Here is a 144,179-nt window from a genome sequence, read left to right as displayed (position 1 = left end):
AGTATCTAAATTTGAGATATGCTGTGAATACTTATGTCTTTTTTTTTGTTTTTATGAATTTTAATAAAAGAATACAATTTAATTAATACACCGTCCGACACTCAATATCTACAACTAGAGATTAAATTGAGCTAAACTGCGTTCACAGTTTTTTTTTGTGATCCTGTTTTCTTTTAAAAGGACTTAAAAATTTCAAAGGAGTACATTTTTAAAGAAAAATGTTTTAAAATATTTCTGCTCATCCTACTATTCCAAATTTAGAGTCAAATGATGAAGAAGAGTTGGAAAATATTTCGTATTTTTGTTATTTTATCCTGTCAGGATCAAAAGATGTCCTTTCCATTTTGTATCCTTTAATATCATTCGAAAAAAGTATAAAAAAACCTTTGTGAAAAGCTACGAAGAATACTTTTTGATAAACAAGTAAAAAAGTATAGTTGGGCAAGCCCGACCATATGATACCCTACACCAAGTATATGAATATAAACAGTTTTCGTTTGATAGGAAACTTTTTGTGTTGAATCTAATTTGAATACCAATATTTTTAAAATATTTATGCTCGATGAAGTGATTTTCGGTAGTGGGCCTTATATGGGAGTTATGACTAATTATGCACTGATCGTCACAAAATCTTGTGGGATGATTTGCGTATATATGAAACATATTTGTGTTGACTTTTTTTGAATACTGACATACAGTTGCAACGCACAGTGGTATAGAAAATCAAAAAAGAGAAATAAATCTGTAAGTTGTAAATGGTTAGTCCGATTTGAATTAAATATGACATGCGCAAAGCGAAAGTGTTGTCGAGTTTAAGTTTTGAATGGTGCTTATATGGGAGGTATGGAAAATTGTTGACCGATCGTCACAAAATTTGGTCTTAAAATATATAAAACTTAATTGTGCAGAATTTGGTTTGGTTATCTATATAACTAAGATATTATAATTCAATACATTCGTAAAAGAATTAAACATTGTGGAAGTAAACTAGATCTAGTATTGCTTTCTGGAGGTAACTTAATTTCTGATATTAATATATCACTTTTATTTTCGACGATGAAATCAATTAAAATGTTATGTAAAATGCAACAAACTATAATCCAGTCGTTGCATATCATCTTATTTTTATCAGACATCATTCTTAATTTAAGATCATTTAAGCTTCTGAATTTCTCTTTTAAAACTCCGAAACAGTTCTCAATACGGACTCGATATTTCGAAAAGTGTTTGTTGTATAAAACTCTTTCCTCTTTAGTGTGCTCGATGCTATTAGTCCTAAAGGGCGTTAACAGGAAGGATTTTAGTGGATAAGCACTATCTCCAGCGATCCATTGAGGTGGTGACAAGAAACGTTCATGATGCTTTGCTAATGGACAATTTAAAAATATTTTTGCGTCAAGCACGCTGCCTGGATAACCTACTGTTAATTGCCTTATCCGCAATTTGTAGTCACACACTGCTTGCACCTTAATCGTATATTGGCTCATGATTTTTCACAGGTGCTTCCGCTAATTTTATTTCCGAGCCGTCTATATACCCTATACATCCAGGCATTTCGTCTTTTGTTGCATACAAAATTTCAGATCGTTCTCTTGCATTAGGCCAAAAAAAATCGTTTTTTTTTTTAAATATTGCTTTAAAAAAAAAAATTGAATGGTGCCTCCATCACCCGCACCAAAGAGAGTGGCTACTTTTAGAATTGAAAGTCCATCGCCATAGGAGCCTAATCGATAAAGTACAATTTTCAATTGCAATTCGATTGGAAGCTGTGCTGTAAAATGTATTTTTCGCACAAACCGGATATTATTTTAGTTTTCTCACTTGGCATTGTAACAGAAAATGTTTATAATTGTTTTATTTTGTATCGGTCTTTTATATCAGCTGATTTAGATTTGAAATTGCACACTTAGGCGCAATTTACATTAAGACTTTTCAGACGTCTGTTTTTCGAATTCCCTTTTGAGAATCTTCCAAAAAATCATGAACATTTACACGTAGGTTTTTTACATGAAATTATGTTTGTCTTGTTTTTGACATTTAATTGTTGATTCTCTTTAGTTGTTTATTCGTAATATTTTTTTAAACGAAAACATCTTATTTGATTGTGGAAAATAAATTGGACAATTTTTTAAATTGTTTTTTAAAAGTAAATTCATAATGTGTGATGAAATAATTGAAGAAATGTTTGATTTAACTGAATTTGGCAATTGAAAATTCTGATTTGGACGACTATGAAGATATTGAAATCATTCTAGAATTACTTGAATGTGGCGAAAGTGCAAGCAGTATTTCTAACAAAGGACAAAAGAGGGAATGGGTAAAAAAAATGGCGGTTAAATAGAGTGGAACGCGGAACATTTTCGTTTCTTATGAACGATTTTTTTTTTAATGATTCTTCATAATTTTTAAACTACTTTTTAAACTAAGCGACCTAAAATATCTTAACCTTCGCTTTATCAAAGGTTTTTTATGTACATGGTTTACCAATACCCACCCGGGTGACACTACACTTCTATAAATATATGCGACGAACGATATTTTAAAAAATTGAAAAAACCTTATAAAAAGTTTAAAATGTTTCTATTAAATTTTATAGAACTCTAAAATTTGATCAGTGAGTATAAATTTCATTTAAATCGAAACAAAATTAAAAAAAAATATTAAACCAATAAAAACGATGTGGTCACCCGGGTGGGTATTGGTAAAGCGAAGGTTAAAGGAATGGAACTAAGCTTTCTTTTGACTAAAAAAAAAATTTTAAAAAAGGTCCCATTTTGAAAAAAAATTTTAATTTGCAAAAATAGTCAATAATTGTCCCAGTATGCAACATTTCGAGTCAGTTCTTTTTATCGAACTTATTTCGAATTAAAATCGAAAATATGAATTTATTATGATGCTCTATCCAATCTACATTTTTTAGAATATCTTATTTTAATATTTTATAGAAATGGCGAATAATGTTCGAGTTTTTTTTAATGTCAAATTTTATTTTTGCACAAATTGACAAATTCATGTACATACATATTATTCATTTGTCAATTTGTGAGAAAATAAAATTTTATTTCTTATCCTATCGATAACATATTCATAAAAATATAATTTAACACGAAAAATGGATCAAAGACGTCTTAAAAGAAAAGCGCAGCCAATTATTGATGTTGTTTTTGACAATTCGAATCTCATAATCAGCAAACATCAGAAATATGTGCGGAGTTTATTGCATTTGAAAATGAAAACACATCTAACGCAACATTATTGGATAATAATAAAGGTATTGAATATGCATTATTTCAAGAAGAAATTGCTAGATGGTATAAAGTATACGAAATTGTTCATATATTTAATCGAAATCGAATCAATTTAGAACATTTTTAATACCGAAAAAGGTATAGTATATCGATAAAAATTAGAATCAGAATAATAAATAATTTTCGACTCTTTATCGCTCTGCACTCTACTTAGGAAAACACGCACATTCTCGACATTATATCGAAGTCGATATCGATAAAATTTTACGAAAAAATGATTCATTTTCGACATAACTTCGAATCATTTTGCATACTGGGGTATGTCTTGAGATACAAAATTTTAATTTTGATAGATATCCCAATCCCATCCCACTAAGCGACAAAATATGTCTTAAACAAAAAGACCAAAGCTTTCCTTTGAGCAAAAAAAAAATTTTAAAAAGGGGCCCATATTTGAAAAAAATATCGATTTTGAAAAAAAAAAAAAAAAATTGTATGTATTGCGTTACAAAATATTTATTTTGATAGATATCCCATTCGCATCCCACTAAGCGACTAAACATATCTTAAAGGAATGGACCTAGGCTTTCTTTTGAGCAAAAAAAAAAATTAAAAAAGGCCCATATTGGAAAAAAATTTCGATTTTGCAAAAAAATTTCAAAAATTGTATTTCTTGAGTTATAAAATATTTATTTTGATAGATATCCCACTCTCATCCCACTAAGGGACTAACAATATCTTAAAGGAATGGACCTAAGCTAGCTTTTGACTAAAAAAAATTAAAAAAGGGCCCATTTAAAAAAATCGAATTTGCAAAAAAATATATCAAGAATTGTAATTCTTGAGTTAAAAAATATTTATTTTGATAGATATCCCACTCGCATCCTACTAAGCGACCAAAGGGGTCTTCAAGGAAAATATCTAAGCTTTTGTTTGAGCTAAAAAAAAAAAAAAAAGAAAATGGGTCCATGAAAAAAAAGTCAAAAAAGCTTTTGATTTCGGAAAAAAATATTAAATTGTTTTATTTTTTTTATATATTTTTTTTCGAAAGATTGAAGAAAGAGCTATCTAAACTATTTGGGACACATTTTGCTAAGAACAATAGGTAATAAGTTACATGGATAAGAAAAAACACCTGCTTGACCAAAATGTCAAACTTCCACGCTCTCTAACTCGGAGAGTTCTCGACCGATCTTGAAAAATTGTGTCTGAGTTATTATCCAATAGAACTAACTTTGGAGCAAATTTCATCCCGATCGGAAGACATCGATTTCAAAAGTTGGTTCACTTGACATGAAATGCCCCATATGTATTGACATAATATTATTTCCGGAAAATAATTTTTTTTCTATAAAATGAACTAAATTTGATACAAAAAATAGTAGTGGTTTTGATATCACTTTGATAAAAATTTTAAGATTTGTATATGACGTACATAAATACAAAGTTCGCAAATGAAGTATTACTATTGCTGTAGATTTAAATGTGCATTAAGAAATAAGACTAATTATTTAATTGCCTAAAAAAAGATTTTCTAAAAATGTGCAGTGTTAAATTTTTATTTAGAATTTTCGGAATACAAAATTTTATTGAGGATAGAGATAAAAGAGTCAAATTCCAACATTCTTAAAAGATCAGACAAATATTCCAAAACATCCAACAGAAGTATTATACTCAAAAGAAACAAAGTTTAAAAGAATGACACCAAAAAATAGGGTATGTAATGTGAATATAAAAACCGCAAGCTGACAGGTGACAAATATGGTGAGCTCACACTCCCGCACTTCCACTAAAAAAACACCTTTTTTTGGTTGGTTGGTTGGTTTGTTTTTAGTTTTTTTTTTTATTAGCGGTTTTCACTCTTGATTGTATATTTAACACACTTTTATATTTACTACTTATTTTGACGACAAAGCATGAGAAGGTTTTTTTGCCTATTGTAAATTAATTTAAATAGCTGATTTTTGTTATTCCGCCAAATTGAAAATAAAAAAATTTAAATTTAAAAAATGCTTTTTGGTGAAAAATGCTATTGATGAAATGGATTTTTCAGACATTATGGACTATGAAGAAGATATGTAGTTTTTTATGTTTATAGTAACAAAGATGTATTTTTTTTTTAGAAACTTATGAAAATGTAATTGATTATATTTTGGATGAGCTCGTTGAGGACATAATTTTGTGCACATCATATCGCCGTGGAGTTGTTAGTATGGTTCCAAAATCTATGACATGGTCCCTGGATATTTTAACCCTTCTAGATGATAATAGGTTTTTGCAAATACTAAAGGTACGGTCAGACACAGCTAATATTTGACGTTTATCGTCAAATATTTCATTGCCTGAATCTGACCACAAATAAAATTTAGAGCAAACAACAAAACAGATGATTTTAGTCAAACAAAATTATTTGTCGGCACACAAAATATTTTCTTAATGTGAACAAAGTGTGACCACTAGCCATATAAATACATAAAAAATATATAATTTGATCTTGCAAATATTTATAAGGTTAAAGCACTTATTTCGAATTTTAAAGCAATTATTTTATTAAAGTTTTAATGAATTTTGTTATCATATAGTGAATTTAATTTTTCACTTTTTGTTTGACCAAACTGCTACGAAAAAGAATCAGTAAATTTATTTGCCGTGTGGTCACACTATATCAAATACTTTCATGAAATAATTGTTTGATCAAATAGAGAAAAACAGAAAGTTATTTGCTCAGTATGGCGGAAAAATAAGAGGAGTTTATTTAAATATTGTTGGTACTAAAATAATGACACAAATTCACTATTTTTTTAACATAAATATTCAATATTTCTTTAATATTTGTTATTTAAATTATTTTCACTAAATAATTGCATCAATAAATGAAGTCTTCTTCTTCACATAAAATTCATTCAGCATAGGATGATATACTGGGAGAAAAACTAATTGAAGACATGAAGTCTATGTTGCGATTTTTGCAATTTTATGCGATTTATATTTTTATACGTTTAACATAGTCTGATGTTAGATTATTTTTTATTTATTCATGGAGTTTGTCTATTTTCAAAATGTACATTCCATATTAACTGACATTTTATACAAATACATAAATAGTATGAATTGATTGTAATTAAATAATAATTCTTAAACAGTATGATCTGTTTAATTTTTTTTTTACTGCAGAAGAAGAATATGTCTAATAGCATTTTTTACTTTTCTGATTTTGGTATCATACAAACATTTCTATTATAAATTTTTAGATAGTGCGATTGAATTGGAATTAATTAAAAATTTATGTAAAAAAGGTAAACATTTCTGTAAAATTTTATAATATTTGTGAACATGTTCTTATTCTGAATGAAAAAAGTTTGGAAAAAGTCGTGTTCGATTAATAATATTTATTAAAAAACCAATAAGCATTTTTACTGGAATTCAAGTTGATAACAAGTGTAATTCAAGCCTTGAATTATAGTCAAGCAATTGAATTACAGTTGTATTACACTTTATTTCAATGGCATTCTCCAGTAAAAAGGAAACATAAATTCAAGCCATATGTTTTTGGTTTGAAAAATTTTTAATTTTTCAAATATTTTTCAAGTGTAAAACATAATTACATTTCCATTCAATTATGAATTGTGATAGTAATATAATTTAATAAATAAACATTTAATAATTATATTATTAAATTGTTCAAGCTTGTGTTCTTTTCGCGATTTGTTTTCATTATTTAGCGATTTTTAATTTAAGATATAGCAACAGTACTTTTGCGATAACACATGATGCACAGCTGTTATTTGACACTGTTTGATCTTGCAAATGAATTGCAAGATCAAATAAAAAAATACCCAAAATGCAGGGAAATATTTGCTGTTTAATGTTCACACATTGGTCACATTACAAGAATGTTTTCATATTGGGAAATAAATTTGTTTGACCAAATTCAGCTGTTTTCTTGTTTGCAGTGCAAAAATATTTTATGTTCAAACTAGAAACATAAAATATTTGACGCTTAAATAAAAGTACTGAAATTTCATAATTCTTTCAAATGTAAAGCAAAATCTGGTAATATTTTACTTTCTAGAAATGTCTTTTTTATTGATGAAAAAAATTAAAGTTGTTTTGCAGCTTTATTTAATAATTATTTAGAATAAATATTACCATAAATGTGACCACAAGACAAATATATTTTCCCCTTTGTGTGTTTGATAGTATTTCGGTGTAGTTTGATTAAACAAATATGGCAAATAAATGTGTACAGTGTGAACACAAAATCAACCCATGAATTATTTGATGTAGTTTTGATCAAACACATGAAACATCTGACCCTACCTTAAGGCTTACACGAATTGAATTTAATTCTCTAGTCGTCATGATTTCTAATGGTCCACAATTTAATCAACCACATTCTTGCGAACAATTTCTTGTTGAATACCAGTTACCAATCGTTTTGTACAGGCTCGGATCATCTGGTACAAGTATAAGGAAAATTGCAGCATTTTTTGGCGTTGCACAGTGGTATGAGAAAAAAGAGGGAAATAAATCTGTAACTTCTAAACCCTTAGTCCGATTTGAATGAAATTTCACATGAGCAAAGAGGAAGTGTTGTCGAGTCTGATCTCATGAGCCCACCAGGAGCAGGGCCAGGCGTCCCCAAAGTAGGACACCTCGGGTATATTCAAGTTTAAAAATGATCCTATTTCTTCGTTTGTGTTCCGATTTCAAAACAATTACACATATAGAATCTTATCATCGAGTTAGTCATGGAGTTAGTCCTATAAGAGAAAATTGGGAAATATTTGGAACCGCGGTCATCAAAAAACTAGAGTAGGGTGGGTAAAAATGTTGAAAATTTAATTTTCAAATGCGAATATCTCCTAAGCTGTAAGAGAACAAAGTCTTTGACCTGCAGTCAAAATACATATCCTGGCCAAATGCGGAGGAAAGATCAGCAATTGTTTCTGAGACGTACAACGAGCTTCCGTTTTGTATTGCATATGTAGATGGGTGTGAAATTCCTCTAGCAGAAGCCCCTGTAACCAATGGAGTGGCGTTTTTTTTCCCGAACACACAAATATTCTATAAAAGTACAATGTATTTGTGATAACAAACTTCGCATACGTCATGTAGTTGTAGGGAATCCTGGTAGTGTCCATGATGCTAAAATTTTTAAAAATTGTGAAATTTATAAAGAATCGGAAAAAAACGTTTAAACGCACCAATGGATAGCAGAAGACTCGGCTTATCCTTTATCATCAACCGTAATTTAACCCTATAGAATTAATTCAAATCAAATGGATTTAAAAAAACGTAAACAGTTCAATAGACGTCATAGTACCTACAGAGTAAGAATATTGCTTCTTACTCCGAACATTGCACAGTGGACCAAATGTCCAATCTGGTGCGCAATTGGTCTAAAAATGAAGTTTTAACAATATGTAATTAATATCGCATGTATGATTGTACTATTTCTACCTTGCTTAACGCTAATAAATTTTCTTTGTTTATTGCAAAAACATCATCATAGTAGGCAATCAAATTAGTTTTTTGAAAAAATTCTTTAAATTCTGTGTAGACATATTCATTGTTTGAAGTGGCATTTTACGACATATTAGATTAATTTATCAAATTAATTATCATTTTTTAACCTCAAAGTATGTAAGTTTGAATCATATTTGTATTTTTGTTCGTTAAAAAAGGTAGATTTAAATGACTGTAGAGAAATTTATTTTTCAAGCTAACTTGAATTTTGTTAATGAATTTAGGTACTAATACCGCTATACATTCTCCACATGATTTTGAAAGAATAGCTATTAGGCTTCAAATTAAAAAAAAATTAGCTGCGGGTCTTTGTTTTTTAGTCGAAATGTCAATTTTAAGACAAGAACTGTTCACTGTTTGGATAAACGCCCAAGACAACCAAAATAAATCGGGTGCCGTTATTGAGTATGTTATGAGAAAAATTGGATTTACAGAAGAAGGCAATAATGAGAAGTACAAAAAATTAAAGCAAAATGTACACAAATTTGTTCATGACCTTGGAGAGAAATGGAAAAATGTGTGTAGGAAAAGAAAAGATTTTGAAGTTAAATATGAAAAGTGGCTTAATGGTGCCTTAGTTTTTAATATCTGGCAAAAGAGATTCTGCACACATGTTAAAGGCATTAACCACCTCTCCAACGAGAGCAACTAAAATTAAAAAAAAACAGTTTTCTGCCCACCAAATATTCCTATTGCGTATACTCCTGAAGAGGCCTTGGCTTTATTTATAGACGGAGACTATAGTAAACACACATATAAGTTAATGCAAACAGGCGCCAAGAACCGAAACGCAAATATATATCCAACGTACCATGTTGTAAAATCTGCGAAAGAAAAGTGCTATCCCAGTAATATGATATTTTCGGATGTTTCAGCACAAGTTTCTTTGCAGGGTTTAGTCGATAAGACAGTTGAAAGGTTAGGAGAACTTCAAATTGACTTACTGGAACAAACTAAACCACTTGAAATGTTTATGACATACAAGTGGGGATGTGATGGAAGTAGTGGTCATTCAAACTATAAACAACAATTTATCGATAGTAATGCTGATAACTCTGATCAACATCTTTTCGCAGTATGTTTGGTGCCTTTACAACTTAAATATAATATTGTCCTTTTATGGCAAAATCCACGCCCTTCATCAACACGTTTCTGTAGGCCTATTAAAATTATTTTTGAAAAAGAAAGCAAGGAGCTAATAAAGCAAGAAAATTCAATTGTTGAGAACCAGATTTCTGCAATCCTGCCAACAAAAATTAAAATTGGAAGTGAAGAGTGTATGGTGCATCATAATTTCTTATTAACTATGATAGATGGGAAGGTTTTCAGCATTATTTCAGACTCGTGGAATATGTGGAGCTTCACCGAGTATAATGAACGACTTAGAGGCAATTGGAAAACTCTCATGCGATGAAAATTTGTATAAGTTCGGGATTTCTATTTTACATGCCTGGATACGTTGTTTTGAATGTGTTTTACATATTTCATATAAGCTTGTTATAAAAAGGTGGAAGCCTCGTAATGCTGAGGAAAAAGAAAAAGTGTAAAATCAAAAAAGATTATAAAAGAAAATATTAAATCTCAAATGCATTTACTGGTCGATACCCCAAAACCTGGAATGGGCTCTACAAATGAAGGAAATACGGCTAGACGTTTCTTTAGTCAAACAGCCTTAGCATCAAGTGTAACTGGAGTGAGTGAAGTCTTAATAAAGAGATTGCAAATTATTTTATGAACAATGTCCAGTGGATACACCGTAAATCTTGCAGTTTTTCGCCGTTACTTAGCAGATACCGCGAAATTATACGTTGAACTCTATCCTTGGTACTATATGCTGTCAAGTCTCCACAAAATATTAGTACATGGGGCGGATATAATTCAACAGTTTTCGTTACCCATTGGAATGATATCTGAAGAGGCCTTAGAGTCCAGAATTAAAGATATTAGAAATGTACGTGAATTTCATACACGAAAGATTTCGCGTGAAAGTACGATGCAAGATTTATTTTAATATTTAATAGTATCTTCGGATCCCATCATATCATCCATTTCAAAAAAATCTTTCAAAAATCCAAATTCGGAACCTCTTTGTGCTGATGTTTTGTTTTTACTTTCTGAACCTATCTTGCAAGAAATGGAAAAAGGCGTTCTAGCGGACTATTTAAGTGATGAAGGGAGTGACTAAAGACGTTTTAGGACTATAAACACATGGACGATGTATTGCAAAGTTTTTTGAACAAAGTTTTTTTATTTTCTATTTTTATTTTTACTTTTGAAGAACTTTTTTATAATTTACTGAATTGTTTCATTATAATGAAAAATAAATAAAAAGTTTTTATAATAAAGTTTTTTTATTTTCTATTTTTATTTTATTTTAACATTTGAAGTACTTTTTATAATTTACTGAATAGTTTGATTATAATAAAAAATATAGTATACGAGTTTCTATATTATAAATTATAAAATAATATAAACTTATGAAAAAGTGATGAGACAAACCGTTCACTTATATTTTATTTCGACAAAGTTGCAATAAGTGCCACGCCCCATTAAATACCGCCCACTTTTGTACGATATAGTGGGCTCATTACATTTTCCATTTGCATTTCAAATTTCACGTTTCTAGGTGCTCTTAAAGTCGAATTATACTCTCTTGCACGCCAGATTAAGCATTTGGTCCACTGTGCATTGCTTCGGAGTTTTGAAAGAAAAATTTAATAGTTTAAATGGCTTAAAAATGAGAATTAATTCTTCTGAAAATCATTTGTTTTCATGCCAATGGATTGTTGTATGCTGCATTTTACACAATATTCTACTAGATATCCGATTAGTCCACGAGCCAAATCTATTTAATGAAATCGATGAGACCAACGACCAGCAAGACGAAGAACAGGAAGAGAATAATACAACAAATGCAAATTTTGAATATAAAAGATAAGCTATTTATAGTTTATTAGTTGAGTGAATTACATTCTAAAACATGTACATAAAATAAATTATTCCCGATTTTGGGCAGCATATTTATATCGCATTTCTATTTCAAATTTCTCCATTCGCTCTCGTTTTTCCAACTCCAAAATACGCAAACGTTCCTCCTTTTCCATTTCAATTCTTTTTAATTCCAATTTTGCTTCTATTTGCTTCAGTTCATTAATTTCTTCTTCAAATTGTTTTTCCTTTAGTTCAAATTCCTTCTTAAACTTATCCTTTTCAAATTCTATTTTTAATTATAAAAAATAATTCCTTTCGCTTTGGATCAACGATAGTTGATCTATTGCATTTTTTGGCGCTGCTCTTTTTAATTTTGCTGCGAATTCTTGCACTGCTTTATTTTTATGTTGTGATCCAGTGTTTCTAGAAGATTCTGTATGTGACGATGGTGGGTTTATAGCGACAGATTCATAAATTATGCTAACATCTGTGTTTACAGCTAATGGTTGAGGTCATGAGGATGATGGTTTTATGTCGGCGGATTCATCTACTAGGGTTACAGAACTTGCATATTGAATAACTGGAGTTGAGCAGTAATCTTCAATGTCCTCAAACCCACAGAAATTTATTTGCTCATCCAGTGTACTTTCACCAACTGGAGTGCTATAAGCTCAATATTGGTTGAAACCGCACTGTCAAAAATTTCAAATAGGAATTCGGATTTTTTTTGCCCGAAAATATTGTGTAACTCGTCGTAGAACCGACAAATCTTTCTTAATTTATCTGAAATGGAATAATATTCTCATTAACGATAAATATAAACATTAAAAGCTATTACCCACCTTGTATTGATGTGACTCCTTCGTCTGCTTTAAACACGTGTGGAACTTTTTTCCCGAACGGTGACAATATATCGATAAAAAAGCGATATCATATTCGATGAGTTTCAACTTCAAGATGATACTTTTTCGATAGAAATTGTCGTTATTTATTAAACGAAACATAATTGTAATTTTGTTAATGGGAAAATTGAAAATCGGCAAATAACGTATATAACGATATTGCTCTTCCATATACACACAGCCTCAAAAGTTAGTAAACACCTGTAAATTTTTTGATTTTTTTAAGATCATGAAAAACATTATAGTCCGACTTTAATCATTTTTTTCTAAACCGAATCTATTATTCAGCCCAATATCCAATAAACCGATACTTTTAAATTTTAATTGATGGATATATTTTAGGATTTTCATTATCTTAAAAAAATCATATAATTTTTTGTGTATAGTCACTTTTGAGGCTCACTGTAACTGCTAAATAGTTCGTTTATATAACATTAAATTCAAAAGTTAAAATTTATGGTTAAAAAATTAAAAAAAAAAAACTCGTAATCGTTTTATAATCACTTTTTTTATATTTTTCGACTGAATTTTATTACACCTACCTTTTGCTGTGAATTTAAAAAGAAAAACATGTTTTATTGTATGTAAAATTTATTAATAAATATTGTATTGTAAAATTGTATTAAAAATATGTATTGTGAGTATAAATGTTGAACAAATTTGAGCACCTTTAAAGAGAGTTTAATAGATTTACATATAAAACAGTACGCAGCAAAAATAAGTTACGTTTAGACATTTCTAGTTTGATTTATTTGAAATTACCAAATATAGTAGAAATATATGTTGTTTATTCGGGTAACTTTATAATGTGCACCTTTGAAGTTAATGTTTTGGAAAAAATTTGTGTATTAAACTATATTTTTTTTTGTAAATTATAAGAATTCGTAAATTTTATGTATTGATATATTACAAAACATTTCGTCATAATTTCAGTACCATTGGGTAACATAGAGACGATACGGAATTGTCAAAAACCTAAGTCTGTTGTCAAAAACCTATCTCTTGCAACAACAAAATACATGGTAGTCAATGTATTTTGTTGTTGTATCAAACATATGATTTTTTGTATTTTTGTTTGACAAATCGGAGTGTCTCGTCTCTATGTATAATTTTCTATGTTCAGTACGTTAACCCATTCGTAGGGGATTGAAATTAAACCACATGCTACAATAAAATTTGTATTTTCTACTATAATTGAATTAAAATTAATGGCCCATAATCATAGTTAAACACTAAAGTCGTACTAATGCATACTGTAGTGTACCGAATTGTAGTAATTAAGTATTGACATCGTTTTTGGGTACTCAAAACTCTGGCGAAGCTACTAGATACTTTCAGAGTTGTATTCTTTTGACAAATTCCAAAAAAATTAACGGGGAAAAAATAAATACTGTTTAAAGGTAAATCTTTCCTATAGATAAACGTTAATAAATCGCTATTAAATACAAAATTCTAAAGTAAAAACTATTTTAAAATGTCTTCTAGAAAGTGTAAAATAAACCTAGACCATTTTTGTTTTATTTGCGGAAAAATTATTCAGTCAAATCGAGGTTCTCCTATAACACAAACACTGCAAAATGCTTATTTACATTAAAAAATTTCATAAAAGCTTTAGATAAGACAAAAACCAGCAAGTGTTCCCGAGTCTTTCGGAGGCTAAACTAAAAGAAGGGATATATGTGGGTCCTCAAATAAGAAAAATTTAGGTTGATACCAAATTTGAGTGTCTATTAACCGATGTTGAAAATGCATCATGGAATTCTTTTAAACTTGTTGTTCAAGAATTTTTGGGGAATAAGAAAAGTCAAATTTATAGAGATATTGCTGCGAATTTATTACATAATTTTGAAGTGATGGGTGTAAATATATCCCTCAAAATTCACTTTTTACATTCTCATGTGGATTTTTTCCCGGAAAACCTCGGACTCATAAGTGACGACCATGGAGAGCGTTTCCATCAAGATTTGAAGTTTTTCGAGAGGAATTATTAAGGTTTTTGGGATCAGAATATGCTACGAGACTACTGTTGAAGTGTCGTGAGGGTGACAAATGAAAATAATTATAAAAAGAGCACTAAACACTTCAATTTTAATTTTTTGTGCTAATTTAATTTACATTTTTATATGTTTCGTTTTTAATAAATATCTCAAAAGTTTGACGTCCAGGATTTTTTTAAATATTTCTTCCGAAGTTAGAAGACCTAAATACACAAATCCCCATATGTTTCATTTCATGAACAAAAACCTTGTAAACTAGTGTTATTTTGCAACTATAGTCAAAATTAAAGTATGTTTTAAATTGAACCGACTTTAACTGGGTGCCACCGCAAATGTAGAAAAGGTTTTCATACAATATACAACAAAATACAGACAAGTGGCAACGCTGAACAGCTGACATACAAAATTAAAAAAAAAAACAAAAAGGTAAACAATAAAAGTAACCGGGACAACTAAAGAAAAAAAATTGTTTGTTGTGGAAAAATGAAATATGTATATAAGATGAATATCACAATTAGAATATTTTGGTACTAATTTTATTGATAACTGTTCAATAATGGCAAAATCTCTACCAATATCTTGTAACATAAACATTTTTTACTTTCTGCCGAACTTTTTTACTTGGTGAAGAACAGCTGATGCTGTTGTTAAACGAGTTAATAACAGCTTCAGCTAGTTTTATATTTAAAGTCGACTTCAACGTCAGAAGTATACTTTAACTTGTCTATGATGGACCTAAAGTCCACTCTTGAGTAAAGTCGAGTTTAATTCTCTTAAAGTATTCTTTATTTCTGACTATGATTATGGGCCAATATTTTTATGTAGTTATTGATTTAAGCTGTAGAATTAATTTATTATATATAATTAAAAAAATTTCTTTTTCACAGATAAATAATGCTACAACAAAATAAATTGGCGGATATCTCATGTGGATCGGAAAAACTTTTATACACTGTTAAGTTTGCTATACCATCGAAATTAACTTTTTTCCCTAAGTTTAAAAATTTAAGTTGGTCGTGAGGCAATAAAATATTGTTTTCTTATTCCAATGAAAAAGCATATTAAAGTAGCTTTCCAAAACAATAAAGTGTTATTCGACTTTTTCATAAACTAATAGCATGTTCTTTTAAAAAAAAACAGAGCTGACAGTATGGCTGACTTCATAAACGCATTTTGCAAAGCAACACTGCAATGCATAGTGTTCATAAACGCAATAGATTTTGTTTTGGCAATTTTGCAAGTTCATTATTATATGGCAATGCTTATCAATGCGCAACATCACTTAAATTTGTGAACTGTTTTTATTTATGATTCTTTACAAAACATTTATGCGTTCATGAATGTTACAAAGTATTGCTTTGCATTACTGCGTTTATGAAGTCCGCCTATTTTGCTTTAGTTTTTTTATAAATCTTTTCTCGTTTAAAAGGTAAAACTAATATCTTTCAAACAAAATAATTAACATACTTATGATAATTTAAGGTGGCAATATATGGACTCAAACAAAAAAGAATTGCTACATGTGAACCCCTGCATATTATTTTTATTTACTTTTGTATCACTGTGTAATTACTAGGGTATTCAATTAATCGGGTTTCTGGTTTAATCGGTTAATCGAGCAAATAATTAATCGGGGTATAGATTTAATCTGTTAATAATCGGTTAATATTAAATTATTCGATTAACCGAATAATTTCTATTTAAATTTTAAAGTGAAAATAAAACCACGAATTTTCTGTACTTATTTAAGTATTTTATTAATAAAATGAACAAAAACATAAAAAATAAACGAAACATAACAATTCAATCAAAAAGTAAATAATTTTCTTTAGTTTTAATAAAACTCGACTTGGAAAAAAACTCTCTCGCTGATTGTAGATGTTGGAAAAATCGAAAGTAAGGCACGATAAAGAATATCCAATATCTGAGTTATTTTTTTGGTTTTTTTCTAAGCATATAAAATCTTCCATTATACCATTGAAGTCCTTTTTAGATTTTAAATAATTTCGATAAGTTCTGATAAAAACACATTTCAGTATCGTTTTCCTTCTCCTGTAAAGTAACTAAAAGTTGAGATACGACCTTTCTATATTAAGCCATCTATGTTAATTAAATATGTCAGTTGTTATACTCACTGAACATGTTTCTTGGATGTTCGAAAAATATGTAATGTTGTATTTGAATTAAAATGGAAAAATAAATACAAAAAAATGTTAAAATGCAAAAAAAAAAACGGTTAATCGGTTAATTGACACAAATTAATCGGTTTATTTGTTATTCGAAAATCGGTAATTTTGAATTATTCGAACAGTTAACCGACCAAGTTTAATCTGTTAACCGATTAACGGTTAACCAATTGAATACCCTAAGTAATTACACAATGCATCAGTACACACGGTCGACTCTACTACCAAAGGGTAGTAAAACCCTATACTCAGTTTGGCGTTTTTGGCTATCAATTTTTTGTATGGGCCTCCAAATAAATCAGTGGGCCTTTAAAATAACTATATATGGCAATAATAAAGCTAAGAGTCCACCAAACAAATTTTGTTTACATTCTTAAAAAAAGCTTTGTGACGAAAAATACCATGCAAAATACAATCATCTATCCATAGACGCCTAAATAATGCCAGAAATTTATTTCCATCGTTGTTACCTAAACAGACAAATATATCAGCAATTGTTCACAACAATTCAACGTTCTCCCACTTACAATGATTGGAGTTTTCTATATACCGATGGATCCTATCCACAATGATGGGAACCTATCCACAATTTACAATGGATTACTAGAAAATCTCTGTAGCATTTTTACAGTCGAAGCCTTCGCAATAAAATTAGCATTTGAATTTTCTTTAAAACTCAAGGGTAAATTTATTATTTGTACAGATAGTAAATCAACAATATCTGCAATATCCAATATAAACAACACCGAACAGATAGAGCATTACATTCGTAACTACCTAATAAAAGCTCGCAATAAAATTAGAATAATGTGGGTTCCAGGACATTCAGATATAAAGGAAACAAAGCAGTAGATACAGCCGCAGGAGATGCTCCACGTTATCCATTACTACTTTTTCTTTCTATCACTAACCATTAAAAAGTTATGAGGCTTCAAAGTTATTTATTTAACAAGAATATAATAATTGTTAAAAAAAGTTTAGACATTTTTTTCTTAGTTTGCTTTAACAAACGGGTTTCTATCGTGCATGTTTAAAAAATCGGAAATTCTTTTTTTATTTTTTATGAGATTTGCGCCCCCTGTACAGAAAAATGTGCTCAAAATCCGCCTCTTTAGGAGCGTTGAACCACAACACGGAGTGAAAATTTTGCAAAAAAAAGGACGCCATTATATTTATTTATTCAAAAACTTTAAGAAAAATTATGATACCCGAAAATCAAACGAACTCTAATGAGTGTTAATAAAATAAAATTCTCTAACAATATTTAAGTTGTAGTTACGGTACAGCTAAACAACTCTTAAGACCTTATCAATGGGCCTAAACTTTAGGTACTCTAAATAGTTTATAAAAATCACTTGTACCATGGATGGCAAATGAAATTTTAAAATTGTACCAACAAGCATTAGAAATTGTACTTTTTCGAAACTGATTGTACAAAATCAAATTTTTGTAAATCTTAACAATATTTTTTTCACTAAAAATAAAATATAAAAAGCGTACATTTAGAATAACGAATAATTACCATTAGGTCTCTCTTTTAGGTACTTTTATACCCACTATCCTTGATTCTTATGTCACTTTTTATGTCGATATGTTGAAAAGTACCAATTTTTTTAATTTAGCTTCTTGAACAACCGTCGTTTGAAGACATACTCAAGAAAAACTATGCTTTCAAAATGTAACAAACTGTGTACCCAGATTTAGTTAATTATCAAAATTGGCTTAATTGTTTTAAATTCTATTTATTTTCATTCTTTCTTCTCTTTTTGGTATTTTTTCCCCCATTGAGATAATTGTAAACAAATAAATTTCAGTATCGTAGCTTAAAATAAAATATTTATATGCCTATATCAATTTATAAAAAAACATATTTTATGGAAAAAGTACCAAATATTAATGAACATTTTATGAAGTTTATTAATAATTACGGGTTGACTGTGAATGATATTTTTCGTCAGCTCCAATAAGTTTCGAAAAACTTAGGTCAACTTCCGCTATTTGTTTTGTTATATTTTTATTTAATTATACTTATGAAATATACTGTTTCCATTAATAAATATTATGTTTCAGATGCCTGACAATATTATTATTTTACAATGTACTGACAAAGCTTTTTCTGACAACGTTGCAAGACAGAAATTGTAAGTTCACACAATTGTTGTACATTTTCTGAACATTCTTCTGTCAATATTTTAAGATCTGACAACCGTTTCTACATAGCATAACATTAAAAATAATAATCAACTGAAATAATTCCTTTCCTATTTCAACAACTATTGCAAACATTAACAATTTTTAATATGTAAAAAAATAAAATTTATTTTTTAAGCTAAAAATAATTTTAAAATTGTACCGAATGAGTCATTGGTGTACCATGGTACTTTTCATCTTGGAATTGTACCAAAAAAAGTACAATTGTACCAACTTTGCCATTCCTGCTTTGTACATTAAAAATTGTCGTTTTTTACTATTTATTGTTTGATGTTTTTGCGTCAACGATTTTTTGTTAAAATAGTAAAAAAAATCCATAAAATCCATTTATGATCCTTGAGAAGGTCTACTACAAAAAATACGCTCATCTGCTTAAACAGTTATCTCTTTTAGTTCAAAATATATTTAGGTTTATTATTTTTTTTTTAATTTTGCTCGATCTTTTTTTCGTTTTTTAGATATTTTTTTTAAAAATACCACTATATTAGCGATAAAACAAACTTGATAAGTTTCATATATTTTTACATGTTTTAACTTTGTATGAGTGTATTTTTAAGTTGTTTCCCAAAAATTCACTGTATTTGTTCTTTTATAAAAACAAATATTCTTCGGGACTATATATAATTTTTATATGATCTGGAAAGTGAACTTAATGCAAAAGCGTGTAAGGTAAAATTTGGTTCACTTAAGCGGACATGGTCCCCCCTAGCGCTATCCAAACTTGACCAATTATGAAACAAAATTTTAATATTGAGTATAAAATTATAAAAGCGTACTTTAAAATTCGTGGTTTAGAAACACACGCACTCACTCATTCACTGACTCATCAGAGTGAGTGAGTGAATGAATGAATGAGTCAGGCCTTGTTTTTTTAAATAAATATATTTTCTAAAAAAAAGCCCAAAAAGTCGATCGTACGTATACTTTAGTAACTGTGTGTATATGCAATGATGCAATGATATGTTCACAAGAGTTGTTTAGGTTTGCCGTAGCTAACCGATAATATCGGTGCTTAAAATTCATATACGGTCACTTCAGTCTTAAGGTAGGATCACACGATTGCCGCAATGCACCAATTATTGGTCTATTTTATACGTCAATCGTGTGATTTCACAACTTATTGGCTCATATGTCAAACCACAACAATATTGTGCTTATTTGGCCCAATCAAATGCAACCCTGGTACGGCAATCATGTGAATGCTTGATAGGCAACATGCACCAATAAAAAAGTTAAAAATACACCAATATTTATTGTGTTCTAGTGCGGCAATCAAAGAAGACAATTAGCGCCAATATTAATTTTTGTAAATGAAATATTGTTTTTGTCAGCCACTCTCTGACCCACATACATCTTTTAACATTTCTTTATTAATTTTTTTATATGATAATTAAGGCCGACGCAATTTTCTTTTTTTATTTAACAAATATTTTTTTCAAAAATAGATTGTTTTTACATTTATGTAAACAAAACAAAATTTAAAATCTAGCACAACAGCTGTTTCTCTGAGTTGCCGTAAACTAGAACAATCGTGTGACTGAAATGCGACAATTATTGCCACTAAATCGCTTTGCGCCAATTTACGACAATCAAATTTATATAAAATGAAGCAATCATGTGACTGCAGAGAATTTGATTGGGACAATTTCTTTATTGGGCCCCAATTCAGCACAATAAAAATTGTATTAAATTGGTTCATTGCGGCAATCGTGTGATCCTACCTTTAGAATGTATTTTCATTAAAATGTTTACTTCATTTTGAATAGAGTGGTGCCATATTTTTAGCTGCGTACTGTTTACATGTGCGTACATAAGTACGTACATAATTTGTATAAATATTGCATTTTGAACAACATTTCATAGAATTATTGTCTATTTAAGGATGGAATATTTAGATTTTCTAATTAAATACGAGTATGTGTTCGATTGTATTTATTAGTGTATATATGTATGTGTGTGTAGTACAATTAAAGTATTCAGTTTCTAAACTTCATACGAGTATTTACAAAATTGAGCTAACTACAAAAATAAACAAATTTTTATAATTAAGTATTTGAATGTTTTTACATACATACATTAATTAGTATAATAAATAAATAATATATAAATAAAATGTATTAAAAACTACTATAATTTAATTAAATTAATTACTATGTACAATAATTCATATTATTTATTACATAAATATGGTTGAATATTAAACAAAAAAAAATATTGATATGATTAATAATTGTGCTATTGATTTTTAGTATAAATAAGGCATCAATTTCCATTTCATATATGTATGTATAGATATGTATATTTAAGTTAAATGTAGACATCCAAATGGCTTTAAGTGGTATATTTTGAGATACATATTTGTTTAAATTAACTTATCATTGCCAAAGCTCGTTGTAATATATCCGTTCCAGAAATTCAAACCCAGCCAACCTACCCAATCAAGTCACAGTATTTGAAAAATATTTTTGGTCCAAAAATATACTACCTTTAATTTATATTAAATAAATCTCATCAATTCTTCAAAAAGTATCAGAAACTTTTCCATTTCATTATACACAGTTTAAAGGTGGACACTAGGAAGTTCCTTATATTCAAATTTATCGATTTTTGAAAACCATATTCGTACAACGTTTAGAGGTTGTACATTTAATTTGAGGTTTCGAGTTTTGGTTCAAAACAGCACTATTAAAAAAATATTAAAAATAACTTTTTTAATTTTATTTACACATATCGATGGCTTAATATAAAAAAGGCGTAACTAATTTTTAATTTTCAAAAATTTTAATGAAAACAGAATTATATTAAATAAATTCATTAAAATAAAAAAAAATTAATTTTAAATAAGAAATAAAATGTGATGTCTCTTCTTATTAAAAATAGCATTTAAACTTTTTTTGTGTCTAAAATTTGATGGATTTTATTAATTTTTTTCCTTCTCCTGTAAAGTAACAAAAAATCGAGTTACGCCTTTTTTATATTAAGGCATCGATATATACTGTGGTGGCCAGCTAATTAGGGATACAATTGTTTGCTATATTCGATGTGCTTCTCAATCAATTTTCAAATACTTCCGCAAATAAATATGTAAAAGGACTGTTTTAACTCAGAGTATAAACATTTATCGTTACAACAAAATTTTTTATATGTTTGAACCTAAATATAAAACGGTTTGTAATTCCTAATTGTCTAAAACTCGGCGCAAATAATAGTTTTATATCTGCATATATATAAAAAGGAAATTATCCATGTATATAATGGCATCACGTGAGAAAGGCTGGAGCGATTTGGCTGATTTTTCTTTTTATTCGATTCGAAATTTTCAGGAGATGGTCAGAAATTTTAAGTTTTTAATATATTGCCTCCTCTTCACTTCTCATTTTTCTTAATAAGAACATTTTTGGCTAGTGAAAAAATAAAAACCAAATATCAAAATTTTGTTTTTGTTTTCCTTTCGAATACATGCAGACTTCGACAGTTCCAGCCAACAAATTGCATGAGGTTTTTGTAAATGTTGTACTTGTTGTATAATCGCTCTCACCTTATAATGAATACGACTTGACAAAACCAGGAAGTCACAAAAGGATTTGTCTCTAACACGAAAAACAATAAAGTTATACACACTTTTATATGCAAAAGGTCTGCACAGACCTGGTTATACCTCCAAGGGTTAAACAAAATGTACAACCTCTAAACTAGATTATCCAAAACCGAAAACCGGTCAACCAGTTTTTTTCAATTTTTTAAACTGACCGGTTTCGGTTTTTTGACAAACTGGTTTTTGTAAGACGGTTAACCTGAGCCCTATTCCACAAAACAACTTTTCACTTTGCACTTATCAAATTGTTGGTCAATATGCAAAACTTTATGTTCCACAGAACTATAAAATTTTACAAGTTATAAGTTGAAATTGATAAGTGTAATTTGCAAAGTTTTTAAAATTTTTTTATTCTCTTTGCAATTTCTGTTCCACATATGTTCTCTTGTTCTAAGTACAAAGTAAACATTGAAAATTTTAATTTGCAAAGAATGAACCCATTAGAATTTCAATTTGTAATTTTCACACAACAATTATAATTTAGTTGTCTATAACTAACATTTTTCGTTTTGAATGTCCTTTGCTTAGAAGATATGTACATATTTTTTATCGAAATAACGTATTCCAAAGTTATACAATTCTGAACATTGCCAAGTTTTCACAAAAATATCCGAGATGTCCCGCTTTAGGGGGCTATAAAATATGAACCATAAACGATATGGGCTTGGTTTCTACGTCATAAAATGGTAAAATAATGTAATTATAATAAATATAATAATTCAAACGGTCTGCTATTTGGTCGTATTGTCATAATGTCCTAAAATATTATGATAGTTTAAGAAAATGTTTGTTGTGATTCAAATAAAAAAGTTCTAAACTAATAAGACTTTTTGAACTATAGGTCAATTCACATAATGTTCTTATTTAATATGATAGTTTAACCTTCGCTCTACCGAAAGTTTTTTTTTGTACATGGTTTACCAATACCCACCCGGGTGGTACTGCACTTCTATACATATATGCGACGGACTAAATTTTAAAAAATCGAAAAAACCTTATAAAAATTTTAAAATGTTTCTATTAAATTCTATAGAACTTTAAAATTTGTTAAATGAGTATAAATTTCATTTAAATCGAAACAAAACTAAAAAAATATTAAACCAATAAAAACGAAGTGGTCACCCGGGTGGGTATTGGTAAATCGAAGGTTAAACAGATTTTTGTTGTGTTTCAAATAAAAAAGTTCTAAACTAATAAGACTTAGGACATTTTGACAATATGACGTGATTGACCATATGTTTATGGTTTTGTCATAAAATGACACTTTTTTGTATGAAGCACAACAACAATTTGTTTAAACTATCATGATATATTTGGATAGTATGACAACATGACCAAATAGCAGACCATTTGAATCCCCAAAATGTTTAAATTGGTTCCTTTTAAAAAGGTGCCCCGTAGTTCGTATGGCTGGTAGTAAACTGGCCACTTGGCTATCCAAAAGTAGTCACCACTTGTTACTTTTTCACTAGTAATTTGACATTGGTTTTAGTAGGTAGCAAGCACTTACATATATACTGCTTAATCTTACTTGGTCGCATCTCCTTGTTATTTACTGGATCCATGTCAGTAGAATGAGTATTATTTAGTTGATTATTTTAAATAAATAAATAATAATAATAATTGAAATTTACATAATAAATCTTAATGATACAATTTAGCTAAGTGTGGGAGTGTGATTATATTTATGTATAAGTGTAAATTGCCTAAAACAGTTGTAGTCAATGTCTGCGCATGTGCAGCGACAGATGATCGGAACGACTGAACGATCTTGTGCACAATTGACATCGAAATGGCTTAACACCAGTGTGTTTACGATAATGGCGGGTCAGTTCATCAGATCGAGCAAAGCGCCAAACGCATCCTTCCCAGGTGCAAACGTAGGGTTTTTCACCTAACAGAAAATATATTAAAGATATAAATACATTTTATAAAGCTAAGTACTAGTACTAGGAAACATGATATAAAAAATACAATGTAGTTTCATTTTCTCTTTATGTCAACCTAATTAAGCATTTGACAATAAAGGGGATTTGAAGTTTATGTCTAAAACAAAGCTACCATATTCATTAAACTTAATCCGATTTTTGCCTTTATTGAAGTATATTTAAAAATATTTTATTCAAAATATTATTGTGCGTTTATCCAAGGCATTGAGCAGCAACACAATTCTGTTTCAAAAGCTGTTTGCCGCAGCGTTGCCACTCATAAAATATTTTTCCTACCAAATTTCTGATTAAAAACTACAAAAACCTACCAAATTTTAAATATTTGAGAAATGCTATTTGGATTCGTTTCAAAATTAATAGTTAAATTAAAATTATATAATTGCTGCAATAACATTACCCAGAGGAAGAATATTATTTAATAACACTACAATCAACGTGTGTGGATCGTGTCATAATTGACCATAGCTCCCATATAGGGTCCACTTCTACAATAACTTTAAAGAGCGTAAAACTCCTAAAAGCGTTGCTATCCCGACAAAATTCAACACAAATACGTTTCATATCATAGAAATAAATGGTCATAGCTGCCATATAAGGCCCACTTTTTTGAAACAGCAGAACAAAATATTATTAGAAAATAAAAGTATTGGGAGTATGATGATACTTGGTATGATGAATGATACAGTGGAATATTTGACGATATTCTACTATATCATTCAACAGCTGGCTCTGTTGTGGTTATATCTTCTTATCCGCCACCAAAGTTTCTAAAATAAACTGTAAAGTCTCCGGCAATGCAGTCGAATTGTCCCTTTACGAAGCGCTTTATCTCAATAAACTGCCACAGCCTTGCACACTATCAGCTTGTTCACGCTCTATAGTTTTCAATATAAACTCCAGGAACTTGCAATAATCACGAACATCCCGAGCAATAAATGAAAAACGGCATAATTGGTAACACCTTGTTCATAGCGTCTCTCGTCCAGCAAAGGTGGTATGAAGACAGAGCCTATATATATTGCGTTTCAAATACGGCTTAAGAACCATAAATATATAAGCGAAACACACTAAAAGTCCACTCCAATTGATTAGCATCATGACTATTGAGCAAACATATTAATCTATCCAGGACTCGTTGAAAATAGGGATAAAAGTCTTCTCTCAAATCTCTAGCCAACACAGAAAGTAGTTCCAGCAAAGACTGCAGTAACACGTTTGTAGCACAGGCTAGTTTTATAAAAGAAAGTCAACCACAAAATCCATTTGATGCAACAATTGAGGCAACGTTAGAATTTCTCTGATAAATTTAAAAACATCATTTTTTTAAAGTCTGATTGAAAAAGGTATCACTATCTTCGGGCAGCTCTTAAATATTTATTGCTGCAATTGTCAAATTTGATTGCGTCAATGAAATTTGCGAGTGTAGACCGCAAATTGCCATATGTAGCAATCCATTGCGCAATGATTGCTCTGCTGATTGTCTGAGCAATTATTGCTAAGCAATAAGCTGTCAGTTCAGTTGTCATTAATGTAAAATTTCTTCTTTCTATGATTCGATGCGATTAATTCATCCATATTTAATTTATTTAAGAACCAAAACAAACAAAAAAACAAAGAAATTAGTGAAAAAAATCATTTAACGTAAAATAAACCACAGTTTTTCATAGAACTTCTCGCTTTGAAAATTTTGTATTTGTGACGAACGTTTTCTCCACCTAAAGCAATCAGCAATCACTCTGCTGTTGCTCTGCCGACGTTATTGCTTGAGCTTAGCAATAAAAATTGCTACGTGGAGACCTAGGGTAATTGTCATGGCCTATGCTATATAAAGGCACACGTCTTAGATTAATCCGTTTTTTATCTATTTTAAATATAAATTGCAGTATTGTGAACTGTTACATACTACACATATTTCATTGAAAATTTCTCGGAGTATTGTAACATTTTTCTAAATGTGGCAACGCTTCACTGAATATTTACAAATAAAATAAACTTCAAAAATCCCCTTTCTTGTCAAAAAAATATAAATAAAAATATGTACCTTGTAATTTTTTTATATCATGCTAGGAAATATCTAAATCAACAACTCGCATTTCAATTCCGAGCAATATTTTTAAAATACATACAGTAGAAGACAAAAGTGTTCACAAAAAGTCCCGAAATTTTTGTATTACAGAAGAATTTTATTTATTATTCACTATGTATATGAAAAATATTAATTAATTTTAAAAGACTATCAATTTACTAACTTATACAATACACAAAATCTAAATTTAAAAATTGGATTGAATACAATATTCTACATTTAAAACAAAAGTCGGTGTGAACAGTTTTGTCCCGTGTTTCTAAAACAGTGTAATATTAAAATTTATATTTTGTATGACCACCACGTAATTTTTTACATCTTTGATTCTTTCTGGCATACTATTTAAATGATTTTCTGAAATATTTGGGTTTATATTTTGCCATGGTAGAAGGGCTTGCTCCCACAATTCAACTACGGGTCTTGGAAAGTCTATTTCGGCAAAATTTTTCCGTCGAAAGGTGCTCGATAGGGTTTAAATCTGTGGACTGGGAAGGCCATTCGAGCAGTTTGATTTCGTTATCAACAAACCATTTTTTTGTTATTTTCGCGGTGCTCCTAGGATCATTGTCCTGCATAAATATTTCTTGTTGGAGATAAGATGCCTCCAATATGGTAATACAGTCTGTGACACTCATAATACCATTGATACGCCGAAGTATAACCAAACCATGATTAATCCACCCCTACAATTTCATAGTTCATAATCTATTTGCAGTGGAAACTGCAGTATTTGTGGCTCCTAAAACGATTAAGCGCCTTGAAATTCGAGCATCAGCAGAATATAGCTTCGGTGGACGACCACCGCAATGTCGTGGACTGATAAATTATTTTGTTTTTTTTTATTTTATTGTAAAGTCTGATAGAAACTTTGTATTTTTTAGCAATTAATCGGTAAGAAACGCAACTAGAAACATCTTCTAGGATGTTTGTTTTCAAAACTGAATTTATAGCTTTATACATACATTGTAAATTAACTGAAAATTTATTGAAGTGCTTTATTTTGTATTTTTTTTAATAAATAAATTAAAAGGATTATTATTTACTTAATTTTCTTCTTGCAATATCAAAATTTAATTTTTCACAAAATCTATTGGGGTACAAAACTGTTCTCATGTGACTTCGTTCAGATGTGATTCAAAAAACGTATAAAAGTTCCAGATAATAGTAAATAGAGTGCTTAACAATAACAAAAGAAAAAAATTAAACTAAAATTTCAACTATTCGTGAACACTTCTGTCCCTTATTGTATTTCTGTGCAAAATATACCTGTATGAGTTCGCTTGTGTGCTTTTAGGTGAGAACTTTTCGTATATACTTTGTCGCAGCCTTCATTGTCACATTTATGAACCTTGCGATTCTTGGAAGGATCAGTACAACCGTTTACGCTGCTATTTGTGCTGGTATCTGCGGATCGAGCAAAAGCAGTGCTGCCTCCAGAAACTATGCTGCTAAAGGCATTCTTACGACTACTTCCATCGGAGGTAGTCATTGCACTAAATGCACCTTGATAGGAATGGCTGAAAGGAGAACTTTGGTGGGCTTCGGCCATAAGTTTCCATGGCGATGTGTTTGATGAGCTTGTTGTTTGGATTTTATGGCTAAGGGCAGCAGTATGTGCTGCGGAACTAAATGCAGAAGCAGACAAGCCTGGACTTGCCATCGAAAATGCCGAACTAATTGCTGCAGCTGCACTTCCCCCAAAACCAGTTGGAATCTGTGCTGTACTTCTACGTTCAGTGTATTTGTAAGGGTTTTTAAATAGACTTAATAAGCTAAATTTGCGATCGTAATCTTGTAAGAAGGCCCCGTTGCCGCCAGAGTTTGCACTTGAAAATGACGAGGTTGACGATCCGACTGGTGAGTGGGCATGAAATGATGAAGCCACTACACTGGGGCTGTGAGGACTTATACTTTGCGAGGATGTAGAACTGCTGCCATTGCTATGATTGTTATTCATGTAACCGAGATTATTATTGTTTGTCTCGTCCTTCAGTCTGCGGTATGAAAAAAGGAATGGGGAAGCAGCTAAAAACGGTGGAATTGGCATTTTTGTGACAGCCGCAGAAGCGCTTGAAAATGATGAATATTGGCGATTTAAAGCCATCTGAGCTGTTGATGATGAGAACGATGCGCCCGCTGAAAATTGAGTATTCCGACTGCTATTTATAGGATTTGAACAGATGTTGCTTCGTAGTACGTTGGATGCTGATTGCGATGAACTATAGCTGTTTTTAAGATGTGATGCTGGTTTGTAGCTTTGGCTTTGAGATCCTGCAAAATAAAAAAATTAAAAATGTATCATATTATTCGAAAACTTCATTACGTACTTAATTTAATTTTTTAAAAAAAGCCTATTCACCGATTTTTCAATTTATGTCCTCAAAAAATCACGGTCATATAATAGCCGATTTCAAACTTTTAAACAAATTTTAATATGTCAAAACACATTTCCATTAAGATTTATGAAATTGATTATTGTTCTTTATTTATAAATTTAACAACTGATTATGAATATGGGTGTAAATAATTGACGCCAACGTTATATACGAGCTATATCCGTTGGCTTTGTGTTTGTACAAAACCAAGGTAGGTAAAAAAACATAAAATTTTACTTTTCAAATGCGAATAACTCGTAAACTATAAGAGAAATAACTGAGATCGAAAACAAACATTTGGCATCATTTTTAATTTTTGATATACCCGAGGTGCCCCAATTTGGGGAATTGTGGCTTGGTGACCCCTTGGTGTTATAAGCCCAAATTCAAAACTTAAACTTTTCAACACCTCCTCTAGAGTCATATGAATTTTTATTAAGATTTATTTCCACTTTTTTTCTCAGTTCCCCCACTGTGCAGCAGAGACCTGCGACGAACGCCTAGGAGTCGTTTAAGCAGAGCAGCCGAACCATGAAATTTATGACATTATGACAATATGACATGATAGCAGTCCTTGTAAATTGACCATATGTCTGTAACAAGTTGTAATTAAGCAAATTAAATAATTAATAAATATTTATTCGGGATATTTTGTTAAAAACCGAAATAGGCATTATACAATTCCAGATATGAATATGATCACTGAGCTGCAACTCAGAGAATAATCGTTACGCTTTCGTTAAAAATTGTAAGCAAAAGTTTCGAACTTTAATTGATGATGATGTTCCAAACTTATTGAACAAATATCTCTGTGTTTTAGTATTACAGATTTATCGCTAAAAATACATATCCATACATATGTCATGAACAAAGTAAGGAAACTCAAAAAATAATCGCAAACAAGTACAAAAATAAAATAAAAACTTTGTATACAAATATGCTTTTTTTAACATGTGCCTTCGCATGTATTTAAATTTGAAAATCTCCTAGTATTCGTACAATATTTTAAGTTTTGTTCATTTGTTTTTCTTTTTGGTTCATAAACTTTGCTCACACCTGTTCCAAATTGGTAGCAATGTTTCGTCACTTGTGAATAGTATGTTGTGCAATTTACAACTACTTCATCAGTTGTTAATGCAGTTTAATTCAATGAGTAACGACAAAAACACTTTACAAGAAATCCGTGCCAGTCGTGATCCATTTAACCTGATCTCTATGCAATATTCTGCAATGGAAACATTGCTGAAATGTGTGGATAAATGCTTTCAGCGACACAAAACGACTACAATAGCACAAGTACCACTCTTTATTTAAGTCGTTGGTTTGACTTCGATTGACATTGGGTCAGAGCACTGTTTTTCTTTCTTCTTTTTTTATTATTTAACTTAAATATTTAGTTTTTTTTCATTTCGCAGAACATAATTTACAATTTAAACATCTCTGTTGAAAGAAGACAAACATAGTTGGTTGAAAAGTAAACAAAATTAAAATTTTGTTTGAGTATTTTCAATTCGTTGAATAGTTTCGGAGTCTCCAGAAGTTCCGAAAATTGTATATTATGTAACACTTTTCTTTCTTTTCAATTATCTAGAATTGTTGTTGAGGGAGCAAGCAATAGTTTGTTTGAGTTTTAAGTGACTTAGCTGCGTTAGCAGCCTAAGAGGAGCCTCGTACAGCCAATCGACCAATACCTTCGTATAGGAAGCCGGAATTCTCGAACTCAACTACTGAGTTTTATGGTCTCCACCAAAATCAAAATTGTGTTTTGTTTGGTACTCCATCATGTGTCATATATAATTTATAGCTTATACAACCAAACACGATTGCATGTGGTCAATGCTAACTTCGATAAAACGTACCGCAGTACCTTAAGATGACCAATGAGAAAGTCTCGAAGGCAGCAACAAAAGGATGACCTGATTACTTGATTGTTGCATCGACTATAAACATATTGCTGAAATGGTGAACGTATAAAGCCTCTCGATCGGTCGTCAATTGGCTTTATTATTTAGATAATTTTATGGTATTAATGTTTAAATATGATTTCGGTCATGTGGCCGCCGCGGTTTTCGCGCACATGACGTAACCTGGAGGTCCAATGTACATACATCCGTCTTTTGAAATTATTTTTCAGTGATGAAGCATACTTATCGTTAAATGATTATGTAATAAAGTTTTAGTTCTTGAGAGCATTGTAAATGTCCAATATAAAGGCCAACCTAATGTACATGGATTTATTACAGCTGGACTATTTCAAAAATGCCTCTACACATTGTGATTATCGGTCCACAATGTACTCTATATTTTTTTTGTGGCAAAGTAGATTACAACATTTATGATTTCTTTGAGATAAATATACATATTTATTTATAAATATGTAAATACAATGTCACTGAACATAGTATAATTCTATACAACAATACAAATATGGAAGAGTATTTGAAAACATTATTGTTTCATCCGATTGAATGACCAAGTCCATCACTCACTCAAATGCAGTCATACTATGACTGCTTTTGATTGTTGTTAAATTATTTTATGACCAAAATATGGGGACATTTTTTCTATTCGAGTTCTGATGTAAATTCTAAAGAAATTTTAGACATGTCTGATTGATATCGAACAAATGTTTGATAAACTTGTTATGACATATCTGAAAATGGTTCGATTATACTGACCAGTATTTTATTATTTTTTTTAAATCAAGTTTCAACTTTAAGTCCTATTAAACAAAAATGTTTTAATAATTTTATTTACATTTGGAGAGCAATATTTTATAACACATTATTGACCTGTTGTCAAAAGATTTAAACATATATATACATTTCTTAAGTAACTATTTATTGTCTATTATACCTGTAAGTTCTATATGTCAACATTATTTGCCAATGTATCTGATGTCAGAATTTTCTGAACTAATCTTGAAAATGTATCAGAAAATAAAGCGAATTGTCCAAATTTCCTTCTGACACTTGACAGAATAGTCTAAAATAATGGTAAAAATCTGCACATTCTCCGAGAGAACATTTGTTTTGATTATTTTATCAGCAACCATGCAAAAGTAGTCTTTCTTTTAAAATTCTATAGCTGTATTTAAAAAGGGAATTTATTTCTAGTTTAAATTCCCAGATGAAATACACTACTCTATAGGACTTGAATTTGAAGCCTGCATACACGCAGAGAAAAAATATAGTTGGGCATGGTTACTGTAACCATTTCAATATTGTTACAAGTTTTTTAACTATATTATGGTCACAGTAACCATTTACATGATTGTGGTAACCATAATATGGTTAATTTAAGATTCACATGATTGTAGCAACCACATATATGGTTACAGTAAACAAATATATGTTTACGACAACCATTCATATGATGAAGGACTTATCATATTATGTTGCTCTCGGCTTAAAGCTTATCATAATCTGAGAACAACATACATATTATGATACAATTATTCATCATAAATATGGTTGCCACAAACATATATTTGTTTACTGTAACCATATATATGGTTGCTACAATCATGTGAATCTTAAATTAACCATATTATGGTTACCACAATCATGTAAATGGTTACTGTGACAATCATGTGAATCATAAATTAACCATATTATGGTTACCACAATCATGTAAATGGTTACTGTGACTATAATATAGTTAAAAATCTTGTAACACTATTTAAATGGTTACAGCAACCATGCCCAATTATATTTTTTCTCTGCGTGTAGGTAATTATAAAAAAATATATTATTTTTTAATATATTAATAAATAAACAAGAAAGTATGGTCGGTCAAGCCAGACAATATAATATCCTACACTAAGTAAATGAGCAAAAACATTTTTCTTTTAAAATATCAATAATTTATATTCGTGAGTGATTTTCGGGAGTGGGCCTTATATGGAAGCTATGACCAATTATGGACCGATCACCATGAAATTAGGTCGTGTGATTTATGTATATGGGGGATTTCATGTCAAGTGAACCAACTTTTGAAATCGATGTCTTCCGATCGGGATGAAATTTGCACCAAGGTTAGCTCTATTGGATAGTAACTCAGACACAATTTTTCAACAACATCGGTCGAGAACTCTCTGAGTTATAGGGGGTAAAATTTTGACAATTTGGTCAAACAGGGGTTTTTTCTTATCCATGTAACTTATTACCTATTGTTCTTAGCAAAATGTGTTCCAAATAGTATAGATAGCTATTTCTTCGATCTTTCGAAAAAAAATATTTAAAAAAAAAAATAAAAAATTTTTAATATTTTTTTTCCGAAATCAAAAACTTTTTTGACTTTTTTTTAAAATACGCTATTTTTTTTTATTTTTTTTTTTTTCTTAAAATAAAGTTTAGATATTTTCCTTGAACACCTACTTGGTCGCTTAGTGGGATGCGAGTGGGATATCTATCAAAATAAATATTTTGTAACTCAAAACATAAAATTTTTGACTTTTTTTGCAAAATCAAAAACTTTGTTTACTTTTTTTTTCAAAATGGACCCTTTTTTAATCTTTTTTTTTAGGTCAATCAAAAGCTTAGATATTATCCTTGAAGACCCTTTTGGTCGCTTAGTGGGATGCGAGTGGGATATCTATCAAAATAAATATTTTTTAACTCAAGACTTACAATTTTTGACTTTTTTTTTTTGCAAATACGATTTTTTTTCCAAATGGGCCCTTTTTTTAAAATTTTTTTTGTAGTCAAAAGAAAGCTTAGGTCCATTCCTTTAAGATATTTTTAGTCCCTTAGTGGGATGCGAGTAGGATATCTATCAAAATAAATATTTTGTAACGCAAGACATACAATTTTTTAATTTTTTTTTGCAAAATCAAAATTTTTTTCCAATATGGGCCCTTTTTTAATTTTTTTTTTTGCTCAAAAGAAAGCCTAGGTCCATTCCTTTAAGATATTTTTAGTCCCTTAGTGGGATGCGAGTGGGATATCTATCAAAATAAATGTTTTAACACAAAAATTGTATGTCTTGAGTTACAAAACATTTATTTTGATATATATCCCACTCGCATCCCACTAAGCGATCAAAACCATCTTAAAGGAATAGGCCTAAGCTTTCTTTATAGCAAAAAAAAAAATTACAAAAAGGGCCCATTTTAAAAAAAAGTCAAAAAAGTTTTTGATTTTGCCAAAAAATCAAAAATTGTATATCTTGAGTTACAAAATATTTATTTTGATAGATATCCCACTCGTATCCCACTAAGGGACCTAAAATATCTTAAAGGAATGGACCTAAGCTTTCTTTTGACTAAAAAAAAATTTTTAAAAAAGGGCCCATTTTGAAAAAAAATTCGAATTTGCAAAAAAAAAGTCAATAATTGAATGTCTTGAGTTACAACATTTTTATTTTAATAGATATCCTACTCACATCTTCCTAAGTGACAAAATAGGTCTTAAAGGAAAAGACCTAAGCTTTCTTTTGAGCAAAAAAAATGTTTAAAAAAAAGTCCCATATTGGAAAAAAATTTCGATTTTGCAAAAAAAAATTAAAAAATTGTATGTCTTGCGTTACAAAATATTTATTTTGATAGATATCCCACTCGCATCCCACTAAGGGACTAAAAATATCTTAAAGGAATGGACCTAGGCTTTCTTTTGAGCAAAAAAAAAAATTAAAAAAGGGCCCATATTGGAAAAAAATTTTGATTTTGCAAAAAAAAATTAAAAAATTGTATGTCTTGCGTTACAAAATATTTATTTTGATAGATATCCTACTCGCATCCCACTAAGGGACTAAAAGTATCTTAAAGGAATGGACCTAAGCTTTCTTTTGACTACAAAAAAAAATTTTAAAAAAGGGCCCATTTGGAAAAAAAATCGTATTTGCAAAAAAAAAAGTCAAAAATTGTAAGTCTTGAGTTAAAAAATATTTATTTTGATAGATATCCCACTCGCATCCCACTAAGCGACCAAAAGGGTCTTCAAGGATAATATCTAAGCTTTTGTTTGACCTAAAAAAAAAGATTAAAAAAGGGTCCATTTTGAAAAAAAAAAGTCAACAAAGTTTTTGATTTTGCAAAAAAAGTCAAAAATTTTATGTTTTGAGTTACAAAATATTTATTTTGATAGATATCCCACTCGCATCCCACTAAGCGACCAAGTAGGTGTTCAAGGAAAATATCTAAACTTTATTTTAAGAAAAAATAAAAAATAAAAAAAAATAGCGTATTTTAAAAAAAAGTCAAAAAAGTTTTTGATTTCGGAAAAAAAATATTAAAAATTTTTTATTTTTTTTTTTAAATATTTTTTTCGAAAGATCGAAGAAATAGCTATCTATACTATTTGGAACACATTTTGCTAAGAACAATAGGTAATAAGTTACATGGATAAGAAAAAACCCCTGTTTGACCAAATTGTCAAAATTTTACCCCCTATAACTCAGAGAGTTCTCGACCGATGTTGTTGAAAAATTGTGTCTGAGTTACTATCCAATAGAGCTAACCTTGGTGCAAATTTCATCCCGATCGGAAGACATCGATTTCAAAAGTTGGTTCACTTGACATGAAATCCCCCATATATGAAAATTATTTTTGGAGAATTATGTGTGTATACCATAATTTAGAGATTTATGCTCGTTAAAGTGATTTTTGGAAGCGGGTCTGTATGGGAGCAATTACTAATTATGGACCGATCGTAACAAAATATGATGATATAAATTTCGTATATATAAAACAAATTTGGAGCGAAATTTGTGGAGATATATATATAAATTAAACATTTATGAACGATAAAGTCCAATTTCAGGAGGACATATGTATGGGGTTAGGTGAAATAATGGACCCATTTCAGCCACTTACAATAGGCTTGGTCCTTGGGCTTTAAAAATTATATGTTAAAAATGTCGACATATCTTCAAAATTGTGACCTGTACTTTGAGCACAAGGTTTACATGGTCAGCTAGCCAGACGGACGGGCATCGTTTAATCGACTCAGAAAGTGATTCTAAGTCGATCGGTATACTTTAAGGTGGGTGTTTGGGCGTTACAAACAAATAAATAAAACCAGAATTTGATGTTTGTTCAGACTTCTATTAAAAATGTCATAAGAATATCAGAAGTTTTTTTGTTCGGCACTCGTACCAATCAGAAATGTCTAAAATTACTTTAGAATTTCCCTAGAAATTTTCTACAGAATTCGTATAGAATTCTGTCCGACAAGTTAGAACAATTTTACGAATTTCCATAGCCAATGAGTTACGATTTCTTGTCAACTACTTATGTATATAAATTTCGGTATAATGTCGTACCAACATCGGATACGAAATCGGTAATTTGTGTAGACTATCGGTACGAATTCTGACCGTATTCGCCAAAAAAATATTTAGTGGAAGGTATAAAAAATATTTAAACATTCAGTTGTGTTTTGATGTTTGTATAAATTCAAGTGTTCTGTATATTTACGAGTGTTTGTGGTCATATGTTGGTTGGTTTCTGCGAATATATGTATATTTTACAAATATTTTAGTTAAATGCGACAGTTGACTAACTAAATGCACCAAAGTTGGCAATTAAGTTTGTTCGTATAAATGCTAAAACGTACGCGATTGAATAGTTAACTAACTGCAATCACTAATGCAACAACTTAACAATAATAACAATTGTGCACTGTACTTAACGTGACCAGATAGATGATTTTTATCACAAAACGAGATTTGAAGGATCAATTGCGGAAGGAAACATTTTGATAGCGGAATTTTTAAATTTAGCGCATATTTAGGATTCAAGTAACAAAAAAAAATTGGTTGAATAATATTTTTTATTCTGAAATTCACAGAATTCGAAAATGTTTAATAGGTAATGATAATTTAAATGAATTATTAAGAAAATATACATAAAGTTATATCAAATAAATGAAAGCAAATGGCACGCTTCCGTTATATTTCATTGCGATAAATTTAAAATTTCCATGAATAAGTGTAAAAAGTTTTACAAATAGACATTTTTGAAATTGAGCTACAAAGAGCTCAACACACATTGCACAGTGGGACTGAATCAAATTTTTTTGGAAATAAATCTGGCATTTTTAAACGGCTGGTCCGGTTGGGATAAAATTTGACGTGAGTGTAGGGAACATTTCAAGGTTTCTAAAACTGCTTCCCGTTTATTTATCCCAGCTTTGAGATTTTAGAACATGTGGCCCAAAGTTGAAATTTTGATAAAAAAAAAATAGGTCACATTCCGAAGGGCGTATAGGCGACATAACCGAAAAATAGCACATGTTATACCAAAATGTTCTTCGTAAAGATACCTCACTTCTTAAAGAAAGTTTATTTTTAATAAAAAAAAGAGTTAAGTCACCTTTTCGCCAAAAAACAGCAAAAATCAACTATTTTTTAAATATTTAAATTGAAAAATCCTTTATTTTTGGATCCATAATCGATATTGCTCTTAAATTTATGTAGGTTATTCCTAATTTAGTTGCATAACTAACAAAATGGAGTCCATTCGGTCCAAAAGTCCGACCTATATTTTTAAAAAAGCAGAACAAGGTTTGGCAAAATTTTAAAATTTTAATTTTGAAATGCCTATAACTCGGAAATTATAAGATATATATAGCACACGCAAGCATGGTTCTTAAAATCTAGCCAAGCGCTTTCCAAAAATATAAAAATCTTTGAAAGCGGATGGGAAACAAAAACAATTTAAAAATTTCGAAGGTACCCTACTTTGAGCCCACATAGCACCGCCCCTGGATAATTTGTAGTGCCCATTTTAATATCTTAAACTCGAATACTCCTTGGAATTGCCCATGTCCAATTTTATACCGATCGCAACATCCGTTTAGAAATGCCAGATTTATTTCCAAAAACTTTTGATTCTGCCCCACTGTGCAGTGGTTTAGAAACATTTTAATTTAGAAATAATACGGTTTTGAAGGACTGCTCAGGATCACTTTCTGTGTCGAAATTTGGTACAAGCTTTTCTATTGCCCCAAGGACAAAGTCTATTGAATTTGGTTAGAATCGTTCCAATTATTTCTAATAGCCCGATTGTCCTATCTGAAAATAGATCTCAAAAATATCTTAGTTATATAGATATACCAAATTCAGCACAAATAAGTTTTATATAAGCCGAACTCGCACCACCAAATTTTTTGACGATCGGATCATGATAAGTCATAGCTCCCATATAAATTTTAAAAGAAAACCTTTTATAATCACCTTCTCGGTGTTGGGTATCATATGGTCGGGCTTGACCGATTATACTTTCTTACTTGATAAAAAAGAGTTAAATGAAAATATACCTAAGATAATATTTTAAGTCCACTAAATAGAATAGAAAATTCACAAAAAAAGTCCCAATGAATTTGAATTGAATTTCTTAACACCATTTATATAAAACCGGTATTTTTACGGCATAGACATTTCTGGCGGGATCAACCCCAAAAAGAGTAATAATCCCGCCAAATGCCACATATATGGTTACGTTAACTATACAACAACAACGACCACAACAACAACAACAACTGTTTGTACGTTCCCAGCAGCTAACTGTCAATTATTACCAATCGCGCACCAAGTGCACATTAAACCCTATCAACCACTTTGGTAATTTATTGCTCTGTTTTTTCAACTTTTCCGCAATCAATAGTAGAAGTAAACAAGCTAAAAAGCGCGCGATGAGATCCGCATAGCAGCTGAGGTTTATTTGCAACTTTCGGTTCAACCTGACGATCGCTGATGATGCCAACGTGCTGGAAGATGAGGTGAATCTTTCGAAAAAAACATGTGTTTTTCTATAATAGATTGTGTTGTTGTTATTGTCGGTTCTACTCCATAGCCACAAACATAAAAACACACATGCACTTGTCGATAAATACGAGTACATATGCACATGTGATTGTTTGTATGGATGTACGTATGTTTGTACTACAAAGTCCATTCGCAAAATACTTCAAGCATGGTTCATCATAATTATCACGAAGCCACGTTCGGTGCGTTTATTCAATGCCTTCTTCTATTTTGCAGTATTTGGTGTTTGAACGCTCGTTCATTTAAACAAAATTTCAGAAAATAGCATAATAAGCAGCAGTGATGGGATTTGTGGCACAATTGTGCTCTTTTTGGGACTTTGAATGGCACTAGGCACGATTTTGTCACTTTTCAAAATACATATTACGATTAAATTTATAAATAACTAGCTGAACCTGTAACGCGTTGCTGGCCCTTACAATAATTCTGTTTTATACTCCCTCGACCTGACATCGCACCCGAAACACTGAGGTGGTCATTTGACAAAGTTGTAGCAGATATCTATAAGTACAGTGGCATGATATGCCCTTAAACAAAAAGAAACGAATGCATTTAAGGCAAATGGGATATTATATTTATGAATTCATCTTAAGGACAGGGGATATACGTTTCTTTTTTTTATTTACTCGGGAGCAAACCACATACAAAACATGAATTTTCCAAATGTAAGCCAGCAATAGTCAACGATTGGCCTTATACTTTGTCGTTGGAAATCTTTGGTATGCGTGAAATCATTATGTCTTCGCATTTTAATCTGCCACCGATGATTGTTACCTCAATTAAATTTGGTGAAAATTTGTTGATGGTTTATGTTGCGAAGAAACATTATCTGTGATCCAACCTTCAATGTTTCAGTAGCATAATTGAGGCTTGTTCTTCGTTCATTACTGTGTTAATCGATTTGTATTTCATTGTTTCGCCAGTCAGTTTCAATTAATTCGCACATTGAGCTTGTTGACATCATCATTTTTTGGTACCACGTTCCCACAGCCAATCTGAATTTTTGTAATTGGTTGTAAGACTTGTGAATACCTTGTCGACAACGGATTGAATATTCATTTGCATTTGGCAGAAGTTCGGCGGGAACGAAATCTGATTTGTCGACGTTGTTTACTATATTAGTTGTACTTTCGGAAATTCTGTTTATCATCGGTTGATAATATAAAGCACTTTTATAGTACAATGTTAACAGCGGCCTACTTGTTTTATCGAACGATATGAAAATTTGGAATGTACCGGACATGTTACACCAAATCATTCGCTTCAGAGTACACCACTGTGAATTAAAATTTTTAAAATGATGTTAAGCAACGAAATTAAAATTAGCATTATTTGATCGTTGGAAATGAAAAAAAACAGTTATTTCTCGAATGAAAAAATAAAAAGAATTTTTTGACAATTTTTTTTAATTTTTTTTTATTTGCAAAAGTTTAGCCACAATTACTGACCTTGAAATCATTAGCGGTATAGTGTCATTAGCGGTATAGTGTAAAAATTTGATTTTCAACACCCCTCCGCCCACAGACCGAAAGTCAAAAATCTGAAGATTCACTGAAAATTTGAATAAACCATCTACAGACCATCCTCAACGTACCCTGAAATTTTGGTTGAAATCGGTCGACCCGTTTTCGCAGTTAGTGGTGACATCAAAATGTACACTTCTTTTTATATATAAGATTTAATATTCTTTATCAACTTGTTTCAATATTTCAACATTCGTTGGGTGTCATATTCAGGAATACCGAGTCCCAAAAATACACAACAATTAGAATTAGTTATTGCACGAATAAAAACAATTGTGTTGAGAATTAATTTTGGAAATGAATATTAAAAATAATTGTCTTTGCTAAGCTATATTTCAAAAATTAATTCAGAACAAGTTTATTTTTTTCAATGTAAATGGCATTTAAAAAGTACTGCAGTATTTCAATGATTGATTAATTATATTTCAAATTAGGTCTTATAAAACTTATAGCTCATTCAATTCGCCACAATAACGAAAGAAAATTTTTTTTCGATATTAAACGAATTTAATAATTTCCAAATTAACGACTATTTTTAAAAAATTTACTAATTTACAAATGAAGTCTCTCTCTAAATATGTGTAATAACAAAATTACACAAGGTACTTTTTAAATTTTCTACAGTGAACATAATTATATAAAAATGTTTTAAATTTTATTTTGTATGAATTTTCAATACCAAATATTGGAACTCTGTCATATCCGTCCCCTTAATAAAACAATAGTGTATAATTTTTTTGCCATTTCGAGATAATGGAGTTTAAAGTTTTTGTGTTATTAGACATTGTGGTCATTTAGATATGTGGTGGAATAATCAGGCTACTAGTAGATGATATTTCATTAATTTATAAGTGCTTTAATTGCAAATAAATGGGATTCATAGTACCATAATGTCACTTAGGCTATTTTATTTTTATGAAAATCATTATACACTATTTTGTATGGTACACACTATTTTATTTGAAGTCAAGTCAATATCTCAATTAGATTCAAAAATAAGCCACTTTAAAACTCCGTCCTTCAAAAATATTGCACTTTTTCATACTAAAAAATTTGTATAAATTTTCTTAATATTTTATTCAACACAAGTCACTGGTTCTGATTCAGTTACATTAAGAAAATTTATACACAATTTTTAGTACAATTTGCAATTTTTTTGAAGGACGGAGTTTTAAAGTGGCATATTTTTGAACCTAATTGAGATATTGACTTGAAATTTAACTTATTTAAACAAAAAATATAGCTCGGAATGAATATGGATCAAATTGTTCGTAATATTTACAATCCTATTAAAATTTTGATATAAATTTTAGTTTAGAAACTCAATGAATATGTAATATATAATAAAATCTTTATTTATTAACGAAATTCAATGAAATTTTCAGCGTTTTTTGAGTTTGTCATTCTAAATAACAAGGTGTATAAAAACTTGTCAAAAGGTCAAAGGGAATCCCGCAATTCCTAAAAATTGGACCAAAATCCCAAAAATGGTATTTTTTATAATTTTGCCTATAGGATCCACATTTCCTTCGGGGCTGGGAAAATACTTTAAGGGTAAATAGGGAACACATCAGGGTTTCCAAAGCTGCTTTCCGTTTTCTGATCCCTGCTTTGGGATTTTAGAACATGTGACAAATTTTGATAAAAAAAAATAGGTCAACATGTTTATACCAAAATGTTCTCCATAAAGAAACTTTATAGAAAAACATAAAATTGTTATACGTTCTTAAAGAAAGACCCAGCCGAACTCTTTCCAAAAATATAAAATTCTTTGAAATCGGATGGGAAACAAAAAAATGGCAGGTGTTTAAAAATTTTACATGTCGAAGGGCCCCCATAGCGCCGCCCCTGGAGTATTTGTAGGGCCCGTTTTAATAACATAAACTCGAATACTCCTTGGATACGCCCAATTTTATCCCGCTCGGACCAGCCGCTTAGCAATGCCAGGTTTATTTGCAAAAAATTTCGATTCTGCCCCACTGTGCGTACGTACTCTTGTTCAAAGTGCAAAGTTAATATTGATAAGTGTAATTTGCAAAGATTTTGCAAATAATTATGCTGTTTATTATTATTATTATATTTATTTAATCAAAAATCATATATGGGGCATTTCACGTCAAGTGAACCAACTTTTGAAATCGATGTCTTCCGATCGCGATGAAATTTGCACCAATGTTAGTTCTATTGGATAGTAATTCGGACACCATTTTTTTAAAAAAAGTCAACAAAGTTTTTGATTTTGCAAAAAAATTCAAAAATTTTAAATCTTGAGTTACAAAATATTTTTTTTGATAGATATCCCACTCGCATCCCACTAAGCGACCATATAGGTCGCTTAGGAAAAGACCTAAGCTTTCTTAAAAAAAATATAAAAAAAAAAATAAAAAGGGCCCATTTTGAAAAAAAAAGTCAAAAATATTTTTGATTTAAAAAAAAAAAATCAAGAATATTTTATTAAATTTTTTTAATTTTTTTTTTCGAAAGATTGCATAAATAGCTATCTAAACTATTTGGGACACATTTTGCTAAGAACAATAGGTAATAAGTTATATGGATAAAAAAAACACCTGTTTGGCCAAAATGTCAAATTTTCCTATAACTCAGAGAGTTCTTGACCGATCTTGTTGAAAAATGGTGTCCGAATTACTATCCAATAGAACTAACATTGGTGCAAATTTCATAGCGATCGGAAGACATCGATTTCAAAAGTTGGTTCACTTGACGTGAAATGCCCCATATATAAAAGTTCATAAATTATTTTATAAAGAGATATGGCTTAAATCTACCTTACATCTATAATAATTTTATAATTATGCTGTTTCGTTCCACAAAAACTGTAATTTCTATTTTTGCAAAGCAAATTTTGATAAGTTTGTCAAAAATTTGCAAATTCATATTGTTATAACTAGTGAAGCTTTAAAAAAGTTAAGACGTAAATTTTTGTTCGACTATAGTGAAGACGCGGTTATAACAAGATATTATAGAGACCAAATTAATTTTTCATGACTACAAAACTTTAATTTAAAAAAAAAAAATGGAAAAATATTAAAAAATAAATTTTGAAAAAAAAATTTGGCATAAAATTGTCAATAAAAAAAAATAAAAAATTTAAAAACATTTTGAAATGAAAATGTTTTTAAGTTATTGTTAAAAAAATCTTCGCTATTGCATAACAATTCGCACACTTCTTCATCCGTCAACTTTACTCTTTTGCTAGATCTTCTAAAGTCTGACATACTTATAGAAATATTCTTAAAATAACCCAAAATCAATCAAAAGAAATAAAAAAATCAAATATCGATTACACAAAACACAATATATGCTTAAAAACAGTCAAGCACAAACTATGCATGAGAATTAGCAATGAATCAGTAGGAAATTCAAATAAAAACGAATTTAATGTTTTGAGGAGAGTGCTCAGTGTATCTTAGAAGATACAACCATTAAATGAACCTTTATGGCAAGGAATCAAATCGGTTATAGACATATGTAGTTTGAAACAACCTCATAGTTTTTTTTGTATTTCAATTAGTAATCTAGTCCGATTTTTTAATATTGCAAAGCACCTAATTTATCGAATTTTGAAAAAATAAATTTTTCAATGTTGATGTTCAATAAAATAGAGAATTAAATAATTTTTCCTTAGAAATATTCTTTAAATAAAAGGTTGGTATTTTCTAAATGAATTCTGATTTATATTATTTTATTTACTTCTAAAATAGATCTGTGGGCATTTAAGTGTTAAATCAAAAATGATTTGTTGGCGACAGCCGGAGCAAATCACTGACGACTTTTTCGAACAAAGGCCACTTTTTTCGTGTCCCACAATATGGGTTAATTTGCATTTTTGTACTGTTATTGTAAATACTAGACTTCACGTTATATTTTTCTCAAGTTTCATTAAAATCGGCTCAAAAATATATAACATTTCGCTATCTTTTCATTAGAAACTCCAAATATTGAAAAAATTAACATTTGACCTTCACGATTTAAAGGTTAACGTTTTCCGATTTTAGTAAAACTTTCAGAGTACATATATTTAAAATTACCAGGACTATAATATTATGAATAGGTTTTACTTAAAATTCGTTCATTCGCCAAAATATAAACAAAAAATTAGTTTTTCTTGAAAATCGCAAAATTTAAATCGCAGGTACGGAAAAGCTGTAAGAGATATTGACAAAATTTTTCACATTTTTATTCCCTATTATGATTATAATAAATCTCAATGTGATGATCAAAAAATTCTGAAATTTGTTTAACAAAATTTTTATAAATTTGAAAATGGAGATATTTTGGCCATACCTGCGAATAGGTTAACGGTATCCTACGAAGACAAAAACTAATACAGTAATTTTGACTTACCTGCACAACCAACTTTGCACGAGATTTTGTGCAGGTAAGTTAAAAATGCAGTTAACCTTAATGCACTTACCTGTTCATTGATGCTGGTAAGTGCATTTACAGTTTACTGCCCAAAAAAGCAGCTAACGACAAATAATTTATGTGAAGCTTTGTGATTTTTCCGTTTAAAAATTACGTCAAATTGCTATTTTAGCTACTTTTAAAATTATTAAGAAGTTTACAACATATCTTTTTATTCAAAATCCTATTTTTCTTATTTTGTTTTGATTAATTTTGTATTTGGCCGCTAAATTAAATTTTTTTTCATGAAAACCAGCTATAGATTCCAAAAGTATTATGCACTTATCTTAAATGTGCAGGTATGAACAATGCACTTAAATTAACTAATTTATATGGAGTTTGGTAAATAAATATACAAAACACAAGTTTTGTGCACTTATATGCAAAATGCTCTTAAGTGAAAGGCAGGTAAGTCAAAACTACTGTATACAAGTAAATATGGATATATTGTTACGTAATTGTACTTGAATTCAAATATAACGATTTTAACGGCCGATTTAAAAGTAGCATAATGCTTTCAAATAACAGTGCTGTAAAACTGTAACATATCTGTGGGCATTATTAAATAAAAGCTTTCAGTTGAGTTGATCGTAAGTTGGCAACGCTGTATTCGATTTCGAATATTCAGTTAAAGAACATTGTAGAAAGTACACCACAGATGGCGTATGTATTAGAAACCTCTAGACAGTTAAAGAGAAATCTAGAGTGCAGATGGCAGTGTTATAAATAGTAGCAGAGGTTGCAGTCGTTAGTGAGTTTTATCAGAGACGCTTTTCGAATAAACATCAACATAGTGCCTTAAAGTGTGTTGTGTTTTTCAAGTAAATTCGTGTACATTATAAATTGTGTCTATATTTCTGAGAATTTATAAACGTGTATAAAAAACATTGAGTGGCTATTTAATTCTGTTGTTGTTGTACATTTGAATAAATAAAGAGTTGTTACCATTTTCAAACTACTAAACGGCTTTTATTTGCAATCAAAAGTATCCGGTTTATTTAAAGGAAATAAACCAGCGTTTTGAAAAGGTTAAAACGTAACAATATTTTAAATAAAAATTAGCTTTTATTTAAATTTTTCTCGAAATATGTTAATTTTTTTCTTAAATTTCTTGTTCAAATGGCCTGAGACACGTTAATGGTCTGGCGAATTTGTAATAACTTTAAAATTTTTTAACCAAATTTTGTCATTTATATCTCATTACAACGATAATTACGTACACATTTCGATTCATTTGCATTCAATTGCAAAGGTATTTATTTAGTAGCAAAATTTTTACAAAAACTGAAAAATTTGCATTTTTCCGAATTTTGGCTATAATACAGTTTTTGGGTCATTTAGACCGATCGATGGATATATTTTAGGATTTTCATTATCTTCAAAAAAAATCAAATAATTTTTGGTGTTTACTCACTTATGAGGCTCACTGTACATATGAATTTGGATTTCCATATTCTAATTCCCAATAATAGAGAGTTAAATAGACCTTGACAAAAAAGATTGGTGATGACGCCTTTGACTGTGCATTCCTATTTTTTTTTTGCTTGGACCAGCACTCAGGGGATGACCCCTACTCATGCAATGCATTGTGTTGTCAGAGATATTCTCTGATTTATTTTAGAGTAATTATAATAAATGAAATTGGGAACTTTAGACCCGTTTTGGTACTTTTTAGACATCAATTGACAATAAAGATACATTTTAAAATCCCATCACTTGCTGCATTGGTTTAGATCGTATGAGTATGCAACCGCCACTCTCTTTCAACCAATAAAGTTTCCTGCAGTGTTGCCGCAAATCAAAAAAAAAACAACAATAATATTCTCCCCTTCGATTTTGCTATGTAATTTTCAAATATTTGTGTCATAAAAATTGATGTAAATCAGTCAGAGTCATGTAATTCTAATCTAATCATCGCGTAATTTATTTTGGTGACAAAAACTTTAATATGTTCTTGATTTTTTCTTTACTATGCACTAGGGTGGCCCTTATTTTAGATATGTTCTATGCTCCAAATCTAAACACCAAATGCTAAAAAATTGAGCAAAGTCGAATAACGTTTAGAGCAAAGTTTTTGAAAAATCGACATAATCCAAAACCGTGGTTTCGGGTTTAAAAATTGAAAACCGATCAATATTAATTTTTCTGCTAAAAATAGTTTAAAAAACGATAACCGAAGAATAATTGTATGTTTTCATTTTAATAAAACAAAAATTGTATTCGAAAGATCAAAACATTTGAAAATGATTTCGGGCATATAACCACCACTGTTCTTGACGAATAGCATTCTGGATTCAATTGTTGTTGGTTTATCCAGTGACTTCGCGTTGCCCCACAGGCAATAATCACGAGGTGTCAAATTTCACGACCTTAGAGGCCAATTCAAAGGTCCATTTCTCGAAATCAAGTTATCTCCAAATTATGATTTCAATAAATTTCAATTGAAACCAAATCCCTCCCGCATCAATATCATCCATATTTTCTAACAAAAAATCATTGATCATTGTGCGGTACGGATCTCCATTGACCGTAACGCGAGCTCCGATTCCATTTTAGAAGATATAAGGTCCGATGATACCAAAATCGGATGAAAAATTTCATTAATATTTAGAATGTGAATTATTTATGAATTTTTGTATTTAAAAATATCTACTTATATTTAAAATGTTTAGTCAGCAGTTCAATAGTTTACAGGAACAACAAAATTCACCTGCAATTACCGCCTAAGTATTATCTTATGGAAAAAGTACTTTTCAAATACATATTTGCGTGACTTTACTAAGTTTCAACACAATTTTTATCTATTTAGAACAATGTTACAAAAGGAACCAATAATAAATTGTTATATTTTTGGACTTTTAATTTTGTATTTACCATAATATGTGTTTTGAAATGTTCCATTACATAAATCCACAATTAAAACATTAAGACTGAATTTGATTTATTTAAAATAAATTTAAAATTCGCCCTTTTTCCTGTTAATGGTAATTGTTGTAATTACATGCAGTCTTAGAACAACATATGCAAAAGGTACCATCAAAGGTTGCCTTTAATTTTTATTGTCCAAATATAAGTATCAATATTTGATATTTTAAGTCAGTAATTCATTCATTTAAAAGAAAAACTATATTCACCTTTTTACATCTATTACCATCTTATGGAAAAAATACTTTTTAAATACAATAACATTATTTTTATTAATTTAGAACAAAGCACAAAAAAGGTACTAAAAAAGTAACTTTTAAATATAATTGTTGCGCAATTTTGGCCCTTTATTTTTGGATTTACCATAGTATGTTATTTGGGAACTTATATTCCATGACAAAAATAAGTATGAATGTGATTTAATCAAAATAAACACAAAATTCCCCTTTTAAAAAAGGTACTAAAAAAGTACCAAAACACAAATCTTTACCCGTTTTAATTTCCTTAATGTTTGTTGTTGATGATTTTTTATATCAATATTAAACATTTTAAGTCTGCAGTTCATTTATTAAAAATAAACATTTTTGTGGCTATAGAGAGTATGTTTAAAAATTAAAGGTACCAATTTTCCGGGTTTTCCCTTTTTACCACTTTATGGCCGAAATTATAAAAAAGCATATAGCATATTGATGCTTCCAAGTAACAATCTATCTTTGTTCCAAATTTTATTGTAATAAAATCGGTTCAGCCATTTAGTCTTGAGTGTTTTTAGAACTAAAGGTACCAATTTTCACCATCATTATTATTTCTGGTCCTAGTTCTACAAAAAAAAGGCCTAATGACGCTTCCATGTTTACTGTAACCATTTCAACCATAATATGTTTAAGTTACGATTCACATGATTGTAACAATCTTAAATATGATTATAGTTAATTTCAGAAAAAAGGGCATATTTTGGAAAAAAGTCAATAAAGTTTTTGATTTTGCAAAAAAAAAAGTCAAACATTTAACTTTTTTTTTCTTTTCGAAAAATTGAAGAAATAGATAGTTGAAAAGTTGTTTCTAAATTACTATCCAACAGGACTAACCTTGGTGCATAAGATTCTAAAACGGTCTAGCTATGTCCGTCCGTCTGTATTTCTATCCACAAATAGTAAGTATTTACAAGGTTTGTTTAGTATTGAAAATGGGCAAATGTCCCCCCTGAATACTGTTTAAGCAGTCATAAATTTGTTGATTATGCGACAATCGTGAATTTTGCACAAATTAGTTCTAAGTACTCTGAAATTATACTGTAAAGCCTAGTACTCTGTTCATATTTGCGAAAAACTATGGTTTTTTCATGCTGTTTGACAGCTAGCTGTTCGTGCGAAAGAAGTGCTGCGTATGTTATTTCGTGTGGAAAAATAAGGTTGCCAGATGTATTTCACATGTTTTCCACAATAAAAACAGAGTACTGCTTTTGCGAAATTATTTCGCATATATTTCATTCCAAATATTTTATATGTAGTTTGACAGCATTTCGTACGAAATATTGAACAGAGTACCTAGCTTAATGTATTGCGAAATCGGGCAACCTTTGTCCCTAGTCCCCATACAAGATCGCCCTCAGAAATTGACTTCAACATTCATAATTGTATTATAATAATTAATATCGTGATTTAATTACACTATACAACAATATATATGCTGGACATCAATCAAGGTAATCAAGTGGAATTGCCTAGAGCTAAACAAATAAGATTAATGAATACTTCCTATCCAAATTTGCTTTCGAAGGTAAAATAATAGAGATATTAGTGATTTTTAGTTAAATTTGAACTATTTTTTTTCATGCTAAATTTTTGGGGTACTTTAAAATAAAATTCTTAATAAATGCGACATTAACCCTAGGCTCTTTTTTGTTGTGTCTTATTTCTGACTTCTTGGTTGAATTTTCGGTTTTGGTGTATTCAGGGACTTATTGTAAAATTTCACGGATAATATTTTTAATAAACTTAAATCCCTGTTTTAATGGTGTTTTTTTACTCTTTTTTAAAAGAAGGACAAAAAAGACCCATGACTTGAGGATTTAGGGTTAGGGTTAGCATACATATTCTACAAAAATTTTCTTAATAATTCTCACGGAATTTATCGTAACTCTTGTATAAAATAATTCTAGTTTTTCTAAAAAAAATGGGAGAAATTTCCTGATGAGCTGATTTAAGCAACCAGCGAAATTCGCATCGGAAATAGCTGATCCCCCATATCTTTAAATTATTGATCGCGCTCACTTGAAATTTTTGAGTTCGTAGGTGGAAAGGCGGAAGTTTATTATCTGTAATCGAAAATTGTCCCATTTAAGGGAACAGGCTTTATCCTTACTTGGAAAATTTTGAAAAAAATCGAATTTATTGAAAAAACAAATCCCCGATTAAAAAAAACATAAAAACTGCAAAAGTTATTAAGATATCACACTGAATTACGGTACTTAATTAAAGACAATGACAAAAGTTATCAACTCCTTGATTAAAAGATCTTTCGATCTACATATATAAGTTCCAAACTTTATTACGGTATCTTAATGTGGTAATAAAAACACATCTTCCTCTCCATACAATTTGTATGGCTCTTATGTTTGGTAATAATCTTAAACATTAGTTGGAACCAATTTTTTTTTTTAATTTCTTACCCGATTTTTTTTAATGAACATAATAAAGGGCAATCCTAGGAAAATGTCTGCCACGAACAGCTACAGCTGGATGCACAGATAAAAAGTGAGCAAAATTCACATGCAAACACAAGTGAAGTGTTTATGAGGTTTATGAGCAGCGTGCTTTGCAACCAATGTTGTTGCTATAAACGAAGATGCGCGTATGCTTTTACCTGCTACAAGTTGGGGCAACATTCACTTTTTTATGACACCACTCAGACAATCTCAAGTGGGGATTCTGAAAGCCACAGTAAAACAGAGCTAAACATTCAAGCATTCGCAGCCGCCTGCCTACTTGTGTGAACTCCACCGAAATTAGAAAGAAATATCAATTCAGTTAGACATTAATTCAGCTAAAACGGTGATTATTTCGTGAACATATACGTACACTTGTTTGTTTGTATGTTTGGATGTATGTATGGATATGTGTGTGAGTAAGTGCGAATGTAACCGAATGAATGGATGCATGTCAAGACAAAAATAACCAACCATCACCTGCAACTATTGTAAAGAAAGAACAGTTATAAGCGAGAAACCTGTCCGAATGCAAGTACTGTTTGTTCGTCTTGTTCATATGATCAAGTGGACTGCGTAAATTTTGCTCGTACATCCAAATGTATGTACATATGTTTGTATCTATGTATATCTGTCGTCTATGCATCTATCTTCATATTTCTTGGTGTACGTATGGCAAATGCGCTGGGTCATTAGGCTCAGACCGGCCGACAGACAGACGGACAAACAGATGTGTAAATCTATTGAATGTTTGTTTTCCATCGATGAAATAAGTTCAAACTCATATTTTTGTCCGTTCGTCTCTCTCGCCATTCAATCATTGACTAACATTTTCATTCATTTGCTTAAACAATTCGCCAGTCTCACTGTCCGTCAGTGTAGCCGTCTGCCTAAGATGCAGAGTTGAACAGCCAGCCGTTTCTATGTTTAGGCCAAATTTTGACGTTGATGGCCAGTTCAATTAAACATCATCCATTTTAATAACACAACTCTTTCTGAGCTGGAAATTAAAAAAACATCACTTTTAAGTCTTTGGGCAATTGTTGGCACACATGTTCCTCATACATACGTACATACATACATACTTGCAGTAGATTTGTAAATTTGCAACTTTTCATCACATTTACTAAAAGTGTGCGTAGTACAACTGAGATACAAATGTGTATCTATACATATGTATGTATGCACTCGTTTGCATGTACATCCCAGTTGGTAACGTCACCAAGATATCCTGAATGATGGGTGCACGATAAAGTAAAATCCTCGAATACAGATGTGTGATAACCGAACAAATGTCGTGAAAATAGTGTGCGACTAAAAGCGACACAATGTCGCACAGTTTATCATTCACACAATAAAAGTGAACAGTTGAGCTATATATTCACTGACGACATTAAAAAATATTAATTCCATCATATTATCGCCAGCTGAGATTATGGTAAACATAATCTAAGAGCAACTTTTTTGTGTCTTAAAATATCATATTTTCTCATATATGATCATAATATGTTCTGAAGTATTCATATTGTGATCCAAAGCAATCATAATATGATCCAGAATAATAATTTGTCGTCGATCTTGTCGTTAACGAAGATCCCTTTCACACAATAACACAACTTCATCGAGAGGGGACAAATTTAATAATGTCGTAAACGATAATCTCGTCTATGACCATTTGGCCAACTGGTATGCTATGTATATGATGACGTGTTTGTGTATTTTAAAAATGTATAAACGATTACATTTGAATATGAATACAATAACGAATCCAGCGGCATTTCTAGAACTGAATATGTAGTTGAAAACAGAATATTAAATTCTGTACACCCCCTAAAGGCGTTTACAACACCAAAGCATATACACTTTTCTATTACCTCAAAAAAACATTGGACAGCGATACCTCGTTATAGATTAAATTTGCCCGTTAAGGTTAAGTGATTTATCACAACACACTGTATCATGTTCTCTCAAACAATCACACATTTATTTTCTGTGTCGATATATATGTTCATAGGGGTATAACTTTTGAAAATACAAATTATGGACAAAATATATGTATATATGTACCTACATAACTACCCAGCAAAAACTTAGTAATGACTTGCAATTACTGAACAGCTTACTTTTAAATGACTACATCATACCACCTGTATTACATATAAGTATTTTAGTAATGGCTGGCATATAATCTGATACATAACTACTTGTTTATGAGCTGATTTACAAAATTCAGAATTATTTCATAATAAAACGCTTTTAACGTTTTATTGAATTTATTATTATTATTTATTTTTTTGTTACTTTTTTGAAATTCGAATTTTCAAGTAGGACAAATTTTATACTTTTTTTAGTACTTTTTTAATAAAATTTATTCTTCAATAAAAGGATTTTCTGATAATTATTACGCAAATTTTCGAAAATTATTTCTACACGGGGGAAAAAAGGGACCAAACAAAAACCTGTCATTTGTTTTTATTTATTCAAATTAAAAATTAAAAAAAAAATATTAATTATCCTTCCAACCACACAAAAAAGAACCCACAAGATGCTATTCATAACTCAATTACTAAGAGGTAATGGTAGTCTATTTTAAATAATTTTTTTATTTTTTTCAATAAAATTGTTTTGCCTCCACTGAGATTCGAACCCAGGTTGTTTGGCTACAATTCAGTAGTCTAAACACTTTGATTACACCAGAATGTTTGTTTTCTTATTTAAAATATTAATTTTATTTTCAGATATAGTTTTTCACCCAATTCACCATTAGTTGAATTCAAAACCGCGGTTTCGGCATTAACAAATTTAAAACCGATCGGTTTCGGGTTTGTGATAATTTATTAAATATTAAGTGTTATAGAAACAAAATCAGTTGATAATATAGGAAATGCTATAAAAATTGAAAATTGTTCAAGAGGATAAAGGAAAATTTGTACTTTTTCTTTTAATGGTACATTTTTTATTATATTCAAATTTAGCTTATATACACTAAAGTTGACTTCTATAATTTTCAGTAAAGAAATAATCAAGAATAGCAGCCTCAATGTTAAAATTATACCAAAACAAGTAAGAGAGCTATATTATAATTTTTTTTCCAGAGTTGTTTTTTTATTTATCGGAAAAAAATGTTTTTTCTAATTTTAATTTTTTTTTTAAAATTTTTCAAACTTTATTTTTTTTTAAATTTTAAATTTTTTTTTTGTTATTTAATTTTTTTTTTTAAAAAAAAATTTTAGATGAAAAAAAAATTCTTACTATTATAGCCTTATATACATGGTTGCAATGGACTTTGAAATATCTATCATTAGATATCCATATTGTCTATACTAATGACTTAGTTATCCAGATATAGATAGGCCAAAAATCGAGGTTTTCCTTATATCTCAGCCATTTGTGGACAGATTTTGCTGATTTTAAATAGGAAACTTCTCGAAAGCATGTCTGACAGAATTATTGAAGATTTGGATCCCGAAGATATCTGGGGTCTTCTTTCAACAGGCAGACAGACAGACATGGCTTAATCGACTCCGCTATCTATAAAGATCCAGAATATATATACTTTATAGGGTCGGAAAATTATATTGTGTAAATTACAAACGGAATGACAAACTTATATATACCCTTCTCACGAAGGCGAATGGTATAAAAAGGAGAACTAAACAAAACTAAGGATTACTTTTTCGTTCTTCAAAATGGCACTTTTTGAATTTTTTATAATATTGAACCTAAAATCAGTAAATTACTTTGTGGAAAATTGGTACCTTTTCATATAGTGGTACTTTTTATTATATATTTTACTTATATTCATAATATTATATTAATAATATTATATTATATATTATATTCATAATAGTTGGTCAAGGATAAATTGCTTAATGATATTGAGATAGCAAGAAATTATTAGTATTTTTTTAATTTTTCGAATGGTATTTTATTAAATTTCATTGGTATTATTTCTTTATTGTAATTGTACTTTTTGAATATTTTATAATAATAATTCTAAAAATTAGGCACACATGAATGAGTTAGAATTCAGCTAGTACTCCATACTTTTATCGGATATTTGAAAATAACTAAGGGCATAATTGCTGTTTTATTAATGGGTGAGGTATATAAAAATTAAAAAAATTATCATAATTATGTTTCATACCAGACTAGGGTTCCTAATTTCCCGGCCTTTTTCTTTCCCGGGAGGAAATTAAAAAATCGTTTCATTCTCGGGAATTCCCGGGATTTTTTTAATACTAAATTAAACTATAAACCAGAAATTTTTTTAAAATAAATTGACTTATAACACCGTACGACACTCAATATTAGACACGAACAATAAATTAAATGGAGAAAAACTGCGTTTTCAGTTTTACATTTCGTGATCCTGTTTCCTTTTAAAAGGACTTAAAATTTTCAGAGGAGTACATTTTTAAAAAAATGTTTTAAAATACTTCTGATCATCCTACTATGTCAAATTTGGTGTCAAATGATCAAGAAGAGTTGTAAAATATTTCGTATTATCCTGCAAGGATCAAAAGATGTCAAAAATTTCCTTTCAAATTTTTATTCTTGAATATTCTTTTAGATTTCCAATATATTTTTTTTAGAATCACTTAGAATCACTTTCTGAGTCGATTAAACGATGTCCGTCCGTCTGGCTGGCTGGCTGTCTATGTAAACCGTGTGCGCAGAGTACAGGTCGCAATTTTGAAGATATCTCGATAAAATTTGGTACATATAATTTTTCGGCCTAAGGACGGACCCTATTGAAACTGTCAGAAATCGGTCCATTATTTCACCTAGCCCCCATACAAATGTCCTCCCGAAATTGGACTTGATCGGTCATAAATATTTAATTTATATAGATATCTATACAAATTTTGCTCCAAATAAGTCTATATATTCGAAATTCATGTCACCAAATTTTATTATGATCGGTCCATAATTAGTCATAGCTTCCATATAAGATCCGCTTCCGAAAATCACTTTAACGTGCATAAATCTTCTAAAAATGTTGGTATACACATAAAATTCAACATAAATAACTTTGATCTAGGCACGAATCACACGACCTAATTTCATGGTGATCGGTCCATATTTGGTCATTGCTCCCATATAAGGCCCACTTCCGAAAATATCTTTAACGAGTATAAATCTCTTAAAAATGTTGGTATATACATAAAACTCAACACAAATAACTTTCATATAGACATAAATAACACAACCATATTTCATGTCGGTCCATAATTAGTCATAGCTCCCATCATAGCACTCTTCCGAAATTCATTCACGAAAATAAATGATTGAAATTTTAAGAGAAAAATGATTTTGCTCATTTACTTAGTGTAGGGTATTATATGGTCGGGCTTGACCGACCATACTTTCTTACTTGTTTTCATCTGAGTCTGATTTTAATAAATCTATCAGGGGCTAGTTAGGAATATGTATAGATAAAGGTAATTTTTAGTACTTTCTGTAACATTCAGCAAATCTTCAAATACGTGATTTAAAAAATTAAACTTGAATATTCTCACTTGCTTTAAACATTGGTTGAATTAGTGGGTTAAAAGCTATTATGTTTCTAAACTCTATGATTTTTAACATCGAAAATTGACCATTAAAATAACGGATAAGTATCATTAACTGTCGTTTTTTGGACTATATGATAAATATTTGCTTCATTCATATTGACCGATGAACAAAACTTGTGCTACGAATGTCATTTATTCACCGACCGATCGCCATGAAATTAGGTCGTCTGATTTATATCTATATGTAAAGTGTTTATGTTGAATTTTATATGGATACCAACATTTTTAAGAGATTTATGTTCGTTAAAGTTAAAAGGACGAATCTTAAAAATTGTATTTGTTTTCTTGAGACTGTGTGTTAAAATAGGTGGAAATCATTAAGGGCCAGATATGTGAACATTAACCATAAAGCATATTGATATTCTGTAAATATGGATTTAAAGGATGTAGCGTTAGTTTCAACATTCCACCAGTGTAAAACATATTTCTATAAAAGCTTATTTCACAAAATGGATCTAACTTTGCTGTCTTGGATAATTTAAATATAAATATAAAAATGTTAACAATGTACTAGCAATTAAACATTAAACAATTATACATTCGGAATATTTTTTTTGAAAATTTAGATTAAAAACAAGTAAGCGAGCTATATTCGGCTGTGCCGAATCTTATATACCCTTCACCAAATTATACTTCAAAATAAAAATTTTAAATATTTTTAGGTAAACAAAATTTATTTTTTTTCCAAAGCTGTTTTTTTTTAATTGTTTTTTTCAATTTTTTTTAAAATATTTAGCGAAAAAAAACTTTTGGTAATTTTTTCCGATTTTGACCCATTGTAGGTCCAACTTATGGTCTTATATACATCGTTGCAAAGGTTTTGAAATATCTATCATTAGATATCCATATTGTCTGTATTAATGACTTAGAAAAAATCGAGGTTGTCCTGGTTTTTTCCTTATATCTCAGCCATTTGTGGACCGATTTTTAAATAGCCGGAAGAATTCCGGAGATATTATGTATGAATCGTGTATTTGGGGGCTTCGGAAAGTTGATTTCAACAGACAGTCAGGCGGACATGGCTTAATCCACTCCGTAATCTATAAGGATCCAGAATATATATCTAGAATGCTCCATGATTGTATGGACGAAAGTGGTGCCCTATCAGTTAAGAGCCGGAAAATTCAAAAAGTCGAGGTCTTATTTACCCACCCACCTACATTCATTTTAATATATATATATATATATAGATAACCGTTAGACATCGCATATTTTTAAAATAATTTATATTGTTTTATAGGATACAACTCACAATACAATTGTTACCATAAATTAAACAAAACATTTAAATTTCACTGTGTTTAAATTAGCATAATGTACTCAGGGGATGACCCCTACTCATGCAAAGAATTGTTGTGGAACTAGAGAAATGGGTTATGGCAGGGAGGAAAGAGGGCAAATGGAATATTGTTTGTGGACATTCGATTTGAACTTTCCTACATTCAAAGTGACAGGAAAGACTTCAGCGTTTTTTGTTCGTTCCGTACATACGGACAGTACGGTTAAATAACGAATTTTCCCTGTAGTGTGTTTTAAAGTCCACTGCCTAATCGACCACAAAGAGTTGTGCTCTTGATGAAAAATGTGTATTACATAAAAATCTGAGAGTATCAGGAACAAGTTCCATAATATAATCAGAACACATGCCATTGTAGTACCGATAGAACAGTAAAACGCAGCACACATTGCGTCGGTGCTCAAATCAATAGAGTTGGCTACCCTACTGTCATAAAAATAATCATCTTCATCCTCTCCAGTACACGATCGAGAAGCTCCAAAATAGACTTTGAGCACCCGCCCATACATGACAGTTGTATTTCATTTTCGGTCGGATATCGGCAGTTTCAGAAAACCGAGACTCTTGAATGCTTCTTTCGACGCTCTTAGATTGTATTATCATGCCCAGAACATCAAAAAGCGTCTGATTCCACAATATTTACACCACACTTAACTACAAACATGGTCTGTCGTTCGTTTTTGTTTCAGCATGTAACACTGTGACTTGCGAGCGTTGAAAGCTATCCTATTCGCACGATCCCATTCAGAGATTGTGAGAAGGTCCTGATTAAGGGAATCATTCATGTTTTGCCTGATTGTCCCAATCTACGATAGGCTTGTTCTATAACACAGTGCAACAGTGAAAAAAACACACGATCATGACTATATAGGTTCGACTCTACTATCAAAGGGTAGTAAAACCCTATACTCAGTTTGTCCATTTTGGTGACCGATTTTTTTTTATGGGCCCCCAAAGTTTCTGAAAATCAGTTGGGCCTCTAAAAAAGGTGTCATCAGTTTTTGGTTAACAGCTAATTCAGACTTTGTGATACGGCTTAACTTTATACGGCAATAATATAGCTAAGATTCCGCCAAATAAATTTTGTTACAATTCTTTTCCAAAAAATAGCTTTTTCGTGCACTTTTGTTTAAAAAATATAGGAAGAAAATTTTTTTTTTTTACTTATTTTAGAATAACTTCCAGGGTCTCCTAATTTTTCACTAACAATATTTAGCAAAGTTGTAGCTACGGTAAAGTTGAACAACTCTTGAGAACATATCAATGCATTCTGAACGTGTCTAGTCACTCTAAATAGCACATAAAGATCACTTTGTACCTTAACAATTTTAGTTTTTACTATTTTTTTACGCTAAAACAATGATTTTTTGTTAAAATAGTATGATCAAGTCCACACTTCTATGTTGTGCTGTATTATTTACTCGGCTGAGGTGTTCGGAATGGGGATCAGTGAGTGGACCCTTAATGTCACATATTTAAAAAAAATCTTCCAAAAAGCCATTTATGATCCGAATGAGCTGAAATTTAAAATGTCGATAGTCCTTGAGAAGGTCCACAAAAATATGCTTTTATCTGTAGGTATCTCTTTTAGTTCAAGAGATATTTAAGTTTATTTTTTTTTTAAATTTTGCTCGATCTTTTTTTTGTATTTTATATATGATGGGCCTACGAAAGGTCGAAATTTGTTTTTTATATATGACGTATATTTGCGATAAAATTCTAAAGAAAATAAAACATATCTGATAACAATTATTTCGACCCTATAAAAAGTTACACGCATCCAAAGTTGAAGCATCTTTTTATATATTTCAACTTTGTATGTGTGTGTTTTTTAAGTTTTTTCCCAAAAAAGTCCTCATATTTTTTCTTTTATAAAAAACTAATTTTCTTCATGGCTATATACACTTTTTTATGATCTGGAAAGAGAACTTAATGCAAAATCGTATAAAGTAAAACTTGACTAACTTAAGCCCTATCCAAACTTGGCCAATTTTGAAACAAAATTTTAGGTTTGAGTAAAAAATTCTATAAACGCAAAGCACCGATCCTCAAAAGCTCGTCATATTTGTATAGCCCTATATATTGTTTATATACATACAAAACGTTTTTACTATCTTACTGTAAATAACGTCAAAGTGGGCTATTTTCTAAAAAAAACTCAGTTTTTGGAACACATTTTCCCCGTTTTAGGAATTTCAATGTTTGAAAACAAAGAATGGCAACATTAGTGATGCCATTGAATTAAGAACATTTAGATCTATATTACTTCCAAATTTTATTGTGATGTCTGTAACTGTTCAAATTTTACATTAATTCAAAATTTTTATTTTTCTTGATGGAAAATCATAAATATAATATAGTTAGTTTTTAAGGTAAAATACGTCCGAAAAAACACAAAATAATCATTTCACTAAAATATCAATCTCCAAGTCATAAGGTTTCCACCGATATCAAAAACTTATATAAAAAGCTTATATTTACTCTTCAGAAGCTCCACAAACCTTGCCCACTTTCAAAAATGTTGATGTTTTTTCATATCTTGCGTGATCAAGATTGCATAAAGTGATGCGCCCGGATCATACCGATAATGATTTGCCTATTTTTCGTTATTCCAGCACAATAGAGAAGTATACACTCGAACATACATTTTTAACAAAAAAATTTAGTTTTAGAGTCAAAAAATAGTAAAAAACTAAAATTTTTTAAGCTACAAAGTGATTTTTGACAGCTATTTAGAATGCCTAGATATGTTCGGATTGCATTGATATGTTCACAAGAGTTATTCAGATTTACCGTAGCTACAACTTTGCAAAATATTGTTATTGAAAAATTAGGAGTCCCTGGAAGTTATTCTAAAAAAAAGTAAAAAAAAATTTTTCTTCCTATATTTTTTAAACAAAAGTGCACGAAAAAGCTATTTTTTGGAAACAAATTTTAACAAAATTTATTTGGCGGACTCTTAGCTATATTATTGCCATATAAAGTTAAGCCGTATCACAAAGTCTGAATAAGCTGTTAACCAAAAACTGATGACACCTTTTTTAGAGGCCCCACAGATTTTCAGAAACTTTGGGGGCCCATAAAAAAAAATCGGTCACCAAAATGGGCAAACTGAGTATAGGGTTTTACTACCCTTTGGTAGTAGAGTCGAACCTATACTGTCATGTTCTTGTGTTTTTCCAAAAGTCTTCATTTGATGCATAGTGTAATTGAATGAATATGAATGGCAAATATTGCTGTCATCTGCAAAATAATAGATAGTCTTGGAAGTTTGACGTAGAATATCGTTTAGAAAAATAAGGAATAGAGTAGCAGAAAGAACGGAGCCTTGCAGTACCTCTGAATTTATCTTAATCTTGATGAGATCAAATCTATCTAGAGCCACCACTTTATTTTCGCCAAAACTGTGAATGGAACGACACCATTTTTCCAGCTTATAGTAAACAAGTCGGCGCGCAATGCTATCTGGCCAAGGAGACTTATTTACGTTGAGATCCGATAAACCACTTTTAACAGTACGAGCTGAACGAATATACTTGGCATGGTAAGTAATACTGTCTCGAATGTGGTTTATCACTTTCCGGCCCGTGAGAATTACTTGCGAATAATTCAGCTAAAGCGTTAGTTTCATCAACGGGGTCAGTAAATGTTTGATCATCCTTTAAAAGAGTGGAAATTGAGGAACTGGCATTATCGTTTAGTCTTTAAAACAATGACAAAAGCTTTTATTACTACCCCGGGGAGCAGTAAGAACATTAGTACGAAGGCTTTGCTCGTATAGAGCGAATCAGTTTCTGCATTTTGGTTATTGCGCCATGTTCTGAATGCTTTATCTCTGGATCTGATTGCTGTTTTGCACGTCTGATTAAACCAAGATTTTTGTTTAGGTCTAATCGAAGATGAAAGTTTTCATTCCCAACATGATTACTTTTTCAACCATTTTCGCCATGGCATTGAAAATAGTTGAAATCATGTCGAAAGAAATCATTGAGCTCGAAAAGGCATTTTCGTAGATAAAAATTGAACGATTTTAAAATTGTACAGTTCAATTGTTCTCGAGGAAATTTAAGGCGAGCTTTACGATTTTTCTGCGATATGAATGGTTTCTTCAATGGTTTCCTGATGATATGGCCTAAGCAACCAGTGAAATGCGCATAGGAACTAGCTTATCCACCAACAATAAATGTCAGTGAATTTATCAATAATTGGAAAATTTAGCACAATTCTTACTATAATATTAGCTTTCTTTTGATATATTAAACGTGTTTCTATTCATTTCCGTTCTGGAGTTATGGCTCTGTATGTCAGCTTTTTGGCAAAAAATTTGGATTTTTTTGAACTTTGAGCGACGAGCGGCACTTGTTAACGTCGTTTAATCAAATTTCGGCTATCTCAGAATCTGGAAAAGGGAATCGTTTTGTGGGGTCCAGACGAATATAATTTAGCACACACATTTTTTAGCAAATATCTTTTTGGCTCATTCCTCCTTAATATTTGTTTTATTATACAATATTATTTTTAACACTTGTGCAATGTTTTGTTCCAGCCATTTTTAATACAAATTTAATACTATGGAGGTAAAAAAACTCTATATTTTTAAAATAATGAAAGATAATCGCTGCTGTTGTTTTTAGAAATTAGTTTAATGGGAACTTTTATTGCAAAATTGTATCGGTAATTTGTTATTTTATTTTTCATACATAACCAGTTTTGTCCAATATGTGTTGTCGCTTATTTATTACATCTGATTTATTGTTCTTACTGTTTATGTCCTAAAATATTTATCATATTGAGTTTTTTAGTTCAATTGTGTTTTGACCGACACTGTATGCAGATATACATACATATATGTAGTGGCAATGCACTAAATAATACAATGACGCTTTATGGTAAGTATTTATTAGCAAAAACAACAACTAACTACATTTATTGCCAATTTACGGAAAACGCATTCGATACATTTTAATGCCCACGTAACATTCTCATAAACTATAAATGTCAGTGTATGAGCGTGAATCTGTGTGTGAAAATGTGTATTCATGTATGTATGTAGAACACATGTTCATATAATGAAATGCGTAGCATGCGATAGATAGTTTTGTGCAGTGTTACCGTTAAGAATTTTGAAAGAATTGCACTAAAAGGGATGTTTTTAAAGGAAAAAAAGAGGCTTCTTCAAATCGTTATAAATTAAGTCCGAATACAAGTACAAATTATATATGCACATTAGAGTTCGTTTGTGATCAGGTCACTTCATTTGTTTTTCGGGTATCATAATTTTTCTGAAGGTTTTTGCGTAAACAAAAATAATGGCGTCCTTTTTTTTGGAAAATTGTCACTCCTTGTGGTGGATCAACGCACCTAAAGACGCGCATTTTTAGCACATTCTTTAGAGCAAAAACAATTGAATATATTGCAATTCTGATTTCACCAGTCGATTCTGCATCAAAAAGTAATACAATTGATGTTTTTTGAATCCTTAAAAATAGTTCCAAAAACCTACAACCTACAACTAAAAAAAAAAGAATTTTAGATTTTTTAAACATGCACGATGAAAGGGCATTTTAAGATTATCAAAACGGTACCAATATTTTCTTTCTATCACAACCCGTTAAAAAGTTATATGCTTAAATTTTGGACAATACACTTGTATATCTATAAAAAAATATATCAGTGTATTTTAAACAACTGTTATATCTTTCATTATGTTTCAATTGATATTAAATTTCTGAAAAATTAAAATTTTGAGTTGTGTCACTTTTGAACTGGGTCTGCGATATACAGGGCATATTTGTCCTGTTTATTATGGTATTCAATCGATTAACCATTAATCGGTTAACCGATTAATTTTGGTCGGTTAACTGTTCGAATAATTTAAAACAACAAATATACCGATTAATTTGTGTCGATTAACCGATTAACCGAAATTTCTTTCTTTGCACTTTATATAGAAAAATAGTTTTAAACACATAAATTTTATTTCTTAATTCGTGAAAATTTGCTTCATGCTATAGGTATGATGGAGGATTTTATATGGTTAGAAAAAACTAAAAAAATAACTTGTTGAATTGTTATGTTACGTACGTCTCTAAAGTCAATATATCTCCCGAAATAAGACGGACTAAAATAATAAACACATATACATACATAAATATAGAGATGCCAAACGTGGAATCCCGTTCACGAAAATCCCGGGGTTTTCGGGATTTCTTAAACCCCGAAGCCCGGTATTTTTAAATTTTAAATCCCGGGTTTTTCCAAATCCCGTTTTTCATAAATACATAGGGGAAATTGTCATTTTTGTGTACTTTTTTATGCATTTTGACATTCTACATGGCCGAATATCGCAAAGTGATGTTCAGCAAAGTTGTTAAGCTCAACTCCTGCAACAACATAATTAATAAAGGAAAGCGATATTTTTGGTTTTCCTAGAGTGGGGCTCTGGAAAATCAATTCTTCACATTTTTTTGTAAGTTATCTAACAAAACTCAATTTAAATCCTCTTCAAACGAAATTGATTTTATCTCATATGAGAAGCTCGAACAAAATGAAAATATTTCGATTGCTCAAAGGCTAAAAGATATTATTAATAAATGTAAAAAACCCAAATTACAATAACGAAACCAAGTTATAATGTAGATTTGCAACTTGCAAAAGAAATAGATCACTTTATTTCTGAAGGAACAAGAGGAAAATACTTGCAGATTTGTTATAAGTATTTGCAAACGGTTTTGCCAATATGAAAGATGTTTTTCGGCAGCAACATACATATGTCGGAAACAAAATTCGTTCCAGAATGGCAGACGAAACCATAGATGCAATAGTATGCTTTTTAGTGTCTACTAAAAATTAATGGCTAAATAAAAAAATTACTTTCAATTGTAAAGACATAATTATGTACGTTTCTTTCTTAAAATTTTCGGTATTTTAGATTTCTCGAAAATCCCGAAACCCTGGATCGGGATTCTTTACCAAATCCCGATCCCCGGAATTTTCAAAAATCAGTCCCGATTAGCATCTCTACATAAATATGTTCCACATCATGAACAAAAATCGAAATGAATAACTATTCAAAGAATTTAAAAATCACAATTTTCAAATAACGAACAATTAGAAATATTTTATGAAGATTTATCAAATAAAGCGAATAAATATTTTTGTTTTAATTAATCATGTTTTTTTAAATTTTCATAATTCTAAATTTAAAATGGTATAGTGAAATTAATCCCAATAGAATAATTGCCAAAAGATATAATGAAATTATTCCCAATAATTGATATAATAATAAAAAGATTAGTTCCAAAAAATGTGAACAACAATAGATAAATATTTATATGTAACTAGCTGAACTCGGTCCGCGTTGCTGGCCCTTACAATAATTCTGTTTTATATTGCATCTCGATTTGAATATACAGTGTCGGACAAAAAAAAGCACGGACTTCCCCGACCTGACATCGCACCCGAAACACTGAAGTGGTCATTTGACAAAGTTGTAGCAGATATCTATAAGTACAGTGGCATTATATGCCCTTAAATAAAAAGAAACGAATGTATTTAAGGCAAATGGGTTATTATATTTATGAATTCATCTTAAGGATAGGGGATATACGTTCTTGAACAAAACATGAATTTTCCAAATGTAAGTCAGCAATAGTCAACGATTGGCCTTATGCTTTGTCGTTGGAAATCTTGGTATGCGTGAAATCATTACGTCTTCGCATTTTAATCTGCCACCGATGATTGTTGCCTCAATTAAATTTGGTGAACATTTTTTGATGGAACACGGAACACGATTCGTTGCATAATTTTGGCGGTTTATGTTGCGGAGAAACATTATCTGTGATCCAACCTTCAATGTTTCAGTAGCATAATTGAGGCTTGTTCTTCGTTCATTACTGTGTTAATCGATTTGTATTTCATTGTTTCGCCAGTCAGTTTCAATTAATTCGCACATTGAGCTTGTTGACATCATCATTTTTTGGTACCACGTTCCCACAGCCAATCTGAATTTTTGTAATTGGTTGTAAGACTTGTGAATATCTTGTCGACAACGGATTGAATATTCATTTGCATTTGGCAGAAGTTCGGCGGGAACGAAATCTGATTTGTCGACGTTGTTTACTGTATTAGTTGTACTTTCGGAAATTCTGTTTATCATCGGTTGATAATATAAAAGCACTTTTATAGTACAATGTTAACAGCGGCCTACTTGTTTTATCGAACGATATGAAAATTTAGAATGTACCGGACATGTTACACCAAATCATTCGCTTCAGAGTACACCACTGTGAATTAAAATTTTTAAAATGATGTTAAGCAACGAAATTAAAATTAGCATTGTTTGATCGTTGGGAATGAAAAAAAGCATTTATTTCTCGAATGAAAAAATAAAAATAATTTTTTGACAATTTTTTTTTTGGAATTTTTTTTTAATTTTTTTTTATTTGCAAAAGTTTGGCCACAATTACTGACCTTGAAATCATTAGGTATAGTGTCATTAGCGGTATAATGTAAAAATCTGAAGATTCACTGAAAATTTGATAAAAATCGGTCCAGCCATTTCTCCGGAACCACTATGCCGATTTCGTGAAAAATTAACATAAACCATCTACAGACCATCCCCAACGTACCTGAAATTTTGGTTGAAATCGGTCGACCCGTTTTCGCAGTTAGTGGTGACATCAAAATGTACACTTCTTTTAATATATACACAGAGAAAACAGATTCGTAGTGGCAACCGAATTTGTTGCCAATCGAATGATTCGATTGCACATATAGAATTTTTCGATTCTGGAAACAGAATATCAGTTAATAAGGAAGAATTCCGGTTGCAGAAACCAAACTTTTGTTACCCCTTCTAAAATTTTGTAGCCACAACTGTAAAATTCGGTCATAAAGGCAGAATCATTCGATTGGCAACAAATTCGGTTGCCATTACGAATCTGTTTTCTCTGTGTAAGATTAGTCTGTAATTCTCGCTCCACAATTTTATTTCTAAAATATCTCTAGCTTTCCTAAAGCAAACATCAATAAATTTTAGTGAATTTGAATTATATTTTAATTGGGAATTTAGCACATTAAAACTAAAACCTACTAAAACTAAATTCAGTATTGCCAAAAATAACTTATAATGATAATATGATTAAGTAATTTGGATCATAATATGATTTCATTGGGTCATAATATTATTACTGTGTATGTGTACTTCAGAACATAATTATATTTCTGGACAACAATCATGTTTTTTCTGCGCGTGTAGTTAATTATTTTAACACATATATCTTTATTAGTTACAAAAAGTTTATTTTATCGACAAAGGAAGAAAAAATAGCACAAAATGGCAAAGAGTGGCAACTATTATTTATTTTTAAAAATGGGCAAATTGCCACTAAATTCGCACAATGGTAACGCTGATTTTGCACTGGTGCAACGATGTGATTGTACTTTTTCGTGCCAAGATCTTTGACACTTTTTGGTTGTTTCACTAGAAACAAAAAAGATCTAAGGTGAAAATTCAACACTTGCAACAACATTATTCAGCATTAATTGTATTTTATTGGAAATTCATTCTTCTTTCTCGATGCCAAACAAACATTCATATGTATGTTCACGTACACACAGATCCATACGAATGTATTTTTTCTTCCCCCTTTTTCGTTCTTTTGGGTTTTAGAGTGACAAATCAACATTGTAATCGAGCATAAGTTTGTACAAGCACTTGAAAAGATTGTCGGCACGATGTGGTTTGTTTGCGTTAATGAAATTTTGTTAAAGTTAAAATTGTTTATCTGACTTTTGTTTTTCAGCCTTTTATTTTATTTTTTCATACTGTTACAATCACAAATACAAACGTGAATAGCTCTGTAACTGTTTGAGTGAAATAGCTGATGTGGATAAACCCACATAAATAGTAAATTTAATGTGAACTCTTCTGCTTTTTAAAAAAGCACACATAGTTTTAGTTCTATATGAGTGAGTAAGTAAATACTTACTTGTATGAAAAGGAATTAAAATATAAAAAGAAAATGCAAACAAAATTATAGACAAACGGGGTCGAGGTCGCAAGCCCTAAATTTGGAATTGAAAATGATGCCAATTTTCTGTTTTTGATTTGAATATAGATCTCGTATAGTTTTCGAAATATTCACATTTTAAGGTAAAATTATTAGTTATTTTAATTACCCTAGTCTGGTTTTTTATATAAATTATCGGACGTATTCAGAAAAGCTTAATATCTGTTTATAAGCACATTAGGGTGGGTCAATTTTTTCACGAAAAATCGTATAGCAGAAACGCAATCTACGGAAAATTCTAAGAAAATTTCATCAAGAAACCATAGGTCTAAAATCAAATCCTATCTTGCGCATTTCGTATTAGTATTATTTTTTTTTAATAGTTTTTTTATTGGATAAAAGACGAAATGCGCAAGATAAGATTTCATTTTAGACCTATGGTTTCTTGAGGAAATTTTCTTAGAATTTTCCATAGATTGTGTTTCTGTTATATGATTTTTTATTTTTTGATCTTCCATACAATTCGACCCGCCTTAATGTACATATTATGCATAATTTGATAAAATTGTATTCATAAACTTTTAATAGCTTAAAATACCTTTGATAAATCATTGTTAAGTGTACAATTTTAAAGTTGGCTCGACCGTATTTTAAATTATTGTTACGAAATTGCATTATCATTTTCAATTTAACGGTCTGTGATGGCTCTTGCAACATACATCATGTTTTAAAACTAAATTTTGTATTCCCAAAAATAACTTTTGAGAATATGGGATTTTGCTATATAATTTTTGTCATTTACTGTTAACCTGTAACGCCATGTAGTAATTAAATGCTTAAACATCGTGGAAGAAGGTCCAACCAGAATTGAATGAAAACATTTGTACATATATTAATGCACTAGATTTTTGTACCCGGCGTTGCACGGGTATTCATTATATGTTATGCAGAATCGTTATTTATTTTACATTTGAGGAGCCGCAGAACAAAAGGTACTTATTCGAATTTGTTTACAAATAGATTTTTTGGTATTTTTATAATATTTGGGTTGAAATCTTCTAGAAAAAGTCAATTTTCTAAAAAGTATCTTTTGTTCTGCGGCTCCTCATTTCATGTTCAGTAAAATAAGATAGGATTTTGGTAGTATCACAGAATTTTGTTATTTATAACCATTTCGCGATGTAGGTGAAAAATAAAAAGAACTAGAAGTATGGACAAAAATTACTCACTAATAAATTTTATATAAAATAAGACTTATGCACTAAAAAATTTAACAAATTACTGGAGAAAAACTTTTTTAATGGAAAACAAATTTAATGGAGAAAAACTGTGGTTTCAGTTTTTCATTTCGTGATCCTGTGTCCTTTTTTAAGGACTTCAAAGTTTCAAGGAAGTACGTTTTTAAAAAAATATTTAAAAATACTCCTGCTATTCCAACAATGACAAATTGTATGTCAAAAGAACAAGAATAGTTTTAAAATATTTTGTATTATCTTTATTTTATCCTGTAAAGATCAAAAGATGTCATAGTGCGTTAAAGACCCAAATATTCTATACCAAATGTCAAAATTTTATCCTTTATATATATAAAGGTCAAATTAAAATATAAAAAAAAATTTATTAGTACACAAAAAAGTTTTATTAAGAAAAGTGCACGTTTATAAACTACACCACCATAGTGGGGGAGCTATAATGGGTTAGGGCTGTTGTTTGCAACGTACAAAAATATTGTCCCAACACCCACCTTAAAGTATACCAATCTGCTCAGGATCACTTTCTGAGTCGACTAAGCGATGTCCGTCCGTCTGTCCGCCCATGTAAACCTTGTAATCAAACTACAGGTCGCAGGTTTGAAGATAATTCGACAGAATTTAGCATAAGCCTTTATATTGCCCCAAGGACAAAGGCTATTGAATTTGGTTAGAATCATCCCATTATTTATCCTAGCCCCATACAATTGGCCTATTTGAAAATAGTTAAGCTCTCATAAATATCTTAATTATAAACATATACAAACCAATTCATCCCACCAAACGATTGGTTCATAACACTATGCAACAAATGAAGACTTTTGGAAAAACACAAGATCATGACAGTACAGGTTCGACTCTACTACCAAAGGGTAGTAAAACCCTATATTTAGTTTGTCCATTTTGGTGACCGATTTTTTTTTATGGGCCCCCAAAGTTTCTGAAACTCAGTGGGGCCTCTAAAAAAGGTGCCATCAGTTTTTGGTTAACAGCTAATTCAGACTTTGTGATACGGCTTAACTTTATATGGCAACAATATTGCTTAGAGTCTGCAAAATAAATTTTGTTAAATTTTTTTTTAAAAAAATAGCTTTTTCGTGGACTTTTGTTGGAAAAATATAGGAAGAAAATTTTTTTTTTACTTTTTTTTAGAATGACTTCTAGGGACTCCTAATTTTTCAATAACAATATTTCGCAAAGTTGTAGCTACGGTAAATCTGAATAACTCTTGTGAACATATTAATGCAATCCGAACATATCTAGGCATTCTAAATAGCTGTCAAAAATCACTTTGCAGCTTAAAAATTTTAGTTTTTTACTATTTGTTGACTCTAAAACAAAAGATTTTTGTTAAAAATGTATGTTCGAGTGTATACTTCTCTATCGTGCTGGAATAACGAAGAATGGGCAAATCATTATCGGTATGATCCGATAATGATCAAGCCGGTCTTTCTTGATCACGAAAGACCGGCTTGATGCAAGATATGAAAAAACATTAAAATTTTTGAAAGTGGGCAAGGTTTGTGGAGCTTCTGAAGAGTAAATATAAGCTCTTTATATAAGTTTTTGATATCGGTGGAAACCTTATGACTTGCAGATTGACATTTTAGTGAAATGAATTAATTTTCTGTTTTTTCGGACGTATTTTACCTTAAAAACTAACAATATTATAAAATGGTGATTTTCCATCAAGAAAAATAAAAACTTTGAATTAATGTAAAATTTGAACAGTTACAGATATCACAATAAAATTTGGAAGTAATATAGACCTAAATGTTCCTAAGTCAATGGCATCACCAATGTTTTGATTCTTTGTTTTCAAACATCGAAATTCCTAAAACGGGGAAAATGTGTTCCAAAAACTGAGTTTTTTTTAGAAAATAGCCCACTTTGACGTTATTTACAGCATGATAGTAAAAACGTTTTGTACGTATATAAACAACACATAGGGCTATACAAATGTGGCGAGGTTTTGAGGATCGGTGATTTGCGTTTTTAGAATTTCTTACGCAAACCTAAAATTTTGTTTCAAAATTGGCCAAGTTTGGATAGGGCTGGGGGGTACAATGTCCGCTTAAGTTAGTCAAGTTTTACTTTATACGTTTTTGCATTAAGTTCTCTTTCCAGATAATAAAAAAATGTATATAGCCACGAAGAAAATTAGTTTTTTATAAATGAAAAAATATGGGGATATTTTTGGGAAAAAACTTAAAAAACACACGGACACAAAGCTGAAATATATAAACAGATGCTTCAACTTTAGATGCGTGTAACTTTTTATAGGGACGAAATAATTGTTATCAGGTTGGTTTTATTTTCTTTAGAACTTTATCGCAAATATACATCATATATAAAAAAACAAATTTTGACGTTTGGTAGGCCCATCATATATAAAATACAAAAAAAAGATCGAGCAAAATTTAATATAAAAATTAAACCTAAATATCTCTTGAAGTAAAAAAGATAACCTACTGATAAAAGCCTGTAGACCTTCTCAAGGACTATATTTATTTTAAATTTCAGCTCATTCGGATCATAAATGGCTTTTTGGCGATTTTTTTTAAATGTGTGACATTGAGGGTCCACTCACTGATCCCCATTCCGAACACATCAGCGGAGTAAATAATACAGCACAACATAGAAGTGTTGACTTGATCATACTATCTTAACAAAAAATCGTTGTTTTAGCGTCAAAAAATAGTAAAAACGAAAATTGTTAAGATACCAAGTGATCTTTATGAGCTATTTAGAGTGATTAGACACGTTCAGAATGCATTGATATGTTCTCAAGAGTTGTTCAACTTTACCGTAGCTACAACTTTGCTAAATATTGTTAGTGAAAAATTAGGAGAACCTCAAAGTTATTTTAAAAAAAGGAAAAAAAAAAATGTTCTTCCTATATTTTTTCAACAAAAGTGCACGAAAAAGCAATTTTTTGGAAAAAAATTTTAACAAAATTTATTTGGCGTACTCTTAGCTATATTATTGCCATATAAAGTTAAGCCGTATCACAAAGTCTGAATTAGCTGTTAAACAAAAACTGATGACACCTTTTTTAGAGGCCCCACTGATTTTCAGAAACTTTGGGGGCCCATAAAAAAAAATTGGTCACCAAAATGGACAAACTGAGTACAGGGTTTTACTACACTTTGGTAGTAGAGTCGAACCTATATAGTCATGATCGTGTGTTTTTTTCACTGTTGCACTGTGTAATTATTCATAGCTCCCATATAAGGCTCACTACCGAAAATGTGTGTATTCAAATAAGATTCAACACAAATAAGTTGCATATCAAAAGAAAACTCTTTATAATCATATACCCGGTGTGGGGTATCATAAGGTCGGGCTTGCCCGACTATACCATTTTACTTGTTTATTAAAAAGTCTTCTTCGTTGCTTTTCACAACGGATTTTGTAAAATAAAATATAAAAAATCAAATAATTCAAATTTAAAATATTTTTTAACACTTAAGTAGTTAAGATAGAAGGATGAAATTTTGGCATGTGGTATTTAATATTTGGATCTTTAACTCACTATTTTTAAAAAAAAAAATTATTGGAAATCTAAAAGGATATTCAAGGATAAAAATTTTAAAGGACATTTTTGACATATTTTGATCCTTACAGGATAAAATAAAAATAATACGAAATATTTTACAACTCTTCTTGATCATTTGACACCAAATTTGACATAGTAGGATGATCAGAAGTATTTTAAAACATTTTTTTAAAAATGTACTCCTCTGAAAATTTGAAGTCATTTTAAAAGGCAACAGGATCACGAAATGAAAAACTGAAAACGCAGTTTTTCTCCATTCAATTTATTGTTTCAGACGTAGTATATCATCCGGTTCGTGTCTAATATTGAGTGTCGTACGGTGTTATATTGATATCGAGATTTTCAATCATTAGTAGGTAACTAATACCATTTCTTTCTGAAATTTCCCGTGTTCAGTATTGATTGGGGTATTCATAACTTTTTTTTCTACATATTCTAATGTACATAAATAACAAAACTATTAAAATGAGCCCTACAATTGCCGCTATGGGGTCTCAAAGTAGGGTACCTTCGACATGTAAAATTTTTAAACACGTGCCATTTTTCCCATCCGATTTCAAAGATTTTTATAGTTTTGGAAATGACATAATGTCCATTATGACACCCCATAATGTGACACTATGTCCATGGACATTATGTCATTTCGGTAGTGTCATAATGTCCATGGACACTATGTCACTTTGCTTATGGATATTATGACACTTTTGAAAGTGTCATAATGTCCAAATTTTGTTCAGAAAAACTAATTTTTATAAAATTTTTGATCCTAGTAACAGTTTATATTTTCATATATTAGAAAACTTCATGTAGCGAAGCCGCCTGCTGCGTTCCATGGAGGAGAAAGCCCCTAAAAGCGGCCGCAGGCCGCCAATAAGAAATACCTTTTTCTGCGATACCGAATAGTTGCTCGCCATGCTACTGAGTGCAAAAAACTTGTCTTTGTAAATAAAGTTTTTCTGCGTGGCGGCCTACGGCCGCTCTTAGGGAATTTCTTCTTCATAGAACACGGCAGGCGGCTCACAGTGCTTTGTTCAATGGACAAAAATCAAAAACAAGATCATGTCTTTGGTGTTAATGAAATTTATATTTTTCAATATACAACTAAATAACTCATTCGTGTAAAAAATACTTTTTAATAAATATCTCTTTTTGTCGTCACTAGAGGTCGCTAAAGTTAGTACATTTTCAACATAAATTTTATGGAGAAAAATATATTTTTTTTTAAGGTTAACTAAAATCATTGTTAAAAGTTCGTTTTAAAAGATATAAACTCGCGATTGGCTGCAAATGAAAGAATATGAATGTGGAATTATGGAAAATTACTGTTTTTGTCAAAAAAGGTTTAACAGTTTAATCTGAGCCATTTTTAATAATTAACATTTTTTTTATTGTAAGCCTGAAATTCTAAAACTTTGTTGAAATATTAGTAAAATACGTGTTAATCTATATTGATTATGTTTTACTATAGAATAGCCATAAGTATTATCTATAAGAAAATGAAATCATTAGTTGTCCTTTCGTATGAAAACTATTAAAATTTTGCTTTTGTTTAAATGTATAAATTACCATTATACATTTTTGGTTTTTTATAAAATAATACCGTTTTTTCTTTTAAATAACTAAGAAATATTGCGTTATTTAACAAAAGTAGTTTAATGGCATAAAGTGTATTAATAGGTCTTTATTTGATTCTCGATGTTGTATGTTTTTTTTTGCTGAAATCAAAAAAAATCCAAAGTTTGATTTAATTTTGAAAAAAAAACATGTTTATCAATTTTAATTTTTCTTTAAATTTATCTAATGCCTATCTCTTATTTATTATAATGTGAAATCATTATTTGTCCCTTTTGACTAGAACTTTTTAAAAAAAATTGTTTTTGATGTAAGTAACTCACTAATTGAATATAACCTACATATCCTCAGATTGAGATATTAATATGAGCTTCTGCTGATATTAGGGACACTTAAAGTATAATCCAACATCCAGATTCTAATATTACAGCTGAACCATAAGGCTATCAACATTTGAAAATGTCCGTCCATCCGTCCTTCCGAATTTAGAAAATATATACAATATTTCAGTATTTTTTTTAAAAAAGGATATATGGCAGTTATGTAAATCCTTGCTAGAATTGAAATGTTAATAACTAAATTAATCTGATATTATAAGAGAACAATAATTTCTGAAAATTAATAATTTTATACAGATTTATAGGTTTTTTTAAGGAAAAAGATATATGGCAGCGACCCGAATCCGTGCTGCGATTGTAATAAAAATTTTCACAAACAACAATAACTTTATTAAAATGACTATAACCAAATTTTAAAATGTTAGGAGTATAACTGTGAATTTTATTCAAAATTATATGTTCAGGATATATGGGTGGTACCCGTGTCCTTTCACGGATATTTTCAAGAATTATATTTTTTCTTAATCTTACCAAAAGGTAATATTCCACTAATTTTTATTCGTCTACAATAACTCCTTCTATTTTTGTCCATTGCCTATATGAAAACAAAGCACTGTGCGGCTTCGCTAAATAAAGCCTTTATTGTAAATAAATTATTAAAAAGTATTTTTTTGAAGTGAAAGTTCTTAAATTTTTTATGGAACTCTCTTTTTTTGTCAAATTTATTCCGAAATTTATATTTTTCCATATTTATATTTTACGTTACCCATTTTAACACTTTAACACTTTTACTTTTTTAAACTTTAAATTTGTGACGTCTGAACTCCACAAAATTCAGATAACAGATAACTAAAAATCGCAGCTATCGTCTTATTACTACTTTAAATTTACAACGGTAAATTCGATAGAAGTTAAATTAAAACCTAAATATGACATAATGTCCATGGACATAATGTCATCTTTTGGAGTGATATAATGTCCATGGACATGCCACGGGATAGACCATTTTTATTTTAGTAAGTTCAAAATTAAACATTTCAGCCTTATTGGAAAACAATATCACAAGTTTCCCGATGATAAACTAATTATATAATAATATTTTCAAGCTAAAATTACGAAATGCCTGCGGTAAATCATACTGATATCAAGCTTTTCAATATCTGAAGAGAACTAAACATTTTATTTAAATAATTTTTCGTGATTTTTATCGTATTTAGTTCATTAATACGCATCGTCGAGTGGTATTTCAATATTAATGTACTCTATATAATGCTATAAAAATAAAAAAAACAGATTTTATGTGTATATTTTTAAAAACCTTTACATATTATTCATTAAAAAATTTACATATTATTCATTAAAGCTGGATCAACCATTAAAGAAATTAACGATTAAAATTTTATTCTGTATGTCATATTTTTCATAAAAGACACATAAAATTCCACATTATACACGTTACGTACAACTAAAACTGGACTTTAAGAGGAGTATAGAACCTTTGATCCCTAAAATAAATCTATACTTAAAAGTTTAAGCCTGTATATAGCTAATTTAAAAACACAAAACTACCATTTTTGCTCCTTGAATGTAGACTATCGAAAAACAACTTTTCTAATAAGTAAATATTTTATTTTAATTCACAAAAATATAACGCAAATGTTTTCACTTCAGAATAAAATATTCAAAATTAATTTTTACCTTTTTGCCATCAAATGTGAATTTTTTTTTTTTTTAAAATATCTATATTTAAAATTTTTATTCAGGTTAGTTAGTGTATTTTTCAAATACATATTTGCGTGATTTACTAAGCCACAACAAATTTTTAATCTATTTAGAACAATGTTATAAAAGATACCAAAAAATTACCAAGAATAATTTTTTGGTTTTTGGACCTTTAATTTTGTATTTATCATAATATGTTGTTTTATAAGGAAATATTAATTCCAGTACAAACCATTATTTTTTTTTAAATTTCGGACTTGAATTATTTAAAATGTAAGAAGAATAATTAAATATTTGTTTTTAGTAAAAAATTACGGAATGATTTTTGAATGGATTTCGACTGAAATTCACTGTACTAGGCTATACATTCGAATATTGTTAGCTCGAATAATCGACCGATTTCTAATAAAAATTTACAATACTATTAAAAATGTAAACTCAGAAAAAGTGATAAGTAATACAATTATAAATAAAAAAAGAGAACACATTGCTACCTTACTCAGTCACTTATTTTAAAATCGAGTTAGTAAACGACCTATAAAATATCTTAAATATATTCAAATTGAATTGTTCATTTTACAGTAGTTTTTCTTTAAAATATAAAAATTTCAAAATATGCAAAATATTGATGCCATTTTGTTGGAAATTATCTGATTCGGAAAAGTAATTCTTTATTTATATGAGAAGGGTATATATAAGTTTGTCATTCCGTTTGTAATTTTTACATTTTTCATTTCCGACCCTATTCTGGATCCTTATAGATAGCGGAGTCGATTAAGCCATTTCCGTCTGTCTGTCTGTTGAAATCAATTTTCTGAAGACCCCAGATATCTTCGGGATCCAAATTATCAATAATTCTGTCAGATATGCTTTCGAGAAGTTTGCTATTTAAAATCAGCAAAATCGGTCCATAAATAACGGAGATATGAGCAAAAAACTGGGACAAACTCGATTTTTGACCTATTTTTGATGTATATCTGGATTACTAAGTCATTAATATAGACAATATGGATATCTAATGATAGATATTTCAAAGTCCATTGCAACGATGTAGATAAGGCTATAGTAAGTTGGACCTACAATGGGTCAAAATCGGGAAAAATATTTTTTAACCCGAATTTTTTTTTCAGCAAAAATTTTTTTTGTCATACATTTTTTTGTCAAAAAAAAAAATTAAAAAAAAAAATTTGAAAAAAACTTTTTTTTAAAAAAATTAAAAAACAATTTCAAAAAAAAAAAAAATTTGAAAAACAATTAAAACAAAAAATTTAATTTTGTTTACCTAAAAATATTTAAAAAAATTTATTTTAAAGTATAATAATTTGATTCGGCACAGCCGAATATAGCTCTCTTACTTGTTAAATTAATCATTTGTTTTCCAAAGTGGAAAACGTTTATTTCCACTATCAATAAAATAAATCTTTGAATATGGATTCTATTTAGATTTTTAGTCTTTTCCCGCACTTTTTCATTTCCCGGGAATCCCGGTAATTCCCGCATAGAACAAATTATCCAATTTTAAGAATGTAGGATTTGTTTAAAACCTTCATTCTAAAATGTAATTCGATACAAATAAAAAATCCAATACAAGTTTAATATAAAGGGATAAACTGACTCGATTTCTAATTTTGGTTATATACAAACATGTCACCATTTGTCATTTGTATCGAAATGGCTTCAATTTCCATTAGATTTTGTTCAACCTTTGTTAGATTCCAATTAATTCTGTTAATTCGCAAACAATAAATATTTTATTTCTTTTATTTTTGAATTGGGAATGTTTTGCTTATTAAATGAAAAATTAAATAAAGATTTTAATTGAAACTTGAAGAAAACCCAATAATATTAAACAAAATTCAATTCCATGGAAGGTGGTTTTATTCCAAAATTTTTCGTTTTACTCTTTGTGAAAAAACAAAATACTGAAATAATTCCATTTTCGATCGAAAGAGAATTCTGTAACAGTCCTGAACATTCACGAGTTTTTGGAATAATTTGAATAATGAACTTGTTATTGGTCTATTTGGGTTAAATCTTTTTTGTTGTATGAATCTTCTGCATTTGTTGTGGAGCTTTAAGCATCTTTTAGAGAAAGTCAAGTTAAAAAACATCAAATAAAACTAAGGAAAATAATTCCCGGGAATTCTCGTACAATATCCCGGGATTTCGGGATAAACAATTTTGCGGAATTGCCGGGATTTCCCTTCCCGGGAATTCCCGTGAAAAACTCTAATCTATTACTATAGGTGTGTATTTTTAACTGTTGTAAAGATATTTTGTAAATGTTTGTATTTAACACTTATTTTGATGTTTCTACGGGGTTATATTTTTTGTGAAATTTTGAATAGTGTTATCGTCTTTTGTGGAGTAGAACTCCCTTGGATAACAATCGATAAAGGAGTTTCCTACATGTAGTGGTTCGTGGGAAACTAAGGTTTAATGTCATGTACATTTTTTTTGCTAATAATTCCAAACTCACGATATATAACTTTTTTCAATTATTTTTTCATAAAAAGTTTTTAATAATCTGTTATGAGACTAATTTACAAACATTTATAAGTCGATTGCTACATTTTTTGATTACGAAATTTCTTTTTAGTGTGACTTTTTGAAATTACACATCGTTAACGCTGAAAGATTAGCTAATGCGCTAACTGGACATACAGAGTTGAATGCTCATCTGGCTCGTATTGGTCTATCCGACAATGCGATCTGCATATCGTATGAGGAAGAGGACGAAACACTGGAGTATCACCTGAGCCCCTGTCCTAAATTTAGACGAATAACTAAGGAATTAAGATCGGACAATATACCGAGTTTGAAATATGTTTATACCCGAAATGAGTATACTCAGCCTAACATAACAATGTCTCTTCTACTAGTTAAATTAATGGCATTAAATTATATTAAAAAAATCAGTTTTTCTGGTAGAAACTCTTTTTTGACTTTCAATTACCTAAGATTTTTGGGATACAAATAATTTTATATAACGTTTTTAGTTCACAAATTGTTTTGATCGACACTGTCCACATAGAATCTATAGATATACATACGTATTTTTTTATTTAAGAAATGTTCATGTATGTGCATGTGTGCATGTCATGCATGTGTACTTGTATACATTTTCAAATTTAACCTAATATAGATGGCTTAATGCAAAAAAGACTTATTTCACATTGCTAGATTCATGCATTTAAATGTTACCAAGAACAAAATATGTATAGTGGTAAGTCGGTACAAAATGTTTGATGAAATTTGATCCAAAACTATTGTGTTAAGTTTTGAACTCAGAAGTTACCTATTGCAATAACTATTTTTGCCAAATTTCCGTTTCCTAGGTCTCCTCATTTAGGTCGTATGATGTTTTAACGACGGAGATTTTGTTCTAACTTTTTTGGTTGGACCGGTTTTGCACATTATCAATACCAATTATTTCAGAGCAATAGAGAATAATTATATCCGCCTTCAACAGTCGGACGGACATATTTAGATCGTCTTTGAATTTTATAAGAAACCAGAACATATAAATTCTTGTGGGTCTGCGACCAATATTTCGATTTCTTGTTGGTGGTGGATATAAAAATAAAATCAACGGAATTTTTTACGTGGATTTTCTAAATGGCTGCCATTCAGTAATTTGTAGCCACAAAACAGTAAATTACTTGAGGGAAACTAATTTAGAGCAATTTACCTGATGATGTATTTACGTAATTTAGAAAAATTCAAGTTATGTCCTTTTTACATTAAGCCGTCGCTATAGACATTTGTTTGCTTTGTTGTGGATACATGATGGGTTTGAAAATACACGTACAAGTTAAGCACACGACTTTACTAAAGATTTGCGAACGTTTTCCCACAGTATGACTTAGTTCTTATTTGTATCTAGCTGTTTCTTACTTTTATTTTTGAATTCAACAAAAAATAAAAAAAATCGATTGTTTTGTGCAAATCTTCCCAGGAAAATCCAAATATCCCCAAATGGAATGGAAATATCTTTCGAATTACAGGTACAGAGTAGACACTCTGAAAAGACAAGGCAGGCGTAACAAACCGACAGACATTGAGGCAGCAGCAGCAGCTTTATGTGGAGATAAATACGAACTTAAGGATGTGTGTCTGTGTGTTTTTACTATAAATATTCACATTCAGTTTAGAAGTTAAAGACAAGAGCACCCAGCTAATGAGCAGCATTAGAAACATACAACTGCACCTGACACAGTGTAGCGGCACATTTATGTATACCACACCAAAAAATTAATGTAGGCTGCACTTTATATGTAGCTAAATCTACATTACTACATATAAAGGTGGTATTACACGACGTGCTTTTTATATTTTGCGACAAATATTCGATGGTTTGACAAATATATAAATAATAAAACATACTTGTCAAACTGTCAACAAATTTCCAACGGATTGCAAATTTTTCAAGCGAAAATATTGATAACATGTATCATCGTATATATTGATATCACGTCGTGTAATACCTACCACCTTGAGTATTTATATACCTATGGGCAGGCGCGGATCCAGAACCGAAAAGTTTTCATATAAAAAAGGAATAAAAAGAAAAATGTAGAACAAATTTTAATTCCCCCCCCCAAAATGGTTGACCTGGATCCGCGTCTGCCTATGGGTGAAATTATAAAATGTTCCACAAACATGTAACCGTTTAATTTCAAATTTATGGAATATGTTTTTTTACTATATCATAGCCCTGATTATTTGGGCAAAGTTATATACATTTTTGGATGCCAACTGTAAACTCCGTAACCAGTAACCAATAAGGCTATCTAACTTCAAGTGGTTTTATAATATAAAAAAGACAATTTCGAAATAATGTTATGTATATAAAATTTATAAACATAACATTTTTTCGAAATTTATTTTTTGTATTTTATAAAAGCAACCATTTCCGATTTTTGACTTATTATCTTATGGGAAGTATTTTGTTAACGTGAAGTATAGGGTTAATACCAATTTTTGCTATACCACTGTATACCAACATAATAACCACATACGGCCCTTCCCAGTGTGTTTGTAGTTTGGGGGACAAAACTTTCAACGCTATATAGTAGTACTCGTTAAACTCTTTAGAATTCACTCGATAACAAGGTGTTAACCTCTTAATAGTGGACAGATGAGCTGTATGCCAATAGACATTTCGGTATATGTTCATCCCAGTCCTTCTGACTGACCGCTTTTCTTAAATATTCCTCCAGAGTGTCATTGAATCTTTCGACCATGCCATCAGATTGAGGATGTAGTGGAGTTGTTCCGCCTGCACTATCCCATATTCGGTATAAGCAACCATTTAATAACTACAGACTATTCCATAGAGCCCAATACGATTTCATTAGTATTGGACTATCGACTGATATTTCATTGAGCGCTGGCCTTCTCCTTCTTCTTTTGCCGATATTATTTCCGCCAGTATGGTGTAATTTCTTTTCGCTACAGACCAATCTTCACTGGACTCTATATGCATTAGTGGAACATCGATGAGACATTCCTATTCCTCAGCTTTTGTACAACGCTTGCATCCCATGTTGCAGGGCCGTCTTGAGAGCGCGTCCGCATTGCCGTATTTCAAATCCTTCCGGTGCTCAATGCTAATGCTCTGAAACCGCTCAATCCAACGAGCCAATTGCCCTTCTGAGGGCAGAATGATCTGTTCTCAGTTGGAAGTGTTGACCATACAGATACTTGTGGAAATGCTTCACACACTCTAATATGTACTGCCAGGAGTTTTCGTAGCGTTCCGCAGTAATTTCACTCAGGTTTCGAAAGTATTCGGCTGTAGTAGCTATGACTTTTTCCGTCCCTTTGATCACCACCTATTCCCACATATTCCGCTAGTAGCTCGTGTTCTTTGGCAGGTTATTAGTTTTCTCGCAATTGATTACAGCCTCTGCTGAATTCACCTATTTTGGAATTTGGCTTAACGACTTTTTCATAGCTGGACAGATAAAACACTTTTACAGGAACTATTCTGTTTTTCCACGGTTTAACAAGGGCTTTTGCTGTTACAAGATCACTTTTTATTTCTGCTGGTTCTACCACCCACAAACTGTTGTCTTCACAATCTCCCTCCATATGGACCCATATTAAAGTTTCTGACTGTGGTGGTAGTTTCTGATATATTTCCACATTTTGCGAAATCAATACTTTTTGCCCTATATGAAATTCAATGCCGTGACTAATCATGGAATCAACACCAATAATTATTTCGTTCACAATGTCGGCAGCAATAAATACGCGATTGACGCTAACGTTGGCAATAGTTAGTTTCACATTTACTTTACAATGACAAAATCGAATATTTTTACGATTACTTTTAATAACACTGTCCAACAAATTGAGACTTTTTGATTGGAACAGAATAGTGACCCTATAATTCTGAAAGAGCATGTTGAGTAGATTATTTTTGTAGAATAAATTTATAGTCCAGCATTATCGAAGGGAGCATTATACCCAGTATGCAAAATCATTCGAAGTCATATCGAAAATGAATCAGTTTTTCGTAAAATTTTATCGATAGAGACTTCTATAAATACCTTTTTCGGTATTAAAAATTTTCTAAAATGATTCGATTTCGATTAAATATATGTATGAACAATTTTGTATATTTTATACTCTCAGTTTATATATCTGTCTGTCTGTCTGTCTGTCCGTCTGTCCGTCTGTCTGTCTGTTGAAATCAATTTTCTGAAGGCCCCAGATATCTCCGGGATCCAAATCTTCAACAATTCTGTCAGACATACTTTCGAGAATTTTGCTATTTAAAATCAGCAAAATCCGTTCATAAATAACGGAGATATGAGCAAAAATCCGAGACAACCTCTGAAAATTTCATCAAAAAACACAATGTATTGCATGCTTTGACAAAAAAGCAACAAAACGTATGTTTTTGGATGTGCATGCTTTGCGTATTTTGTTTTTTTTTTGTGTTTTGTTTCTTTTGGCGTTGTTGTTTTTTATACAACTATACGTTTGTTTGGTTGTGTGTTGGTTTTTTTGACAAAAAAGCAACAAATCGTATGCTTGGATGTGCATGCTTTGCGTATTTTGTTTTTCTTGTGTTTTGTTTTTTTTGGCGTGGTTGTTGTTTTTTATACAACTAAACATTTGTTTGGTTGTGTGTATGTTTTTTTGACAAAAAAGAAATAAATCGTATATTTGGATGTGCATGCTTTGAGTATTTTGTTTTTCTTTTGTGTTTTGTTTCTTTTGGCGTTGTTGTTTTTTATACAATAAAACGTATGTTTGGATGTGTGTTGGTTTCATTGGCTTGCGTATTTTGTTTTTTCTTTTGGTGTTTTGTTTCGTTTGGCGTTGTTGTTGTTTTTTTGTGTTCTTGATAAATTTATGATGGTGTACGCTGAAAGTGTACATATATACTAATTATAAAAAATAATAATGCATCCACAACAAAGGTGAAGTTTATATAAGATTCGGCATAGCCGAATATAGCACTCTTACTTGTTTTTTTTAATTTTGTTCGATCTTTTGTTAGTTTTTCAGATATGTAGGGCCTACGGTGGTTCGAAATTGTTTTTAAAATATCACCTATATTAGTGATTAAATTTCGAATATAAGATTCGGCACAGCCAAATATAGCTCTCTTACTTGTTTATTTCTAAGTCTAACACTTTTCGCATCTGTGGCTGTAGAAGATTCTTGAAGTTTCGCTTCCATTTCAGCTAAGTGTTTAATCATTTCTTTGACTTCATAGCAGCAAACATTGTGCTTAAATCCATGTTGTTTATTGTTGCACGGGTACAGACTTCCATTTCATCTTTATAATCAAAATTCGTAAGTTCCGATGTCAATATCACGCTTGAATTCATCTATCAGCCTCTTTTGCAATTCTGCTTTATTACCGATTCCCATTAAAATTATATATTTCCCCAAGATGCATTTTTATACCATACACCACCATAGTTAGTGCGATGTCTGTCCGTCCATGTAAACATTGTAATCAAAGTACAGGTCGCAATTTTAAAGATAATTCGACAAAATTTGCCATAAACTTTTATATTGCCCCAAGGACTAATGCCCGTAATATCAACAAATAGATAAATAGCAGTGCTTAGTTACATATGGATTAAAAATATTTGGTAATTTTTACCCGTAGATATTGATTTGAAATTAATGTCAAGTTACCATTTAGGTAAATTTAACTGATTGGTATTTTACATAGTAGATATCTATTTGTTAAAGTTACGGGCATAAGCCAATTGAATTTGGTTCTAATCGGTCCTTTATTTCTGCTAGCTCCCATACAATTGCCCTATCTAAAAATAGTTAAGCTTTCATAAATATTTTAATTATAAACATATCCAAACCAAATTCAGCACAAATAAGTTTTATATAAACTTAACCCGTACTACTATAAAAATATATTCTTTACGTGAAAATATCAAATTTTTGTGTTTTAAAAAACTTAAGAAAAATCGAAAACGGCAGAAATTTTTCAGGTATAATAGCAACAAATTGACATGTCGATCATAAAAATAGATTGATTCTTTTCGAATTTATTCACAATTAAGTGAATTCGCTCATTTTCACAAAATTTTACTTTTTTGTTTGATATACATAAAACTGAATAGTTAATGTTCTTCTTTCGATTGATTGAATTTTGAAAACATTTTCCCCAAGCTATGTACAAATTTTTATTTTTTATAACTCCGAAACTACTGAGCCGATTAAAACGCAATATATAAACAGATTAAAGATTATGTAAGTTTCAACTTTTCTAAGTTTACTTGAATAATATCGGACCAACACCTTTTGAGTTATCATAAATTATGTGGAGAAACATCTAAAAAAATTCACAATTTTAGAAAAAACAAGTAAGAAAGTATGGTCGGTCAAGCCCGACCATATAATACCCCACACTAAGTAAATGAGCAAAAACATTTTTCTTTTAAAAACATCAATAATTGATATTCGTGAGTAATTTGCTCAATCAGACAAAATTTTGTTTGAATTAGGACCTATCACAAAATTTATAAATTCAAGCAAGAAATTTTGTAAAATTTTAATTGAAAAAAAATCAATATTTTTTCAATTAAAAAAGGTATGATATTAAATAAAAAACTTGTTTCAATTTACAACACAATTTCAAACAAAAAATTGTTTAAAATAGTGAAATTTTTGTTTGGTCAAAAAAAAAATATTTTTAAGCTAAATTGGTATAGAACCAATAGAAAAAAAATTGTAAAAATAATAATGTCTAAAAAATAAAAAAGCAACAAAAATAAAGAAGAAAAAAACTACAAATAAGAAAATAAAGAAAAAGAGAAGTAAAGAAAAAAAATAATAAATATCTAAAACAGTATTTAGATGTTTTTAGATGTTTACCATATATCATACAATTCACATATTTTTGCGAGCTTTTGACAAAATCAAAACTACTTATATACACAATATTTTTAACCAAATGAGAATTATATCCACACATCATAAAAACATACATGCAAACGAAATTACACAATGTGACTAACGGCCATTTTCACAATGTACGATTAAAAGTTAACGTGAACTTTAACCGCAAGTTAGGCTAATATGAATTTCACAATGTACGATTAATTCTTAACTGACACTATTTAACAACAAAGTTGCTGTTAAATATAACCGAATAAATTTCGCCGGTTAGCATCTTAATTGTAAGAAATATAATAAAAGAACATGGAAAAACATTTATATTTTTGTAATATTTATAATTTTTAAAAGTGTAAGGCGAAGAAAAGTAAATTTTGCACGGGGTGATCCATATACCACCCGGATATTGCACTTACAAACCAAACAACAAATGTGCACTTTTCCTTGTTGGTTTTCAGTAATTGTTGTTCAGTTTGTTCTGTAAATTTTACAATTAGGTACCTTAATATTTTTGAGTTTTATACGTTTTTTTATTATACCACTAAGAAAACACAAATTATTATTTGTTATGCCGTCTTTTAGACAATTTTTTATATTTCAATCTTTCATTACACTATTTTTCGTAAACACATGTATGCATTATTGCCATACTTTCTACTGAATGCTTTGGTTAAGTAATCAAATGATGGTGAAACGTAAATCGGTAACCGTTGGTCAAATGGTCCCCGTTAAACAAACCGACAGTTAGTTAATTTTCCGGTTAAAATGAAATAATCGTACATTGTGAAAATGGCCGTAATATGCACATGATAGCAACAAACACTCTTATTTACTTGCTGGAGTTGTTGTTTTATCCCAAGTGTTGTATTAAAATAAAAATCAAACAAAAACATTAATAGAATCTATAAAAATATTTATAGAAATTAAAATTAGTTTCAGACAGGCTATTGTTTGAAAATATTTTGGCAATAATTCTTTCTGTGTACCAACATTTTTAAGAGATTTATGCACGTTAAAGTGATTTTCGGAAGCGGGTCTATATGGGAGCTACTTATGGACCGATCGTAACAAAATTTGGTGACATGAATTTTGTATATATAAAACTTATTTGGAGCGGAACTTGTGGAGATACATATATAAATTAAATATTTATGACCGCTAAAGTCCAATTTCGGGAGGAATTGTATGGAGGCTAGGTGAAATAATGAACCGATTTCAGCCAATTTCAATAGGCTTGGTCCTTGGGCCAAAAAATAATATGTACCAAATTTTATCGAAATATCTTCAAAATTGCGACCTCTACTTTGCGTACAAGGTTTACATGGACAGACGGACTGACATCGTTTAATCGACTCAGAAAGTGATTCTAAGTCGATCGGTATACTTTAAGGTGAGTGATAGACTAATATTTTTGGGCGTTACAAACGCATAATACCCTCCCCACTATGGTGGTGTAAGGTATAAAAATTTAAAGAAAAATCTATCCATAGAATTCAATAAAATGTTTGTACTCTATAGCCTAGTACTCTGTTCATATTTGCGAAAAATTATGGTTTTTTCATGCGAAAAATTTTATATGCTGTTTGACAGTTTTAATTTCGTGCGAAAGAAGTGCTGCTTATGTTATTTCGTGTGGAAAAATAAGGTTGCCAGATGTATTTCACATGTTTTCCACAATAAAAACAGAGTACTGCTTTTGCGAAATTATTTCGCATATATTTCATTCCAAATATTTTATATGTAGTTTGACAGCATTTCGCACGGAATTTTGAACAGAGTACCTAGCTTATGGATAGATTTTTCTATACATAGTTTATTATTATATGGAAAATAATTTTATTGCAAGTACTTTAACCATACCTAGGTCTTAACCATACCTAGGGTTAATCACAAGAATTTTGTTATTAAGTTAAGTTTCATAATATTCTGATCTTGGTGTGTTGAGTCAATTTGAAAATGAATGTAGAAAGTAGTTTTGAATAAAATTTCAAATGCAAAAAAATTATAAACTATTGGTCTTGTTTTTTTGAGATATTTTTCTCCAAATATTTGTTTCAATAAACAATTATTTTTAGTTTTAACTTGAATATTAATACGATCGAATAATTTTTTATTCTAAATTGAAAAATGTTATTAATTCGAAATAAAACAATATATTTTTGTCTCAATTACTTTAAACTTTGACAAAAGTGCTTGCTATCTTCTATTATTATTCCAGAATATTTTACCTAATTAAAAATGCACCTGTATGAAAACAAAACGTACGATTGCAAATCTCGATTACAGCAAATAATAGATATAAGTACAAACATACTTACATACGTTCATATGTAGTACAATTGAAACTTGAAAATCAGCTTTTATAACTAAAACCGACAAATACAAAAGTCTTTCAGCAACTGCTATTGTGACGTTTTGCTGATGTGAGTTGTAATGGATGCTGTTGGTTGGTCTAAATATTTGTCAACATCCAGTTAAAGGTGGATGGCGAAAGAAACCACCAAAGTGTACGAAGGAATGTTCAACAATTGGTATTCCTACTGTTGAAGGCGCAATTATCTTTTTTACGCAAACGTCAATAAAATTTCTGACGGAGTACAAGGTGGTATTGAATGCATGTACGAGTACATCCACTTTTGGTAAAATGTTGACAAAGACAACTTGTGTGGCACTAAAGTTGTCACTTGAAAAGCATTTAGTGCCAACAATATCAAAATTATTACACATTATAGAAGTTCTACTTAATTGTGTCTCTCTAAACATTTTATAAAAATAATCACCTTCGAACATAAATAAAGTCTATAGACATGTTTTTTTTTTAGCAAAGGTCATATTTCGGCTTTACGGCCCGCAGTCCGGATACACATAAGTAGTATGTATATGTATTTTTTTTTAAAGATCTATACAATTTAATCTAATTGATTTGTTTTAATTATGACTCCTGATAATAATATTTTTGTTTGTTGGCTACAGACTAGGATAACTAACAATTGAACGTTTTGAAAAAGCGCTCCTCTAACCACAAGACAAATTAAGTACATTTTCTGGATTATCTTTATATATATAATCCTTCTGTACGTGTGTTAGTAACTGAACTCCTCCTTAACGGCTGGGCCGATTTCTATGAAATTTGTTGTGCGTGTTTGTGTGGGTTCCTGGATGGTTTAGATTCACAATTGACCTACATAGTTCCTATGCATAGGAACAATGGTCATGGCACCTCCCATAGAAAGTAAAATTTTATTATTGCATATCTGGTCTTCAAACTTTGTGTGAGCTATGGCAGAACAACGTTTGCCGGGACACCTAGTAAACTTATATAAAATTGATATCTAAGTTTTCTATTAACTTTTCTGTTAATGATATCTAGCTGTGGGGGATAGCCTCTTCATTCAATATCGAAAATACTCTTAAGGACAATAATGTTTGCACCATTTGTAATATTCATATTGATCTCAATGATGGTATCATTAGAAACTTATACGCAGCCATATAATACTAATCATGAACTGTAATATTATGCTCTTGTTGGATATTACAGTGACAGAAATACATAAGTATACATATTTTATTCAATAAAGAAAAATCAAGATCATACAAAAACCGATTTTTAAAAACGGACTTTTAATTTTTTAGCCCTATATATCCTCGTAATAGAACTAGAGTTTGATGTGTTCGTAGACATGACACAATTGAAATGTAATAAGATTTGCAGGAGAAGATACATATTTTAAAGATTAGCATAAAGTACTACATGCCTAATTCAGAAACAAACGATAGCAAGTCCATTTTAGACTATACTCATATACGTATGTATAAGCCACATAAACTTAAAATATTAAGTTCAGAAAAATAAGAAAATAATGTCATCAGCCCATTAACCCATTTACAGAAGGGCCATGTGTAGTAGAGCGTACCACCCCTAATATAATATATTTTTGCAAGGCAGTTACGAAAACAAAAATTTATTATTTTTTGCCGAATGTAGGGGTCGTCTTTTTACATTTTTCGTTGTATCTTTGGCATTTACATCTTAAAGTATGATACATATATCAATGTTTTTGTCTCGAGAAGACCAAAATTTTTCTCTAAGTGCCATTGACCTCAAGTATCCCGTATTACTATTTATCCTCCAGATCTGTGTTCCTACTACCCTAATGTACCACCCTAATATCAGAAAATTAAAGCTTGCAAGAAATCATTAAACTTTTGCTAACTAAGTAATTCAATAACTCCTTCAGAAATATTTTAAAATTTAATTATGCCAAAATAATAACAACATGTAAAAAAGTACGACCATAAGATACCCTACATCTAGAAGATGATTATAAACAGTTCTCTTTTAAAATGTATATGAGAGCTGGATTTGAAACCAACATCTCGTTAAAATGATTTTCAGAAGTGGACCTCATATGGGAGCTATGACTAATTATGGACCGATCGTTATAAAGTTTGGGAAAATGACTTTCACGTAGATGAAAATAACTTTCACGTAGATGAATCATTAATCATTAAGCAAGCTAAATATTTCATACCAGGTTTCTAGAACAATGTAGGATCAAAGTACAATTAAGAGTCACCTTGTAAGTTCTTACTTTACTCAGGATCATGGGTATCAAATTATATGTTTCTAGGTCAGATGTAGTAGGTAGGCATGAGCAATTCATATTGCTCAGACAATGATGGAATGTATACGCAACAATATTAGCAAAATTAAAAAATATCGTTAAAAACACAAAAAAATAACCCTTTTTTACCTCTTCACTTGTGATACATATGGGAAATTAACCTTCATTTTGTTTTCATTGTTTAAAAAACTTAAAAAGTATCTAAATAAAAGCAAACCAAAGACTTGTTTTATTTTATTCGCTCAGATTCACAAATTTCGAAAATATATGTTTTCAGGATTAATTTGGAATTAAATACTTGATTGTCATAATAAGTACATTAAAAAACTATTTGAAAATCTAGCGTTTAGTTATTTGAAAATGTTTTTAAAAGTAACCTAGTGTTTATAAAAACCGACTTTTTAATAAACCGATTTTTCGGTTAACCATAAATTGACCTTTTTTAGAAAACCGATTTTTCGGTTAACCGACTTCGAAAAAACCGGATAAACCGGTTAACCGACATACATATATATGAAGAAAACATAAAATGTCCAATAAAGTTTACACAGCTTTAAAACATTTGGTTTTTAGTAGACAGGAACGGTTAATATTAAATAACTATAAATATTCAAAAGTGATAAGTCCATTTTATTTTGTAAAACTCATCCCTAAGTTTATAATGAATCATTATTAAGATTTAGCTTAACTTATAGAATTATGTGGAATTTAATTTTAAATAGCTTCAATATGTGTAATTTATTCTCAAAAAAGTAAATTCATCATCCTCTACTATTTATGATCATTGTAATTCTTAAAAAGTTTTATCTAAAGAGGTTTATATTATAAATTTGGTGTTTAGGTTTCAAATCAGACCAAATGTTTAACATAATGTGTACACAATGAATATAAAAAAATGCACCAAAACATGAGATTTATTAATTTTAGTCCCAAATTTTAAAAACCAGTTAACCGAGTGATATAAACCGGATAAACCGGTTAACCATAAATCAACATTTTAAATTAACCGGTTCGCAAAAAACCGAGATTTCGATGAAAGCAAATAACCGGTTATCCGGTTTATAAACACTACATTTACCTCAGGTGTCAATGAAAGGCAGAAAAGTGTATTTTTTTTGAAGGAAATAAACCTATTATCGATAATATAAAGAAAGTTGAGCATAAACTAAATTTTACGACTTTTAATCAATCAGCATTAAAGTGCATACTTAGACTTTTTTTATAATTTGATTTGACAATCAATTCTTTACATTCTTTTACTTTTATTTTTGAGGTTTTCTTAGTAGGCAATTTTTAATTTTTCTGATATTTGGCCTCCTCGAAAATGATTTTTTTGTTAGTCGCAGTGGAATTTTTTTTCCTCATGCCAAAAGCTATCGAAAATTCTACACTGGTGCATATTCCTATAAACGCACACTACTTTTTTTAAAAATATTGTAAAAATTAAATTTGAACATATATAGGGGGCTACAAATTTGTTTATTAAATTAGTTAAGACTTCACTTAAAATATTGTTTACAAAAAAAATTCATTTGCACTTTATTTATTTATTTTTACTTAATTTTCGAGATTAACAGGCATTTTTAAGGGTATTTTCGTATAAACGCACTTTTATTTAAGGGCCACTGTAGCATTATTAATAATGTGTGGATGATCCTTTGTTATGGATTGTTAAAAAATTCGGTCTGGCATTGATTCCACTATTTTTTTAAGTAAATTGGATTCAATTTCCTCCCAGACTTGTTTAATTCTTAGTTTCAGCTCTGTCACAGTCATTATGCTTTCATTCTGGGCATTATCTGCATAAACTTTACGGGCCATGTATCCCCACAAGTTCTCCATTGGGTTTAAGTCCGGACTACAAGCCGGCCAGTCCAACAGAGGAATGCTATGTTCATTAAACCAAGATTTCGCTTGCTTAGAAACATGGATTGCAGTATTATCTTTTTGGAATATGCAATCTTCATCCATAAATGAGAAAAGAGCATCTTCCAACAGTTCGTTACAAATCGCACTATTCATTTTTGTCGGAACAAAACATATTTTCGACTTGCCAATTGCAGAAATCGTGCCAATAGCATGAGTATGAGTCAGGACCGTCTAAATTATATTTTTTTTTCGTCAGAGAAAATTACTTTTTTCCACTCATCTGTCCATTTCATATATTTCCTTGCGAATTTTAGACGATTTTATGTTTTCATCGTTTCGTAAAATGTGTGCAACGTGTTTGGAAATCACTGGAAGATTCAATTTATTCTTTATTTGTGTGGAATTCAATTTGTTGCGGGTTGCTTCTTGTTTTATTAGATTAAGTTGTTTTTTTGTTAGTTTTTATTTCCCTTTGTAGGTTTGCGAACTCCATAATTTTGACCTCATAAATCTCTTAAAAATGTGGGTAGCTACACAAAATTCAACTCAAATAACTTTAATATAGACATAAATCAGATGATCTAATTTCATGGCGATCGGTCTATAATTAGTCATAGCTCCCATATAAGGCCCTCTTCCGAAAATAACTTTAATGAGCATATATCTCTTAAAAATGTTGGTAGCTACACAAAATTCAACACAAATAACTCTTGTATAGACATAAATCAGACGACCTAATTTTATGGTGATTTCCTCTTCCGAAAATCACTTTAATGAGCATATATTTCTTAAAAATGTTAGTATACACAAAACATTCTACACAAATAACTTTCATATAGACATAAAGCACATGACCTAGTTTCATGGCGATCGGTCCATAATTAGACATAGCTCTCATATAAGGCTCTCTTCCGAAAATCATTCACGAAAATAAATTATGTATTGAAATTTTTAATAAAAATTGACCGACGTACTTTCTTACTTATTATTTAACTCTTTACCACTATTATCATTATTTATTAAATTTTATTGGAAAATAAAATATTTCTAATAATAAAAATTTCTAAAAAATTCAACATTTTATTTACAATTTTTTTAATTATTCGACAAAAATATGGACTCGGAAAGGCTTTTATGTTATACAATACAATAAACACTAAATTTTTTGTTATAAATTTCATATGCAAATTCCAAAAAAATATTATGGCTTAAAACACTATACAACAAAATCAAATTTTTTCCAAAACTACAAGGTCCGACCAATAAATTATGATAGAGGAGACAAAAAAAGGTACATGTATCGGCGTTTTGAAAGTTTACATCTCAATTTCATTTGAGGAGGGTTAAAATTTCCCAATTCTGGCACATTCTTATTGTTAATCGGCATTGATCCTTATTTTTTAGGTATAAAATGTGTTCAGTAAATTTATGTAATATGTTACGGAGAACATTATTGTAGAATATGTTAACCCTCTAAATCCTCAAGGCATGGGTCTTTTTTGTCCTTCTTTTAAAAAAGAGTAAAAATCACCATTAAAACATGTTAAAATGTTCCGGAAAAATATTATAAAATTTGACTATAAGTCCATGAATACACCAAAACGGAAAATTCAAGTCGGAAATAAGACACAACAAATGAGAGCATAGGGTTAATTTCGCATTTATTAAGAATTTTATTTTAAAGTACCCCAACAATTTAGCATGAAAAAAATTGTTCAAATTTAACTAACAATCACTAATATCTCTATTTTTTACCTTCTATAGCAAATTTGAATAGGAAGAGTTCATTAATTACTTTTTTTAGCTCTAGGCAATTCCAATTCATTATCATACAATATCCAGCATACTTCAGCGATAAGCGAATGAATGATTTTGAATTTAACATCTTAAATACCTGTTTTAATGGTATTTTTGCTGTTTTTTAAAAGAAGGACAAAAAGGACCCATGCCTTGAGGATTTAGAGGGTTAACATATTGTACAATAATGTTCTCCGTAACATATTACATAAATTTACTGAACACATTTTATACCCCCCCCCCTCAAAAGCAATTCAGATATAAACTTTCAAAAACTCTATCAAAATTTATTGGTCGGACTTTGTAATTTTTATTTGTGTTGTACAGTGTAATTTTTAAGAAAATAACTATCAATTTTCTGAGATCATAACTACATTCCGACACAACCTAATATACAAATTAATATACCAAAATGAGGATAAAAAAACCGCATTAACAGATGCCACCTGTGTCAAAAGTTATAGAGTTTTGGCCGCTATTTTTAAATTTGCCACACTGTGCGACGTCTTACATATAAGCCAGCCAATCAACGGTCAATCAAAACATAGCCTCGATTGTAAAGTCACCCTGTATAAAAGTATTTTGAAACCAATTTGGAAATATAATTATGGGGAACAGCTACTAATACTAGTGGTTGATCTAATACTTACGGCCCAATCCAAGTTCTTTAGGTACTTAGGACTTGTTTGCAAAACTTCGAGGAAAATAAGTACTTAAATTACAACGTCATCCGAACCCGCTTTCAAGACAGTAAAACATACGATGAACCTAATCATGTTTGACACTTTCGGAATTCTTATTAGACTTAATCAACTGTGCCGCATTCCGGCAGTGTATCTGTTTATTTATTAGCTGATTTAGGAAAACTTTTCAAACATTCGAATGATTAGTTAGTTGAAAAAATTGGTCTATTTTTCAAAATTGTGTTTTGATATTTAAATTATTTCATTATAATTGGCACCACAAAAAAGATACTTTATATAATTTTATATATTAATAAATATGTATAAGAAATTAAATTAGATTTTTAATCAAAAATTTTGTTTTTATTGAACTGTAAGTTACTTTAGTAACTTATTACTTAAAACAAGTGAGAAAGTATACATAGTTGGTTAAGCCCGACCATATGATATCATACACTGAGTAAATGATTAAAATATTAATTTATTTATTTTCGTGAGTGATTGTATTTATATGAGAGCTATGACCAATTATGTACCGATCGTCATCAAACGCAACTGAAGTTCGGTTGCCATCCATAATCGACCCATAAGTTATGCCAAAATTATTGTTACCTATATGCAATCCAAATTAGCTTTACCGATAATTTTTAAATGTTTCGAATCGTTAGCCATGTACAAATGCAAAAGGGCGTAACAACCAAAAAATTAAATTTTTAAAAATAACGACTTTATTAAAAAAAGAAACAAAATCATATTTGTAACCACAACACTTTTAATTTTATTTAGTTTTTTGACTCTCCTGTAAATTTTTGAAAAGTGATAATAGGCCCTATTGCATTTTAAGTGACGATATATATCGAATTATGCAGTGTAATCAATCAGCTTATCTTGTATAATTTTAATAAGTGGTATTTCTAGAAAAATTATTCATCGTGATACTGTAAAAATAATAATTTTCTACATGTAGAGTGCAAATACTCGTATGTAACAAAAAACAAATCACATTTCGTTGCTAGAAGTAGCTAAATGCAGTAAAAGTCGAAAATATATAAATTGACAGATAGTAAAGCCATAACTGTGCTATGAACATGGAACGCGCCTCACTGATTGATAAAATAATTGTCTGCACGTGATCGACGCATCTGTGTGTACTGATCATTCAAACGTTTATTTTCATGTTGGCAGTGCGTGAGTAAGTCTGAAAATTATTTAACAGTTCTATTGAAATTCAACAAAGAGAAAGGTACAAGTGTTAAAGTGTCTAAAATGCAATAAAATTTAATGGAGATAAACACAAATTTTATTTAGCGGTTTTAAACAAACCAAAGCCTGCATTTTTGCCAGTCAGAGCTTTTTTGAAAAAAAAACGCGCTAGATTGGAGCGTTTTTCATTAATATCTTTTTAATATACATAATTTTAATAATAACAAATTATGTATAATATTATTAACTGTTAGTGCGACGTTTGTGAGAATTTTTCTTCAATTATCTAGAAATATATCCAATTTTATGTTTATCTAGCTTAACCCGGTGAGCTTCGCTAACCCCATTGTCGCAGTAAAATAAAAAAATATGAAAGAATTTAATAAAAAATTTAATAAATTTATTAATTTCTTGTTAGTTTTTAATTAATATCCTGCGATTTCAAAAAATCTTGAAAATTTTTATACTACGTTTGGTCCGATATAATTTCATATGTTTTTAGAGTGGGGAAGATTCGCATATTTTTAGTTAAATTACTTACAAAGATATGAAAGTAATTTATTAACATCTAGAAATCTCTAGATATAACAGTTCTTTAGATATTTGAAAATAACACTATGCGACAAATAGTAGGGTCAGTGATCGGCCCAATGGGAAATGTTAGATCGGTAAAAAAAAGTTATACATGTCGCGGCGTTTCGCTGGTCAGGTCTAGGAATCGAGATATATCGATTTGAAATTAGTATATATCGTATAGGAAATATTGTAATTCTTTTGCCTTTTTCATGCATTTTGACCATCTTATTATGTTCAGTAAAGTTGTTAAGCTCAACGCCGGCTACAACATAGTCATAGTGGGATCCTGGAAAATCAGTTTTTCATAATTTTTTTCGTTAGTTATCTTACAAAACTCAATTAAAACCATCTAAAACTATACTCAGAGAAGAAATATAGTTGTACATGTTTACCATAACCTTTTCAAAATTTTAACAAGTTTTTTAACAATATTATGGTTACTGTAATTATATATATGATTGCGGTAACCATAATATGTTCAATTTACCATTCATATAATTGTAGCAATCATATATATGATTGTAGTAAGTATATGTTTGTGGCAACCATTTTTATGATGTATTACTTCACCATATTGTGTTACTCTCGAATAATGGTTATCATACTCTGAGTACAACATATTATGATATGATTGATCATAAACATGATTTAATTGAGTTTTGTAAGACAACTATCGAAAATAATTATGAAAAACAGATTTTCCAGGGTTCCACTCAATGAAAACCAAAAATACCACTTTTCTTTATTGACTATGTTGTAGCCAACGCCGCGGCGTTGAGCTTAACAACTTTACTGGACATAACTTTGCAATATTCGGACATTTAGATGGTCAAAATGCATGAAAATGGCAAAAGAATTACAATTTTTCCTATACGATATATACTAATTTCAAATCGATATATCTCGATTCCTAGACCTGACCCAGCGAAAAGCCGGGACACGTATAACTTTTTTTTACCTATCTAACATTTCCCATTGTACAGAAAACCCGCCGATCACTGACCCTACTATTTGTCGCAAAGTGTAATTATTTATTTTGTATGTTCTGATACATCGTAGAAATACAAAAACGTGATTCAGAAAATTTTCTTTGTTATGGAGTACCAACATCCTCCATCAGGTTATTGGAACTCAATTTACCAACTTTAAAATGTCGCTGAACAATGTTGAATGTTATATTTACCTTATTAATGGCAATATTAGCTCAGAGTTGCATTTAACCAACTTACATATTAATTTCCCTCAACGCCTTACACATTATTACTATCTGTTTGAACTAACAACCAAATATTACACACGTCAACAGCAAAAAAAGGCTTCACTAACCACTATATAGATTTGATGGCTCAGTAGTCGATTAAAACGCAATATACATATAAACGGAATAAAGGTTATGGAAATCTAAACCTTTCTAAATTTATTTTAATAACACTTTTTGACTTATCATAAATTATGTAAAGAAACGTCTAAAAAGATTCACAATTTAAAAAAAAAAAATAAAAAAAAGAGTTTAAAATTTGTACCATATTTGTATACAGAAAAAATTGTGTCCAAAATCCGTGTAACAACTTTAGTTGTTAATTACCAATTCCCGGTAGTATACTACTGGAACCACAATACTTCAAAATTGTGTAGTGTTTTAAAAAGCCTTGTTTCGATATTTTTGCCGTGTTAATGCTGACTCTTTTCGTCGAATATATTTAAATTTTAATGATCTGTACAATACTATCGATACATCTTTGCTTATTAATATTATTAAACGTAATTTAATTTCATATTTAAATCAGGGTTTAAAATTGCTACTATATTAGCCGTCAATTGCAGTAAATATACATTTTTATCAATCTGCATACTAAAAATATAGTTACTATTATAATTTTGTATAACTCTGCTAATATAAATTTGCTGTTACTATTCATATATTACTATACAAATTGCCAAAACCAAAATATATGTTCGTGCTATAGCAGCATACACACTTTTTTGCCGAACTAATATTGCGCGTCAGCATTCGTTTTTGTTTTGTTGTGCTAGCAATTTTCTCTGGCAGCAATTTACATTTCTTTTGTTGCTCTGCTATGGTTGCATTGATATTTCTTGTTTTTTGGCTATTTGGATGCTGCTAGTTATTTTATTGTCAAGTATGTAATACGAAATAACGATTATTCATTAGTGTAAATATTTTTGAATCTAACTGAGATATTGACTTGAATTTTTTTTGTAAGACCAAAAATTAAAATATCTAAACAAGAAAAAAAATGTTCGGAATAAATGTGGATCAAATTGTTCCTAATATGTATTTGCAATCCTATTAAAATTTTGATAAAAATTTTAGTTTTAGAAACTCAATAAATATGTAATATGTAATAAAATCTTTATTTATTAGCAAAACTCAATGAAATTTTCAACGTTTTTTAAATTTGTCATTCCAAATTACAAAGTGTAAAAAAACTATTCAAAAGGTCAAAAAGGAATCCCACAATTCCTAAAAATTTAAGCGAAAATCCCGAAAATGGTATTTTTTACAATTTTAACCATAGGGTCTACATTTCCTTCGGGGCTGGGAAAATACTTTGGGGATAAATAGGGAACACATCAAGGTTTCTAAAGCTGCTTTCCGTTTTTTGATCCCAACTTTGGGATTTTAGAACATGTGGGCCAAAGTTGAAATTTTTATCAAAAAATAGGTCAAATTCCGCAGGACGAAAGGGCAACATGTTCAAAAAATAGGACATGTTTTTTATACCAAAATGTTCTCTGTAAAGCTACCTTATAGAAAAACATAAAATTGTTATATGTTCTTAAAGAAAGTTTTTTTTTAATAAAAAAGAGTTAAGTCACCTTTTCATCCAAAAAACAGCAAAAATATACTATTTTTTGAATTCTTAAATTGAAAATCGTTTATTTTTCGATCTATAATCGATATTACTCTGAAATATTTTGTATATTACTGATAATTTAGTTGTCTAACTAACAAAAAAAATCGAGCCCGTTCGGTACAAAAGTACGACCTATATTTTTAAAAAAGCGGACCAAGGTATGGCAAAATTTTAAAATTTCAATTTTGAAATGCCTATAACTCGAAAAGTATAAGAGATAAATAGCACACGCAAGCATATTTTTTCAAGACATAGGCGAGCGCTTTCTAAACATACAAAACTCTTTGAAATTGAATGGGAAACAAACAAATGGGACGTGTTTAAAAATTTTGCATGTCGAAGGTGCCCTATTCTGAGCCCCCATAGCGCCGCCCCTGGGGCATTTGTAGGGCCCATTTCAATAATTTAAACTCGAATACTCCTCCGAATACTCAGTCGTTTAGAAATGCCAGATTTATTTCAAAAAAATTGTGATTCTGCCCAACTGTACATTGGGTGTGTTTACTGATATGTTGTTATGCACTTAACAGCAACTGATAGCATCAATTGCAGAAATGTCAATTGTGCTATAGCACAACTACAGAAGTGTGTATTTTTGCTAGAAAAGTTTGCCAGCACAACAAAATAAAACGAATGGAGTGCAATATTAGCACGACAAAAAAACTGTGTGTGCTACTAAAGCACGAACATATATTTTGGTGGATATGCAATGGATTGTGTTTGCTACTAAAAATTGCAGACTAGCATTGCAATTTTAATAGTAATACGAACGAACAGTATGAATATTTATATTAGCTGACTGTGATGAAATGAGATAATTTCATATTTATTGCATAGTCAAATGTAAGAAATATGTTGCTAGAGCTGAATATCGAAACCCTGATTTAAATAGATTACATTAAATTTTTTTCTAATATTTATATTTGAATTTTTTGTCTGAAAGGAGTTAATCCGTAGACTGTTCCGATGTCGCCCATTTTTAGCAAAATTTCGTACAGTAGAAAGTAGCACATCAATACTAAGTTTAAATACTTTTCAATTATAGTTCCAGATATTCGTAATTCACTAATTACTTTCTGTTGTGGGTGCCATGTCCACTAATCCAATCCGAACCATTTTCAGCAAAAGTATGTAAATCTCTTATCATTTTACATATTTTTGCTTTGATTCGAACAAAGTTTGAATAACATCTGTTCCGAACCCTCCCATTTATAGTTAAACCTCATGCACTAATAAGAAAGTGAATCATTTAAAGTTTGAAGATTTTCAATATTATAGTTAATACAAATATTTCCCGGCTTTTAACCAAAGATCTCATATAAAAACAATATTGATAATTTTTAGCGCCTTTGAGCTGATGGACTGCGCGTTTGGACATTTTTCTATTCTTTTTGGTGAAAATGTTTGCCACGAGTTTTCCATTACACCAAATGTTCACTCATGTACATTTATGCTTTTAAAAGTTGCAAATGTCCTCCATTGTAAATATTCATTCTATCGTATTTGGTTTTTCCAAAAAAGAAATCATTTCCTTCTAAGTATTTGAATAATTCTACTCTTCATCTTATCCTTCCCGTAACACATTTCTCCATAAATTCCGCTATAAATTTCGGAATTGGTTGAAAGTAAAATTTAGAAGAAACAAATGTTGACCTAAATGTTGAAACAACTATTTTATAATATCGTGTATTACAAAGTGATCGATGTAAAGCCGTGTACAATTTACTTACTCGTACTTCCTAAACTGTATTCATCATTTAGAAATACTATGCACAGAAATTCTTCAAATAAAACGTAAGAAAAATATAACGTGGGAACTTTGGTAAGTACTAAATCAAGTTTAGGCAAGTTAAACGTTAGAAAAGATGAAGACTAAAAAGAGATGAACAAGACTAACAAACCAAAAAAAAAAAAAAACTCAAAAAATACTAAAGACAGAAACAAAATAAAATGTAGCGTCATAGTCACAGAAATGAATAAATATCTGCTGTATCTTGTAATGTGAATTCCTTGAAATGTAAAATTGAGAATTAGCTTCAACTCTTACACAAACAAGTCTTATGGCAGAAACACAAATGGGGGGAGGGGGGCTAGATAAATACGAAAAAGAAAAACAATTCCCATGGTATATTTAAGGCAATCAAACCAAATATAATGGATAAAGGTAAGTAATCTGAATGAAGTTCATTCAAGTACACGAGTACATTGTCTAGACCAATTACAATCGTTGAAAAATGATTAAATTTTATTTATGTCAATATTAAATGTAGCACAACATCAACTGGGATGGTCTTGACAAGAGTACGGGCACTGTGTCTTACTGCATAAACATTTATTTATTTAAAGTATGTATTTTGAATATGAAGCGCATGGTAAATGCATGGACGATTTTGCATTAACAGGCAACACATTTTAAGGTTTTGGAAATCCCGGGAAGATGTGAAATTTCTAGGGATGTGCTATTAATCTATCATCCTGATTAATCAATTAAGCGATTAATAAAACATTTTGATATTAATATTCGAAATTAATTGCATAATTTTGATTATTCAAAGCAAAGAATAATTGTGTAAAATTATTATTATTGTAAAATTACCGAAAGAGTATTTTTAAGGATTTTACAGGAATACATCATTGGCCTAATACGGCAGAGTTTCGGCCACTTTGCTCAGATATTCGGTGAGTTCCGCCAATACAAAGCATATTTAACGCATATTTAAGATGTGGGTAGCCCAGGATGCTATCACGATTCCAAAGTATTTATTTAGTGAGGAAGAATAATCACAAATTAAAAATACACACAAATAAATTAAATTCAAATAAATTTGTTGAATTAGAAATAAGCAGATAACAACAAGATGGTTATATTTTTCGATGCATTTTGTTGTTGTTGAAATAACTAAATAACCACATAACCCGATAACCAAGCAACCGTGAACAACCACCTTATTATCATATCAGCTTCTTGAAGTTTGTTCATTCATATTTTCTTGTCTTCCAATAGGTCCACACTTGTAGGAAATCAGGCAGCTTTTGATCTGACCTGTGTCAATACCAGCAATACCATCATGTTCTCTTTTACAATATCTTAATAGCTGGAAGGCCAGTACCATCTGTTTAACTGAATTTTAAATGATTTATGTCATTAAAACCATTAAAATGTTTTAAAATTTTTAAAAATGCTTTAAATAAGTTAAATGCGCAATAACACTATAAAATATTTAACATTCCAATGGACTAAAGTTGTTGTTAATTTAATTTATTTTTTTCTTTATTACGGTATGCTGTTATTGGTGGTGATTTTTAACAGTCAATATAACAATCAATCAATATTAAATTATTTGTCTCCATTATTCGAATACGTAAAACACACAAACACAAGTAGTCGAATGTGCAAACATACATACATTCATAAATATGTATGCGTAAATGTACATATGCACATTAGACAAGCCCTTAAAAAATTGATTTATAAATCGGTTAACCGAAAAACTGTTTTTTTTTGCAAATACTTCAACAAAACTATTTGCAAAATATGTATGTTATTTTGTTAGAGAGTGAAAAGGAAATAACAATTTTAAATCTTATGATTAATCCTCAATTTATTATGGAAAGAAGATATAAATATATGATGATTTTGAAATTAATATAAAATATCTGCTTTCCCATTGTTAGAAAAATGTATTCAACAAATAATGATACTGCCACATTCTTCTGCGAATGTTAAATGTATTTTTAGTCAGGTCAATCCTAATAAAAAAAAATATCGATGTTCCCTTGTAACCGAACCTTTAGAAGGTATTCTTTATTCTAGAGATTTTTTAAAATATAACAATACAAATTGTTTTGATATAGATATTAAGAAAGATATTTTAAACTTGACAAACTCAAGCATGTATTCTTAAAAACTCAAAACTAATTTTCATTTCAATATTATTTTTACTTAAATATTTAACTAAAAAACTTGAACTTATCTCATATTAATTAAAGTATATATTTACTATATATGTATGTATGTACATAAAAATTAAAAATAATGAAAATTCAGACATAAAATTGTATCTTTGTATAACATAACATTAATATGTTGATTGCTGAATTGATTTCTTTTGTTTTGATATATATTTTTTTTAATAAAAATGTTTGATTTCATACATTTATAACAAGTGTTTTTTTAATTGCCGATAATTTGCCGATTTTTTAAATCTAAATGCCGATAAATGCCGATTTTTTTTGACAAAGGTGCCGATTTTCCTTCAAAATTATCTGGCACCCTTGGATATGATTTATAATGACCAGGGCAAGGCTTTCTATGCAAATGCATGTTTGTAGTCAGTAACTCAAAATCACTTTTGACAATTTATCTCTCCGAATCGACGAATTTGCAACAAAATGGCATCGATTTGTTGGTGCATACTTTTGCATATTTTGTTATAAATGCATATTTTGCATATTTTTCTTTTAAATGCATACAGTTAGCATATTTTTCCATGTGTACACTGTACATTAGACCGTACCTCAAAAAACAAATTCCCCGTACACCCCCTAATATAATGTATTTCTGCAAGACAGTTACGAACAATTTTTTTGCCGAACGTAGGGGTCGCCTTTTTACATTTTTCGTTATATCTTTGCCATTTGCAGTCGGATCTTAAAGTATGATATACCAATGTTTTGTTCTAAGGGCATAAACCTCAAATATCCCGTTCTAGTATTTATCCACCAGATCTTTGTTGCTACCACCCTAATGTCAGGAAATTAATACTCGCAAGAAATCATTAAACTTTTGCTAACGAAGTAATTCGATAATACCTGCAGAACAGTCTGCATTTACCGTCGGATGTATACATATGATGTAACGAAATCGTATCTTTTTGTCAAAGATAATTCTACAAAATTTGGTACAATCTTTTCTATTGCTCCAAGGACGAAGTCTATTGAATTTGGTTAGAATCGGTCCATTATTTCTCCTAGCCCCCATATAATTGCCCTATCTGAAAATAGTGAAATTTATATTTTTCTTTTATTAATATATATTTCAAATAAAAAACTTGTTTTTATTTCATATTTTTGTAACTTTTAGTGCTTATAATATGCACTATAAAGAGAGAAAATACTCTTTCTAGTGCATATTATAAGCGCATATTTTTAATTTTTTAATGCATAAAAATCCTTGATAATGACAAATAATCATAGTTAAGAAGACCTGCGTTTGAATCTTGTATGTCCGTTTTTGGGACTTGGAATATTTTCTGTTTCATATAAGCATGCCGTGGTGATTAATAAATCTTTAAAATTATAAAATATTTAATTAAAACAATTGTGATTTAAATTTTTTGGTTGAAATTTAATGAATAATCCAATAACACTGTCCAACAGAATTTTTGGAACAGACTAGCGACCCTATAATTCTGAAAGGGCATGTTGAGTAGATAATTGTTGTAGAATAAACTTATAGTCCAGCTGGTCTAAATTTATTTTTACAGTGGGTCAAAGTTTTCATTTTCTGATAGAAGGTAGCATTATACTAACTGAAAAAAATTTTTAAAGTTAATATCTGATAGAATTCTTATTGTCAAATTTATTATATTGTGGAATTTTATGGGGATCATTTCTGTGGAAGATCTTAACCCCCTATCTCCCCTCTTTAGGGGTCAATTCGAGAAAATCGAAGAAAGTCCTTTCAAAAAGGACATTTAAGGATTAAAATATTCTACGAAATTTTTTGCCGTAAAATTTCAGTGGGAGTCACTAAAGACACAAAAGTTGTCTTTTCGCTTAATTAGTAAAATTATACGCCATATTTTTTAAAAATATCTCCAAAAATCCTAGTATGATCCGAATGAGATCCGAATGTAAGTTATCTCTCTTAGTTCAAGAGATATTTATTTTTTATTTTATTTATTTATTTTTTTTTTAATTCTGCTTGATCTTTTTTTGTTTTTTTAGATATGGCGGGCCTACGAAGCACTGTGGGAAAATTGACCAATAAAAATATTTTTTTTTAAATTCATAAACCTATAGCATATAATAATTCTATGATTTTTATGTGCTACTAAAAAATGCATTCAACATTTTTCGATTGATATGTTAATTATGAAAATACAGGACCGTAAATGTATGCAATGAATAAGTAGTACGTTCATGATGGATTTTGGTTTCATGTTTCACCCAAAGTTTTATTGCGCTATTGAATTTACACTTTATTTTTGGATGAAACAATTCCTAAAGATTGCGAGGACATGATTTTTTGCAGTGAAAATAAAAGTATATTTTTGTCAAAATTTCTTAATGTGAAAAGGGATTAGAAAAAAGTAACCCTAATTGCCGCCAAACTATTTTTTGAATTTTAAACTAGACCTAATGAAGTAAGTCTGGACAAAAAATTGGCTGCCACAAATTGCCACAAAGTAGAATTTTAAGCAATTGTATAACCCTGTGGCTCTGGTACCAATATTTTTCTACGATCCCTGGCACTATTTACATTTGTAAATACGTTTAATTTCTTGTATAATACATTTAATTTCCTATTTCTCCACAATATGACCAGGCTTCAAATAACCAGGACCAAAACAGTGTTTAAAATTGAGATATTTTCATATATAAATAGGGTTAAATAAATATAACTTGTGGGCGATATTAAAGTGTTTGTTTTTTATGGGTTTTTTATTTTCTAAAACAGGCAGTGAAATTATTGTGTGTCATATTTTTAAACAATTAAGGTTTTTTTCAACATATTATGGTCTTTTACTGTCTAATAAGGCTGTTTATTTCTTACAGATAACAAAACGCCCCATCATAAACAAAAGGTTTTTTTCAAAATTTTTCAATGAAAATACGATTTTTTATAAGCTAGATTGGTGATTTTTCCCACTGTTCGAAGGTTCGATTTTTTTTTAAATATCATCTATATTTGCAATAAAATTTCGAATACAATAAAAATAACATGTTATCTCATTCCTATAAAAAGTTACACGCATTCAAAGTTGGAACATGAAAAAATGGTCCGTATCTAAAAAACCAAAAAAAGATCAAGAAGAATTAAAAAAAATAAATAAACCTAAATATCACTTGAACTAAGAGAGATAACTTACATATGTATGCATATGTTTTGTAGATCTCCTTACAATTTACTATTTAGCTCATTCGGATCACACAGGGATTTTTGGAGATTTTTTTTAAAAAATTGAGGCCCGAGGTGGCGTGTGATTTTGCTAAGTAACCGTAAATAGCATTGTTTACAACTTTTGTATTTTTGGTGACCCCACTGAAATTTTACGGCAAAAATTTCATAGAATATTTTAATACTTAAATGTACTTTTTGAAAGGATTTTTTTTGATATTCTCAAAAAAAGGGTCAAATTTACCCCTTAGACATTAGCTTCCATTTTTTCAGTTAGTGTAATGCTCCGTTCGATCAAAAAATTAAAACTTTGACCCACTGTTCAGACCAGCTGGACATAAGTTTATTCTACAAAAATTATCTACTCAACATGCCCTTTCAGAATTATAGGGTCGCTATTCTGTTCCAATCAAAAAGTCTCAATTTGTTGGACAGTGTAATTAAAACTAGTTTATATATTTACTAACATATTTATACTCAATTCCATTTGACTGAGATAATAATTTTGAAATTTTTACAAAATAAAATGGACTTAGCTCATTTAAATGTTTATAGTTATTTAATATGAACCATTCCTGACTACTAAAAACCAAAAATTTTAAAGCAATTTATACTTTATTGGACATTTCATGTTTTCTTCAAATATCGGTTAATTAATGAAAATTACATTAAAATCCAAATAAATACTTTTGCAATTGAATGCAAAAGAATCGAAATGTGTACGTAATTGTCATTGTAATGAGATATAAACGACAAAAATTGTTTAAAAAATGTTAAAGGTTATTATAAATTCCCCAGACCATTTACGTGTCATTACTTGAAGAAGAAATTTAGAAAAAAATTAACATATTTTGAGAAAAATAAAAGCTTATTTTTATTTAAAGCATACCCGTATTTACTTGAACAAGAAATTTAGAAAAAAATTAACATATTTTGAGAAAAATAAAATAAAAGCTTATTTTTATTTAAAGCATACCCGTATTTACTTGTGTATGAGTTTTTGTCTTCATACGATACCGTTAACCTAATGGCAGGTTTGGCCAAAAATATAAATTTTTTTTACGGCTGTCTCCATTTTCAAATTTTTAAAAATGTTGTTAAACTATTTTCAGAATTTTTTGATCATCCATTGGGATTATAATAGGGAATAAAAATATGAAAAAAGTTTTTGATTTTTTTTAAGAAAATGTCAAAAATGTTGTATTTTTTTGTTTTAAAATTTAATAAATGGCTACCTAAACTATTTGGGACACATTTTGCTAAGAACAATAGGCAGTATGTTACATGGATGAGAAAAAACAACAAACTCAGAGATTTTGGTGCAAATTTCATCCCGATCAGAAGACATCGATTTCAAAAGTTGGTTCACTTGACATGAAATTCCCCATATATTAATAAAAAACCAATAAAGAGTGTGCCAAAAAAACCTATACTTGTACAATGTACATAACGCCACCTAAAATGCAAAATAACGTAACATCACTTTTCATAAGTTTATAGGAGAAGCAAAAAATGATATAAAATGAAAACTACTTGAGATATTGAAACAAAATTTTCAAATCTTAATTACATGACACTAGAAATATATTCTACAAAAAAAACTAATATTTTCAAAGCACACTTTAAGATATGTGGCTTACGCTTTAATATAAAATATAAAATTTTATGAAAAAATAAAAACTTAAATAAAACTATTTTTTTTTAATAAAAGCAGTTTATATGTACATTTTTAAATTTTTTATGTTGTTTTGATTTTAATTACTGACAACTACTTTAAACTAAAAAATAAAGACTACAAAAAATATTAAATTGCAACAAATTTATTAAAAACAAATTAGGATACTACCTAAAATAAGGTAAAAACAATTTATTAATTAATTACTCAAAGCGTATACGTTATTTTGTTTAAGAAAATCATGATGATACTTTAGTTTCAATTTTGGTTATAACTTGGTTATTTTTGATAGAAAAATTTTGTACACATATGTAATATGATGTAGTGAATCGTAATCAATAATAAAATCAATTTCAAATTTTTTGATGATACATTGTTTCGCATTTTAGGTGACGATATAGTCTTTGATATGTCCTTTTAAAGCCATAACTAAATTATCGTCTCGTCCAAATCTTAAAATAATGGAAGTTTTGTAGATTTGAAGTTTTTTAAATGTTGACGTAGAATTATTTAAAGTAATTAATTAAAATTAGTACTTTATAAATCTCACATAAATCTACGGAATTTTTACAGAAGCAATGTAAGAATACAGCAGCAATGTAAGAATAAATTTAGCTTTTATTTTAGTTAGGAACATCAACGATTTTCTTTGGTGTTGCACCAACATGTTGCAACACCAACATGTTGGTGCGTGATAAATTTATAAATATGTATAAATTTAATTGTTTAAAGAAATAAGTTTTAAAATTAAAGTTATTGGCGTTTTACATAATGGAACTATGTCCTGCATCACTTTTATTGCACGTTTCGCCCAAATGGGGCTACATGATCTAATTCCGAATCCACGATATAATTGAAATGTTTCTAAAGTCAAAACTGGGGTACGTGCTACTGTTACAAATCCTTCCCGCTCCTATATTATTATTTTCTTTTTTTAATTATGTATAAATTTCTTTAAAATAGCTATAAACTTCTTTGAAAAATTATATAAATATCTATATATAGATATATATATAAATAAATTATATAAATATCTATATATAGATATATATATATATAAATGAAATGGTCCATATATGTAATGTCATCACGTGAGAACGGCTGGAGCGATTTGGCTGATTTGTTTTTATTCGATTCGAAATTTCAGGAGATGGTTTGTAAAGAAAAAAATTAAGAAATTACGGATAAAACCGGCTTTTTTGAGTCCAGTCAACTGTAACAAAAAAAAACGTAAAGTATGCAGTACAAATTTAGATATTTTATTTGCAAATAAATAAGAACAGGCAGGGTTGGAGAAACTTGACGAACTAACATTAGTAAATGCTACCGAACGAAGCCGGGCGGGTCAACTAGTTTTATATAAAAATTATATAAGTATTCCTAAAATTGTCTTTTGAATTATGTCTGCAATTATTATTAATTATAAAAACAACTTAACGAAGAAATAAAATGTATTTCAAAATAATTGAAAACCTTTCATAAAAAATTTATTGCGTTTGGTGCGTTAAAAAATAATACCGTGGTTTTTCATATTTGTTAATGCTATGCCAATTTATATATATATGCAAAAAATGTCAATAGTTATACATATGTTAAGAATAGTGTACTAAATACTATCGGGTAAGCCCGATCATACGATACCCTACACCGAGTAAATGATTATAAACAGTTTTCTTTTGATATGGAATCTTATTTTAATACAAACATTTTTAATACATTAACTCTCGATAAAGTGATTTTCGGAAGTGGGCCTTATATGGGACCGACTATCAAAAAAGTAGGTGGGATGATTTGCTAACATATTTCAGAGATTTATGCTCATTAATGAAATTTTCGACAATGGTGCTTATATGGGAGCTATGGAACACTATTTGGTGGACCGATCGGTTCTAAATTTGATAGTACGAGTTCGGCTACCAATTTGAATATGTTTATAATTAAGATATTTATGAGAGCTTGACTATTTTTAGATAGGGCAGTTGTATGGTGGCTAGGGAAATAATGGACCCATTCTAAACAAATTCAATATGCTTAGACGTTGCCAAATTTTGTCGAATTATCTTTAAAATTGCGACCCGTAGTTTTATGACAAGGTTTATATGGACGGACAGACGGACAGATCGCTTAACCGAATCTTAAAGTGATCCTGAGCAGATTGATATACTTTATGGTGGGTGTTAGGACAATATTTTTGCACATTACAAACATCAGCACAAATCCAATATACCATCCCCACTATGTTGGTGTAGGGTATAAAAAAACCCGGTTTGTCAAAAAACCGAAACCTGTCGAGTTTACAAAGATGAAAAACCGGTTGACCTAGTTATATACATACCTTGTTAGACGGATAATTTTCTCTAGAATATTCTCAAGCGTAAAATTTAAATAGCTAAATTTTTGAAGAAATCGGAAATGTTTTATTGCTGACATAATTTCAAACTATTTCCTATTTCAAACTATTTTCCTAGTTATTGGATTGGCCTCATATTTTGCTGCACCAAATTTTAGTTACTAAAGAACAAAATACGACCCACCAACGAACATCTATTTTTTTTTTTGGGGGCTGGTCTAATGTAAATATTTATAAGAGAGACGCCACAGCCACACACCGATACACGCTAACTAACAAGTGCCCAACCCAATTTTTATTAAATTGTCAAATCAGTGTTCAATGATCTTGTTTTAGCTGACGTACGTTTATCCTCGATACATACTTGTAAATTTATGTTCAAGTATTTTGTTTATATTAAACACACACACACTCCGATCAACTAACAAATTTGTTGTGTGAAAATGTGTATTTGTGTACTGTTAACCAACCAGCAAACTGGCAAATTTACCATGTACATCTATGTGTGTTTTTTAACACACAGATACAAACCGTTCGGTAGTGTATTGTCAGTGGCAGCAGCAGCAGCAACCAATACGGCAGATTGCCAAGAGAAAGATTTAATTAATTGTGTGATTTGGTAGTTGACTTAACACGAGTAAACGATAAATTTTGCTCTGATTTGGCGGAGTTAACTTGTGGACAAATTGTAGTAATTGAAATAAATGTCTTTATTATGTCGCACGACCACTGCGAGCCAGACAAAGTGCTAAAACTGTTGCTGTGTGTTTTGTCGACATAAATAGAAACACAATCGGATAAAAAAACAACAACAAAAACAATAACAACTGCCAACAAATAAAAAAAAATATCAACTAAAAACGGGTGTGTCCACCAATAATGTGAATGATCATTTTGTTTGCTTAATTTCTAACAATACCCAACAGCAACAACAAATTCACTTAGTATGTACGAGGTGACAGACGGACAGCCATACATATGTATGTACGAGTACGATCATGTAGAACAGAATAGTTACAATATGATGACAACGATATATACATACATCTGTATGTACATACGTATTCTATACTCGTAGACAAGTAAATTAAACCAATCAAACGGTTTTCATATGTAATTTGTTCATTTGAAGTTGAAATGATGTTTAAACAATATTGTTTTTTTTTTTTTATCGACGTCAACATAATGCAACCAGCATTTTAACACTTCTATTAACATTTCAATTCGAACATAAATTGACAATCGATCAGGTCAGAAACCGTTGGTCTAGGGAGTTTGTGACTACACATTTGATAGGGTATTAATGTCCTTAGATTTAAAAGGACTAGTTTCGTTGCCAACTCTAGAAAAATTTAACTGTCTACCAAAAACAAAGTTTGAACTACATATGGGCTATTCCACGAGAATCGCTACCACGGCTGAAAACACAGAAACCCTTGACACTTTTTTTCAAGATGATTTGAATAGAAGAAAATAATAAAATGTTACTATGTGAAAGTATTTAGATCATATTACAACATTTTAATGACAAAAATAATAGTTTAAACTTGTTATATTTAATTTTTTAATGTTTTAGGTATGTTTTAGGGTAAAATTGCGGCGAAAACTAGGCTCTGATTGTTTATTTGCTATTATAAAGTTGTTTATTGAAACCGAATGTATATTTTCTATTCATTTTTTTAGTTTTTGTATAGATATATTTACAGAATATATATTGTTTTATTATAATAGAAAAATCTGTCACGTACGGTATGTCACATACGATATTAAATTTGATTTATTATAAAATCATCCAAAGATTGTTTTTATTTAAATAAGACGGATTGTAAAGGAAAAATATTTCGTTTAGTGTAAGAAATTAAAAGAAAACATAACGAATCTCACGATTCGAATATTTTCGTAATTTCTACATGTACCTCAAAATGACTTCCGTTCTATGTCACGTAGGATATACCCTTATTTCGCTCAATATATTGGACAACAATATTTCGAAAGAACTTTTTATTATTTCAAAATATAGTACCCTCTGAATGAAACATAAAGACCAAATTATTTTTCAGATACTCTAATTTTTGCAAAATCTATTCCACTCTATAGGCATACAATGTCACGTACGATGATATGGAATTGCCCATATGTAAGTAGAATTCCAATAGTATTCTGATAATTTCGATAAAGGAATTTTTAAGAATAACGGTAATTTTGTTAAAACTGTTGAATGTTTGTCACTGGTTGAATGTTTGTAGGACATTGATTTATTTATTAAATTTAAAATCTTAAGAGCTAAACATTAAAATCTAACAACTAATCTAGAATACATGCGCACGTGATAATACGCATGCGACTTTCCTATTATCCTTATCAATGCGTATGGTAAACATACACACACGATTGATAAGATTATTTAACTAAACCAAATGTGTGATAAAAAGTGATACTTTCAACACTCAGAACATATTATTAATATTATATATAAACAATTATAAAATAGTTTTATATACCATGTTCAATAATTTGAACACAATGAATCATTTAAAATATCATTGTCATAGGAATATTTCCACGGTAACCGAACGCAACAATTGTACTCCATCGATGTGAAAAATAAAGGAATCTGAACAATTTGCTGGTTAGACAATATTTTTATATACTACTTCAATAACTTTAATTTTTTAACATGAACAATATCAAATGAAAAATGTACCGTTAACCCCTTATTGACCAATGCTATAAATCGTTGGAAAAGTTTTATTTTTTATAAAATATTGAAAATAATGAAGTTGTTTACAAAATTTTAACTTTGTGGAGGACCTGCAAAGAACCGAAATGGACCTGCAAGGATCCGAAAGGGACCTGGTACCGTTTGGTCAGCAACATCCAAAAGGTGGCATGTCACAGTGTCCATTGACATAATGTCCATGGACATTATGACACCCCATAAAGTGACATTATGTCCATGGACATTATGTCATTTCGGTAGTGTCATAATGTCCATGGACACTATGTCACTTTGCTTATGGGTATTATGACACTTTTGAAAGTGTCATAATGTCCAAATTTTGTTTAGAAAAACAAATTTTTATAAAATTTTTGATCCTAGTAACAGTTTATATTTTCATATATAATAGTGCATTTACACCTAAGCGAAATCTAATACATATGAGATTTCGAGCAAAATCTAGTTATTTTGACGAGATTTCCCATAAAAATTAAATCTACTTCGTGACTAGATTTTAGGGAAATCTCCTCAAATCTACTCAGTACCAAGTGATGCAACCGTGAATTTCTTAATAATGTACTAAGAAATAAAGCACTGCACAAGTAAAATTTGACAGATGCAAATAAAAAATAATATAAAAAGTGCGGAAAAATTGTAGCGTTTGAAAAATATGTTCAATGGATGCAAATATGAATAAAAGTTATGTGATACATAGGAAAATACAAATTATAATACTAAAAATTATAATAAAAAAAAAATCTGCAGGTTTTTTTAGTCAGCTGTTTTTGATATTAAATGAAATCTTGCTAAATGTCAGAAAACAGCGGTGTAAACGATATAGATTTTGACAAAGATTTCAATTGAAATCCACTAGATTTCGCTTCGGTGTAAATGCACTATTAGAAAACTTCATGTAATGAAGCCACCTGCCACGTTCCATGGAGGAGAATGCCTCTAAAAGCGGCCACAGGCCGCCAATAAGAAATACCTTTTTCTGCGATACCGATACCGCCATGCTACTGAGTGCATAAAACTTGTCTTTGTAAATAAAGTTTTTCTGCGTGGCGGCCTACGGCCGCTCTTAAGGACTTTCTCCTCCATAGAACGCGGCAGGCGGCGTCGCTAAATAAAGCCTTTCTTGTAAATAAATTATTAAAAAGTATTTTTTAGAAGTGAAAGTTCTTAAATTTTTTATTGAACTTTCTTTTTTTTGTCAAATTTATTCCTAAATTCATATTTATATTTCACATTACCCATTTTAATACTTTTACTTTTTTAAACTTTAAATTTGTGACATCTGAACTCCACTAAATTCAGATAACAGATAACTAAAAATCGCAGCTATCGTCTTATTACTACTTTAAATTTACAAAGGTAAATTCGATAGTTAAATTAAAACATAAATACTTAAATTATTTTTTAAATATCATGGACATTATGTCACTCCAAAAGTGTCATTATGTCCATGGACTTTACGACACTTTACACATGGACATTATGACACTACCAAAATGACATAATGTCCATGGACATAATGTCATCTTTTGGAGTGACATAATGTCCATGGACATTATGTCAATGGACACTGTGACATGCCACCATCCAAAAGATAAAAAAACTCATCGATTTGTGTTTAAATTTTATTAATATATTGATTAGTTATGTAACTTTTATAACATTCTCTATTACAAGTCTATTTTATGGTATTTTACGAAACAGTATTTTTTATCATTACAACACAAATAAACACCACAATGGGAACATGAAATGATTCACCGTTATTCTGGGTAAACGAGTTTTCCAATAGGTAAAAAATATATTATTCCAAAGATGATAGTGTACTTCAAAGCACTTTTGGGCAAAAACGGTCAAAATATGTTTTGTTAAAAGTACCGTCGGTCGACAAACTGTTAATTAAGCTTTCTTCGGCCTCTTTCACAAATTTGTTGGTATTCTATTTAAATGTATTGAAGATAATACAACTTTATTCTTAAAACAAAATAGCTAACTCTGTTGATTTCTTATAACCCCCATACAAATTTATATGCATATAGAATATCGTTATGTATTCAAAATTCAGCAAAAATAAGTTTCGTATTAAAATAATTCACCAGGACATAGTTTTTGAGGATCGGTTCATATAGTCAATATCTTTATCAAATTCGACAGAAATAGTTTGTGAATATCGGCCCATCGAACAATAATTGTTCATAGACTAGTTATATATAGCTATATATCAAATAAAAAACGGACGGCTCTCATTTATCCGTTGTGTGAAATATAGTATGATATTTGCGACTTTGATTTTTCAACAGAATTCGAATTAGACGCCATAGTTTTTTTTAATAATATAAAAACAATGCAAAATTCTTAGTTTTTTGACATTTCGCTATAAATACCTCAGAAACTAAGCATTGTATTCTTAATAATTTTAGATATTAAAGTTCTTGCCCAGTGTGCAAAATTTATCTTCTCGAGACAAAAACATTGATATAAAACATTAAAATCCGACTGAAAATGACAAAGATATAACGCAAAATTATAAAAGGCGACCCCATTCGGCAAAAAAAATTTTTGTTCGTAACTTCATTGCAGAATACTTTATATTTGTGGGTGAACGGGGATTATTTTTTTGAGGTAGTGAACAAATTGATATAACCGATATCTTCCGATCGGGATGAAATTTTCAAATTTGTTTCAAATGGGTTAGCTATTTCTTCAATCTTTGGAAAAAAAATTAAAAATAAAAAATGTTTGACTTTTTTTGCAAATTGAAAAAGTTCCTGATTTTGGAAAAAAAATTCAAATATTCTTTATTTTTTTCGAGTGATTGATGAAAAATAGCTATCTAAACTATTGATAAAATTGATTAACTTTGAATAAACTCGTTTGATATTAATAAACTTAATCTAAATTTCTTATTTTTTGTCAGAATTTCATCACAGATACCTCTTTTGAAAAGTTTTGAAATTACCTATTTTTCTGTTTCACCAATTCTTGCAACAAATTACCGCAAGGTGATGGTAATGACATTTTTCTTATAAATTTAAGAAAATACCTCATATTTGGATTTTTTCGAAGTTGGTACATTCAGAAAAAATGTAGACCTAACACTCCTGGATAAATTTGCGGAACATTGTCAAGCCTAATTTTTTGGTTTTAAGGGTCAAAAGGGCGATTTTTTTATGGGTAACATAAAAATAACGATATCTTTTCAAATACCCAAGAGATTCATTTTCTACAATAAAAAAGTTCTTTTTCGCAAAAAGTCGATTTTGAGATATTGCTAGTTATATAAACGCAAAAATCATACTACTGGATTTTGTGGATATCGGTATACCCGGATTTGGAACAATCTAGACCTTCGAACTCATGTTTGTTAAAGCTTTGTGGGTTGAAATTAAAATCAAAAACAACACATTTGTAAAATTTCTTATTGAAAATTAATAAAAAAAAAATAAATTAATAAAATATATTTAATTTTTGCAGAAATTATGGAATAAAATTCAGAAAAATTTGACAGTGTTACACTTCTTGGTTTTAACAAAAAGATAAAAAACTCTGCGGTATTTACCTTAGTTTCCTCAATTTCAAATATCTGAAGATATCGCCAAATAAGTCATAGGCATAACTCTTCAATCACCTGCGAGAATTTTGTAAAAATAAGTCAAGGAAACAGAGATCCTTCGTGTACACCAATGTTAACATACTTTCTGTTATAACTTTAATTGTATATTTTTATTAAGCAAGATAGATTCAATTTTTAAAAAAAATAAAACTTCTACTTATGTATGTATCTGAGGCATTATTAAAGTATCTCACACTTAATTGCAGATGAAAATTTATGAATATGCAATGTGTTTGAAGTAAATATTATCAATTTGCTCAGTTTTAAATGAAACGTTTGTTGCCTTCCCTTTTCTTCTTTGCTTTATTGTTTCCTTTTTGCTTTACTCGTGTAACCATTAGGATTATCTAAGTGAATCCACAGAGTGAAATCCAGTTGTTTAGTAGAGATACTCTTAAGTGACTCATACTGTGATGATTTCCATCAGAGTAAGTAATGTCGTGATTCCAATGAACTTATTTAGAGTCGCTGTTCGATTGTTGTTGTTGGAGTTGGAGTTGGTGGTGCTGGTGATGTTAGTGTAAGTGTTATTGCCTTTTGTTCACGTAATTTTGTTCGTTCTTGTTTTTTTTTTGTTTGTATCTTTACTTTTTTCTTTGGGTGTTCATAATATAATTTTCCCAGCATCTTGTTTTAAATGGTGCGACTTGATTCTCTGCCCGCAGTTGGTGTGACTGCCAAGTCACTTAACGGTAATTTCATGGCCACAATAAATTTGTTTTATATATAATTTTTTGTTGTGGCTCTAAAGATGGTACCAAATAATAAACTCTGAGTTGGCAGTACAATTTGGTGGTGTATGAACATGAATGTATGAATGAATGAGCATATAAATCTGGCTGGCCCGTTGTTCTTCAAGGCAATCGTTTATTTGAAAGCGAAAGTGCTCAGTACGAAGAGATTTTTGGTAAATCCGATACTAACAGTGTAACAAGAAATGTTTAAGGTGAAAAGAGTTTTTCAAATACATATTCTCATAATTTAGGTTTTCCATTGCATTGCTATCATGTAAAAATAATAATATTGCATTTTAGAAAAACTCCTAAATTTCTATCGTTTGAGTAGAATTTGGTCTGGTCGCTCTTATTTTATAAGGTATCAATCATCACACTGTACACGTTAAGCATAAATAGGGCACTACATTTTAAATTTTCCCACAATGTTGGATGGATGACAAATGTGGGTGACCGAAAGTCAACGATACATTTCATAAAACTTTACTAAAGAATCGTTTGTTAATGATGGGCGTAGAAGATATTTCAATTATACCTACATATCGTCATCAGAAATGCAAAAGGGCATAATAACCAAAAAATTCAAAGTTATACACGTCTTCACAATTTTTAAAAATATCGACTTTATTAAAAAAAAAGAAATCATATTTGTAACTTCAACACTTTTTATTTTATTTATGTTTTTTGCTGTACTATACAATTTTATTATTTATTTACAGAAATATACCACACATATTACAGTTCCAAAGGATTCCTCAAATGAATGACTTTTTCGTCGGAAACCAATTTTAGTTCAAAATTATCGCGATTTGAAAATTGAAAAATATGCTAAAATTTTCGAAAAGTATATACACATAATTGGCCGTAACTATGAAACTGCTCAAAGTCCAATATAATTTTTGATTTCATTTTAAAAGCAAAGTTCTTATCTTTAAAATGGTGTGAATAAAATTATTTACATCCAAAAGGTTAAAGGTCAATTTGCGGATTATATATTTCAATGTAAAAAATATCAAAGATCGCGGTGTAAATACTTTTAGACAATTTTAGCATATTTTTCAATTTTCAAATCGCTATATTTTTACATCGGAATGAGTTCCCATTGAAAAAGTCACTGATATGAGGAACACATTGGATATATTATGTATGTGGTAAATTTCATTAAGATTGGAGATGGTAAATCCGACTGCTGTCCGCTTTCAAATGGATCCTCCCAAATGTTGTACGCCCTTTTACATTTTAGGTGACGATATGTATATTCAAAGCACTAAGTATAAGTATGTAATTTTGTTAACCACATATGTTAATAAATATATAAATTCATATTATTAGTTATTTATTAATAAGAAATGTAATAAAATCAAACCAAACATAATAAACAATTCAGTATTGTATTTATATGATATTCTTAAAATTATCGGCAATTCCAGTTTGATCATACAAATAGTCAAATACTAAAAATATTTACACCAACGAATTGTCAAAAGTCTACGTTAAAATTGCTTCAATTTAAGCAATTTTCTGTTCCTCTATTGTAGCCCGCACCTGACAACTGTTGAAATGTACTTGCATCAGTAGTCGATCAGTCGATAAAAAATAATTGGATGTATAGTAGCAGTTAACTGAATACTTTAGTACAAGTAGTAACCAGCGTAAAGTGTACGAATACTCCATCTCTTATGTTTTTTTAATAGTAAGTAGCACTAGTATGGGAACGTGTTAGTATCCGTATTTACTTACAATGTTTTTTTTTATAGATGCCCTGCGGTTTTAAAGGTAGAAACTGTCAATTTTTCATTGAGTACATAGACCACAATACATTAGATGGGCATACTTTATGAACAGTGAGTTCGAGAATCATTCAAAAAATATAAAAACTTCTTCATCAGCAGTAAATTATTGTTCCAAAAATAAACAGAAAAAAAAATATAAACAATAAAAAACATCTTTAATTTTCTTATAAAAACTACCAAGCGACACCATTCACTAGTAAATGGTTATACAAAGGGAATTAATTGATCTTAATGAGATGCGTGTATTACATTCGAAAGTTACCTTTTATACCTTTTAAATAGGTTGATTTGGAACTTCTGGTTTCATTTGTTAATAATATTAATACGGAACTGGTTCGAAGAACTGTAGGGTCTATAAAATATGTTTTCTTTTTGTATATGTGTTTTTTTTTTGTTTCTGTAAAAATGGTCACAACTTTGAATGTTGCTCTTGTCAATTATAACTATAAAACATATTTTATTGAATGCGAACGTTTATTTTCTTGTTTGTATGTCATGCAACAACCGCAGTAAATTCGGTGAATGCAAAATTGTGTGTCGCCTGTTAAAGTTTATACTTTCCCACGATCATCAGTGACATTAAATGAAGAACTATTAGAAATAGTGCAAAAAGGAATAAAATCACACGGAAATTAAAATATATTTTAAGTTGTTTGTGCCAAAGTTGTAAATCTTACCAATTTTGAAATGAAGTTTGGAATATTTTAAATGATTCCTAAAATGTGTCCGCTCATTTTGTCTGTTTTTATGAGCTGGGCCATTTATCAAGCACCTCTATAATAATTTTACTTATAACAATGTGGACTTCGTACATTTTCTATCACAGATTAAATTAGGCATTTCGTTGCAAAATTAGTACTTTCAGATAACATGTCAATAACAGTTGCTACAAACAAATTATTCTTACAGAATAATGCAGTCATACACAAAAAATATATGTAAATTATCAGGATTATTTGTTGTAAATTTTAGCTTAAAATCAAATTTATACTGTAAAAATAATAAATCTAAAATTCTAAAAAAATAAAAAAGACACAATTTTTTCAGTATTATTCAGTAGTGTTTATAAAAAATCGACTTTTTAAAAACCCGGTTTGTCGGTTAACCGAAAATTTACCTTTTTTAGAAAACCGTTTTTTCGGTTAACCGACGTCGAAAAAACCGGTTAACCATCATATATGTGTAGAAAAAGTGGTAAGTCCATTTCATTTTGTAAAAATTTTAAAATTATTATCTCGGTCAAATGAAATTGAGTATAAATATGTTACTAAATATATAATACTTGTTTTAATTATTGGTTTATTCATTAAATTTCAACCAAAAAAATGTAAATCAATTTTTGTAATTAAATATTTGATCATTTTAAAATGTATTATCATCTCGACTTTCTGACATGAAACACAAAATGTTACAAGTTCCAAAAGAGGACCTATAAGATGCAAATGTACTTCTTCTTAGCTGTGATTATTTGTCATTATAAATCATACCAAATATGTAAGTAATAAAACTACATTGTCAGATTTCAAAAATATTTCAAATGATGGATTTTAGAACGTTTTTTGTCCCTCCTGAAAAGGACTTTGTAGAGTAAGCTAACGAAATTTTAAGAACAAAACACACTAATGAAGTCAATTTAACGTTTGGTAAAATCATCACAAAGTTTACAATGAATCAATAGTAAGATTTAGCTTAACTTCTAGAATTTTGCGGAATTTAATTTTTAATAGTTTCATTATGAGCAATTTATTCCGAAAAAGTTTTTCAGTAAACTCTTTGTCCTCTACTATTTACAATAATTGTAATTCTTAAAAATATTGATCTAAAGAAGTTTGTATTGTAAATCAGCAGTTTAGGTTTCAAATCAGACCAATAATGCTTATTAATTTTAGTCCCAAATTTTAAAAACCGGTTAACCGAAAATCAACATTTTAAATTAACCGGTTCGCAAAAAACCGATATTTCGAAGAAAACCCGGTTTCTCGGTTAACCGATTTATAAACAGTAGTCATCAGAAAGTAGATATAATTAGTTAATCAAGTGAGGCATCCGAGTACTTTCTTGACATATAAAAAGTATGAAAGTATAGTATCGGGGATGGCCCATAATATCATATCCAACAGCTGCTACGAGTATATAGTACTAACTAATTTTTTGTTAGGTTCACAAAATTTATTTGTAACGTAATTAATTCCTTTGCAAAAACGTATATGAACAATTTGTCAGAAAATTGAGTAGAGAATTTAAAGAGTTTTATATATTCAATTGGTCAATTCACAAGGTCTCCTATCATGTCATATTGTCATAATCTCCTAATATTTCACAATGGTTTGGAAATATTGTTATTGCCTATCAAACAAAAAATGTCCTAAAATAATATTACTCTGTATGCTATGTATGTTTATTGTGTTATCGTAACCAATCAGCAGAGACCTGCGCCGAATACCTAGGAGTCGGTTAAGCCGAGTCGTGAAATATTAGGATATTGAGAAAGTATGACATGGTAGGAGACCTTATGAATTGACCAAATATATTAATTCCCTGTTGTGTGTCGTATGTGGAGGCTGAACCAGCGTTGCCGCTTTGGTCCAATTGAAACAAAATTGGTAGTCTCAATTAAGAAATAGATTTTTGGTAGTTTTAGTAAAATTATCCAATTGAACCAATATTTTTAGTTTCAAGATAACAAATAGACTTTTGGTAGTCTGAGTTAAATTATCTAGAGGAATCAATAAAAATATTTTAAGTTCAAATATGATAAAAAAGATACAACAGTCCGATGAAAAATATTATTTGTATTTTGATGACTTCATAAATAATTGTTATTTCCAACTTTGGAGTTTAGCAAATCCACAAGATTTTCCTGAAAGTAACATGGAATGAAATACCACTATTTTTTAAGAAATTATATAAATTAACATCAAAAAAAGGGATATGTTCTGAAAATTAATCTGTTGGTAGGATTTAATGAAACCTACCAACACTCCGTTTTGTCAAATAACACAAATCATGTGTCTGCTACAATAACAAAATACAAAATAACATGTATTTTGTTGTTGCGAGAGTTAGGTTTTTGACAACAGACATAGTTAAATAGGATAAAAAATAGCATAACAACAAAAAGAGTTAAAATTATAAAAATATAGAAATCATTTAATGAACATGAAAATCAGCTAAGTCCCAAAAACAAACCTATAAATAAATACACACACAGATTTCTCAAGGTTACTTAAATATCATATATACCATGATACAACCATTAGAAGGTAGAATCACTAGGGAGAGAGTTTAAAATGCTATGCCTTGTTACGTCAAATAATAGAAAAATAAAAAACAGAAATCCAAAAATACGAATAATAACAAATGAAAATTGAGAAATATTTTGTTTATATTTGAAATACAGTTCAATATAATCGGAGTCATTGAAATGATGCATGTAAATCCGTGAGTGTTTCTTCAGCTCATCACCGCAGGCTGCACTCCATTCTTTAATTTTATTTTCAGGACATTTTATAAATCTAACGACATTTTGTTCAAATGAGCATTTAAATTGAATTTAAAATATTTTTCAATTTAGTTAATTTTTGATGATTTTTTTCAATTGTACTTTTATTTTTTATTTTATATTAGTCTGACAATTCAAGGCATGTAGAATTGAGAACATATTTTGTAGTGATTCTACCTTTTATTGTTCTATTATGATATATACCATTCGAAAGGTCTCTTCTTTCTACTAGAAAAATAGTAACACTTTCCATATATTTTTTGTCGCACAGTGTTACCTATAAATAGTATAAAGTAACAATGGAAATGTTCATAAAAAATATACATACATATGTAATATCAAAAACTGAAAATCTTTTCAAACGGGAACTAGCTTTATTTAACCCTTTCAGTGGTTTGGTCGAATATATTCGACATTATAACATACTCTGTTTCTATGCGCTTTTACTGTATAATAAAATACAGTTAGTTTTCATTTTTTTGTTTTAAATAAGAGACAGACAGACTTGGGAGCAACCAAATATAAAAATTTTATTTTTCCCGGATTCAGCGTATTCAAATTAGTATAAATGTAAATGTTCATACTTTTAGCTCGCCTAAATTATTTTTGACCCTGAAAGGGTTAAAGCATGTACAAATCGACCAAACAATTTAGATAGTTTTTATAATGTTTTGCTGGCGATAAAGTCTGTAAACATTGCCACAAAAATTAGAAACTGAATGTAAGATAACTTATTAAATGCAATAGTTACCACGGTTACTCCTATTGGATAGTAATTTAGACACAATTTTAAAATTTTTTTTCTCAAAAGAAAGCTTAGATATTTGCTTTGAAATTTATTATAGTCAATCTTTGGTTGACAATGCGAAACAACTGGAGTTGGAAAACTGATTTAGGTTTTACTGTGCCATGTGTATTTTCATTGTCTACCAAAGGATATTGTGTATTTAATAGCGAATTAGTTCAAATAAAATAATGGAAATAAAAATGGTTGTGAGAGAAATTTCTGTAATTTGTGTCAAGTGTCAAGACCGACAGAACTTTTTTTCAGTGTTTTTATACCCTACACCACCATAGTGGGGAGGGTATTATTCGTTTGTGCAGATGTTTGTAACGCCCAAAAATATTAGTCTAACACCCACCTTAAAGTATACCGATCGACTTAGAATGACTTTCTGAGTCGATTAAACGATGTCCGTCCGTCCGTCCGTCCGTCTGGTTGGCTGGCTGGCTGGCTGGCTGGCTGGCTGGCTGGCTGGCTGGCTGTCCATGTAAACCTTGTGCGCAGAGTACAGGTCGCAATTTTGAAGATATTTCGATCAAATTTGGTACATATTACTTTTTCGGCCCAAGGACCAAGCCTATTGAAACTGGCTGAAATCGGTCCATTATTTCACCTAGCCCTCATACAAAGTCCCCTTGAAATTGGACTTTATCGGTCATAAATGTCTAATTTATCTATGTATCTGCACAAATTTCGCTCCAAATAAGTTGTATATATACAAAATTCATGTCACCAAATTTTGTTACGATCGGTCCATAATTAGTCATAGCTCCCATATAGACCTGCTTCCGAAAATCACTTTAACGTGCTTAAATCGCTTAAAAATGTTGGTATACACAAAAAATTCAACATAGTTAAATTTAATATAGACATAAATCACACATAAATATAAATTATTGATTAAAGAAAAATATTTTTACTCATTTACTTGGTGTAGGGTATTATATGGTCGGGCTTGACCGACCATACTTTCTTACTTGTTTATAATAAAAACCAAATTTTATAATGCAAATTGACAACTTTAATTTGTTAAATCAAAAGCAGTGGCGATAAAAAATAAATTGTGCTTACAAAGCAGTACACTGTTCTAACGTACGTAGACGAATGCAATATTTACTTGCTGCATTTTTACTGACATCGATTCTACACAGAGTAGACTGTAAGAACAAGGGTGGGTAAAAAAGTCCGTTTATTATCCCTTCCAAAAAATAAGATTTGTAGAGGTATTTTTTGTGAGATGATTTCATCGTTCGAGTCAAAACAAGAACTAGTCAGTCGGTGCCCATGTGTGTATCCTTTTGTGCACCCGATTGTGAGCAAAGACGGCAGCCATCATTAAAAAAGCCATCATACCAAAGTGATCATTCGAAATTGAAACCACTGAACCATGTGTGGCTTCCACAATCTCTCACATTTTCAATCTCCGATCGGACAATTCTCAATTGTTTCGGTTGTAGAGACCTCAACTGTGCGTCCAGAACGTTCGACATCTTCCGTGCTTGTACGGCCACAACGCAATTCAGTAAACAACTTTTTTACCATTGCCTTGGTTTGAGTGATGGTTTCTTTCCGCAAAAAATAATTCACATTTTTCAATTTCTCCTCAAGTCAAGAGGTAGTCTACTATCAATGACAGATGCCATTTGACAGAAGCAGTATTGCCCTTTCAGTTAAGTGCCGGGAAATTCAAAAAGTCGCGGAATTATTGTCCCACCATCGTATGTATTAAAACTTTTCAAAATTGTGAACAGACGAACGCAATCGGCTGTTATTGGTAGGTAACAAATTTGTTTGTCACATGAATTTGTTTTCGCTGCGTGTCTGCAGATTCGTGAGCACCTGTGTATGGATATGAAAAAGTTGTATTTTGTTTTTATTTATTACCAATCAACACGACGTATGAGTGATGTGATTTTATTTACTATAATTTAGATTTATTTGATAAGATTTGGTGATAAATACTTTTGACTTAATTGTGCGCGATAATGTTTCCGCGATGAATTATGACATGTATAACAACAATTATAACACAAGCATTTGTTCACCAACCAAACGTACAGCCAACAAGCCATCCAAGTGGCAGCAACAAAGTAAAAAAATAAACAAGAGCAACAATGAATAAGTAGATACATACTACGAACCAATCGAATATGCAGCCAACACAAAAACCAAATAGTTTGTGTTTGTTTTTTAAATACTCGATAAATGCTTACAGTGGAGGGCAAAAATAATATGTTTCTTGATCGTTTACTTCAAGATTATTATGGTAATAATAAAGCAAATTTAAAATAATTCATTCTCTTAATTGCTTGTAATCAGCGATGCTAATTCCATAAACCAAAAGTCGCATTTGTATACCCTTCACCTTCGTGAGATGGGTATATATACCCATTTGTAATTTCCACAATATAATTTTCCGACCCTATAAAGTATATACAGTCAGCGTCAAAAGAAAGTGTACAACTTGTTTTTACATTTAAAACGTTTTATTTACATATTAAAAAACAATTTTTTCTCCAGTTCTAGTATATTTAACAAAACACTTAATTGTTCTCTTGCAATATATAAACAAAAAACTAAACTATTTCAACTGCAACAAAAACAGTAACAACAAAACCAAAAATACTCCATTTTTAACGCGTCAGAAAAAAGTGTACACATTTAGAATTGCAATAAGATTTTTCTAGCTACATAAAAAAATATATTGTTATTCTTTATTTTTGCCTAGATTATAATTTTTTGTGGATCTTGCTGCTAGTCTCATGAGATTTTAAGATAGTAGCTTTTCTTGTTTGATCGCGAGAACTTTAAAACCAAAATGGGAAAACAAACTACAATTGAAACAAGAAAGTATGTCATAAAATTTAAAAATGAAGGCAAATCGTCACGTGAAATCTCCTCTATAATAGGAAGAAGCCATAATACAGTAAAAAAAATTATAGACAAACAAAAAAATTTTAAATTTTAGAAGATCAGCAACGTGCCGGAACACCAAAACGCCTTAACAACCTTGAAATACGATCGATTGTGAGAGCAGTGAAGAAAGTATTCGCAGTAAGTGCAGTAAAATTATGCGAAGAATTAACAGATTCGTCTGGAGTGAGAGTTAGTAACAGTACGGTTCGCCGAGCGCTACACCCAAATGCTCTATATGGTGGAGTTCCGAGAGAATAACCCCACATTTCCAAACGAAATAAAGAGCGACTTCGAGAATTCGCAAACAGGTATAAAAACCAAGAAAATTGTTTTGGAAAATTGTGCTGTTTACGGGCGAAAGCAAGTTTGAGATTTTCGGAAGTAAAAAAAGGAGTAAAATTTGGAGAAGCAAAAATCATGCATTACTATCCACCGTAATGCATGGTGGTGGTTAGGTGATGGTGTGGGGGGTGTATGGCGGCAAGTGGCATGGGAAAACTCATATTTATTGATAGTTTGATGAGCAAACCCGATTACCTAAACATTCTTATAGAAAATATGGAACCCATTATTAGAAAATTAAATCTAGACCGAACCTGGATCTTCCAACAGGACAACTATCCGAAGCATACTTCTTAACTTGTTAAAGAATGGTTGTTGTATCATACACCGAAACAACTGGAACAACCCCTACAGTCACCGTACATTAATCCCATTGAACATCTGTGGTAGCATTTGGACAGACAGATGAGAAATTGAAATATTACCAGCAATGACTCTCTACACGAAATCCTGCAGGAAGAGTGGTTCAACATCCCAACATCGGTGACATCAAAATTGGTAGAAACAATGCCAAGGAGGCTTGAAACTGTTTTAAAACCCAAAAGATGTCAAATAAAATACTAAACACGTTTTTTCTTCTAATTTCCCTAAACTGTACACTTTCTTTTGACGCGTTAAAAATGGAGTATTTTTGGTTTTGTTGTTACTGTTTTTGTTGCAGTTGAACTAGTTTAGTTTTTTGTTTATATATTGCAAGAGAACAATTAAATGTTTTGTTAAATATACTAGAACTGGAGAACAAATAGTTTTTTAATATGTAAATAAAATGTTTTAAATGTAAAAACAAGTTGTACACTTTCTTTAGACGCTGACTGTATATTCTGGATCCTTATAGATAGCGGAGTCTATCTGTTGATATCAATTTTCTCAACACCCCAGATACAGTGAGTGTCACTCAAAATCGTACAACATATTTTTTTTTAAATATTATGAAATTATACAGGCAATAATAGGTAATTATATAAAAAATTAAAAGTAATTTTATTAATTGGAACAAAAAATATGTATTTCAACAAAAAAGTTAACCAAACCTCAATTCGTTAAAAAAAATATTGATGAAAATTAAAGAACATCTCAAAATTCATATTTCACTTAAATTCGTACAATTATATTAAATTATAATTAAAACTTTAAATATTAAAAAAAATGTTAATATTAAATAATCCTAATACTTTGTAGGGTATCATTTGCTATTTTTTAGTGACTTTACGATTTTAAATAAAGCGTTGATATTCTGGGCACTGACAGTCTTACCCAATTTTTTTATTTGTGGATAAGGGCAATTAAAATTATACCCAATTTTCTGATAGGTAATAGCACACACAATATAAAAATAGCATTTTAAAATATTTCTAAAACATCAACTTTCTAAAACTAATGAATAAAATTTGACTACGATGGTGTACGATTTTAAGTTTCCTATCTAAAATCAGCAAAATCGGTCCACAAATGGCTGAGATATGAGGAATAAACCAGGACAACCTCGATTTTTGACCTATTTTTTTACCTATATCTGGATTACTAAGTCATTAATATAGACAATATGGATATCTAATGATAGATATTTCAAAGACATTTGCAACGACGTATATAAGACCATAGTAAGTTGGACCTACAATGGGTCAAAATCGGAAAAAATATTTTTTAACCCGAATTTTTTTTCACCAAAAAAAATAATTAAAAAACAAAAAAATTTTAAAATTTAAAAAAAAATTTTAAGTAACAATTAAAAAAAAAAATTTCCAAAAAATTAAAAAAAAACTTTGGATAAAAAATTTTTGTTTACCTAAAAATATTTATAATTTGTATTTTGAAATATAATTTGGTGAATGGTATATATGATTCGGCACAGCCTCTTACTTGTTTACAGTCGCGCGTTTTACTTTGATGTCCTTGTAGTTAAATTCGGTTGAAATCACAAAGGTTTATCGTAATTTTTCCCAGATATTAAAGTAAAGTGGTCGGTGCATGATCATATCTTTTAGTTCTATTAAGGTTGTTGCTGTTAATATATGTATACTCGAAACTTCTACAGAATAAGTTGAAAGCAATAAAATCTGGCTAAAATTTAGTTTTAAATTCATAAATTTATATTCCTAATATTTTGCTACTTTTACCAAACGATCCTATTTAAGAACTATATTCAGCAATTCTGGCAGTTTTAGGTATTTACATAGGTATTAGACTTAAATTTGTTAAACAAAATTTAAACAGATCATATTACATATTACGTTAGTCATTAAAAGGCCATTTTTGTGCTCCTAGACAGAATTTAACCATGAAGAAATCAATCAGGAATAAAAAATTAACATATGTATTTCCCAATCTGAATTGGTATTAATGCTATTTTTATGAACATGTGCTAATTGCTGCATCCCACTGTATGTATGGATATGAATATGGATTGAAGTTATACATACATATGTATATCCAAATGGACAATCTACGAGTATGTACTACATTGGATGCATATATGTACATTAGAGTGCTCCAAAAAAATAAAATTGCGAATTTTGACCGTCCCCCCCTCTAGAATTGTTCTATGTATTGTAGAAACACATTGTGTAAAATATTAGGATGATAGGATAACGTTAACTGGTGGCGCAACGACGCTGAAGTTTTGAGGTGCATTTACAAGGGGAAAATATGCAATTTTTTCAGTTTTTGTAAAAATTTTGTCATTAAATAATGACTTTTACAATTTAATTTAAAAGAATCGAAATGTACACGTAATTGTCGTTATAATAAGATATAAAAGACAAAAATTGGTGAAAAAATGTTAAAGTTATTAAAAAATCGCCAGGCCATTAACGTGTCTCAGGCCACTAGAACAAGAAATTTATGAACAAAATTAACATATTTTGAGAAATATTAAAATAAAAGCTTATTTTTACTTAAAATATATCCATATTTACTTGTATATGAGTTTTTGTCCACGTAGGATACCGTTAACCTATTCGCAGGTATGACCAAAAAAATTTAATTTTTTTAACGGCAGTTTCAAAACTCCAATTTCAAATTTTTAAAAATTTTGTTAAACAAATTTCAGAATTTTTTGATCATCACATGGGGATTTATTGACAACATAATAGGGAATAAAAATGTGAAAAAAGTATGTCAATACCTCCTATAGTTTTTCCGTACCTGCGATATAAATTTTGCGATTTTCGAGAAAAACTAATTTTTTGGCCATATTTTGGGGAATGACCAGAATTTCCTTACTGTAATGATTTTTAAGTAAAAGCTATTCAGAATAATATAGTCCAGGTAATTTTAAATATAGTCTGAAAGTTTTACTAAAATCGGAAAACTTTAACCCTTAAATCGTGAAGGTCAAAGGTCAATTTTTTCAATATTTGGAATTTCTCATGGAAAGATAGCGAAATATTATATATTTTTCAGCCGATTTTGATGAAACTTATGAAAAATATAAAATGAAGTCTAGTATTCACAATAACAGTACAAAAATGGAAATTAACCCTTAATAGCACTTGGGGTCCAAATGACCCTCAACTTTTAAAATCACGAAAAACACATTCATTTTGACCCCAAGTACTCTTAAGGGTTAATTTCCATTTTAGTACTGTTATTGTGAATACTAGACTTCATTTTATATTTTTCTTAAGTTTCATCAAAATCGGCCCAAAAATATATAATATTTCGCTATCTTTCCATGAGAAATTCCAAATATTGAAAAAATTTACCTTTGACCATCACGATTTAAGGGTTAAAGTTTTCCGATTTTAGTAAAACTTTCAGACTATATTTAAAATTACCTGGACTATATTATTCTGAATAGCTTTTACTTAAAAATCATTACAGTAAGGAAATTCTGGTCATTCCCCAAAATATGGCCAAAAAATTAGTTTTTCTCGAAAATCGCAAAATTTATATCGCAGGTACGGAAAAACTATAGGAGGTATTGACATACTTTTTTCACATTTTTATTCCCTATTATGTTGTCAATAAATCCCCATGTGATGATCAAAAAATTCTGAAATTTGTTTAACAAAATTTTAAATTGGAGTTTTGAAACTGCCGTTAAAAAAATTAAATTTTTTTGGTCATACCTGCGAATAGGTTAACGATATCCTACGAGGACAAAAACTCATATACAAGTAAATATGGATATATTTTAAGTAAAAATAAGCTTTTATTTTAATATTTCTCAAAATATGTTAATTTTGTTCATAAATTTCTTGTTCTAGTGGCCTGAGACACGTTAATGGCCTGGCGATTTTTTAATAACTTTAACATTTTATCACCAATTTTTGTCTTTTATATCTTATTATAACGACAATTACGTACACATTTCGATTCTTTTAAATTAAATTGTAAAATTCATTATTTAATGGCAAAATTTTTACAAAAACTGAAAAAATTGCATATTTTCCCCTTGTAAATGCACCTCAAAACTTCAGCGTCGTTGCGCCACCAGTTAACGTTATCCTATCATCCTAATATTTTACACAACGTGTTTCTACAATACATAGAACAATTCTAGAGAGGGGGACGGCCTGTACCTAGAAAGTTTTTTTCGTCCATACAATCTTGGAGCACTCTAATGTACATACATTTGGATAAATGTAGATATGTAAGTATGTATGTACCTGGTGATGCGATGTATATCAAGTGTGGGAAAATGTCGTTTTTGTGTAGATTTCGACTGCATTTTGTTTCATACAATTTGGAGATCTACTTTTTTATTCGATTTTTTTTTCTTAGCTTTTTCGTTTAAATTTGGTTGTTTAATTTTTTTCTTTTATTTCTTTTTATTATTTGGAATCGATACTGTTTTTGATTTTTTTGTAAATTTTTTTTTGTGTTTTTTTTTTGGACATTTCGTTAAGTTTAGTTTATTTGTTGTTTTGGTTTATTTTCATCCGTAAAGTGTTTGTTGTAAGTATTGGAAGTGTTTTATCGTGAAGGTTATTTGTGAAAGTCATGCTGTGTTGCTCGGGATTGTTGTTGTTGTTGTTATTGCTGTTCTTCATTTAAAATAATAGTGTTTAGTTGTTGTTGTTGCAGTAGTATCTGCAGCCGCTTTACAGAGTCAGTACATTTGAAATGCTTTTCAACTGTTTGTTTGACAACAGAGCTGTCAACATCAAAATCATTGACTTGGTGGCTGGCTGGCTGGATGTCTCTTTGGCCGGTTGGATGTCTGTCTGCCTGCCAGCCGGCATGTGCAAGTGTTTGCTGATAAAGTGTAGTGGGCAAATGACTATGTGGCTTAATAATAAACGGTGGCTTCTGATACTGACTGACGATGCTTCATATTGGTTTGCTTTTGTTTTTTTTTGTTTATATACCCAACAAACACAAATTTTATTTAATATACTATTTATATCTACGATCGAACATCGTTAGACCTATTCCCGGAATATTTAAAATCTTAATATGTAATTGTAATCAAATGGTTTTAGAAAAAATAGTATAATTTACTTCGTATAAATTTCTCTGATCGTTTCAAGCATTAGGATTTGGTGTAAGTCGGACTTTGAATTAAACCCGTAATTAGTCTTCTGTACAAAATCTATCAACTCTGCAAGTACTTGAAAACAGAGTTCGAAAATAAACCGTACGTTATTCGTACCGTACATTTAAAGAACACATTCCCTTCATCTGTTTTTAGTGTTTGCGCACATATACAATATACCGTACACTACGTTTGTGAGATGATGTTCGCAAACACTACGAATAAGTTACGGAACATTCTATACATTCACTACCTCGTAGCGTTTATGTATTTTTCGAAATGTACACTACGTTTAGTGTTCTTTTTAGTTTACATGTAGTGAACTTTTTAGGGAAGATTTTAGCGTACACGTAGTGAACTTTTTAGGGTACATGTAGGTAGCGAAGATTTTAAAGTACATGTACGGTAGTGTGTTCCTTATTTTTGATATCGTTTTTTTTACCTAAAATACCACCAAAAAAATGTTTAGGTTGTTCTAAAAAGGGCAACCCGTTCCAACTTAGCGATTTAGTTTTGAAGTGCATTTACAAGGGGAAAAATGCATTTTTTCAGTTTTTGTAAAAATTTTGCTATTAAATAATTACTTTTGAAATTTAATTTAAAAGAATCGAAATGTGTACATAATTGTCGTTTTAATAAGATATAAAATACCAAAATTGGTTAAAAAAATGTTAAAGTTATTAAAAAATCGCCAGGCCATTAACGTGTCGCAGGCCACAAGAACAAGAAATGTAGGAACACAATTAACATATTTTGAGAAATATTAAAATAATAGCTTATTTTTACTTACAATATATCCATATTTACTTGTGTATGAGTTTTTGTCTTCCTAGGATACCGTTAACCTATTCGCAGGTATAACCAAAAAAAATTAATTTTTTTAACGGCAGTTTCAAAACTCCAATCTCAAATTTTTAAAAATTTTGTTAAACAAATTTCAAATTTTTAAAAATTTCAAAATTTTTGGATCATCGCATTGGGATTTATTGAGAACATAATAGGGAATAAAAATAAGAAAAAGTATGACAATACCTCATATAGTTTTTCCGTACCTGCGTTTTAAATTTTTCAATTTTCGAGAAAACCTAATTTTTTGGCCATATTTTGGCGAATTAACCGAATTTCCTTACTGTTATGATTTTTAAGTAAAACCTATTCAGAATATTATAGTTCAGGTAATTCTAAATGTAGTCTGGAAGTTTTACTAAAATCGGAAAACGTTAACCCTTAAATCGTGAAGGTCAAAGGTCAACATTTTCAATTATTAGAATTTCTGAAAGAGAGCGAAATGTTATATATTTTTGGGCCGATTTTGATGAAACTTAATAAAAATATAACACTTGGGGTTATATGTTAATTTGGCCTGAGACACGTTAATGGGCTGGCGATTTTTTAATAACTTTAACATTTTTTAACCAATTTTTGTGTTTTATATCTTATTAGAACAACAATTACATACACATTTCGATTCTTTCAAATTACATTGCAAAAGTAATTATTTAATGGCAACATTTTTACAAAAACTGAAAAAAATGCATTTTTCCCCTTATAAATGCACCTCAAAACTAAAGCGCTAAGTCGGCACTGTTCTAAGTCTTAGAACAAGCTAACAATTTGTTTAGTGGTATTTTAGGTCAATACGAAAGTTTTCAGAGGGTATGCGTCAAAAAATAAACGATATCGAAAAATAAGGGACATCCTAATGTACAGTATAGTATTTTTCCATGTGTGAAAGTGTTTTTCAATATACATATTATGTGTGGAAAACAAAACTTCCATATCGAAAATCCAGTGCAAAAAATTACCCTTTTTCTAAATTTTTACCAATTTTTCACCTTTTTTGTTCAGTAACTGGATTACAAATCCAATTATGGACCAATCACCATGAAATTAGGTCATGTGATTTGTGTCTATATGAAAGTTTTTTGTCATGAAGTTTGTATGTATTGACAAAAATGACAAATATGAAAAAACGTACTTTTAATAACTTTCTTTATAACTCCGGAACTAATCGAGCCTCCATCGAAATTTTTTTGCACGAATATAGCAGAGAGTTTAAGTGTCCTCATACCGTGTTCTTTATTAATTTTTACACCGCGATCTTTGATATTTTTACATTGAAATGTATACTCTGAAAATTGACCTTTAACCTTTTGGAAGTAAACAATTTTATTTACACATTTTAAGCACAATATCTTTGGCTTTAAAATGGTCTTTGAGTAGTTTCAAAGTTTTGGGCAATTATGTGTATATAAATTTAGACATTTTTAACAAATTTTTCAATTTTCAAATCGCGATATTTTTACATCAGAATGAGTTTCACTGATATGAGAAACATATTGGATATATTATGTATGTGGTAAATTTCATTAAAATCGGAGATGGTAAATGCGACTGCTGTCCGCTTTCACATGGATCTTCCCATTAGATTTATTAAATATTTTGCAACACTTACGTACCCGGTTAATAATAATACTTATATATATATTAAGATCATGGCCTACGTCTATTTCAACGTTATTATTATAAATTTCGCCATCACTTTCAACAGAACTTTAATCTAAGTTAACAATACAATTTTTGTAAGTTATTATTACTTAAATTTGGAATTATGAAAAATTTTAAACCATTTAATAAATTTAAATATGTATGTACATTTATTCGTTTTATTCGATTATTCTATATAAAATTGTTCGAATTATTCGTTATTCGAAAATGGTAATTTTGAAATTGTTCTAATAATTATTCGTAAGAAATTATTTGATTAATCGAACGATCATTACTCGAATGAACATCCTACTATGCACAAACATTCATAACCAAACATTTCTGAAGTAAGATAGTAAAAACCAAATAAAACTTAAAAAAAAACCTAAAGTCAGTGTTTTTCATTTTCAATGTCCAAAAGACTCTCAAAAATATTTTTATTAGGAAATATAATATAAAAAAATCTATTCAAACCCTAGAACAGTTAGTTGTTAAAAAATTGCGGAGGTAATAATTATATATCGAAAACACGCGAAAAATTACAGAAATTGCTAGTAAGTACATTAAAAAAGATTCGGATTAGACCATTAATGATATTTTGGCGGAGTATTAGGCTCGGATCGGTTGTAGAGTTTGTTGTTACTCACTTAATATATTTTTCCAGTTAGGGCTCTATACAATTTGTTGTTTATGTTTTACTAAGGGTCTATAGAAATACTATCCAAAAACAAGTAAATATACACTTTTTTGAAAACTGAGTTATTTTCATAAAACAATAGTTTTCCGGTCATGTTTCTAAATCAGGTTCTAAGTTATTTCAATTTAGTAAAGTTTATGCTATGAATACAGTTTTAGATACTTTACGATGTTATTATAATTTAGAGTAACTATATATAATTTATTCATTAATACTTGAGACTTAAGAAAAAGATTTTACTATCAACTTCATATCAAAGTCCAGTGTTTGTTGGGTATTTATAAATGAGTGTGAGTGTTTAGTATACTTGGTTGGAAGTGAGGCAGGCAGGCATTGACTAAATGACTGGATTGTTCACTTGCTGGCTGATTGTCTTGTTCGTTGGCATATTCGCAACAAAACAAACAAAAAAAAAAAAACGTTGCTGGCAACAGTGTTGCCATTTATTGCACTGATTCTGTGCTGGTACTTGTATATTTGACACATTTGCTAATTTATGAGCTTCATTAAAATGACATTTAAATTATTTTATGACCAATGTTGGCCAGAAGTGCTTAATAGATAATTTATATCTGCTGTTATTAGTGTTTGGATCATAGCTGCTGGAACCTAGCACCATTGCGCACATGATCTCTTTTCTATTTCAACTTTATTCTTGATGCTTTTAGCCGAACAACAAACACAACAATAATGGCAGTAGTAAAATGAAAACAAAAAAAATCTATTTGAAATTTAGATGTTGTTTTCATTTAACTCTTAATTACTAACATTAATACGTACAGATATGTTATATAAACATATCTATGTATGTTCTTACTTATATGTTAAAATAACACAGTACACCACGATAATCTGAAACATCGAGTGTAGATATAAAGGTTGGCTACCGGAACCGCTAAGATAACGTTACCCCTAAAATACCCTTTCAGCTTAAATATCGTTACCGATATTCTATAGATAATCTGAAATTATATAAATACAAATGTTTGATTGTAATAATTGCGTTTATTGAAATCTACAGAATTTAACAATTGCCAACTTTTTCAACTTAATTTCGATTTTTGTTAATTTGATTATCAATATAATTCTGTGTGAAAGGTACCGTTATCATTAAAATACCGTTACCGAAATAACATCAAATATCGTTACTGCTAAACTACCCTTGCCGAAATAAGCCAAAATACCGTTACCAAATCAGCCCAAGTTAGCGTTACAGTTACCTTATTACCGTTTTGAATCGGTAGCAAACGTTGTTAGATATTATTAGGAGTAGCTCAAAAATGACTAGCAATTAGTAAATAAAATACCTTTCAATGGTTACTACATTCCCCTTTATTACTATGAAGTTATAATTTAATCTTTGAGGTAATCGCGAAAATTTCCAGGATACCCGGGAATACGTTACTGGTTTGAAAAAGTTTACAAATTTGGTACAAATTTATCTTAATCGCACCACTTAAATATTTTAATAAAGGTGAATTATTGAATTTTGTCGATTTATTTAAAATATTTAACTGGTTTTTGAAATGGGAAAATTAGGAACAACAGATTGACTAATTTTGTTAATGAACAAATTATGTCACAATCAGCCAAATTTCTTAGTTTGGGCACATGACTTAATATCGCTGACATTGTCACATTTTTTAATACTATGTAATAATTGAAAGAATTATTTGACATTTGGAAAGCTGGAATGCATTTTCTATCCTGTCAAAGTCCTACACGTACAAGACTATTTGAAAAATCATCTTTTTAACTCACCATTGATGATATAGACAATTAGTGATCACTATATACCAACAAATTTCATATTTAACAATTTTTTTTTAACGAATTTTCAAAGAATTTCAGAAATTCTTCGATTCTTATAAATTTTATATCGATGGCTTAATATAAAAAAGGCGTAACTCGATTTTTTGTTACTTTACAGGAGAAGGAAAAAACTTAATAAAATCCATAAAATTTTAGATACAAAAAAAGTTTTAATGCAATTTTTTATAAAAAGAGGCAATACATTTTATTTCTCATTTCAAATTAAATTTTTTTTATTTTAATGAAGTTATCTAATATAGGCCCTTTTTTCATTGATATTTATGAAAAAAAAATTAAGTTAGGCCTTTTTTAAACCTGAGATTTTGAGTTGAAAAAATAATATTATTATAATAATTCAGGTTTAAATAATAAAATGAAATAATTCATGAAATTAAGAGGATTAAATCAGAAGTGAACTGTGAAAAATTATTTCTTATTAAACCAGTTATCAAAAAAGTTGGCAATATGCAGGTAAAAACTTTTCAAATCCTGTATTTGGTTTTTTTGGGATTGCTATTTACTGCATATAAAGTGAATAAGTGGGATATCTTTAATCACCAACTTTGATCTATGTGGGAGAGATTCGTGACTGTCAGTTAAGTCTGTTTTGAAATATATTGATCCTGATGAGTTATACGCCAAGGCTCGTAGAATATTTACAATAAGATCACCAATACATCTGCTTAAATTTTGAAATTGAGGTTTGAGTACATACATTTCATGAACTTTTATAGTAAGCAATATTTTTACCAGGACGAGTCGAAGAGTATCGTTTAGGCAAGTTTTCAATTTAGAAAATAGTATTTTCAATTTAGAAAATAGTCGTTGTGCAAATGGTGAGCTTATATTGCACAAATTGCGATGGCAAATTTATTTGCTTATTTTTAATTTTTCTTTCTATAAGGGAATGACTTGAGTCACATTCCAGCTGAATATGTCCACTTATTAAAAATTTTTGTTCAATCATTATTTGAGTTTCCATAATAAAAGCCAACAATGCATTAGAGAATATTAAATTGCGGTTTTGGTAGAGTTTGGATCTTCCACAAGTGTTTAATAACACACTCCGCAAAAACGGAAGATCCAAGACATCCATTTGTTGTCCAATTCGTGTGTTAAAATATTGTATATTGTGAAATTATGTAGTTTTATAAAATGTTTCCATTTTTTTCATGAATCACACTCAGCGACATAAAACTGTTAAATTTCCTTATAGGTGCAAAAATCCGATTCAGAATCGAATTTGATACTTATAAAAAATGATAACCAATCAAACAAAACAAAAAAAAACGAGTTAGGGCTTGACTTAGGACTTTTTTTGAAATCGTTATAAATCTGTTATTTGTAATAATATCCTCCTGAATTTTTGAGGCAAGGTGCATCTGACATTTGTTTACCGGAATAAATAAAAAACGACATTTTTAAAAAAATTTACTTACGTCTTTTTTATATTAAGCCATCGATATATTTTCTTTAACATATTTACAAAAATTTAGTCTTGTTCAAAAAATAAATTTTACAAAATATTGCTATTTTAATTCAGAAGAAAAAAATATTGTTCTGCACTCTTCATCGACGTTTTGCAAGCCTTCGACAAAGTATGGCATGAAGGATTATCGATGAAAATAAAACAATATTTACCAGTGAACACACATAAGCTTCTAGAAAGTTATTTAAGTCATCGAAAGTTCGTTCTTAAAGAGGGAGACTTCATAAGTTCACCACAGCCTATTGAAGCAGGCGTACCCCAAGGAAGTATACTGGGTCCCTTCCTATATTTGCTATATACTTGTGATATGCCTACAAACAGTCGAACGCACATATCAACTTTTGCTGATGACACAGCTTATATTCATGAAACCCCCCAAGAAGCATCTGTACTTTTACAAGACCACATACTCGATATAGAAAGGTGGTTAAAACAATGGAGAATAAAATCAAACGAGCAAAAATGTATACATCTCACTTTCACATTGCGAAGATAAATAATCCTAATAAATAATCATATAATACCTCAACAAACTGAAGTTAAATATCTAGGTCTGCATCTAGACCGACGTCTTACCTGGAAAAAGCATATCGATACGAAATTGGCTCAAATTCAGTTAAAATTACTACAAATTTACTGGCTAATTGGTGAAAACTCGAGATTGAGTTTAGATTGCAAACTCTTCTGTACAGCTCAATAATAAAACCCATATGGTGCTATGGAATTCAATTATGGGGCACGGCCTCAACTTCTAATATTGAAAAAGTTCAAAGATTCTAAAATAAAATATTAAGAATGATAACAGCAGCGCCTTGGAATGTGAGAAATATTAACATTCTTAAGGACCTACGTCTTAGGTGTCTTCCTGGTGAAAAATTAAATAAAAAAACAAGCGGAGTCATATTTGAAAAAGTTAGAAGTTCACCCAAACCCACTTGCACGAACATTAATGAGAAGTAATGGCTACATCCGACTAAGAAGAAGGAATGCAACAGACCTGCCCTGATGATAGGATCTATAAATTAAACATAATTTTTCGTCCAACTGTGGTGGGACGTAAACAAAAATTAATATTTAGATTTAAGATTTGAACAAATTATTGATAGTTCACATTATTTTGTGAAGATACAATAAATGAAAAATATTAAAAAATACTTTAAATAATCACAAATTCTTTGAATTTCAAGATTCATATCTTCATTAATTTTTGAATTTGTTTTTATTCATATTAAACATTTTGAATAGAATTGCATTGTCATTGAAAAAATTAGTGTTTGAGTTTTATTTATTTTAAACAACTCATTAACCACTAAAATTGGTGAAGATGAATTTCCATCGCTTCTAATGAATTAGTTTGAGTTTCCTTAAAGGTACCGCCGTTTTGGAGAACGAACGTTTTACCGATTCTGATGAAAAACAAAACAATCACTAGATGGGTAGGTATCGGACGAACTTCTGAAGAATTTCATAAGATTTGAATTCTTATTACATCAGGATCATCAATAAAAGAAGAAATACATAAATAAAAAATAATAATAATACAATTTTAAGATTGTTATTGGCATTTATACATTTCTTTGCTTAAGTTACAAATATTAATTGAATTCAAAATCGTTGCTAATAATTAATGAATCTTGATTTGAAACTACAAAATTATTTAAAGCTAATACAAAAAAGTATTTAACAATATTTTGATTGTAGTTTCACTTCTGCTTCGATTACTAAGTTTTTATTTCACACCCCAAGTAATGAATGTAACAGCAACTAACAAACAAATTATAAAGATGCATCATGACATTATTGTGTGGCTACCACACCCGAATACCGACAATGACTGAGAATGATAAAGTAAGTGAATGACTGACTGAATGAATGTAGGCATGAATGTAATATTTCCAGTTGAAATCAATTTAACTTTGTTTCTTACCCACCTTTTTTTCTGTTGTAGCCAAAAATCTTTAATGGTTGACTCCCACATGCTACTTTCATTGATTGAATGTCTCAACAGCCACTCCAAACTATTCATATCTTATATACATATATATTTATATTAAGTATAAATACAATATGATCTTCCTCTTACTCTATAGTTGTATATATGTATGTATTTGAACGTATAAATATCACTAGCGTTTTAGTACCAACGAAATTGTATTACGAGTATTGTAAAAATTATAAGCTATCCAAAGTAAATAGTTTTTTTTAGAATATCTGCAGAACTGTAAATTTTGCCCGAATATTTCCCTTATTGTTTACATAGTTTGGCTGAAAATGGGCGGTATTTTATTAGTGGGCGTTGCACCTCTTATAAAATGCAAATCCTTAAATTCGAATATCTGAAGAGCTATAATCGTAAAAGTATTTAAACTTTATACGAGTCAATTTCTTGGCTGCAAATGGGCGGCACTGTATTAGTTATTTTGGTTTTAGTTATTAGTTATTTACCAATATATCGAGAACTATAATTGTGAAAGTCTTATAACTTTATATGATTCAATTTCGTATTACTGCATGAAGTTTAACAAAAAATGGGAGCTATCGGAACAGGGTGTGAGTACCTCCCATACAAAGTAAACAGTTTATTTCTATATATCTTGAGAACTATAATTACGATATTATTCAAACTTTGTCCGAATTGCCCTCTTATGATTTTACATAGTTTGGCTGAAAATGGTCGGGATTGGATTAGTCGGCGTGGCACATCCCATAGATGCGACAAATTATATAAGGGAAGCTATAGCAGCTTTCAATATGAATATTTAAGGCGGAAATGGGCGGAATACTAACAATGTTAAGTAAATGGTAAAATGTTTATACATTGGGAAACCTTCTATATATATACATTAGGCTGGGTCGATTTGTATAGACGATCAAAAAGTAAAAAATCTACGGAAAATTTCCTCCAGAATCCATAGGTCTTTTATCCAATAAAAAAAACTATCAAAAACAAGTAAGAGAGCTATATTCGGCTGTGCCGAATCTTATATACCCTTCACCAAATTATACTTTAAAATAAATCTGTTTAAATATTTTTAGGTAAACAAAATTGAATTTTTTTTTTAATTGATTTTCAAAATTTTTTTTTAATTTTTTTAAATTTTTTTTTTAGAAAAAAAATTTACTACAAAAAAAATTTTTTGATGAAAAAAAAATTTGGGTTAAAAAATATTTTTCCCGATTTTGACCCATTGTAGGTCCAACTTACTATAGCATTATCTACATCGTTGCAATGGACTTTGAAATATCTATCATTAGATATCCATATTGTCTATATTAATGACTTAGTAATCCAGATATAGATCAAAAATAGGTCAAAAATCGAGGTTGTCCCGGTTTTTTGCTCATATCTCCGTTATTTATGGATCGATTTTGCTGCTTTTAAATAGCAAACTTCTCGAAAGCATGTCTGACAGAATTATTGAAGATTTGGATCCCGAAGATATCTGGGGTCTTCAGAAAATTGATTTCAACAGACAGACAGACGGACATGGCTTAATCGACTCCGCTATCTATAAGGATCCAGAATATATATACTTTATAGGGTCGGAAATGAAAAATGTAGAAATTACAAACGGAAAGACAAACTTATATATACCCTTCTCACGAAGGTGAAGGGTATAAAAATAAATACTGAAATATCATTGGATAAAAGACGAAGTGCGCAAGATAGGATTTGATTTTAGACCTATGGTTTCTTGGGGAAAATTTCTTAGAATTTTCCGTAGAATGCGTGTCTGCTATACGATTTTTTTATCCTTAAAATAGTTCAAAAATCCACACCAGGGAGCGCAAATCTCATAAAAAAAAAATTTTAGTTTTTTTAAACATGCACAATGAAAAGGCATTTTAAGATTATCAAAACGGCACCAATATTTCCTTTCTATTGGCATTAAAAATTAGAAAATGCATATACGCTCTTAATTTTTAAATTCAAATGCATATAACTTTGGAGTCAGTCTTACCGAGTCCTACTTTGGGGACCCCTAGCCGCACCTCTGGTGGACTCATGCGGGGAGAATTCAAACCTTAAACTCTACAACACTTCTTCTTTGCACGTGTCAAATTTCATTCAAATCGGACTAAGGGTTTAGATTTATTTCCCTCTTTTTTCTATACCACTGTGCACTGCATGATGTAGCTAAATATGTATTTTGATAAAATATAATGTATTTTGTATTGTATGTAGTTTTTTTTTGTGAATAAAATGAAAAATTTAATAATTTTTAATCATTTAGGCCTTGTTTTATTTGGAAGTTCATTTTCTTTACGTGTAAAAAAAATTAAAAGCGTATATGCATTTTTAAAATTTTTAATGCTGTTGTAAAAACCAAAAATTTCTAAATTATTCTAAAAAATTATTTTTTTTGCAAAAAAAAAATTTATATTTCTAAAACGACTGCGAAGAGTATAAACATGTTAATCTTTACTTAAAGGTAATTTCGTTGCGGAATTTCGTTTTCTTTTTCAGTTTTTGAGTTACGCGAATATATGTTGTGCAACCTCCTCCATTTTCGAAATAACGGTATATCTCGAAAATACGAGCTAACCTAAATAAACGGTTAGCACCATTGAATTTAGCGTACCCGAATTAGTTTAAGCTGGGTGCCACTCTTGACAGAAAAAAAGTGTAAATTTCGTGCATAGTGTAATTGGTAAAAAAGTTTAGAATTTGTTTTATTAGTTTGCCTTAACAAAACATTTTTAAAGCCGCATAACTTTTTAACGGGTTGTGATAAAAAGGAAATATTGGTACACTTTTGATAAGCTTAGTATGCATTTTCATCGTTCATATTTAAAATATGCATGAAATATACATAATATTTAAAATATGAAAAACCCATGTTGTGGGTTTTTGGAACTATTTTTAAGGATTCAAAAACCAATTTTTAATTTTTGATCGACAGAATCGACTGTTGAAATCAGATTTGCAAAAAAAGTACGCCATTATTTTTATTTACGCAAAAACCTTCAGAAAAATTATGATACCCGAAAAACAAATGAAGTGACCTGGTCACAAACGAACTCTCATATACATATGTATATAAAAATGAATTGAATGAATTTGTGTTTGTTTACTTGTATGATTATTTGCTTATTTGTAGGAGGCTAAATCGCTAAGATTTACTTTACTACACCACGACTTTGTAGTGGCACTAGACTTACGGTAATGAAATTATTGAACAATCTAATAGAGTGGACATTATAACTGAAAATTATAAAGGGACAGATGTATTGACGTCACGTAATCCGATGATAACTTCGGAAATGAAATTTGATTTTATGCTATTGCAGTTTCCTATTCGCCTAGCATTTGCAATGACAATTAATAAAGCTCAAGGTCAATCTTTGCAAGTTTGTGGACTAAATCTGGAAATTCCATGTTTTTCACATATACAGCTTTATGTTGAACGTACGCGAGTGGAAAACCAAACAGACTATGTCTATGCACCAGATGGGAAAAATAAATAATTAATGCAAAAATTGTATATACTAAACATTAAATAAAAATATTTTTTGCTATAAACTTTTCTATTTTATTACAATTCATATAAAGGTTAGCAAATAAGAAATAAATAATGTACTAGATACTATTACATACATTACAAAGTAATTTTACATATACTAAATATATTGTAAATCGTGAGATAATAGAATAAGAATTAATTTAAAAGGAAAACTGTAGATTTTAATTACTAAATAAATATATTTTTTAACTCTAAACTTTTTATTTCATAACGATACGTGTAGCGAAGCACACCGGTTTTTAGCTAGTATAAATATATAAAGCACTTAGGAGGGGAGGTTATTAAGCAGATGTTTATTTATTTGAAATGTACATATGTATATAAAATTATATTAAGAGTTTATAAAATCCAAATTAATAATTCCACAATAACCGGCTTAAGATCAGCAAAATACAGAACATATTTTTGAAGACTT

General features: G+C 29.8%; 1 protein-coding gene across 1 annotated transcript; it reads right to left on the bottom strand.

The window, feature by feature from the left end:
• Positions 1-24,320: 24,320 nt before the first annotated feature.
• LOC135961191 (Krueppel-like factor luna) lies at positions 24,321-140,265 on the bottom strand. Its single transcript, XM_065512688.1, has 4 exons — positions 140,171-140,265; positions 60,832-60,935; positions 27,901-28,905; positions 24,321-24,493 (listed from the first exon to the last, which is right to left on the bottom strand). The coding sequence occupies exons 1-4, from the start codon at positions 140,263-140,265 to the stop codon at positions 24,321-24,323; spliced, it is 1,377 nt and encodes a 458-aa protein (XP_065368760.1).
• Between the last annotated feature and the right edge of the window lie 3,914 nt (positions 140,266-144,179).

Source organism: Calliphora vicina, chromosome 5, assembly GCF_958450345.1.
Source record: "Calliphora vicina chromosome 5, idCalVici1.1, whole genome shotgun sequence".
NCBI lineage: Eukaryota > Metazoa > Arthropoda > Insecta > Diptera > Calliphoridae > Calliphora > Calliphora vicina.
Note: the sequence above shows the minus strand (reverse complement) of the source record. Positions and strands in the feature narration are given on the sequence as shown.

Coding starts and splice junctions, on each gene's coding strand:
- LOC135961191 (XM_065512688.1), bottom strand. CDS start 140,265: ATGAATAGTTTGGAGTGGCTGTTGAGACATTCAATCAATGAAAGTAGC. Junction 60,936..140,170: donor TGGCTACAACAGAAAAAAAG/GTGGGTAAGAAA, acceptor ATTGTTTTAAAG/ACTAAACGATAATGCCAGTT. Junction 24,494..27,900: donor ACACAAGCGAACTCATACAG/GTATATTTTGCA, acceptor ATTTTCTGTTAG/GTGAAAAACCCTACGTTTGC.